Consider the following 141,896-nt stretch of genomic DNA (forward strand, 5'->3'; position numbering starts at 1 on the left):
CTCCCCGGACACACTCCCTCCACTGAACTCTGTGTCTCTGACATACAAAATAGGCAGCTACTTTGTAATACACCATTAAAAAACCATTAATCAAGCATTTTTTCAATTAAAAACACAAAAAGCATTAAAATTTGCATAGCATAAGAATTGAACATAAAAACAACGTAATTTTAAATCCATGCAACTCATAGAAGTAAGAAATGACTGGAAAATGCATGGTATTCGTCGCGGCTGATGGATTTTTTCCATATTTATGACGTAACAGTTGAGGACCGCCTATTTTGCCCAGCCTCTCCTCGTCTTCCAAACTTCAACGACGGCACGACGCCTAATTTTTGCGATGACCACCAATAATTGAGTCAACGGACCTAATTTCTAGCATGAGCGAGGAAAATTGAGTCAAAAAGTGGGAAAAAATTGTAAATCAGCCCCCCGTTCCAAGGGAAAACTTAGGTTACAACTTCAAGGTAATAATATAATGTTAAAAATTACAACAATTAAGAAAAAAATTACGCAGAAAAGAAAAAAACAGACTCACCCCGTCAAATGTTCAATTTCCACAAGTGGAATCACACAATTCGTGCTATCAATAGCAATATCGAATGACGACGCGGCAGAGTACGGGAATCGTGAGTTCTGGAATCGATTCTATGCGATTCGGCGACGGAAAGGTGCGTGTGGACCGATCGTTTATACTCAGTTTCCTACTGGTCTCCACCGTTATTACCGCATAACGCAGAAAAACCTCGCCTAATCGTTGCGTTAATCGGTGAACGTAAAAGAATAATGTCTCACAGCGGCGGAAGAGCAGCGACAAAAAAAAAGAAAAGAGGAACGTGCTTAGCGCTATGACATTTGTCAAGTTATTTTCAGGATTTGAGGAGATTTCTGTAAAGTGTCGCGTGAAAAGTGAAAAATTACGTTTAAGAAAGTTGTAATTTTGAAAGTTTGCATAAATCAATGAGGCATATTTGAGAAAATCCGTGAAATGTTCATTTGTTTAGGATTCTAGAAGAGCAAAGAAAATAAGAAGGAACTCAATGTTTACGCTTATGGCAACAAGTTAGTCATTTATATTCTGCAATCACCTAGAAAACTAAACAAAAAGCTTAAAACTCGTATTCGATGTTAGAAATCTGAGAAAGTTCTAAAGATGCGCACGTTTGCTGAAGAATGTCAAAATTAAAAACAGTGCAAAAGTTGCATTTTCTTCTGCATTTGCATTTTTTCATGGAACTTAGGGATTCTTATGGATTTCTTATGGATTTAATTCTCATAATATTCCTAACAATTTGACTGTCGAGTTTTAAAAATGACAAATTTGTTGATTTCTGTGAAGGAAAAAACAATGATAAAAGAATTTAGTTTCTACAGTTGTACATACTAGTAGGTTGAGAATTAGTAGAATATAATTTTTTTCATAGAAAAACCTAGCAAACACTTTATGAGATTGATTTTTGAGAAAAAAATAAAGCTCTAAAATGAATTTAATTTCAGAGAAAAAGGTCATATCATATGCTTACATCATGCGCTTTTATTTCATTTCTATACTGGTTACTCTCTTTTTTGTTACTTTATTTGTCATAGATCTTTCCTCTAAATTTAAATTTAAATTTATTTATTTATTTATAGTTGTCATAGATTCTTCCTCTAAATTTTAAATTTAATTTATTTATTTATGTATTTATTTATTTAGTTTGACCTATTTTGATTCGTTTAACTTATTTCTAATTTTTATTTTACTCATTAAACATATGCCTTCCACATTTTCTAAACACATAACAATTTCCTGTCTTAAAATGTACAATTTCAAAATATTTAGGTATCACCCATTTTTGTGGTTTTCTTCCTTCGTAATAACATACATAATTAGTATAATCAAAGAAGCTATTAAAAATTTACCATAGTTTTAAAAGAAAACATCCAGCCCGACTCAAACCGGACATTGAAGACTTCTTTCTGCATTTTTTTTTTCGTACTTCTATTTAGAATTAATTAGATTTGGCAGAAAAATAGATAATGAGAAAATGGAAGAAAAGTAAAAAGCTGGCGTCCGTGCTACCTTGCGGCATGCTCGAGAGAAGAAAAAACCTCCTGGATTTTTCCATTAGATGACGTGCAGGATGCAATTGAAACTAGGAAAGGGTTAAAAGTTTATAAAGTGAAAATAGCGGAATAGTTTGAGCTTTCGTTAGTTTTTCGGATATTATGGTATAAAAGTTCGAGAAAAATAAGAAAGTGAGTGAGTTTCACATTTCTCCAAAGAAAATGGAAAGGTTAGTTGTTTCTGAAGCAGCAAACATCCGAAAAGATTAACTATTAAGCCTCAGATCCGAGCATTTTTCACTCGTCGGAAGGATGGGTTTAGAAAACTGCTATGTACGGAAGAAATGGGCACGTGGCTGTCTGAGCATTTTGTTTACGATCACGAGGAAAATTTTTCCCATGAGCCTTAGATAGAGCTTAATGATGAGGTCATGATGGGAAAATGAGCGAAAAAATGGCTTAATAATGACGTCATAATTGGAAAATGGGGGAAAAAGGGATTCTCTCACCAAGAAAGTGGAAAGCTGAATGTTAAAGCTGTAAGATTAACGAGATCCCAATTTCTTCAAATTAAAATTGTTCCGCTTTTTCTGCTTGTTTCACACGGCAGAGACGCAGAGCACAACGGCACAACGATGTCTTCTTTCCAGCTTTACAATTCTAAAAATTATTACAAAAATCAGCTTACCACCGTAGCCACCTTTTTCTCACAAGGTAACGTGATCGTCCTGGATTTACCACCGCTGGCCAAACGTAATCGTCGTGGTTCTTCTGACTTTTCAAAGAAATGATAGCTGACCTCTGGAAATCGATATATCGATCACTCTCATATTACCAGGAATGGATAAAGTGCTCATTTTTCGGCCGCTGACCTTCTACTAGCAGTCGAGCTTTATCCGTTATTCTAATTGGAGGAGATCTAGCAAGTACCACACCAGTGAGACCATCTACATACCTGCAAACAAATAATTACTAAATAAATAAATTAGTGTAAAAAAGTGGGAAATGAAAAACCAGAGGAGTATATGCATCTAATTGGAAAGAGAGGGTTGAATTCTGATTTTTCTTCTGAAAAAGCAGTTTTTCTTTTGGAAAACTAGTTTTACATTTTCTGGTTGGATGAAAAATATGGATTCACCTCCAAAAAAAGGATAGCGAGGAGGTCCCGTGGAGCTATAAAGATGGTGAAGCGGTGAAGAAAAGTTTATTTTGAAAAAATGAAAAAAAGTCTAAAATGAAAACGTCCTATATAGCTGTAGAATCCTGAGAATTTAGCGTCACGCCGTTTCTTAGAAATCTCCAATTTCCGAAATCTACAAGATTTCCTTAGGCGCCGGAAGTTCTACGGCGCTCTATTAAGTGCCTCGACTTTCGATTTCCTCTCGTTCAATAATGGAGTGCTTTGAAACTCGTGGGCTTGGAATTCCGGTGTTTTTAGGATCTAAACCTCTTCCGAAAATTTTTGTTCGTATTCGCTTTCGCGAGGTGCACTGGAGAAAATGAGGAGATTAAATCTCGAATTTATCTCTTTAATAAATTAATTTTGTATTAAAATTACTTTATTTTAGTGTGAGTCACAAGTTACAAGTTTCTCTTTCTGTTTGTCTTTTCAAACTCTTCCTAACCACAGAAGTTCTAAGCCAAAACAGTAATTTATTAGGAATTTGGTTGATATCCAGAAATCACGAAAAAAAAAGTTCTATAAGATTAATAACTCTGTAATACGCACACTATGAGCTGGAAAATTCCTTAAATTTTCTTCCGCCTCTAATTTCGTTCATAGTTCACAATGAATCCCAGAATTTTACCGGTACTACCGCAGAAGTGCATGTTGCTGACGGATAGCTTTTTTATTATTCACAATTCGCATGGCGAGGATATAAATTTTGGTAGTTAGAATATAATGGAAACTCCCGAGTGCCTGAAGGGCATCTGCCCTCTTCCTTTTCTTCGTTTTTTTCCTCCTATCATATGTTTACAGTAAGAAAGTCATAGATCACTTTGTATAGTCCTCGGTTTTTTCTCTTCGGAACGACTTTCACTGCAGTTGCGGACCAAATTCACTCGGGAAGACGTGAAAAACACCGAGACACGCCAGTCCGGCCATTTCGATGGTGTTCTGGAAACAAATAGGCGACACGAAAAGAAAAACCCGTCCTAATACGGTGGTTTGACGTTCGCCTTGGGCCTCGTAGGGCAAGCCCGCTGGGAGCGGCAATGAATCAACGCCGAATGCGTTGCCCAACGTCTATCACGACCTATTGAACCTCGCCTTGAGTACGTCCCCAGGGACGGGGACACGCCCCTTCCCTCATCACTTCGGGACCTTCATTCGGATTGTGTATGTCAAATCTCTATCCGGAAGCAACAAGTTGAAAGAAGTGGTCGATGCGGTCCGAAAGGGAAGGGATTCTTCGGTTCGGTTTCGAGCTGTCGCAAGCATTTCTTCTTTCTCAAATTCCCTACTTTTCAGGAAATTTGAAAAAAAGTAGCAGAACGGATTTTGTCGAAGCTTTTGCGTGACACCCTTCCATACTTCAAATATGTTGTTCAGTGAGAACTTTTTTCACAGCGTTGGAAGATTCCTGGTTGTCCTTTCCTCGACTCGAAGAGCGCTTTAAAAAGATGTTGGGTATGGAATAGTATGGAAATTTGAGAACTTCTTTTTTCTTCAAACAAGAAAGCTCTAGCTCTTTCCTGGAATTCGATTGAGGAAGCAACTAGACAGAGATTTTTCCTCTCCTCTAATCATCAGGAGGAAAAAGAAGGCGATCGTTATCGGATTCTCATCAGAAACATAGAAAATTGTGGGTTCAATCGGCGAAAACGTATAAATATTCTCAATCTTAATTTGCGGTAATAAAGTAGGTTTTATTTATTTAATTAGTTTTTTTATTTATATCATATGTATTATGTTGTTCATTTATTTATTTTTATCTTGTTTATATATATATTATATTTGTTTTTTTTCTTTTTTATAATTTTAGATTCCATATTTCCTTTAGGATTTCAGGTATCTACGGGGCATAGATTTTTCAGCGCTTCATAAGGCAACAGTGACAGAGAAACTGATTACCGTTTACCGGGTGTAGTGGTGTAGCGGTTAGAGGTTCCGCTTCCTGCACGAACGATCGGAGGTTGGACTCCGATCCAGTGCTCACCAAGCATTTCATCCATCCGTGGTCGATAAATTGGTACCGCCACTTGTCTGGGAGGATAAAAACACTGACTTGACACATCAGGTTTAACTTTATTTACTGTAACTGTTTTGTATTTTTCCCTTGTTGTATCGTTTTTGGGACGCCGTCAATTATACTTAGATACTTGGATGATCCGTCTTCACTAAACGTGCACGGTCCCCCCAGCATCTTTTCAAATCATCCGGAAAAGAAACGATGTTAGCACAGCTTTGTGCTTAAATGAACAAATAAATATCATTTGTTGCAGAAACTCCTACATTTCCAGGAAATCCGGACATTTAGCGGGAGCGACACACCTCTATCCGTTGCATTATCCGATGACGTAACGCGCTTAAGTGCACCATAACAGCCAATATGCACATCTATCTGTTTACAGTATAACCAAATCCACTAGGGATAGGCGTTGCAAGCCGAGAAAGATGTATGAGACCCAGGCGAAATCAAGGATTCACCATGCCACGAAGAAAAACGGCGACAAGTTGACATTTTGATGTGAAAAGTGACATTGTTGAACTTAAATAATGCGCATGTGAAAAACATGTGGAAATTTTTGCGCATTCTCTGTGTCTCTGCGACCAACTCTCTGCATAAATTGTCATTACCTGGTTCCTTATTCATCTTTCATTTTTACACTTAATAATCCCTAATGATTAAGAGGGCAAAACCCGATCAATAACTATTCCTAACAAGGCACTGAAACAAGAACCGCTTGGGACATGGGACAGAAATTGAAACTCGTCTTTTTCGCGCGGCACGGTAGCACTGCGTGTCCGTGAATGTGGAAAACGAAACGAAACCACATAACATTAAATTTTCCTTTACTTTCGTTAGAGCCTAAAAGATTGCGATGAACGTAGGGATGCAGATGGCAGATTTTGAAATTCAACCAAGGCGTTGGATAAAAATCTTTAATAAGAAAAATTCTTAAACAGAATCGGCCGCAGGACTCCCGGCTACACTACCCGTTTCACAGTACGCTTCCGATGTTACTGCAATGGAAAATACTATATAACCTGCTTAACCACTTAATCCTACTTAATACTTACTTACTTAATCTTAATTTATATCTTAATACTTATCTACTTAAAGGCATCACCCCACGAGTCTGAGGTGCTGCAGATTTCAGGTGGAGTATTTGTATACGGGATGGGAGACTACGGAGAGGTGGGTGATTCCGTCCATTTCTTGCTAATTGCCGTAAAAAACGGCCCGGAAGATGCGGCGCCGTACAAGACTAGCGCGCTCCAATCGAACTTCTTGTACAAAATGGTGCGCCAAAACGAATGAAGCCGCATCTTCCGGGCCGTTTTTTACGGCAGTTAGAAAGAAACGGACGGGATCACCCACCTTTCCATAATCTATCATCCCGTATACGAATACTCCACCTGAAATCTGCAGCACCTCAGACTCGTGAGGTGATGCCTTTAATCGGCGGGCTAGCGGACTTGCCAGGATCCTCGAAAAACGGTGCCGCACTCGAGCACAGCTCTATTCCAACATTCTCGATCTGCACCAGGAGCTCGCCGCAGAATCCATCCATTCGTTTCCGTTTCATGGTCTGCGAGACTTGGTGGGGCTGTCTATCGGACCGAGTGATCCGAGTACCCTCAGGTCGACAATGTCCGCCAGTTCAAAATAACAAAAAGGGGAGTTATCACCAAAGATTCCATGCTCCCTCTAAGTATTTACGCCAATTTGTGTTAAAGTTTGGCAATGACATGGACGGTAGCACCTTTTTGCAATATCTGAGTAGCTTCCGCCCTATAACTGTGTACGTTACATAGCTTGCACGTGCCCAGAACGTGCACTAAAGTGCCTGATTGCATTTAGTATAACTACAATGCCACTGCGAGCAGGTAGCAGTCAGAGTCGTACACACGGCGCCGGTGGCGGTAGCACGGTTGAAAAGGCAGGAAGGAAATAACGTCAGTAACACGTACTTTTTCCGCTAAGAAAAAGTTGCCGTGTAGTATAGTGGATGGACCGCAGTCACGTACAATACTCCACAAATCACAATCTATCTTTTCTGGACGTGACTATAGTAGGCTAACTAGGGATTTCGAGAGTTCTCAACTCATTAATCCTTAACACTGTGCTGTAGGTCAGAAAAATAGCAATGTAGGAGACATAAGAGATTTCTCGAACACACCCAAACTGTATACTTTTAAGCGTTGACGGTAAATTTGCTCGCATCACACTCCATGCTACCGTACCCTCTTGTGGACCTACTACACCACGTCCTTTGTGATCCAAATAGTGCGACGGATCGTCGTCGTCTGCAATTACGGACATTAGGAAGATTTCATGGGAAAAAATTGGATATTCCGACTAAACCTCACCAAAATTAAATAAGCCAATCCAATCGATCATATTAGCTTCGTGTGACAGTTTCCATGAAACAAACACCACCTTAATTAAAATAACGGATTACGGTACATAGCTGTGAAAGTGCAGTGAACGACAGAAAATTCATTCAAATTTAAAAAATTATCAAAATTTATTCACCTGACTTGAATCTTCTCCTATATAAACTAGATTTGTTGAAACACCTAGTTGATCATCACATATTGGTGGAATAGATTGCGATTGTGACGTAGCATTTCGTCGAATAACAATCATACACAACTAAAAAAGTACCGTATCCAATTCAGGAAACAATTTATGAACTGACTGTAAAAGTTTGTGAAGTGATGTACTAATAGAGAAGGAACGAAATAGAGATTTTTCCAGAAAAGACCATAGGAATATTCACAACATTATGGATTACTAATGAAGATAACTGAAGATTGAAATATAGAATTTTCTCGCTTTTTTTCTTACAGTGGTAAGAGATTGGATGGTGTTTTCTGCAATTGCGTATCTTAGAATTGGAAAGAATAAAATCAATACAGAGGAAGAAAAAATTGGAAGTAAGTTCATGGAATTACAAATATTATTGTTCATTTGACGACTACTCCAGGAAATTCCACCAATTCTCAAACAGATTTGTTGAATAAAAATAAAATTTTGATAAATAGAACTTGATATTGAGTAAAACCTAAATAAATCAGTGATTTTATAAAACTGAGACAAAAATAAAAGAACGCTTCGCTAACGAAAATTCCAGAAATCTGCTTTCATAGTGGTTGATGTGCGCTAAAAGCTTCCTAGTGGGAGCAATCAAGCAAGAAATCGTACGGACGATGATCTACGCACTAAACATAGCAACGGGCTCTTTGCTGAATACGTCTAATAGTTGTGTAATTGCACAAAAAAAAAGTAAAATTTTTCATCAAGAGCGATTTTTCTTTCAAAAATTAGTAACTTTGAAGTTTGAGTAATTTTGAAGAAAAGTGACATATAGACAAATCTCCAAACGATAATCCAAAGTAATTCTAGTAAAGAAAAATTCAAGATCGACAAGTAGAAAAATTTTCCTTCACTTTCTGCTGACAAATTGCTGCAAAACCAGCGATAAAATGGTGCAGCATTAGCCGAAGAATTCACAGAACATTCCAAAACGCTGTCCTGGTACCGCATCATTGAAACGTGACCAAAAAGTGTTATAGGATAGGTCCAGAAAAAATTTTTTTTGAAAATTTTCACAAAATGTTTTCGCAAACAAAATGTATGTAGTGTAAACGTAATAATATACGTAATTAAATGTAAGCGTCAAAAACACTTCTTTTTTTTACAAAAATTCTTGAACTTTTTTTAGCTTTAAAACTTTTTTTTCAAAATTTCTTAAATTTTTTGTTGAAAGCGCAGCGAAAAAAAGTTGAAGAATTTGAATGAAAGTTGTAGGTGTCAAGATTTTTGCCTTTTTTATAGGAATTTAAGTGTGCACCCCAAAAAAAAGTGAATTCAAAAAATTGAAAAATTCAAAAATAAGAATGGAAGAAAACCAGTGAAGCAACACAACGGCGGCTCGAATTCATCGAGTACTCGAGTCAAAAGACTCAATTAGCCGCTCTTTTCGGGATCTCGCATGTCCTGAATGCATTGGCGAGTTAGGATGAGACGATTTCACGACGTGAATTGGTCCTTTGCCTATTTTATGCGTTTCTTGAAGATTAGAAAGCCAGTTGAAGCAGTCCTTTAGGCTTTACTTGGAACAAGATGGAATTTGATATGACGTTCACATGACTTATTTGTTTATTATTCAAATTTTTGAGAATAAACGAATATTAGAAAATTTAGAGCACGGTTTTAAACATCTGACAATTCTCTATTGTTAGAAATTTCTTCAAAGGTATCAAAAATAAGACTAATAATCCAACAATTTAGAAAAACTAACAAAAGCATATTTTCACGTAAGGAACACAAGCCACAAAGCTGTTTCCTCTCCGTTCAACACCGGAAGTTTCCCCCATCGAAGCTGTTTATGGCGTGTAACCCAGTCTAGCGAAGAAAAAATAAACGAGAGCGTGGGCGGAGTGCTAGATTCATACCAAAAAGTACATCTTTCCCGAAAAATTCCCTCAACAGAACGAGCTTTCGACGGTTAGTTGTGATGCACTTTTTGTCAAATGAAACCAATATAAGTGGACGACGTTTACGTTTCGGGTAACAAATTTCCCCGTGGCTCTAAAATTACACCGGCAGCCTAAGGTTATTCGAACAATAAGGAGATCACAATGTGTTATGACATTGAAAAGAGGAGGGAAGGAGGTGTGGGCTAAGGGGAAACGGGAAAACCTCCCCAGAGGGCAACTAGCACTGAAAAAACATGGAAGACGTCCGCAATCACAGACTTTAAACACGAAATCGTGAAGAAAAAGGCGAGGAAAATTCACTATTTTTCCTTTTTTTTAAGAATAGCTTGATGAAGTGTGAACAATTTCTTAAAATTTAATTCTTTTAATGAACAACTGTTTTGATCGATATCAGAACAAAGTGTTTTCTAGTGGATAATTTTTTTTTTTTGATAAGAGCATCTAAATCTCAACAACTACAAACACCTTCCACTGCTAGTAATTCCGCTTAGGTCCATTCCTCAACCGAAAATCCACCTGCTCCAATTCTGATTGGAGTAGACTCGTTATGTTTTCTTTCAGAAGAGTAATTTTGCTATTGTGTCTAAACTCAACGAATAATTTTTTTCTGAAAAAAAATCACTTTAAAAATATTACGCGTCATTGTGAAGTCCCATTGTTGAAGTAGTTATACCATGAATTACTAATTTTATCATTATAAAAACCGGAAAATGACTTTGTGTATTGGAGTTCTTCCGAAAAACCCAAAAAAAAGTATCCATTAAGTCATTTCGACTACTAACGGAATGGCGGACGAAAACTGGTCTCCATCATCTATCTACCTTTGCTTTACGTCGAATAACAGTAAGATCCAAGAATTGTCGAGTGATGTTTTTCAAGAGTTCTTTTTTTTCTTGGATTCACTATAGTAATAAAAAACCTATTAAGAGAATCGAAAAATTGTCAGAAAACGAAAAATCTGCTATCTGGAGCGGCCGTATGGCAAAGGATCTCCTCTGAAAGAAAAATTTTCACACGATTCCAAAACAAGTTGTAATTTTCGTGAGACTTTAAAAAGTGCATCAAACAAAACTCAAGTAAAACACGTTTCCAGCGATCCGATACGATCAAGACCGGGACCATTAAGACCTTACGGAGGATTAGAGACTAAGCCTCACGAGAATCACTTTGAACCCAACGCGACCACACCCTCTCTTCATTACGCGTACATCAGCGCTAAAAGCAACATTCTAGATTGTTCTTTGAACGGAAGAAATTCCAGCAAATCTCGAGCGAATCGAGAAAAATTAGAAAATTTGAGATAAAGGGAATTGTTAGGACGAAATTCGAGCGTCTGAGAAAATACGAGTAAACAAACACTAAAAATTCCCGCTTTTACCACAAAGTCACACGCTTTTGTTTATAGAATGCGCGATTTCAGTGCGGTCCATTAGGGTGCTGTCACACGATAAAAGCATTCGCATCGAACCATGGAATCTCAACGGGAAACAATGTTTTGGATTTAAATTTGATTCGTTGAGAAAAAATACGACCTTTAGGAAGCTAAACGTCTCGATAACAAAATATTAGTGGCTGTATGTTGCTGCTATTGTGCTAACATTGTGCTGCTATGGCGTCGCTAAAGTCCCATTAGTGAGAAAATCGAGAGATGACCACGAAATGAACGTTATTCGTTGAAAATTTCGAAGAGTAAAGAAAATTTGGTCCACGCTTTAGTGTCATTGATCCTTTTCAGCTACGGTACTCCCGCAACTTGTGTAGATAATGTTCTTATCAGTGTCAGAAATAGTCGACAAATATTGTTTTGAGTGTCCGAAGCAGAAAAACGAATCCACTGGTCTTATGGGAGAAGTATCAGCGCGAACAACTTAATTTCGTCGTGAGTTCGTCGAAGTTTGGACGAGTTGTCCGCCTTCACATTACGTTATTAGTTCATCCCATAAAAATTACGTAAATTGAGCGTGAAAATTAAGGGAAATTTGCTGAAGAGAATATGGAGGTGTCTTAACTTTAACAAATTTGGCAAGGAGTAACGTTTAAGATAAATTTGGCTATCAAAAAATCATATGGAATCGCACCATACCGAGACTCTCCTTCGTAAAAAAAACTGGGAAAGAATTTTGAACTGATAGAAATCGATCGAGTGAATTTTAAGTTAACAAATGGAACAGCTGAAACTGTCCAGAAACTAGAAATTCCCCGATGCACGTAACTTATTTGGAATGGATTGATTAGTGATGGATAGGGGGCGGGGAAGAGTTGTCATGATTGGTCCATTTCAAATTTTTGCTCCCGTCTCACGTACCGATTACAGTGCTTTAACAAACTGTCTGGTCCAGAACTTAAATTAATGTGATATTTGTACCAACTGCTGCCTTAGAACCATGAAAGATATGCGTCAACCAATCGTGGTTGCTTTATCCCGCCCCTTTTCGTATTAAGCCACACCCACTTACTTCTACAGAAAATATCTGTTAGACTATTTTTGACAGAAAGTAATTAGTAAAAAAAATATTGTTATCCTGGTAAAAAAAATGAAAAGAAATAATAATAAAAATAAAATAATAATAAATAAAAATAACAATAAAAATATTGTTATCGTCGTGAAGTAATTTCAATGAATACAGAAGTCAGAAATAGATGAAATGTAGTTTAATTGGAGCAGACATTATTATTCTACTGAAGCTATACACAATCTGAACTTTTGGGTCCCATTGATACCTACGAGTTGAAGCATAAACAGTGATTAATCAGAATGTGTTACAGTCCGGAAAGGAAAGCAATAATAGAAAGGATTGGACGCCGATGTACGATTTTTTTTTCGTACAAAAAAGAGGAGAAAAAAAAGAAAAATATAGGAGTGAACATTATCCATATAGCATGCAGGTGCACGTGTCCGGCGATGTTCAACCAATATGACTCAGTTAGTCGGGGGGCGAGAAACATCTCTGAAAATCTAATCAGACATCCTACGAACTACCTCAGGAAGAGAATTCTCAACCACAAATTAGCATCTAGAAAATGCGATGCGCACACACAAACCGCAATCCATGTGGAGGTGTTTGCTGCCGTCAGGACAAAAAAGCTGTCAAGTCGCGCTACCACTCATTAGTGTAAACGAATTAGGCGACACACTGCATCGCAGCAAATTTTCAGCGGAATCACAAAGATTGTGTTTGATCATCGATGCAATGCAATGTCTTTCGAATGCTTGAACAGTATCGCAGGAGAAAAAATTCTCGGAGAACAATGAAAACAACGAGAACTCGTCCATCTTGATGGAGGATGGACGAACGTACGCGAATGACTACGGGCTCTTGATTTATAGCTTATTCTTTTCCGAATCCTCCTAACGCCAATAAATAACGTATTTCTAATCGTGCCCGATGCAGCCGTTGTTGCGGAACCCAAGAAACACTTTTTCATTTTGCTTAAGGAAGAAGTTGCAAAGTCCGCAATTGCACAATAATAATTCAAAATTTCCAAATAAGTGCAATTTCCAAATAAATTTAAATGTATTTGCTTCAACTTTAGTTTTTAGTTTTAAAAAATACTAACTCTTTTCAAGAGTTACTAGTTAAATATGGACTACCTATATGTTTCAGTTATAATTATAGTTACAACTGTGATCGAACAGCCCCCGGGTATACGGTAATGTTCCATTCTTTTTTTTTGTTGCATTACTTAAATTAAATTCGATTGATTAATAGCTGTTTTAAAGGCATTGGGGACACTGGGATTTTCTGCAATCACGGACAATAAATGAATGAAAATAAGATAAAGATAAACTGCCCGGCGTTAATCATTCCGTTTAGGATGCACCAACGCGTTCATTTCTATAAAATAAATAAGTGTCATGATTTCTTCTGATTCTTAGTGTTTGCGTTTGAGTGACGGCTGCGGTAGTTATTTCAGCGATGGAACCCCAAACTGGTATTCGTACATTCCCTGGATAAAATTTCGACAAAAGTTAAAGGATCCCCAAATGCGAGAAATGATCCTTGTCGGATTTCGTAATCAATAGTACTTTGCAAGCATCAAAAAAGCATCAAAAGCACACTTTTCAATACCAATCTTGGCTACAGTTGAAAAAAAAATCAAAAGAAGTTACATATTTCTCCCCAAAACAAAGATGCTCTCATGAATTCAAAAGAAAAAATCCATGAAAACAAGTCTCACGAGCAGCAATACGGTATTTCGATAAAAGTACGGTCGGTATACGGTATTGGATACTATAAAAACCCCAAAAGATTTCCCCGTCTGGAAGGCAAGGTGAACTATTCAGGAGAGTTTCATGGAGTTGTCCATAGGCCAAAGTTTTAAAATACAAGGAATACGAAGATACAAAATTCTCCAAAAATGGAAAACTACCTTTAAAACACCTGAAAAAATTCAAAAAAATTCCCTCAAATTCAAATTAAACACAGCGACAAGGTGGTGCCTTAACGAGGAATTCGTGTGATGGGGTTTTTGGTCGGCTGGCAGTGAAAGTACATATGTCCTGTAGGATCGCGTGGAAGAACGGGAACGAGGACTGGGTGTGCTCTTGAACTGGCGGCCATGCCTAGTCCATTGAAGCATCCAGAAACAATGACCTCTGGGAGTTTAAACGAGCCGCTTCCCAACCGAACAATTGCGTTAGTTACATTGCAAGGTTTTTCTGTTGGAAGTTCTGTGGTCTTCTGGATTCCTTCGTTTATGTTTTTGATTATTTTTTTTTTTGATAGTGAAGCCAAAAAGAAACACAAAAAAGTATAAAAGTAAAAAAAAGTATAAAAATACAAACTCCATCAAAAGAAATAGAAATTTCATGAAAATTCATACAATCTCCATGTCATTCAGGCCAGAAACTGTGGTAAACCGGTCATCTCTTTATTTATTTATTTAATTATTTATTTATTTGATAATGAATCCGAAAAAAAAACAGAGATAAAAAGGTATACAAATCCCATATGATTCAGGTGAAGTTCATTCAAATTTCTATTTTATTTCACTCATGAAGTGATTCCGTTTATTACTAGTAATAACGCTTCTCTAATTGTTTATTTATTTATTCATCTATCTATTCACTCACTTGTTTATTTAAGGACGTATTTATCCCTTAATGCATACCGAACATCAAAAAACATTGTTCCAAAATCCCCTTCCAAGTTTTTCCCTTAAAACAATTATAAACATTTTTTTTCACCACACTTATAAGGAGAATACCCTCTTAGGTTCCCATTAGCTGAAACCATTTGTGAAAAGAAAGAAGCAGATCACATGATAATCACATGATCGAATGCAGAAATTTCTACTTCAAATACGTGACAATTAGGTTTTTTTAGTGATTAAAGGCTAGATTGAATAAATAAACAAGCAACAACATAATAAACAACAAATTTACTTCTTTTAATGTTTCATAGCATCATCATCAGTTTTCCTTCGTGAACCCAATTTTGTAAAAAAAAAAACTGTAGGGCTAAGAAAGCGAACCATAAAATAGCAAAACAGTAGAAAATACGCAAAGCGCTCAAAAGCATAAAATTTCAAAATCCCGCTGATTTCGCTGGAACCCTGGGAAATCCTCCAAAATTTCCCCCCAGATGACTTTTGACCCTGATCGTGATTGTTTGCGTAAATAGAAGCGTCTAGCGCTAAGATTCACGTCGCGTCGTTTGCTTCGCCGCTCCCCGGGGGACGACGATGACACCAATTCCGCGTAGCGGCAAAGATGCCAAACGGCTGTCAGATGAGAAGACGTATAGAGACGTATGCATGGCCACCGCCATGGTGTATACGCCTGACGGATAGGTGGCTTGGTGGAGATAAGAGTGAAGGGGGATAAATTGAGACGAAGGGGAAAAAGATAGGAGAATGAAGTGCTTCGGGATTGATCAAACCTTCCGCGATGCCTAAGGATGGCCGGAACTCGTTCAGAACGTTCTGCACTTCAGAATAGCTCAAAAGCATCACCCCCACGAATCTGAGGTGGTGCGGATTTGAGGTGGATTTTGCCTATACGGGATCGTAGATTATGGATAGGTGGGTGATTTCGTCCATTTCTTCCTGATTGCCGTAAGAAACGGCCCGGAAGATACGGCTTAGAGCTTTCCGGCGCGCTATTTCCTACAACGAGTTCGATTGGAGCGCGCCAGCCGCGCCGGATTTTCCCGGAAGTTTATTCACGGCAATTAGAAAAAAATGGACGGAATTACCCTCCTCCCCATAATCTACGACCCCGCCTACGCATAATCCACCTGAAACGCGCACAACCCCAGATTCGTGAGGGTGATGCCTTCAACGCTTAAGAAAGCGTATGCGGCCCATATAAATGACCTCCTGGATCCAAGCGATGTGCCAATTTAGTGGTTTCACTATTCCAGATCCGGTCTAATACCAAAATATTTTTGACCCGACCCCGAAAAGATGAAAAGCTTGGTTAACCTAGGGCAGCATTGAACCATCGTCCACGTGGACCAAGTCATGACTTCTTACCACTAAGCTACACATGCCACAAAAAAAAACGCAACGCTAAAATAATTGTGTGTATTTCAGAAAAGAAGAAGAAAAAACGCTGTAGTCTCTTTTGAGATTAGAAAAACTGTGCGATTCAGATACCTTCTCGATGTCTATTGCTTTTTTTTTGTTTGGTTATTTATTTATTTATTATTATTTATTTAATATTATTTTATTTATTGCTTTATTTGGTTATTTCCATTTAATTAGACTTTATGACTCCTTATAAGATGTAATAAGCAATGAAAGAGCATTTAATTTTGCAATAAAATGTTTTTATATGGTATATTTCGAGAATTTATTCCACCCGAAAGGAATAACAATGTGGACACAATTGCAAATACTTGTACCAGGTCTTTTCTCTCCTTCTAGTCTACGAGTTTTTTTTTTCTGAAGCATGGACAAAAACGTCCGAACTCTCGCGTATTAGCGTAATCAAAGCTGTGTTATCATGTGTAAACTTCCTTATGAAAATTCCACTTTTTCTCATTTTAAGCAACATTTATTATTGATATTACCATTTACTTCCTAGGTACATGTTGAATGAATGAATAGAAATTCACAGCACCTAGCATCTACAGTAATTTTAACGTCATACGGCAAAAGTACTTAGTAAATAACGTCAGTATTTAATACTGATAAATCAACAAAACTTACCAACTTTATCCAGGATAAGCTCAATAGAGTTCAGATGCAGATCAGAGTGATTGGCACCAAAACAAAGCACCTTCGTAAACCAAAATTCTGAAATTCTGGATTCAAAAGTATAACTGGATATGAAATGGGTATAGGTCATATGCCGAATGTGTCTACGATGGCCGGCACTTAGCAGATCAGAAGAGATATGTAGGGATAGGTACCCGATTCTTAGCAAATATGCGAGTTGCTGCTGTCACGTCGCGTTCGCCCGAGTCAACATAAGTATCGGCAAGTATAAACGGACCTTCTTTGAAATAGCCATTTCCAAGAAAATCTTTGTTATTTAGTTGGCACTAAAAGAAGTGTGATTTTAAAGATATTACGTGGTTTCATTAAAAATTCCAACGGTGACATTGCATCTGTAAGTAAACACATTCGGAACGGAATGCGTTCGTCGGATGCCTGATGAAAATTTTCAACGATCTATTCAAACTATCCCACTTTCTTACACTATTCGTGTTTTTCGTTCTGATATCCCTATGTTGCCTTCGAGAAAATATAAAAAAATCTTTATTTGATTGGTTTTTATTTGATCGACGTCGTTTTTTTCTCAAGGATTAAAGAAAGATGAGCGGAACCGCGCTGGGTTCAGCAATCTTCTATCCGAACTCTATGTTTTCGTTGTAGGTTCCACACCACGTCAAAATCGTGTTGCGTTCCCTTGAATATAATTCTGAATGGTCCTTTTGCTTCCTGATGAGAATAAACCTCCACTTTTAACCGTACTAACCCTTTTATGACAGAAAGCAGTGCTGCTGGAGGCCATACGTTCCAATATTTCCTTCAAATTTCAAGTGAGATTTTCAACGGTGTCCAGCATTAATTTTTTAAGCCATTTTTTCCCAAAAATCTAAGACACCATTTCCAAAATCTTACCTGGAATAGCGTTAGAATTTTTCATAAATAGTTTGAAGAAACCTGCTAAAGTGAAAAATAATACACTTACTCACCGAATCTGAGAAAAAAACAAAATAAACATACAAATAAGAGTAAACCTCAACAAAAAAGATAAAAGAAATCCATATACGAACTCTTACATTTTCAAAATTTAAGGTATTATCCTGAAAAGCAAATTATTTAAGTTGATGACTTATTTCTGATTGTACTTATTTCATACATTTTTTATTTTAGTTCCTCCTTCAAAACTTATCGTTTGTTTGTTGTCTTGTCAATTCTTCGAAAGCTTGCTTTGTACAGTAACACCTTTGTTCATAATAATAAACTAATAAAGATCAAAATAAGGCTTTATTCAGAATCTTCATTCAAACACGGATGGAACAATATCTCATACGAATGTGTGTGAAGATTTAAAGACCCTGGTAACCATTGTTTCCAACAGAGTCGGAAGCACGGTCAGGGCAAGGACAATATTCAGCATCCTTTCCAGGTCGGCCCTCAGGTCCTTCTTCTCCCGGTCCCCCATCCGGACCTTGTGGTCCTTGAATTCCAGACGGTCCAGGGGGTCCAACAGGTCCATACGCTCCACGAGGTCCATCGAGCCCATTGGGACCAGGTGATCCGGGAGGCCCAACGTCACCACGTGGTCCTTTTGGTCCTGGTCTACCAATTGGATGCTCCGCGTCACGACCTTTTTCTCCTGGAGCACCCGGCTCTCCCATATTTCCAATTGGTCCTGGCGCTCCCTGCTCTCCAGAGTTTCCAGGCAATCCATCTCGTCCTGGGCTTCCATCGTTACCTTTTGGTCCTGGCAGTCCTCGAGGTCCTGGACGTCCAAGTGCTCCAGGCGCTCCAGGTGGTCCACTAGGGCAGAAGAAACAGCCACCGGTGTCTCGTTGAGGTGCAACATCATTTGAATCAAAGCCAGGCTTTCCATCGATACCCGGATAACCTTCGGGACCGGGTTCACCAGAGACTCCTTTTGGTCCTGGAGGTCCAGGTGGACATTTGCTTTCAGCGTTACAGTTACAGCGTGGGCCTCCATTGGGGCCAGGATTCTGCGCAAAAACTGGTGGAGTGGATGGTGGGCTGCCGGATGGAATTGCAGGCGGTCCGTCGGCGGGAGGTTTGTTGACGAGTGCATGATCGTATTGGCGGCGTACTCTTCTTACTGATCCGATACTGATAATATCTTTCCACATATCATCAGTTGATACCTGAAGAAAATTTTTTTAGAGTGAAAATTAGGGAGGGAAAAATTTGTTTGCTGGCTGCGGATTAGATCCTACCTTAAAACTTCCAATCTCCTTCTCTAGCTCTATCCAGAATTCAGCCACATCCGAATAAATTGAGAACATAGCCAGAAGACATGCGGCCAATGTCACCGCAGATACCGTGGAGGCGATGAAGGTCGCCGTATGGACTTTCATCCTTTGGAATTAGGATGGGAATTTCTGAGAACAGTTGGAGAGACGGGCGTGGGATGGAAGAGACGAGTTGCGAGGCAATGCATAGCCGTCGCCGATTTTTATAGCGGGCAAGTGGGTCATTCTCGGTACGGTTGAAGTTTCGGTTTTCGTTTTGTTAGCAGATAGAGCGAGCGAGCACAGTGCGTCCGAAAGTGAACTCGATTAGCATACGATTGAAACTGGACGTGAAGAAATCGGATTCTGTAGCGCACCGAAGATGAAGGAAATGTCCGATGATTCAGTTAGATCTACCCTCGAACATTATTTGATTTATTTGAAGGGGAATTTGTTGGAACGTAATATCGATAAAGCTGAGTGCTAATTAGATTACGGCGAAGAATTCCCAGATCCACGTTTTTCTTTTTCGGGAAGAGACCAATACATAACGCAGTTTTTCCAGCATATTACGGCTATTATCCTCTTTGGAGGAAAAGCGATTTCGGTCTAGAAGCAAGGAAGCGAGACATTTTTCAACTGTATCGTATTGAAATCCAAGTGTTACAGTACCTCGTGTGGCCAAACATGTTCTTATTTTACATTTCCTGAAGAAAATACGCATTCGCCACATCGATTTTAAGCGTAGCCTAAAAAATAGAAATTTCTCTCACCTCTCTAATCCTGAGAAGGTCGTTTTCTTATTCTTTTTTTTTCTGGAAAAAGTAGGTTAAACGTTCGTTACCGTTACGGCAACGTTCAACACAACCAGTTCTTCCTCTCAAAACAAAAAAGAAACTCTGCGATTTTTCAAGAAAAAGTTGTAAAATAAGAATTATAATAATTATAATAATAAGTATGGAACATTTCCAGAAATATTATTAACTTTACAACTATTTTACTGTCATGATCATTTAGCCCAAGAATCCTGGAACCTACTTAGGTTTTCCTTTAAACCCCAAGCGATTGAACTTTCACTATCACCGTCCTTCGTGAGATGGGTTTTTACGGATTCATGTATCTTTGACAACACACACTGACGACGTGAAAAAGAAAATCCAGACGGCAGATATGGTTCTTTTTCAGGATCAATGCACGAAAATATGCAACTTAATTTCGTTTCCACCTGGTGGAATACACATGCGTTAGCTATCGCTATTGCCTGAGCAAATGTAAGGACCGTCAACGACATGTGGAATTTTTCATTTAGAGGAATCACCCCACGAATCTGGGATGGTACGGGTTTCAGGATGGTTAGATAGATTATGGGGAGGAGGGTAATTCCGTCCATTTCTTCCTAATTGCCGTAAAAAACGCTCCGGAAGATACGACTTCGGGCATTCCGGGTATTTTCTACAAAGAGCTGTATTGGAGCGCGCCAGCCTTGCGCACGCGTCGCATCTTCCTGGCCGTTTTTTTTATGGCAATTAGGAAGAAATGAGTGCACAACCCATCTGAAACCCGCACTATCCTAGATTCGTGGGATGATGCCTTTAAGGTGTGGATCATCTGCAACCCACGGAAAGGTCTTAGCACTCCTTGCATATCACATCTTAGCACACCTTGCTGGATTTTTTGTTCTCAAAAAGGGAAACGTTTCCAACATTTTTTGAACTCAATTTTAAAAAAACGATAGAGGCTTCTTGATGTGTCCATAAGATCCATAAGACCATCGGAAAAACGCAGAAAAAAACTTCTCTTCCGCGAAGCGGTAGTAAATCTCGAAATTAAACAGAAGCAGCTCCCAAGTAAAGCTTGGGATTTCTCAATGCATCCTTAAATTTTGTGTTGATTTCTGACTGACTGAAAACGAAACTGTTGAAATTGTTAACCGATTTTATTGACTGACGTTTCAAAAAATCGATGGACTATTCGATCAGAGCTAAACCCATCAAAGCACTCCACCCTATTTCCCGATCACTATCGGTGCGATTGAGTCAAATGCACACCTTTGATCTAAGAAGCTTAATAATGATTGCTGACAAATCGATCACAAGGGCAGGAATGATTCGGATCAGAGATACATGCATCTTGCATAGGGAATTGTGGAGGTCCGAAGCCGGACTTTCGGAATCCAAAAACACAAGAATATCAGAAATAAATAAATATATATATATACATACTTTATCCTTTATACGCTTTCGCTTCTTTGAAGGGAACGTACCATGAATGTGACGAGGTGCAGGTCCCGCAGAGAAAAGCTAGATGGGTTGTAGATTGCGGGATCAGGGGTGGTTCAGCTCATCTCTACCTAATTGTCGTAGGAAACTACGTGGAAGACACGGTTTTTCACGACGATTTCAGTTGCAACGCGTTACCCTTGTTCACGCCCGCATCCAACTGGGAAGCGGTCAAAAGCCAGTGAGTTATCCTCGACTGCCTATTCAAGTGAAAATATTGAACAGACAACTGAGGGGACCGTAGCCTGTACAAGGTGGCGCGTTTAACGTACCTTGAAGGAACAAAAGTCGTTTTTTACGAAGACTAAAGAGGAGAGATGACCTCGCAATCTACTACCGTCTACAACCCCTGGTTTTCCCCTGCGAAGCTCATACTGTTTTAGATTCCTGGTATATTGCCTTTAATTAGTGTATGTGGCGCACCCGGTACGACTTTCCCAGCCGGCACCACCTTCTCATACGGCGCTCGGGCTACCTTGCCAATGGCAAAGTATCACAGTGGTTTTCCCGCATTATCCGCATTATATAAAGGCTGACACTGAGCACTCGAGATCTTTTCTTCCCTTTTGTAGTGTGCATTTTTGTGTACTGTTGTATTCGGTCATTCACCATTCACCACCTACAACCGCAATACCACGGCAGGGTATCACAGGGTCCGAACCGCACACCACTACCCATTTGAAGCCGAGAACCACTTACCACATAATCATCTCACATGTCCCGATCGATCTACTTATTCATCTGCTATGTCGTGTATATATTGCTGCTGCCGCTGTGTGTTGGTGTTATAATGGTTTTAATCTGCATGTACCATATAACGCCACTTAAATCCGCATAACATCAGGGTTAGGGCATGGGATCGGAAAGCAGCCCGAAGCCCCAGAAGTGGGAATCAGGAGGAGGAGACCCTAGGCTCAAGCCTGCATGTTTTGGAAGGGGCTAGGCCGCTATGTAGAGGCTAGCCCAACGCGAACCCCTCCGATTCCGTGCTGTCGACTCCGGGTTCCGTTCACCGATGCCTGACGCGGACTCGGGCCACGTTAGTATGCTTTCTTATTTATCGGCACAAAAATGTAATCTATTGTCAGTATAAAAATTAATAAACATGAAATATAAGTAGTGGTACTGGTAGTGGCATGAGAAGATACATGAGAAACAGGTCCGCATGTGGTTGGGGACAGAATACGATTAGCTCACTTAGACAGTCAGCGGTAACAGGCTTAACCGATCAGAAGCGAGACCTTCGTTCAATCGTAGTCGAGTTATCCTTCATAAGTTACCCACCCCATATGGATTTGTAGAGCAAAAAATATCCTTCCATTTTTTTTTGGAATAGGTGCAAGTTTAGTCCCTCGCAAAATCCATCTTCGCTGCTTTTTATTTTCTCTTTTTACTAGGTGCTTATTCAGTACTTTAGCATGCAAATGATCTTATTATGCAACGTATAGTGTTTAATGCCCACACACTTCTTTCGTCGTTCTATCATTTCAGGCGTGTTTCACATCCTTTTAGGATAAAATCACGATCAGAAACGCTAGAATTCAGCTGGAACTCTAGCTCCTCAGTCACTTTTCTACTTGAATGGTAGATTAAGAGTATTTCTGAGTTGTAAGTAATCTTTCAAATTAGTTGTTCTTTTAGAATTATTTTCAATTTCTATTATCATTTATAATTCATACCACCATCCCTCTTATTTAAGGTCTGTGGTATTCACTACATACCCAAGTATATCAATAACTCCGTAAAATACTACGACAATACAAACTGTCAGGAACACCACATTGTGTTGAATTGAAATTCTGCAAAGTATATATAACAAAAAAAAGACGAGTACAGCAAAAATAGAATTCGACGTTGGTAGAGCTGATGTGTAAGCATTAGTCATTATGGAATTCAACTCAAAACGAATTTGTAGAAAGTTATTTGTGGTGAGTTCTTTATACAGGACTTCATTCCAATCAATCTTTTAACGTAGTACAATTCTCAAATAAAAAAAGATAAAGGATAAAGTTTCTGGCGTTAATCAATCCACTTGGAATGCGTCGCCACGTTCACTTCAATTCAGTCGTTTGAGGTTTACGAACGCGTAACTGGCCTATACAATGATTTGCGATTTTGCAGTTGCGGATCTCAGTGTTTGTGTCCTCCCAGACAAGTCTGGTACCAATTTATCGACCCCGGAGGGATGATAGGCTTGGTAAGCACTAGGGCGGATTCGAACCTCCGATCGATCGTGCAGGAAGCGGAACCTCTAACCGCTGCACTACACCCACCCCATTTTCAAAAAAAGATAGCTTTAATAGCCCGAAAAAGTTCATTAAAACTAATTCGTACCTTCTTTTTCTCTGAATCAACTGAGTATTCCTGCCGTAATGTGTATATTCTGTGGTTAAACATTTGTAAAAAAAATTAGAAATAAAAATAAATAAGTTGAAACACTATCCCTCTGAAAGATTCTCTCCCACAACAGTGCTATATAGGAAGGAGTTAATTGATTATATTGAATGATGTCCTAAACCATGTTTTTTTCAGATCGTTGTAATACTTTGCGCACTTTTCCTGGTGAAATTTGAATTACTGAACGGGAGCGGTCACTCTCACTTGTCTACTGAGGAATTTTTCAAATTAATTAATGCAGAATACGGTCCAGCCAGAATACTGTAAGTGACACAAGAAAATTTGTCCTTATTGAGTGTTAGAGAAATGTCTCTCAACTAGCCTCAAACGTAAGCTGGGATTCTTGCCACAAGGCTTCGGTTAGGTGTCCTCTTCAATCATTTCCTTAATCATCTCTATGCGAGAATAGCAAAATACCCTCAATGGATATATGTGGGCCCGACAAGAAATTAAACCATAGAATTTTACCATGCTTAGAACACATGACGCCATGAACGTGCAGCTGTTCACTAGGTTCCAGTAAGTCACGCTTTATAACCTTGCATGGTAGTAGATCAGCAGAAATTAGCGGTCAACCTGTAGGTTCAACCATCATTTATACAACCTACAATAGAAACGTATCTAAAGCTTAAAATGTCGTAGATGTTGCAAATCTACATTTTAATCCAAATAGCAGGGCGTGAAAGGTATGTACATCACCTTAGATTCTGATTTGTGTGTAGTTAAACAACTGATTGGAGACATAATAACAAACAGTTGAGGAGCAAACAACGTCCAAGCCATTGGAAATGCTCCATTGGACATTGTGGTTTCTCTACTTACGATACTTACGTTACATAATAGGCATCTATCCACTTGTAATATTTCCTGGAACTCTTAGGACCTTCTTCAGCGAAATGTAAGTGTGTCGGCTGACTGCAAACACTTTCACAGCAATTTTGCAAGTATACATTCCATATTTCACCGAGGATCTTCTTCAGCAAAGTATAAGTGTAAACTCTGTGTATAAACCCTTTTTTGATGAAAAGTAGAAAAATAACTCATTCTAACTCCAGACAATTTTCTGCATGAAATGTCTTCTCTCTAACTGGAAAATATTAGGGAAATTACCTTCTGCATGCAGAACACTTTTATTTAAATAAAAAGTTACTTTATTTCTATGTTTCTGCGAATATTTTCTACCGGAAGAGAGAAGTCGCATTCGGGTTCGGTATTTCAACGTCACGTTAAGCTCTTCTCATAGTGTATACGTAGCTACAATAAAGTACAGTATTAACTATACGGTAGTTATTTTTGTCGAAGCAACAGCGACACATACTCTATTGAGGACGAATAGTTAAAGGAAGTTTGCGCCATGCGCAGAAAATTCGCTAATTTCTGTTACGTGCATGCGGACAAGCGCCTAAAAATAAGTACCAAAGAGTACTTTCAGGCAAAATTTTAGTTCTTCGTAACTTTCTCTCTCCAAATAAAAAAACTCTTGTATACAATTACAGCTTTGCATTTCTTAGACTTACTCAATGTTAATAATGCATATCACGATTTGTTAAATTTCATATTCTCTATTTCAGCGAAAAATTTCAAATGGAGGATGGAACGTTCCTTTATATTGTGGACATGATCGGATTGGTGAACAAAAAATAAGTTTTCTAAGCAGTGTTACTTTGAATGTACAGTTTAGTTGCCTACGCGTTCCTGCTTAGTCGCTCTTGACTGACTTTCGAGGAAAAAAAAACTAGCGAAATTTCATTTTGTAATCCAATACTGAACTGTTTCGCTTTAATATTCACTGTCGTAGGACTAGAACGATAGTAGATTTCCTGACACAAGCTCCACAATAAAAATACTCAGAATTTTTAGAAAAACAAAACTATGACACCCCATACAATATTCTTCTACTAAAATACTAGGTGGGTATAAAATTAAAGCGCGTTTACAGACATTCATTTCGAAACGCTAAAAGTCGCCTCAAAATCAACTTTATCAATCGACATAAGAACCGTTAGAGAAGGGTGATTCCATCCATTTCTTCCTAATTGCCGTAAAAAACGGCCCGGAAGATGCGGCGCGTGCACAAGGCTGGCGCGCTCCATTCGATTTCGTTGTAAAAAACAGTGCGCCGAAACGCTCGAAGCCATATCTTCCGGGCCGTTTTTACGGGAATTAAGAAGAAATGGATGGAATCACCCCCTTTCCTCAATCTACGATCCCGTATACGAATACTTCACCTGAAATCCGTACCACCTCAGACTCGTGGGGTGATGCCTTTAACGTGTGAGGAAGATTTTTTTCCGAAAAAATTATGCTGAGATAAAGTTTTTTTCGGTTGCTTCTTTTCGCAATAAATCCTCACTCATATCGAACTCGATTCAAATGTATATAACCTGATACCAAGTGAAATCATTTACTGAATGTCCCTTTCTAATGTAAATCTTCAGGCCACTTTTCTTTCAAAGAAACATATTCCTTTCAGGTTTACCGTCCGGAGAGGAATAAGAATCGAACAGAAAAGCAGTGTGCATTCATTGTTTCGCCTTGTGACACCGGCAGGTAAAACAAGAAAGTCTTCCAAAAGGCAAACCATGGCTTACAGTAGCATTAGAAGAACTCACTACATCAACAACACTGTGAAAATTGAAAATTATTGCGTCAAACTAGTATAGTTGGGTCAAAACGACATGAAGTACGGTGAATTTGCGCACGCGCTCGAAGCGGTGGAGGTAGCAGTTGGAACCGAGGTGGGACCATCGCAAAGTGCAGCGATGGGTGGTGCCAGCAAGAATTCGAGTACGCTCCTAACCGCTGCGCTCCACCGCACCGCCTCAAGAGAAGACACGTACGCAATTGCACCGTGCTTCACGTCGTTTTGATCCTACTATACATTAGGGGATAGCCCGCAAGATATTTTCCTCAAATCTAACAAGTTGGCGACAACGTCTGACGTTAGTGTCGGAAATTTATTTTTTCCGTACAAGTCAATTTCCGGTGATGTTGGGAAGCACCATAAGAAAAATTATGAGGACTCATCAAGTATAATTATGATGTCCTGTGATCTATTTTTCGGAATATAGTCCGACAATCCCGTCAGAAAATCGGCACGTAAAAAAGTGTTTGTTTCTCGATGTGGCGGAAATGTGAAAAACCGCTTGGTCGTCAGTGTGATAGAAAGGCACAGCAATAAGAAGGTAGAATCAGTACAGTGAAAAAAGTCTTTTAAGTCTTTGGTTAAGGAAATGTTTGTTAAACGAGATAGCATGCTTCCATATTTCAATTCCTTTGATTTTTTAGAATTTATTTGTGGATTAGGGTGTGATATCTACTCCGCAAAATAGCATTTTCGACACTATTTGTTTTTTACAACCAATAACCGTGTTATAATAATACAGCGACGAGTTAGATTTTTGTACTGTATGCATGGAATAAGACATGAAAAATTTTAGAAAGAACCAAAAAACACTAACCCAAAAACAGACAAAAAAACAACAAGAAACATCGAAAAAAATTAATTCGGGGGAGGGGGGAAGCTGCTGAAAAAAATGGGAAAAACAGCACCGGATAGTATGCCAATAATGGTATGCCAACGAGAAACATCGAGAGATCTAGTGCGAGAGAAAGTTTTAGAAAAGATGAAAGAAATAACACCGGATAGTACATGGACCACTGATTAATTTGTTCAAGCTTTTTTTGTTTAAAAAAACGCGGGTGAAAAAATATGAATCTTCAATCAACTCATAACAATTGTCGTCTCTAATCTGTCATTGAGATCGAAGTTCCCATTTTTGAAGTGCGATGACCAAAGGAATGTGGTCCTCTAAGCACTGTTTCTTCTCTAGATTATAGAGGCCTGGGGTAGTGCCGCTCATCTCTCCCAGCAGCGCGCCACCCTTGCACGCGTAGCGTCCCTCACCGCCTATCGGGGCAGTCGGAATTGATATTCGACGAATCGCAGGGCGGAGGCGGTGCGAGGGGTGGAGCGTTGCAATAGATGGAGTCGTACAAACAGCATTCTGGAGGCAGCTGCTTGCAGTGACGCGGGGAGAGTTGAGCGGAACCACCAAAGTCTCAATAATCTAGGACCGTATACGGATACTCCACCTGAAATCCGCACCACCTCAGAATCGTGGTATGCTGCCTTTAACAGACCAAGATATGGTCAACTGCAAGGATCGCCTTGTTTACTTTGAAGAACGGAAGTTCTGTGGGTTATTGCACTCTTTGAGTTCAACGCGAAAGGAACTCTTCAAACGTCTATAATAAAAATAGTTTCGTACATGTCATAGGTAACAGCATCAGTACTTATAAAGAGATCCAAAAAATAAGCTCAGAACTCCATAAATCCCACTTTATTCGTACAAAATCAGAGCGTTCCCTACGTAGTATCGACACTTCACGTTGGAAAGTTGACAAAACATATCTACCACGGAATGGAGTTCTTCATTATATGGCAGGTAACGTGAAATTTTCATTTCGGTTGATATTTCAAAACCAAAACGCTACACGTTTCCTTCAGAGGCGATATTTTACGCTGATGCAGTTGAATTATCTCGCGACTGTCAAGCTAATGTGCTGTCACTGGGTCTCGGAGGTGGCCAAGTGAATGGTTTTCTACATCAAAACTTTCCCAAGGTGATTTTTATCCTGAATTAAAGGCAGCATACCATGAATTTGACGTAATGAAGGAACCCGCTGATAAAGCTAGAGATGGAGGTGTAGGTTAAAAAAAAAAAACAAGATGGAACAAAGCTCACTAGAATTTCGTGGGTTGGGAGTTGATTCTCCTGCTACAGAAGGTAAGAAATCCTCACGCGAGATCCTTTTCCTAGATTCAGGACGCTACGGTAAATAAATGGATACCAGGATACCGGATCTTCCCTTGATTGTCGTAAAAAAGCAGCGGGTTCGACAGAGTACTTTATAGAGCACTACTCTATGCACACGTTCCAGTTCTCTTAGCAGGGTAATCGTTGGTTTCACTTGAATAGGCTTGTGAGAAAACATCACTAATCCTTTACAGCTCGCACCTGGATGCCACTGATGCACAAGAGTGGCGCGTTGCAACCGAAATCGTCGCAAAAAAAGGACATATTTCACGCCGTTCTTTCGACTATGTATTTAAGATTAGGAAGAGATGAAAGGAACCTCTTCCCCGCGGATTCTCTCATCACATCAGATTCTTGGTATGTTGCCTAAACATATTAGATTAAAAATAATTGTTGTTGTAGTCTTAAACACTTGTAGATGAACATTACTGTGGTAGATATTAGCGCTCAGATGTTACGTATGGCTAAGAAATGGTTCGATTTACAATCAGATGATCATCACAGAGTCATTTTAGATGATGGAGCAAGATTTGTGGAAGAGCAAGCAGCTAAAGGTTTCAGTTTCTCGTTCAAAAAACTTCGAAAAAAAAAGAATAAAAGTTTTTTTAAACGAAAAGATTAGTTTAAAAGTACTTTATTATTTGTCCATGTAGTTTTTTTTTAATGCGAACTCTCATTTTGTACACAATGTCGCCCTTTCTCAACACTTTGTTTGCCAAACTTTATGTTTGAGGCGCTTTTATGTTCACATTGGTGCGGGTGTGGCGCAGTCGGTTAGAGGTCCGGTGTAGCCACACGATCGAGGGTTCGAAACCGCCCTAGTGCAACCCAAGCTTTTCGTCCCTCCGGGGTCGATAAATTGGTGCCAAACTTGTCTGGGAGGATAAAAACATTGACTTGATCATCGGCTGGCCCCAGCAAGTCATTTTAGAAGGTCAACACGCGTTTCAGAAAACCTCAACGATTACGAATTCCAGTGAAACGCGTTAGCGCATCCCAGGTGTTGATACGCCAATGACTCTATCCTTTACCCTATATTCACATTTTCCTAATTTGCAGAACTGACTAACTGGATTTCATCGCTTGCACCGATCCTGAGTGAGCTCACCATGCCAACGTTTATGCAGCCTGCAAACTACTTTAGTATTAGGATCAGAAATGAGCAGAACTCCAACTTGAAATTCCGAAAGTTAGAAGTTTTTTCGGGAATTAAAAGATTTAGAATACCAGAAATGACCGGAATTCGGAGACCAGAACGACCGAAAGTCGGAACCGCACGATTTTATCCCAATGAAGATATTATTATTTAGTAAATAAAGTGAAGAAACTAAGCTAAAATTTACACACATCCAAATTACAGCCTAACATTTACGGGAAAAAATTGCTGTACATCACCGCAGGTTTTTATTGTATATAAAATAGTGTATATTGTTATCGTTATTGTATATAACAAACTTACAACCAGACACTATCTTCTTCAATACAATCGTTCAGGAGTAAAATATGATGCTATTATTCTGGATGCATGTCATTCTGCTCCTCGAACTGGAATAGAACTTATGTGTCCTGTGAAGGTCTTCCTTCAGAAACGTGTCATTAGAAGCATCTCTCAGCTGCTCACCGATGGAGGTAAATTTACGGTAATTTCTTTTAGATTCTACAGTTTTTAAAACGAAAAGGGGAAATAGCGAAGAAGTGAATGAGCTGGCCAGTATTAATTTCTGGCACTTGCAGAAAAAAAACTACGATAGTTCTCACCATCCTCAAGTAACCATCAAAAGCATCACCCCACGAATCTGGGATGGTGCGGATTTCTGGTGGAGCATTCGTGTACGGGATAGTAGATTATGGAGAGGAGGGTGATTCTGTCCACTTCTTCCTAATTGCCGTAAAAAACGGCCCGGAAGATGCGGCGCATGCACAAGGCTGGCGCGCTCCAATCGAACTCCTTGTAGAGAATAGCGCGCCGGAACGCCCGAAGCCGTATCTTCCGGGCCGTTTTTACGGCGATTAGGAAGAAACGGACGGAATCATCTTTCTCCCCATAATCTACGATCTCGCATACGAATACTCCATCTGAAATCCGTACCACCTCAGCTTCGTGCGGTGATGCCCTTAAGCCATAGTATTCAGCTGCCGATATCCTAACAATTTCTAATTTAACATTCGTGAGAAAACCGTGTACATGGCTTTATAAAAGACATATTTCAAATCCGTAAGAATTAATTTAAAAAAAACTTTAGGAATCATTGTTATGAATGCTGCGGCAGCCACAATAGGAAGCGAAGACGTTCGTTCAATGGTAAATATTTTCTCTTTTTCTCTTTAATTCCCTCTTTTTTAACCTATTAATGGCAGAGATGATCAAAAAAAACCCATCTACAAAATAAGCATCAGTTTTAAACATTTACTAAAACAATAAGAGAGCAATATTGTTTTTTCATCAGTACAAAACAGTACAACAGTAGTAACGGGAAAGGACATTTTGCTGAGAAAAAATACGTAACTTCTATGGTTTCTCTATGTTACAAAGGATGTTTCACTCATTTACATCTCATCTGCTTTTCCCCAAAGACTTGGAACGTTTTTCAAAGATTTTGGCGCCGTCTATGATCTGAGTATGTAGCTGTTTTTTTAAGTAGTCCCATGGCGGATCCTCAATATTCAGAGTCCCTTGTAGCAGCTGGAATTCTACCACTTTTTTCCAGTGGAGACTCCATTCTTTGAAAAAAAAGGCTAAAAGTTTATCCTCTTCCTTCTTTTTTTTTTCTTCTCCAATTCACTGAAATGATGCAATAACTTATTGGCTTTGCCAAGTACTCTGGAATGATAGAGGATGGATTTTGGATAGCTGCTCCAGTTCAAAACCAAGGTATCCGTATCACATACGTATTAATTTGTTCTAGTTACGGTATCACTTCCATAAATTCTTCAACTATTGTGGCCATAGGAAATCAGCTGGATTTAATCAGGTGCGTACTTTTTAGTTACGTACAAGTTTTTAGTTAGGTGTTGCAACCTCTGAACGTGTTTCGTGAGAAGTGTTCGGACCTAAAAAAAAAAGAAAATACATGTTTTAGGTATTCTATTGTATGCATCGACGGCCTTCCAAAAATAAGCAAATAAACCTGCTTGCTTTTGTCGGCGAAACTCTTTCGTGAAATAGTTTTTCTACGAAGTTCTCACGATTTGAGCTGTTACTGTTTTCATATGTTTTAAAACATTTTAAAAGCCTTTTTATTCTGTGCTATATCGTTGAATACATTTGTTAATGAATAATAAACAAATAAATAATAAATAATAATAAATAAATGAAAGAAAGTAATCAATAAGTTCAAAGGAAGACGAAAGAAAATGAGGAAAGGAGGTTCTCCAACAAAATTTCAAACCATAATTCAAAGCGTAGATTTTGGAAAAAAAAAGCAAAGGTTTTCCCAGTTAACTGAAGAGGTTTGGAAGTGATCCCCCATTCAATGCGACTTTTATTGATGTCCCGTAATAATTCATTCTTCTGCGTGATAAAGCGCAAGCCGTCACTAGAGTTATGATGTGGGCGAGCAAATCGAAGATACTATGCGGCGACCATCGATTCCAGGCAACTGATTGCGACATTCTTTGCAGAATGCAAGAGCGTAAGATAAAAGCTTGTATCGCGACTCGTTCGCATATAACTCGACGTATTATCATGCCTCAAACATGGAGTTGATACCAATGTGCTACCAGTTCGATATGAGATTGTGTGCTACAAAATAAGTAACTACTAAAGCCATTACTTCACTCTTAACACCTTCCACTCACTATTGGTTAAATGACTGAGGATTGCGGAAGATTCTGCGGGGTTTTGCGTTATCTTGAGGGTGTTGCGACTCGGGGCTGTGTTTCGTACTAGACTAGAGGGGTTCTCTCCGTTGGTCAGTGAACCTGCGCCTTTTCACTTACGCAACCTAGGTACTTCTTGTCTCTGGCCTTAGGCCACCTGTCTTCCACGAATCTTCTCCTGCCCCAGTATTGCAACATTCCATGTTTATTGTATTCTCTATTATTGCATACTACGGCATCTTGTAATAGATGGGAAATCATACGGATGCTACTTAGAGGGGGAAAAGTGTAATGTGAAGCATGCCACCTAGCGCCAACCGCGTGCCACCAAGGCGTACAGCGACGGCGTTGCTTTTCCTGCTACGTTCTGATCCACTAGATGTTTCCCAGCCTACTGCACTTTCCAAGCACGTGTTATATACGTGCGCATTACGTTGATCAATTCGCGACACAATGTAAGACCACTGCGTGCACACAAGACGAATGCAAAGGCGATATTATTACCGAGACATCGAGCCAACTGTATTTCGAAATCATTTCAAAAGGAAACAGAAACAGAACCGAGGCTGGTGAAACCGGTCCCTTTATATAGCTTGGCTCAAGTGGGCGGAACTTTTCAGGAGAATGTAGCCTATTGCGGCAGCTCGCTGGTATGAGCGTTTGGCTACCGGGCGCGGTTATGGAATGCTCCTGGCCAGTCCGTGATCGAGAGGAGCGACAGAGATAAAACACTCTTTGCACTCAGCTAGGCTAACAAACTTGCACTCGTAAGAGTGGGAACCTAGGTGCAACAATTAGAGTTGAATATAGTTTATTTGAATTAGCAATGGTTCACTGTGGCCCCAACATAAACTTCCAAGGGTCAAGCAGACTGTGGAAGCAAACAGGCGGATTCTAATTTTGAAAAAACAAATGTGGAAATAACTTTAGCCTTGAACTAGATTTACAATTTCTGAGGATGCTCAGAGAACTCTATTAATCAAACATCAGAATAAATGAACACTCAACAAAATGTAGCCGTAATTGGAAAACAAAATGAAAAAGGAAAACAGCAATTTTCCAAATATTCCGGAACTTTCTTGACTCCTTCTCAACCACAGAAGCCTGGCCACTTCTAAACGTTGCGCGGCGAGCATACGTGAGCGAGTTCGTGGCTTGACGTTCAACTGAACGTTGACAACCTGGACAACTTGGCAGAATTATGTATGCATTCCTGCATCGCGAACGCTTGAGTCAACATAAGTTCCGCTCATTACCTGCGCGGATTCTCACAAAGAAGACAGGTTTATGAAAATGTCTAACTAGTAGTATAAGCTTATCCTCTCACTCTTTGCTGAATTTTACTAAGAATTTGACCTAACACAACAGAACAAAAAAAGAAACAAAAAAGGCTCCTCTTTGAAAAAAAAATGGTTTTCAGACAAAATAAAATATCATTTTGTTTTTTTCTCTCGTGGAGATATCAGTCCATGTTTATCTCCTTTCAAAATCCATCATCGTAGCTTTCTTTTCTCTTTGATTGTACACGTTTTTTTTTCCTAAACTTCAGTGAACAAATCATCTTATTATGCAGTTTATAACGTCTTCTGCCACGTATTCATTCATGATTCAGTCACAAAAAGCATGTTTTCCATTTCCTTAAGCTGGCACAATCAGAAACTTTGAGTTTGATCTGGCATTCGCCTTGTTCAATCAATTCTTTTATTTAATTCTTGATTTAAAACGCTTTCCACAAATTTTTGATAACATTTTAAATTAGTGTGCGTTCCTTGGCAATATCGCCTTCTAACTCTATTACAGGTTCACTGTAGTGAGTGCCTAACTAGAGACATCAAAATCTCCTTGGAATAGCAGTCACATATACTGGCAGGAGCAAGCATTTTGTGTAAAACTGAGCATTTAGTGGTGTGTAACAAGAATAAAGTCAACCAAAATAGAAGTGGACTTTGGTGGAACTAATGAGAGATCCTTAAAGTCATTATGGTGTTCATTATAAAGCAAATATGTAAATCCTCACTTATGGTGAGTTCCTTCCTCTGTGTTTAATTTTCATGAATGGGATCGGTGGCACTAGTTTCCGTTTCTCTTCACTTCTTTCAATCTAGACTATCGCCGAAAATTTCTGAGTATGGTATTTACTGTTTAAGAGAAGCGAAAGACTATTATAGGGCCGAGAAGCGCCTAAGCGAACAGGCATAAGATCATTCGAATAGATCCTTTATTCATCGTTCGGAAAATAGTGCAACCGTCTGAACGTTAGGCCACTTAATATGACTTCCACCTATGAAACTCATATCCATACTAATATTAAACACAGTTTGAGACGGCTCCGATAGGAGAGAAACCTTAGCAAAATAGAAAATAAGTTTTCTTGAGCTGTAGCCAAGATTGGTATTGATCGTCTTTATTAAGCAACGGCTAACGTTTCGGTGTTATCGCCTTCGTCAGAACCTGGAAAAATCAAAGTCATTAGTGATTTATCCTCTCAAGCGCCTCATCACCCTACAGAAAGCATCCAAACGGTAGGCAAACTCAAAGACAGTCGAACGTGGGACTTTTGATTTTGAATTGAACGATTTTGGAAGTTTTAATCCGAGAGAATGGAGCACAAAGTTAGAGAAAGAAGGATTTCTGGCGTCTCCTTTACTCCAATCAAATAAGATAATAATAAGATTCGCCCAATTAAAGCTCTCCAACCGCAACTTTCTTTGAACACTCTGCATCTCAGAAGCCACAAATCCAGTTTGAGGTAGCATATCACAAAATTGACGATGTTTGGGCTCTGTGGGACAAGCTACAGAGTTGTTGCAGACTACGAGTATGAGTTTGGTCACGCTCAATTCCGCCTAATCATCCTAAAAAAACGGCGTGAGAACCGCATCAGTTTCTTCTTAGGAAGTACATTAGAAATAGGCGCCACCTCCGCACCGCATGTTCCGGTTCTCTCAGCAGCCTGTTCATTGATTCCACTTGAATAGGCTACATAGGAGATATAATCAATTTTCCGCCGCTCTCTCATAGACGCGCATGCGGTGCGGCACGTTCTAACGTAACTCGTAGGAAAAAACGCTGTTTTTCACACCGTTTTAGTTTCACTTCACCGCAATCAGGGGGAATTGAGCGGGCCCACACTCGCAACAATTCATACCTCGAACTCTATTTTTTTGACGCAGGCCCCTACAGTTTCGTAACGTGCTATCTTTCATACAAGTACTAAACACTAAACAACTAATGTAATTATCGGGTAATAGTCATGAGAAAATAGTGACTACAATATCTATTACTTAACCATTGTTAAAAGTTTTCTAATCGTTATTTACACGTCTTATGAAATGTAAAGGCAAAAAAAAAAACGTAGCCAAGTCTTGAAAATCATGCTCACTAATACTAAGATTTACAAGAGGTGAGACATATTAAAAGATTTGGGTAAGATACCGATACTGTATATTTTCAGGCCGTCGTGATAGTTTGCATAATTGTTTGGTTGAAATCCGTCTTTTTCGACTCCCGAGTGCATCTATCCACAGTGGAATTTTTTAACTTAATCAGTGAAACCTACGGCGATTCAAGAGATCTGTGAGTAATATTCTGTTCTTGATAAATGTGAAAAAACTCTGTATATCAATAGTCAAGCGTGCGTTGAGATTCTTTCAACGAGGTTCATGGTTCAGCAAATCCCTTAAAGGAATCCTGATAAGTACAAAAAAAAAACGGAGTGTTAATGCATTAATGAGTGTGTAGGTAAACCAGCAAATAGTTCGTGAGGATTTTTCCTTGCTTAGAAAATTGAATGCAAGAAGAAATCATCAGAACCAGCTGGTTCAGACTTTACAATATTCGTTAGTAGTAGCTGAAACAACCGTTCAACTCATGACTGGAATTACATCGCCCATAACCATGATGTAGTTACGGCTTATGTTCGATCCGAATTTATGCGCTAATAAATTATTTGGCTGGTCGGTAAGAGGTCCGCTGTGGCCGTACGGTCGATAGTTCGAAACCGGCCTGCCAAGCAAGCATTCAATCTCTCCGGTATCAATAAGTTTGCATCAGACTTGTCCGGGAGGATGAAACCACCGACTGTGCACGTCGGCTAGCCTCCCCAAGTCATTGTATAGCCCAACAGGCGTACCAGAAACCTCATTAATTACGAATTGCAGTATAATCCGTTGGCGCATCTCAGGTGGATTGATACGTCACGGCAGAGACTTTATAATTTCAAACTAATTTCAAATAATGAAATTGGTGTGAAGATGAAGGAGATGCAGGTTAAACTAGACGGAAGTCATTAAAATGTCTCCCGTAGGACATTTAGAAATCATATTTACATGTACACGCAATTCTCTTATACTTATTGATTTTCGTTTTACTCACGCTTATCCACATTTCCTCAAATATTCCTGATTTCAGCGAGAAATTTGAAATGGAAGATGGAACGTTCCTCCATATTGTTGATGAGATCGATATGATGAGAAAATAAGTTTTTCAGGGAGTGTTTTTTATTGCATCGGAACTTTTGCTGAATAACTGTTTTTACTGCCAAAAAATTGTGGCAATTATTTAAAGGCATCACCCCACGAATCCAGGAGGTGGCACGGATTTCAGGTGGAGTATTCGTATACGGGATCGTAGACTATGGAGAGAAGGGTGATTCCGTCCATTTCTTCCTAATTGCCGTAAAAAAACGACCCGGAAGATACGGCTTCGAGCGTTCCGGCGCGCTATTTTCTACGAGTTCGATTGGAGCGCGCCAGCCTTGTGCACGCGCCGCATCTTCCGGGCCGTTTTCACGGCAATTAGGAAGAAATGGACGGAATCACCCCCTCTTCATAATCTACGATCCCGTATACGAGTACTGCACGTGAAATCCGTACCATCTCGGATTCGTAGGGTGATGCCTTTAAGAAATGAACGCGGGCGTGAAAATGGTATCTCAATAGGCAGTGTAACAACTAGTAGTCCATATATTCATCAACATTAATAACCATAAACATGAAATGGAGCCTTTAAAATCCCGAAGCAACTCCATTATCCTGACTCCAGACAGGGCGCTCAACCCTCATACCTCAAAAGCTTTGGTTAGAGTTCCGCTTTCATTATCACGTAATTCTAGCTGCCATGCTCTGATTCTCTTAGTTTTCACATTCACCTACGGGCATATCGTCTTTAATTCTGCTTTATTCAACATATTTTCTACTGTATAACATGACATGTATAACGTTGTACAGGTTTACAAACTTTTCAAGACATTTTTTTTGGAACCAACCATGTTTTTTTTTTTTCAGGTTTACAGTTCTAAGGAGAATAGACATCGAAAGTGGAGGAGGCACGCATTCAACGTTTTATCTTATAACGCCAGCAGGTAAATAGGGAAGTTCTATCAGCAACGAAGGTATGCCCTCGAACAGGTTTGATTGTTCAGCAAATTAGAAACGAAGGAAACAAACTAAATTTCAAAGAAAAACAAAAATTTGGAGAATTTTTGGATTTTTTGTGCAGAGCTTTGGCGTAAAAAAAAACGCTTCTTCGGACATCGGAAAAGATGAAAGGAAGAAGTAACGCGTAAGACGAGCCGTACACAGTGAAAATAGAAATCAAACACGTAACAGATGTGAAAGACAGGAAAACGTTCGCTCACCAATTCTTTGCCGGATGTCCATGTCTCGAGACTATCAGCCATATAAAAGTTGGTAAATTGCTGTCGATTTCAACGCAATTCACTCTGACCTGTCGACGACGTTGAGTTCAAAGACGCTGGAAAGAGTTATCGAGGACTACCGTCCCCCATTCAATGCGCATTTCATCCATTCCTCTCACCCACCTGGGGAGCCAAAGCTGAGCAGATATTAAAGGATAAAGTTTTTGGCGTTAATCAATCCGCTTGGGATGCGCCCCACGTTCACTTCTACTCAGAATCGTTTGAGGTTCACGAACGTGTATCTGGCATATACAGTGACTTGCGGTGGCTAGCCGATGTGTCAAGTCAGTGTTTTTATCCTCCCAGACAACTCTAGTACCAATTTATCGACCCCGGAGGGATGAAAGGCTTGGTGAGCACTAGCGCGGATTCGAACCTCCGATCGATCGTGCAGGAAGCGGAACTTTTAACCGTTGCACTACACCCGCCTCGAGCAGATATTAAAGGATGAAAATAGGTCTATTTGTATCATAAATGGCGCTAGCGCTAAGTAAACGGTAATCAGAATAATGAAAACATAACCTTATTATAATACTTTAGTTTTTAAGCTATACAAAACCCCTTTTTTCATACAAATTCAGAACATTCTCCACGTAACATTGACACTTCACGTTGGGAAGTTGACAAAGCGTACCTGTTCCCAACTTCTTACTATCATTATATGGCAGGTGACACATTCTTTTGATATTGGTTCGTTTGTTTAGAAACATTAATACAATCTACTTTTCTTTCCAGAGGTATTATTTTACGCTAATGCAATAGAATTATCTCGTGATAGTAAAGCAAACGTGCTCTCATTGGGTCTCGGAGGTGGTCAACTGAATGGTTTTCTACATCATAACTTCCCCAAGGTGCTATCTCATACAAATGGAAGCTACAAAATATCTGTTGCCTAAGTTCTTATAGCTGTTTGCAGTTAAATATTACTGTAGTAGAACTCAGTGCTCAAATGGTACGTATGGCTAGGAAGTGGTTCAATCTACAAACGGATGACCATCACAGGGTCATAGTAGACGATGGAGTAAGATTTGTTGAAAAAGAAGCCGCCAAAGGTGACTTCTGACCTTCTACAGAAATTCGGCACTTGCATAACTTCCTTTTCTCCTCCATCATCCATATTGCCCGAAGTCACGATCAAACGTTAGATGTGATTTTTCCTTCGGAAGGTTGTGGGGAGGGTGTTGCAAAGGAAGAGGGTCGTAAGGGAGTGTGCGGTGGACAGTAGTGAATTAAGGATTAAATGATAACTAAGACAAAATATTACACAGTATTAGAGGATTACATACATTATAAAGTATTACAAAAAGTGATATTAAATGATTTCATAAAGTACAAAATATTGCATTTAGTTCCAGGCTTAGGACAGTAAGGAAGCGCCAACATTTTGTTTTTATAATGTATGACTTGCTGACGCATGATGACGCAAGTTCGATAACTCGCTGAGTCAAATTTTGCAAATCAGTTAGAAAATTGAAACTACTTCTAAAAAATGAAGAATTTAATTTTTCGTAATTTACAGCAGTTTAAATCTGGATTTATTGAAATTTAGTGACCAAAAACGCTCAGAATCTGTGCACATTGTTAGGTCTGGGAGATCGTGAATAACTTCATCATAAGAGGAACAAAAGAAAAAAAAAGAGAAAACGTAATTTTTTTTTCTTTTGGTCCTCTTATGACGAAGGTATTCGCGATCTTCCGGGCCTAACAATGTGCATAAAACCTAAGCTGTTTTGTTCATTGAATCCCACTTAATCCACTTTTAGACTGCTGTAAACTACACTAAATTAAAGGCATCACCCCACAAATCTGAGGTGGTACGGATTTCAAGTGGAGCATTCGTATACGGGATCGTAGATTAAGGAGAGGAATTCCGTTCATTTCTTCTTAATTGCCGTAAAAAAACGGCCCGGAAGATACAGATTCGACGACAGTTCTGGCGCTAGTTCGACTGGAGCGCGCCAGCCTTGTGTGGCGCCGCATCTTCCAGGCCGTTTTTTACGGCAATTAGGAAGAAATGGACGGAATCACCCTACTCTCCATAATCTACCATTCCTTATAAGAATACTCCACCTGAAATCTGCACCACCTCAGATTCGTGGGATGATGCCTTTAAATCCTTTGTCATTTAGAACTGGTATCAAACTACCAACTCTTTCGGAAAACTTGACTCAGCGGGGTGCCGAACTTGCGTCGTCCCGTTGTCATATTGTAGGAGCAAAATATTGGGTTTTTTTTTTTCGACGTTCCTTTGTACTTCGGCCTATTCACCTGACTCTTCTCCTTTTTCGTAATCAGTATTTGAAGCTATTTCAAAGATATTAGGATAAAAATAGAATAGAATAATAATAAAAATATCTTAACACCAATGTTTCAATATTTCAGCAAATTTGCTTCTTCTGCTACTTGGTATTTCTTCGTTTCTGTCAGCTACCGATCTTCTCATTTCCATTTCGTTCCTCGGCTAATTTTCGATTTTCCTGTTTTTGAAACACATGAAATTTTAATATTTTGAATTGGTAGCAACAGAGAACTGTTGCAGGAATATTGGAGAAGGAGAGGAAGAAAAGGGTAGGATCGTATTCATGAAGGTCGTGTTCCATCACCACCCCTGACCCTAGCCGAAGTTCTTACCATTTATGCCGACTCGCAATTCTCACAAATTCGTCAAACTATTACTCGTACCTCTCAACCAATCTAAATGAAAGAGCAAATTTTCAAACACCTTTGGAATCGAATATAAATCGATTAGTGTGATGAGAATATCTGAAAATACTTTCTTCCTTACTATCATTTAACAGAAGCAGCCAGGTACCCCATTTGCATACACATTTATGGCGTTTCAACTGTTTTCAGGCGCAAAGTATGATGCTCTTATGGTGGATGCGTGTTACGCTAATCCAAGAGAAGAAATAACTATGTGTCCTGTTAGGATTTTCCTTCAGGAACATATCGCAAGAAGTATTTCGCAAGTGATTAGCAGCCGAGGTATGTTTTTGCAGTGCTTTCCCGTATATTTTTAAACCAAGGCAAAGAAAATCATGCTAAAAGTGTCAAATGCCACCGAAATCCTTCAACCTGTGCGCCGCGGTGTTCGTTTCATAAGATCAAAGCAGAGGTAAAAAGGAAAATGTGCGCACTCCAACAGAAGCGTCGCATTCATCCTTTGTTACATTTCAGCGCCAACTTACACAGAGCGACTCCATCTAGGTGAAGCAATAATAGACAAGACGACAGCGATGACTGTAAAAGGCCGCAATATTACTTATGCAAAAATTCTACTTATGCAGAATTACGACCCTACCATCATCCGGTGATGCATCACCGTCGGGGCGCAACACACTTGCTTGCCCCAGGCGATAGTACTGCAATTGCCACAAAGATAGATGAGCAAACCAGAACGACTCTTTCAGCGGTGTAAGCGCGAAGATACCACAAATGTTTTCATTATTATTATTATTATTATTATTATTACTATTATTATTATTACTATTATTATTATTACTATTATTATTATTATTATTATTCGTTTTTTGTATGTAACTACTTAGTATTATACGGAGCCTAAATACGCTAACGTTTTAGTCCACCTCCAGCCGTTTGCATGATCACCCTTCTAGCAAAAGGCGCACGTACGATCACATCGTTCCCCACATTCCCCACTTTGTTTTCGGTATTCCTAGTTTTATCAAAGAAGATCTCTTCAGTTAACTTGTATGGAAACCTCATTGCGATAATCCTGAAGAAAAGAAGAGGCTACGTATTCATCGTCGGCAGTGCCATGAGCATGAACTACAACAGGGTTTTCAACAGGAGGAGCAGTGACTAGAATGTTTGCATCCATGCATTCAGGCGATCCGTAAAGCCTGAAAAATACAGCTTCCTTTAAAAAAAGATAATGATACCATTTCGCTCCTATTAAAAGTGAGGAAGAAATCACCTTCTTTGCTCAAATGCTTCTACTGCGTAAGTGTGAACGCATAATCCTCTTGACTAATACCCAACAGGACAGCTGCATTGTGCCTAGTGTGCGCAAATGCCACAGAGGGCACACAGGACTCCCATCTAAAAAGAACAGTAAGTAAGTACGCAAATTTCGACTCCGTTCCCTGCAACTCATCTCTTTAATCCAATCTCTGGGTGTGCCGTTGACGTTTACTTCAAAGATCACTATACAGCAACTTTCAGAGGCCAGTCAAATTATTATCCTATTTCAAAAACATACAAGTTTAGTCAATCTTTTTTTTAAATGAATTAACAAGTATGGCGTAAATTCTTGTTGTTATGTCCTAATAAGTAAGTAGCTGGTGCTAATAAAAAGGTGATGAAAATAAAACAGCAAAAAGCTAGGAAATTTTAACTAAAGGGACTCTAGAGACTATGAGATTTCATTCAATATTTCAGGAATTCTTATTATGAATGTGGTTTCTATCTCACCGTCTCCAGGAAAACTTGACGAAGCCGTTGCAGTGGTAAGTTTCTATCTCATTCGTTGCCATACCTTAATTAACCGGTCCTCTGTCCTTTGAAAACTTCTTACAAATTCTTGAGAACTAGAATTGAAGACAGTTCCAGCAAAGTAGCGGGTAGCTCTTGATTTGTGGGGAAATTGTTGTAATATAATCAATGGTAAATATCTCTTAGTGCGTGAGGAATGGTGTTATGTACATGTGATTAATATCGAAGAATCTCACTGTTGCATGTTATGTGCAAGGTCTTCAAGCGGAGCATCCTGTACCGGATTATCAGACATTGCGAAGAGACAACGTGCGATGAGCAGGCCAGCATTCGTCTTGGCCGATTAATGATTGGCATGGCGTTCATCATCGGCAGAGTGACCGAAATGTGGCAGCGGTATTCAAAGCCAATCCAATTAGCCTTTTTGGATTTCGAATCCGGTTTCAACTCCTCATCTGAGCCGTTTTCTCAACCACCTCGAAGAATATCGGAAACATTTGTCCAACATACTAAGAAGAGTTTGAAAAGGCGTGGGAGGACAAGAACTTGCTGAAAGCCTATCCTTTACTAGAAGAGTGTAAAAGAGTAAGGGCAAAATGAAAAGATGTTCTCCGATCCTCAACACTGTCGATGGAGTTCCTGTCAGTGAAGCAACCCTTCCAATTTGGAGAAATCACTTCACGATTCGCTTCATCACACCTTGTTGAACCTGCGAGCGCCGTCAGTTAATGAACTCAAGCACGTTGATAGACCGACATATGCGGTTAGGAACCGCCGACCAAGTTTTGGTCTGTCCGGTTTTGCAGGTGCTGTTCTATACCCAAACGAAAACTAGAAAATCTGATGGAGACGACGGGATTAGCGCAGAAATGCTGAAATATCTTCCCCCGTCAGAGTTTCGTGAGGTGGGACTTTCTGTAACAGTGACCAATTCAAGAAACTTGCATCTATATGTCCGTTAAAAATCTAAAAAGATAATTTCTGGCCAGAAAGTATCCTTTTGATAGAAGTGCTGAACAAACGTCTCTGTTATAGGTGCGCAAACTCTACTCCAAATTCTTCAGTTATTGTGCCCCGGCAATAGAAAGTTATTCCAATCGGGTAAGTTCGTTTTATACCTCAGCATTTTGCGGCTGTAGGAGAAAGTTAATTACAAAAAAGTCACAATAGTTTAAAGACTACCCATTCCAGGTATTTTATTGTATGCATCAACAGAGCACCAAAGAGGGAAAGATAGACATACTCGAATTTGTGAAAAACACGTCATAACATTGTACCTCCAACTTATTGCGTTTTCTTTTTTGCTATTGTTCCTCTTATTGTTCAAGCACCTTTTTCCTTGAGTGACTCAACATGTGGAGCATTAATGAATAAGTAGAAATGTGATTTTGAGATCTTAATTCATCCGTAAAGTTAATTAAACATTGGAAATATGAAATGCATGTTTATAAGATGTTTTTGCTTTCTTTCGTGTAAGTTATGACGACTTCTTCCACCCACTTCTCGTAACTGAAGTAAATTGATCTTGCTGCACATACTTGTCATTTATTGTAATTTATTTACATATTTGTTTGTTTGAAAACACTCATAGAGGTATCATAAACAAGAACAAGAAATAACAGAGCTCATTACAATTTTCCCCTATCTTTATGGAGCAAAATTGGCTCTTTTCATGTAGGAGGCTGAGAGATCATTTTCTTGCTGCAAAATGTGAGACATTCCCACGTCAGATCATTTTCGCAAGTCTCGCAAGCTATAACAGAACAATGATTACCAGAATTTGGGTGATCTACTTAACCGAGAATGGACGTGTCTGTCAGGTGCTCTAGTGCTTTAGAGTTCAACCTATGATTCTAATGGGCGAGGAACAAAGAAAGTTCAAAGCATAAAGACTAGATTTCGTACATCTAGCTCCATATTTGAATCTGACCCCATCCGCAGTTGGTTGACTGCTTGCCCGAAAACCAGAAGCATATGAGAATGTGATTTGGGAGTACACAAACTATACGATCTTCTCTTTCATATGGATGAAGTTTTCCACACATTAAAAATGTGTCGCGATCCACCACATTGCCCTAACTCATAGCTTATTATACTCAATTCTTGTAGGGAACATGGAATTTCTCGAGAAACAGTTCAAGACGAAAAGGCTGAACGGCACAACGACTACGTTCTGTGCTGAGAACATCGAACAGGAACGAATGGCTTAATTTGTTGTAGTATGGACTTAAATAATAAATATGCAAACTGTGTGTATTTTGTACGCAGTTATTTGTTGTTGTTTAATGTCTAACGATTCACTGTGATTTTTTAGTGTGCCGATAGCGGGGTCGATCCGGTGATGCATGGTCCGCAAGCAGACTGCGGGGCAGGCAGGATACTGCATCTATCTAAAAGCGCATATGCGCACACGGGAAGCATTCAGTGGCTGGCCGAGAAGAGGTGGCTCCCCTGACTTTGAGCAAGTGCTCCAAAATCAGGTGGATAGATTAGGATAGGCAAGGAAGACGAGGAAGTATGGAGCAACAAATGCAGATTAGCCATCGAGCTGCTGTTGATTGGACCAGACGAATGGTAATCTGGAAAAGCTGCAAGACGACGTGTCATCAGTTGACAACTAGCTCCTCATATGTAACCAAGCATCATTTGTCACTCCACAGTAATCTCAAGCGTCATCCAAACTACTTAGTTCGATTAATCCCAGGCTAAAACAGAGATTCTCAAAGCTCTTCCTAATCCACAAGTTATACCGATGATTGTTATTCTGGCCTATTCGGACAAAGAAACACAAATCGGCTGTGTTGGTCCTGAGAACAAACGGTTTATACCGTACATATGTTTCATTGTGTACCATTACTTCGTGTTACCGTGAGGTATATAACCGGGGTGCAACAATCTACTTTCAGACTACAAGGAGGGTCAAGCCGCTTCCTAAGGAGCAACGCACTGTCATTGAATCAGAACTTATTGGTCTGCAAATCCGGACCAATAAGTTTTGATTCAGGGAATTGTTAGTGGATTTTGAGAAGGAAGGAAAATCCTTCTGGTTAGTACTATTGCTTGATCGCACCAGTAACCCTCAGCTAACCATCATATCCATGTTATCTTCTTAGACTACCTTTTGGAATTTCCGACTTTTGGAATTTTGGACGACCCACATCACAATTGCATCAATAGATAAAATAATCCCGCCCATCAAGTAAAGTCATCACGTGTAGTTATCGACATCTTTCTGTTTCTCTTCTAACAAGGTAGTACAAAAAAATTTGAAATAGCGTCCTCCGTGAAGAATTATGCCTTTAAAAACAGATAATATAGGAGATGTATGCAGCACTAAGCGTTTTTTTAGAGTTATACGCTGAGCATTCATAAGCGCTGCTAGAGGAAAGAAATAAAAACCACACAAACATTTCAGCAAAAGTGGAGAACTGAAGTTTAGTGAATAGTAAATAGATGAAACCAGAAATCAAGATTGGTGGATACGAGGGAAAAAGTGAGTTCTATATTATACTTGGGTACAATTCTTCCAGTGACAATGCTAGTTTTTTCTTCCTAGAATAGATATTGCTGAAAAACAAATTATTTATGTTCGAAAACAAATAATATATCTCAAACAGTGCATTAAACGCTGCAATGACGCTTTGAATCCCATCAAAGGTTCAAAGTAGATGTTCTATTTTAAATTCGCACATAATGTAAAGATAATGCACGTTGCATGTTGAATTATATTTCTTTAGTACTATTCTCCCTTTACATTCTCGTTTCTCTCATAGAACATGTTGGCTTGCTTTTTCAAAATTTGGACCTTTAATTCCTTCCCTAATAAACTGAAAAGAACTAAACTAAACTAGTCCACAATTTCCACTATTTCTTCTTTATTGACGCACTTAAGGTACCAGGTATAATACTAGATGAAACGAGTAAGAAAACACACAAGAAAACAGAAGGAAAATATATGAATGTTTTGAACAGGAGCTTTACGTATGATAAGCAGGAAATAGTTCTTGTATGTGCTTCTTGTATTTATTTTCTTTTCTGTTGGTTTTACTTTACCCTCATAAGTTTATTCATTCAAAACGCGATGCCCCACGAATTCTCCCGTTTAAAAATGATGAGTTGAGGAATAAGTCGTGTTCATCTTTAAAATGAAAATGGAGAATTTCTCAGACTAGAATAATGACTGCCATTCTGATTTTAAATTCAATATACTCTTGCTTTTCCGATAGTTGAAATGGAGTGTCAAGAGGACAAGATGGAGCATTTTCAATACCATTTTTGTCTTATCTAATCGAGCCACGGATTTCTCTCATAAGAGTGATCACAGCCGGTTAGTCGCGAAGTTACCTGGTGCGTCCCCCGGTAGCGGATAGAGAACTAATCTCGGAACAAAGGCGACCTTGCGCTTGCCCCGAAATGTATGTTAATTCAGGGGACGGACTCCCTGTTTCTGCTGTCCCAGGCTGACTCCTTGTAACATCCTCGTAACCCTCACGTCGGTCCATTCAAAAGCATGACTGGAAGGTGCAAGGGAGGCGGTTTGGAGTCGCCGCCAAACCGCCTCCTCTGCAAAGACAACAAATGAACCCCATCTGTTCACTCCGGGAAAACGAAGCGTTCTCCTAAAACTCATGGAACTAGAGATCGGGAACCAGCCCATGGGTTTTAACGTTATATGCATCAAGCCTGGTAGGATAGCCCCAGGAAAGGCGGGTTCCAGGAGGCCACAGAAACGGAAAAGGATTAGGATGACGATCTACTTATAACGCCCGTACGCTTGCACCGCTCTGCACTGAAGATGTGATAATGCAAGCCAGGAAGTTTAAGTACGACAAGTCATCGGAATGATCGAAACGAGACGACCACCCACTGAACGTATATGAAACAGGGGAAGAACTGTTCTCAGGAACACGCGACAGTAGAGAAGTTGGTGGAGTTGATGTGTGAGAAAATTTCCTCCAACGCCAACTTTGACTATCTTCGTCGCATCGCTTTAACATCAGAGTACGAAGAAGTCGATGCTTTCTATATAGACCAATACAGCTCGCAAATAGAAAAGCTCTATTTGCGAGTTACCGAGTTTCTTCTTCTGAAGTTTGGAAGTTGAAAAGCCCTCTTTCCCACGCGGGGCGTGGGAGTCTGGAGAGACGAGTATGCCTTGAATTTCAGAGAGCGAAGTGCCATAACTATCAAAGGCTTTCCAGAGAGGCGATAAAAGAAAACCTCAAAGAGAGGAGAGCAGAAGTATTAGCTGAAGCTGCAGAGGCGAGAAAAATCATTCACTACGCCCGTAGAGAGATCGAAAGACGAGAATGAGTACTCTCCGAAATCCAAAGCATCGAGAAGGGGATTGGGGAAAATTATCCGCGACTTCTACTCTGATCCCTTCGACAGCCATGTCCTCTTGCTTCCTCACCATCTAAAGGAACATAGACATATTATTCCAGAGGTTCTACTGTCCGAAGTGCGACATGCTACCATGTCGGTAAGAAATCGAACGGCATCCGGTCCCAACAAGGAAAGATCTGAACATCTGAAGAATCTTCCACCAGTTTTCATCAATACTCTGGAGAGACTCTTTACCTGTCGGGGTGCAAAGTCCCTAGAAGAAGACCAGCGAGACTGTATTATTGTATAAGAAGGGGATCCACATGACATCGGCAACTATCACCTTATCTGCTCACTATCCTTCATCTACAAGCTATTTACAGGTGTCGATGTGTCGCGAGAATACAAAATGCCGCTATGTCTCACCTTTCTCGACTTAAAAAAGGCCTTTGATTCAGCTGAGACAGAATGTGTCATGGATGGATGGATGAGGAGCTCACAGGTTCGCCAACCTTGTTGCCGATGGTCCACCAATCTTCTGAACTTTTCACATTTAGCACTTGCTCGAATGCAATCACAAACGGACTTTAACTCACCTACTAATCTTTCCTAAATGCGTTCCAGCACGCAACGCTCACGACATTCATCTTTATACTTACACTTTTAGCCATGAAAACATAAGAACATACTGTCTTCAATGTCATAAGCAGAAGTCGTTGTTCGATTTGCTGCATTTACCGACTTCCCCAAGAGACACCTCTTATTAGTGAAGTCGCTTTCTGGCTATGAACTTCAGAAAGACTTCGTGTTTTTGATAGCGCTGGAGAAAGTGGATATCATGTCATTCTGAGACGATCTTTTGTCTCAGCGAAAGAAATTCCCTCACCAGTCGAAACGAAGTCGTTTGTTGGTGCATCTTCCTTGTCCATGGCATGTTGAATACGTAGCTTCAAATTGATTAGCTTGAACTGTAAACAAGATTGACTTTCTTTCTTTCTAGACCTTTCTTTATTAAATAAAAGCCAACTCTTACAGCGTTTCAATTCAGAGGAATAAAAATGAACAGACGGGATGAGAGTGTATTGCGATTACAAACGAATTAGCAGCATATCAAGATCTGTGCGGATTTTGATCTACGGGCTGGCCCATAAGATCTCTTATAAAAGCCTTTGTGATTTTATAGTTGTAGTAGGTGGTGCTACGTTAAATTACCAGCACTAACCAATGTGTTGTACTTTGAATTTGCCTATCGAAAATTGCAATGCTTTCTGTAGGATAATGAAGCGCATGAGAGAATAAGTTATGGCTTTGAACTACCAAGGCAAATCAATCAAAAGTATACTCTCCACTCTCTCCACTTGTGCTCCTCCAACTTAATCAAATCATTTTTCGTTGGTTTTCCATATTTTTTTATAGTTTTTTTGGAAGTGTTTTCCCAAATCTTTGTTATTCTCTTTTAAAATTTTATTCTCTCTTTTAAATTTTTGATTCCTCTTACGATCCTCTCTATGCCATTACTAATCTCACAAACAGCTTCAGTGGCATTGTCTTCGCATTTCAGTTCAATGAATTGAAAAAAAAAACTAGCATCAAAGAATACAGCCTTCCCGCAGATTGAAAAATTCTATATCAAACTGCATGTAAAATTTTGAAGATAGTTCTCATTTCTCTGTGTATTTTTTCCTTTAAAAACGATAAACACTAATGACTTCAACCACAATCCCAAAAGGCATGAGAAGGGATTTCAGAGTTAAAACTACAAATAGATCTTTTCTTGGTAAGATATTCGTTACATCTAATTTATAATCGCGATTTAAAAAACAATGACTGTAACATTCGGATGAGATTTTCAGAGAAACAGTTTTGATTTAGATATTCATCGGATCTGCACCGTAGTAAGCAGTAACCACGAGAATGTTCGCTCGGCTCATATTCAATTTAAAAAGGCAGCGAAAATGCTGCTACATCATTGCTACCGTAAGTGATCAATTAGAACACTGTAGACAACACTGAAAGCGATTTGCGAAACAAGCTAACTTTTCCCAGAAACATCATTATCCTCTATCAACTCGGGCTAATGTCAATGAATGAGAATCTATACAACTACCTTGATGTTTAATCAAAATTTCATTCTTCTTCTCTTCTGCTATTTTGGTCTTCTGCTATTTTGAAATTTACGACTTTGAGAAGAAGACTTTCTGAAAATTTGTTAAGTTCTGGGTCTAGTTTTTTTTCTTGAATTTTGCTCCGTTTTGATTTTACAGTTCTTTGTTGTTTGCTTCTTCGATGTAGTTTACTGGAAGGACACTCTTCTAAGAGATAGAGGTTGCGGTCACAACTCCATGAACGCGTCAGAATTTTTCAATCTGATCAACGCAACATACGGCTCGGACCGAATCTTGTGAGTCACCTACTTTTATTTTAGAGAAACTTCCACTCTAAACATCAGACCTCACATCAAAGATCGAGTTTACGATATATCAGTTGATATGTTGCAGAAAACGTAGTTATAATCATTCTTATTCACACAATTTGTTGATCCTAGGTATCGTCATAATATTCAATAATGTTGCACGCAATATGATCTAATAACAGAATTACCTATGAACTTATGAAATTACCCCTTTGAATCGTCAAAAAAATCAAGATCAAAGTGGATTTGAAAGGTGTTCCGCGAGTGCAGTTTGCGTATCGCAATTTGCAAGCAAGAGGTTCTTGGTGAGTAAATAAAGGTTGTCATCAGATTAACAAAACCGTAGAACTTTCGATCTCTTTATCAACAATCAGGGGCAAACCTTGCTTAACTTGCCTTCCCTTCTTGATTCGCTCAGGGCCGTTGCTGAAAAAAAAAGGAAGGAATGCACTGGCTTCCTTGTCTGTGCCGGTGCGATTATGCGATTATCAGTTAATTTTAACTGTCACTACTTTTGAGCAGGTCAATTTTTTTGCGAGGTCGGGTTCAGAAGAACCCGTCCTCGCAAAAAGGTTGACCTGTTCAAACGGAGCATTCTGATATTCTGATAAGCATTATTACCAATTGAAATGAATATTATCCAAATATTTAACAGTCAGTACCCAAAGTAGTCAGATTTCAGGGAACGCGTTAAAATGGAGGACGAAACCCACCTTCACGTCGTCGACGAAACTGCAGTGTACCATGAAAAATGAGTCACAAACTCTAGTTTTTCGTAGGTTCACACATAATGTCCTGATCGTATCAAATACGATATAAGTGGAATTGACTGCTATGATATACACTACAAGACTTACAGCCTTTATATAAGCCTTTTTTCCGGCAAGAAAGTGTTGAAAATTAGGAACGAATCTAACAATCAAGAAAAAATGGAAGAAAGAAGACAGCTACACTGCCTTATCCAGCAAAGCAACTGTCTTCGAAACATACATAAAGGCGGTGAATCGATATTGTGATCCACTAGCTAATTGATAGTGGTAAATCCTGAATAAGAGTGTCATCACGTTTAGTTTCCTGCAGCAATCCAGACCAAGGCATGTGAAAGCTTTGGTTGCAGCGGTATCCTTAACGTTGCAACTAATTGCAGAAAGTAGAACGACGACAATCCACAATGTCAACACACCTTCCAATGTGCAGATGAGACAGCCGTTCTGCTGCTTGTTTGAGTTTGTATCGGTTCAAAAGAGAAGTTATATTAGTTCCAGAACGAGAAAGTTGGCCGCGCTCTGTTCCATGACAAATTGCATCGTACAGGTACAACCAAGGCAGATTATCATGCCTTTTTTCTGGACTATAAAGTGAAAATAAGCGCGATCACGCTCATAGCCCTGAAACTACACTCACTCCTCTTCATGTTTGTGGAAAAATCCCGAAGTCGTCAATTTGTGACAGTTTAAACTACTCGAGCCCGAATCATATCTACGAATGAATAACTTCCCTCAACACCACGTCCTGACTGGACATCCTATTGATTCGCTCATTTAGGAACGCTCAGTTATCATCGCTCATATCGCTTCTTTTGAGGGCTTCCAAGGTTAACTTGCAACCTATTCCAAGCAATTTAGTCACTTTTCTAGGAGAAATTAAGCGGTAAGGCTGACCGCAGAGTTCAGAGCTGCGTGGGCGCGCATTGGCGGCTCTGCGGTTTTCGTCGTTTAACTATTTTTTATTAACTTTTAACTGTTTTTTAACTAATAATTTTTTTAACTATCTGTCTCTTCACATCCTGACCTCTAATGACGCTTACTTCTGTTCGGATCCCATATCACCGTATGAAAGTTCATCCAGTAATGTGATTGGTTTTAAAGGATCTGCAAGGAAATGAACCACAAGGGCGAATGTCTTTCGATAACGCGAGAGCTCGCGCCATATCTCGGATGGTTCCTCCGATCCGAATGAGACATCCGAACCATTCGCTCTCGTGATCAGTGAGGGGTCCATGCTAGGCGTCTCCGATCCATTCAGTGTAGTCGCTAAGTTGGTGATTGAAAAAGTAGGCATGGAGTTTACCAGTTCAGCTGTTAAGAGGTTTTAAATTGTAAATTGAATCGACCATTTCAGGCTCTGGAGGAGGCGATTCTGCCGAAATGTTAGCCAATAAGATTATTTAACAACCAGCTGTACATTCTATCAAAATCAGTACGACATCCAACTATGCTGAGATTCATTTAAAGTCGTACTTTTCAATTGCTTTGCAACGTGCCAGCTGAATACTATCGACCTGTGAAGAAAGCGCTGTCACTGAGCAGGAGATCGTAGATAGTCCACTTTTTCAAGCGCTGTCTGCATCACAATGTTACTCACAACTTTATTGGGCGGAAAAGACTACATGATCTGTGCAGTTTTGGTGATTATTGAGCGCACTGTTGGGATTAGTCAATAACCACCAAAAACGCAGAGCCGCAAAAACGCGCGCCCGCGCGACTCTGAACTCTGCGGACAGACTCAGATGAGTAGCAGGTAGGAAAGAAGCACGTTACATATATTTTCGGAAATTTTTAACTATCTACCTCTTCAAATCCCGACCTCTAATGACGCTTACTTCTTTTTAGATCCCATATCACCGTATAAAGGTTCATCTAGTAGTGTGATTAGTTCTAAAAGACCTGGAAGGAAAAGGAAGAGAGAGATGAGGAGAGAAATAAGAGCTCATTGGCTTATTCTGGATTATTTTTAACATTTATGCGTCACAGTAGTTTTTTACCTGTAATGTTGACTGTTGTTGAAACCGTTTAGTGAATTCCAAGCATAAAAAAAGACGATAATAATAAAATAATTGACCGAAAGATAACAGAAAGCATTATTTCAAATTTTACTAATCTAATCTTACTAATCCTATTTGCAGGCTGTATGCTGTGAGAGTTATCACTCCGGATTTCGTAAACGTTCACTCGAATTCACCGTTAACATTACCAGATGGTGATTTTCACCTTCTTCCAGATGAACGTTTTGAGGAACGGAACCCATGAAAATTTTCGTTTTCAAGGATTTGAGTTTTTTTGCAGTTTAGAGCTTCGGCGCGGTGGGACAGGCGGTTGGGGATTTGAGGTGGGACTCTCGCTAGCTCTAGCCGTTGCTGCAGTCCAAGTAAAACTAGCGACTGGCCCAACTCGATTCCAACCGCTCGTTCCACCGCGCAGCTTTGAGTGCAGCTGCATCTTCGTAGAGCTTCAGCTTGTTCTGAACCAACTATCTATTCATACAGATACGTGATGATGGTGTACAGTATGACGCAATCACTGCTTCTCGTTCTGACAAGAACAGTTGAGGAAAAACAATGCACTAAACTAAATGAAACACTCAATTTTGTCGAGCAGATAAACCTTTGTTTTGCAGCCAAACTTCACAGTCTGTAGAAAATCTCACTCAGGCGACCATAGACCCCTATGTTCAAGCCTGCCTCCTCTACCACTAAATGCATATTTCAGTAAGCGACGACGAAAGCTCAAAAAATAATGTATGACGTATGATCTTGAAAATATTGCGGTCGGTAAGAGGTTCGATTCTGCCCCAGCCCCAAGCAAACCTTTCCTCCCTTCGGGGTCTATATATTGGTTAAAGGATAAAGTTTCTGGCGTTAATCAATCCGCTTGGGATGCGCCCCCATGTTCACTTTAATTCAGAATCGTTTGAGGTTTACGAACGTGTAACTGGCCCCATACAATGACTTGCGGTGGCTAGCCGATGTGTCAATTCTCGATTTTTATCCTCCCAGACAAGTCTGGTACCAATTTATCGACCACGGTGGAATACAAGGCTTGGTAAGCATTAGGGCGGATTCGAACCTCTGATCGATTGTGCAGGAAGCGTAACCTCTAACTGCTACACTACACCCGCCGATGATATATTGGTACTGGACAGAAATAACGCATCATGTTAACAATCTTACACATCAACTACGTTCCCGCCATCTTATTGAAAAGTGAAGGAGTATTACTTTACTTAGCTTTTGTACATATAACGCTTATGCAAGGAAAAAAAAAGCTAGTCGTTTATTACGTAATTTATAAAAACTAATCTTAGTTCTCAGAAGAATCGCTAAACTCACTGAAACAACCATTTCTCAGCATTTCTTATTATACCACACTTTGTTTTATCTGACAATTCCAACAATTCAACATCGTACAACATCACATTACTGTACCCACGAACCTACGGACCTACGAAAGGCTCCATGGTACGAAGACGAAAATTTTATTGGGTGATACGCTCAACTTCGGATGACTTCCGAATTCTCCTTGCTAATGATTTTTCAGAGTTTTGCAAAAACGACATTGATACAAGTCGATGGAAGGTTAACAAAAAATTTCTGCTCAATAACGTCCACCTAAAAATGGCTGGTAAGTATCTTCTATCAACTCGAACTAAGTTTTTTTTTTTTTTTTTAATTTTGCAGCATCTTCTGCAATCTACGCAACTCATTTTGCATAGGTGATGTAGTCTTTCAGAATTAATATTCTCGAGTGGTGCAGCCAATCTATCCCGAAATACCAGTGCAAGAATGCTTCTAATAGGCCTTGGTGGCGGAACCCTCAACGGTTTTCTTCATCATAATTTCCCGAAAGTGCACATAAATTCAAAATTGCTAGGGATTCAACAGTTTTTCTCTTGTCATTTATGAATACAGATGAATATCACCGTAGTGGAAATCAGCGACCAAATGGTGTACATGGCAAGAAAATGGTTCGATTTGAAGACGAACGATCGACATCAGGTTGTAATCACGGATGGCGTCAAATATATTGAGGACCAGATCAGAAAAGGTGAGAGCACAGGATTCAGGACATTACTTCTTATTGTTGAATGATGGTATATCATTTTAACTGGCTATTTCAAACAAGAAGCAAAGCGTTCCTCGTTTTGAGGAAATACAAAAATCTTAACAAAAAAAATACATTCGGTTCAAAGCGAACTCACATCGCAACTGCGCAAGTGGTTGCACTCAAAGTGACCCGCTGAGACCTTTTCTCAGCTTCAGAGACAAACCGGAGCCAACGATGGTCCCATTGCGACCGCAATCTCTTACGCAATTGCAACAAAAATTGAGCCTTTCCAACCTGACGGCGGCAGTTATCATGCAGTCATTCTTTCAGGAACAAAATACGATGTTGTTGCGGTGGATGCCTGCGATTCCAATCCCAGTTTGAAACGGAAACTTGTATGTCCACTAGACGTTTTTCTCAAAGAAAACGTTATCAAAAATCTTACACGCTTAATCACCAGCAGAGGTGTGAACGCCCTTCTTTTTTTTTCTGTTCTTCTATGGAACATTGGAGCGATAGGGCTCATCTTAGGATAGGATGTTGATTTTAATGTACCGCCACGGAGATAGAATTTGGGAAATTTAGTGACCATTGTAACACAATCACACCGAGGAAATGTACAAAAAAGCAGTCTGTCTTCCTTCTTTTTTTGGGGTGGGGGAGGTGAGAGGGAGGGAGGGGGGTGGGAGAATTTTTCGACATTATTTCTTCATCTTCAAAATGGTCTAACTTATAAAACTCATCTTAAAGGTAGCTAATCACAAAACTGACAATGTTGGGGTCTCTGTGAGCAAATATAGAGTTCGGAGTGTAGATTACGAGGATTGAGTGGCCTCGCCTCCCAATCCTCCTAACAACACATTTGCTCCTTCGAGATACGAAAGAACGGGAACCATTGCACACGGTGCACTTCCCTCAGCAGCCTAATCATTGGATCTACTTGAGTGAACTGATGAGGAAACCTCTCTGATTTTCAACCAGTCTCTCGTGAATACGGCACGTGCACTGAAGTTCTGCTTTTTCACGTACCTCGGAAGAACAAAGCACCTTTTTTCAGGACGATTAGGGGGAATTGAGAGGGGCCACGCTCACACTTGTGATCTAAACCCCTAACTCTACACTAGTCCATACATGATTTTAATATCCATGAACGAAGCTAGAAGTTAGGAAATTTAACGACCAAGCGAACTCAACAACATCAAAGGAAAGTACGGAGAGTTTCTGGCTCTTCCGTTAGCCTTTGCGATCTTCTTGTCATCATTCCTTCAGTGAAGTGAAAGCGCAGAAAAGAATGAGTCATTTTATGGAAATATTCTTCCTTGACAGTACGTACGAGAATTTTTAACTCAATTATATTTGAAGAACAGAGTGGAACAAGGACTAAAATACTCTCGTTGAATTATTTTGAAACTGACGAAAGTTACCTGCTCGACAGTCGCTGCGATGTTTTATGAATTTGAAAATAGACACTTGAGATGTGATCGTGAAGAATTCCTTCCATGCGAAATAACGTCGCCACTTTATCGCAAAGTTAACGCAACGTCTAGAACATAGAATTCATTCAAATTACCAGATATAATGAATAAAGCGTTATATTTGGACGTACATTGCTGCCTATAACATTTTACTGTGAAAAAATGATTGGTTTTCCTAGGAATACTCATCATTAGTACTTTCACGGTGAATATGACTGATGTCGAGGTACATGCACTGGTGGGTTTTTTTCCAAAGTTATTTTCTTTTTTCTTCATTTTTGCAGCTTCACAATTGTTTCACAAGAATTTCTCATCTGTGTATCTTGCTAAGCGAAGACGTGTGGCAAAAATCTGAGAAGATGAGCTTGATTACAATTTAAAATTAGTTATAAAGAGAAAACTGAGATTTAGAGCCCTACTTTCATGGACTATAGTCCTTCTCACATGGATGGATACTTACTGATTATAGAACAAAAGATGAAAAAAGACATTGTGTATAAATAACTGTTCGACTAATTTTCTCAAATAAAACTATTGCAGCTGGAAACCAAATTCTCCAATTTTATCAAATATTGCAACATCGCTAAAAAGGTACGCATTTTACTGACTAATAATATTACCACTACGTACTATTTAAATGTTCTCAATAAATAAAGGACAATTAGTTGTTTTTTTTTTTCAAAGAAAAACTGTTGAGAAAGAAGGATAAAAAATATCCACTTGCAGACATTCTACTGTACGCACCACCAGCCTGAAGCAACAAAGAGCGTCGATTTGCTGGATTTCGTCAAAAACGTTCCACTAAAAATATAAAAATGTGAACCTGCAATGTTCTTAGGGAGGATATTAGTTTTTCGGATTTTTGGATTTGTACAAACGGACATTCCAGAAAATTTCAAAAAAAATCGATCATGTTTGTTGTGTTTGTTGTTTGTCAAAATGTCACGCCACGAATAAAGTCTCACCAGAATCTGATTGACAAAACAAGAAATCACATAAAGTTTTTTTTTTTCATTCAAACTAATGTAGATCCATGGCAGTATCAATCCTGAGAGGTAGTATTGATGAGACAACCAAGATCGAAAAGATAAGACATTTATTGATGCAAGTAGTTCATAAATTCACAAGCCACTGCTCGCAACTACAAAATTTCGGATATCTACACCCCACGAATAAAGAAATATAAAGTAATAGAATACAAATATAAAATACATACTTTTATACAAATATAGAACTATAAATAGGATTGATTTTTCGTATTTCAACATACTAGCTTACTAGTTATTACTATTCTAGTTTTTTACTCTAACACGACCTAAAAATGTTTTAGAAAACACTTTTCTATTTATGCAGTGGAAATCGTCATGATATCCGTGCTAGATTTCACATTCACGGACACGAATTCTTTTCAATTCCCTAATTTTTCATGCAAATAAATTATATCTCTCATTGATAAAAGCATATGAAATTTCATATAGCAGAGGAAAGTTCAAGAAGAGATTGTACAATAATACCCTTTTTCGGGCTCTCGTGTGGTAAGCTGACGGGACATTTTCCTGCTGCAAAACGTCAGCAATTCCCATCCAATATACTTTTCCCAAGTACAGAATGATGAAGTAGAACAAGTTACTACGGTTTCGATGACCAACTTTACTCAGAACGAACGAATTCATCAGGTGCCCTGAGTGAACGGGCAAGGGACTTGTTTTCCACAATTACGACATCGAGTACAGGCCAACTCTGAATGAGAAATTCTTATGCTCTTTTCCATAATTTCTGTTATATGAAGAGGAAACCGTTACTGGTTATCCTATAAGAACGAAAACCAAAACACATCAGTTCAAAACTGACCGCAGCAACGTTTCAACCCTATCACTTACGCTGAAACTACATTCGGTATTCAACTAAGTCATATTCATACCGATGCACCAGTTCAGTTCGAATAGTCTACCGACACGATGTGTTGGCATCAACTGTGTACATAGAAAGCTTATTATATACAATTCCTCTATGTTATAGAAAGAAACTGCAGCAAGATACGCAACACTTCGAATATTAGCTACGAAGTAGAGAATAAAATAAAACTGCGGAAGGTCCCAATCAGAAGAAATGGATTTCATTTGTAGAACAAATCTGACCTATTTTTAGCAAGTCTTGATCGCTGCTTTAATATTATAATAAAAGAATATCTATCTAAGAGTTTTCTTAAAGGCATCACCTTACGAATCTAAAGTGGTACGGATTTCAGGTGGTGTATTCGTATACGGGATGGTAGATTATGAAGAGAAGGTTGATCCCGTCCATTTCTTCCTAATTGCCGTAAAAACTGCTCGGAAGATACAGCTTCGGGCGTTCCGGCGCGCTATTTTCTATATGGAGTTCGATTGGAGCGCGCCAGCCTTGTGCACGCGCCGCATTTTTTTTTTTGGCAATTAGAAAGAAATGGACGGAATCACCGCCCTCTCCATGATATACTATCCTGCATAGGCGAGGAAGTCTTGTTACCCATTTTTCGAAATTTCCAGAACTTTCCATTTTTGGGCTGAACCCATGTTGCACCATGTTGTAGTTGTAGAACATTCTCGGACTTCCTCCACAATACGTACATATAGCCGAGAGGCCTTCCTTAACTTTAATCACGATGTGAATTACGCAAGAGCAAATTCGAGCTATCATCTTTTATGAGTGGCGTGACCGCATTGGAGCAACGGCAGCACCCCGGAACATCAGCAGCAGATTGGGCAAGGGCACCACTATCATCAGGACTATCAAGCGCTGGTTCGCTCGCTTCGCGACTGGAGAAACCGATTTCAAAGACAAGCCTCAGTCGGGAGGCCCCCACGCTGTCGAAGAGTCCGCCACTCTCGACGTTGTCAAAGAGGATCCGGAGATCAACACCCACAGTCTTGCGACGAGTCTCGGGTGTAGCCATCCAACAGTCGTCAGTCGACTACAGGCTCTCGGCTACAAAAAAGCGCTGGCTCAATGGATACATCACACCTTGACAGATTGCACCCAGTTTAACAGGATATCCACCTGTCAATCTCCACTTCTTCGCTTGCATCGAAAGAAGTTTCTCGAAGATCTTATTACTGATGAGAATTTGGTCCTCTGTGACTCTAACGCGCACCTTGCCGTGTGGCTCCCTCGAGGAGAGGAGAAGACCCACCGACGCAAGCCAAATCGGACTTCCATCCCAAGAAGAGTCGTCCTTGCTTCTGGGATTCAAGGGGAATGCTGTTTTATGAGCTCCTCTTAAGGCCACACCGTCAAATACGCTAACCTGCCCCAGAAGCTCGCATCGGCTGATCGGCTGTTCGAGAAAAACGGCCTAGACGAGCTTCGCTGCACCTCCTCCACGATAACGCTGGGTCCCGTGTAGTTAAGGAGACCCATGAAAAACTGGAGGAGTTAGACTGGGACATGGTGTCCCATTCCCCTATTCTCACGACTTTGGACCCTCAGACTATCACTTATTCCGGCCCCTCAAAGCTTTCCTAGCTAAGAAAATCTTCACCAGAAGTCGAACGGGCGGTCAGCGACTTCTTGGACTCCCATCTTCCCAAGTTCTGGAGAAAGGATCGCGAACCTGCCCATTAGGTGGGACACTGATGTAATAAATAATGTCTATAATATTATTGATTAATTTCTATTGGAAGCCGAGTAAAAAAAAAATAAAGCAGAAAAAAATGACAAATGGTGACAAGACTTTCTGTCCAACCTAATATTATAAAGTAGTATAGTAGTATCAATCTTGATTGGTCTCAATCTAAAAAATAAGATTTAATGATAAAACTAGCTCAGTAAACTACTAGTCACTTAACGAAACTGCAACATTTCAAGGATTTCAAACATAAAATGATAAAACTAATAACGAAATTGATATTTCGTCCATTAACTTACCCTCTAGTTTTTTTACACTAATCTGACCTAGGAAATATTTTAAAGAACACTTTTCTATTCATACAATACAAATCCACATGAGATCTAAGCTAGACTCCCCAATCTGAGGCGAGCCATATGTTGGCGCCCAAGTTATTTCCAGCTTCTTAATTTTTCATGCAAATAAATTATATTCTTTATTAATATAAGCATTGGAAAATTTCATATAGCACAGAAAATGTGAAAGTTCAAGAAAGGACTAGATAATTATACGCTTGGCGTCGACTATTCATCTACGAAAGTTTTCAAGGATTATCAGAAGTAATCATTTGAGATCTATGGAAGGCTATTCAAAAGCCTTAGCCAAACAAGAATGTCGTTATATAGGAGCGTCTCATAGTCACAAAACTAAGAGGAAAGATAGAAAAGACAAAGGTTCCAGTATTCTCGTCATATCAACAACAAAACAATTATATCAGTACCACGACGTCAATCGCTTATTCCTTCAGGTGGAGTACCGGTGTCCTTAGGACTGCACGCTTCTCCACCACATCTATTCAACGTATAGTTCAATGACTTGAAAACAGAACAGAACATAAGAAGATACTGAAAGCAACTCACCGAGAACACAAGCCCCTCTCTTCGAAGCGTAAAATCGACATGGCTTCGTCATATATTTTCGAATCAGGGAATTCAACCTAAATTTGCGAACTACAGGTACAGTTTACTTTAGAAATAATGGAAGAAAAATAGAAATATCACCGCAGCTGGTTGCAAAATATCACTACGCTGTCTAAATGACTGATATAGGCCGCAGCCACACCACTTCTTTCACCTACGTCAAACAATGTGCTAGAAATGACAAACTTGACCGACCTTCGTCTGTTTCTTATCCGTTGCATACACAATCGAAGTGCAGCACACCTCGGCTCTTTTAGCTCCTTTGCCAAAAAATTTCCACTGACATACTTCAGATGACTCTGATCCAACGTCTGAAAGATCATTATCTCTATATTCTGTTCCTTACATTTGTTGACAAGCTCATACGGAAAATAAGCCAAAAAAAGCAGTGGATTTACGAATTTCTACAGAAGAGTGGTCTTTCTCTTGGTTTGTGACCGGGAACAAAATACGTATTAAATTCATAGAAGTCGGCTTCTTTGAACAAACTGGAACTTGTGAAAGCATGTTTGATTTGAAAATAATGTAACTCAAGTAACCGTTAACTTCACACCGCCAACAATTAACATTTAGAATGAATGAAAAATCCTCCCTAACCCTTTTTTCAGCAGTAAATCACTCAAATTTTTCTTATACACCAGCAAAAATGTACACAAGGTACCTTTAACGAATAGGATACGGTCATGGAACTTTACTGCCAGTCGATCGAACAACTCCAGATTCTTCATGATATTGTCATCGGACTGACTAGTGTAGGAGTACTTGTTATTGTGTCGGTTGATTAACAACTTGATTGCCGGCTAAAACACCCCGATAACGTATGTTAAATGTAAAAAAAAAACCGCGATGAGCGCACCTTCACTGAATTCAATACTAATCGATCGGCCTCAGCCTTTGTATGGACCACCGGTATACTACACGTCGCTTTAGGCTCACGTACGTCACGACGCGCTCGCAAAGCTTCCAACCACGATTGACACTCGGATGCAAGGTCCTTTGATGAATTTAGATGCATTAAAACACAACAACTGTATACCTTCTAAGCTTTAACACCAACCTGAACGAGATAATACCTCGCTTCAGCGAGGATCTGTTCAACTTCAACGCGGCAATCAGGCAGCGGAACAAAACCATCTCGAAGGAAATCCAAAATCACCCCAAAATGTCGTCCACTTCTATCAATTAAAACCCAGCCATTTGAATCGGTGACTACCTGAAATTAACGTTAATTAGTTTATACTCAAGGTAATCATGAAATGAACCAAATCTCCAATTTTAGAAATTCTTCACCTGCATTCTGCCACTAAACATGGCTCGCAGCATTGTGTCATGCTTGGTTAATGTGGCAAGAGTCGTCTGGAATAGGGCTCCACCAACATTTATTTTAACATAACGATCTGCTGCTGCATCTGGCTGAAAAGAAGTTGGAAAATAACAGTGATCCTCTGCATAGACATAGAAAAATAGAAATAAGTACAGCACCTTCAGATCTGCTGAAGCATGTCATTTAAGCATTCTTAACCCCTCTAACAAAACGGTTACAAACAACAACCGGTGTAATGATTATTAATAAATTACAATAACATTGTAACGATTATTGTTTTTGATCCGTCTTTACATGATTATGCCCTCGCCTCCACGTTTTCTGATGACTACTGATTGTCTTCTCTTTCCAAAAACGTTTTCCACAATAACGACATTGAGTACAGGCCAATTCTGAATGAGAAATTCTTATGCTCGTTTCTTTAATTTATGTTATATGAAGGGGAAACCGTTAGTGGTTATCCTATAAGAACGAAAAGCGAAATACATCAGCTCAAAAGTGACCTTTCAACCTAATCACTTATGCTGAAACTATATCCGATATTCAACTAAGCCATATTCATACCGGTACAGCAGTTCAGTTCGACTAGCCTACCAACACAATGTGTTGACATCAACTGTGTACATAGAAAGCTTCTTATATACAATTCCTCTATGCTATAGAAAGAAACTGCTGCAAGATATGCAACACTTCGAATACCAGCTGCAAAAAAGAGTTAAGAGTTTTCTTAACTTTCCCTCTGGCGAACCCTTGTTGAGGTTTTGAAACGATGGAAGATCCGGTTATAGTTCCAAGGATTCAAACGTTTCATGACAAGATCAATGAACTTCAAAACACCAAAAATAAAACTGGAAATGTGCGGTAAAAAAGGAAATTTACCACTTCATGACAATTTGACGACTCTGGTTTCCACTCCTCTGCTTCTCGAAATACTGGCGGCTCAGTCAGTGACGATATCTCAGACATCTATCGTGCACCTCTATAACAATTGTTAAAAACAATTAATCTGAGCACTATAGAACAAAAAACAGAAGAGAATTTAAGGGGAAAATACTGAATGGTCACTAACCGCAAATAAATTACAAGGTTGAAAACTATGAGACGAGAATTTCATCTTCATACCATACTAGTAGATTTATAACAATATAACAAGCAAACACAACAAAAACAAATCAGCAACAATAACAAATACTGAGCCAATCACAATTAGTCATTCAGCTCCAGTGTATTTAGGTTTCTTGACAATTTTCTTCTTCTTCTTTTTCTTTTCAATAATCTTAGCGATCTTTCGAGCATCCTCAGTTAATGGTTCATCCTTCACTTCGAATATCTGAAATTTAAAAACATCTTTAAAAAATGAAAAATATGTATAAATATTTGGTAGCAACATAGAAGAAAGAATATAGAGAAGTTATCTCTCAAATTCCTCGAATTTCATGAGTAAATCCATCGAATTGATTAAAAAATCTCAAGGAAGCGAGGATAAAGTGATTTCTACAGAATCAGGAAAATTTTTTTTAGAAAAAATCGAAGTGTTGGTTTTTATTGTGCATACTAACAGCGTAGAACCCGTGATTACTATGAATTGAACCTGGTTAGCATATACTGCAGAAATGGTGTAAACGTACGTCGCAATTTTAAATATAAGTACTACGATGGAGGTCTAAATTTGGGGGCAAAACTCTTTCGGTCTCCATTGTTGCACTTTTCAGATCACCGACTGTCGACAATCCGAATGACTATCGAGTGATAGCTGCATTCATGTTTCATACCTTCACAAGACATCAAAAGTCCTCTACAAAAGTTCTGAAACTAACATACACAAAATAAAGGAAAACTATTCCCAATTACACGTAACCAGTAATCGAATTAACTAATGTTGACAAGATATGTTTCATACAAATTCTACTTCGATCAAGTATAAGTAGACTGTGACCTTCAAATTACAAACTTTATAACTGGAGGAAACTAGCTAATAGATCCCGAAAAAGGGCGAAAATATCGCTATTTCACGTGGAGAGAACACGAACGTAACAGCTGATGACTAGAATATTTCGATTCCAATCAACAACCGTTCGAGCGCACTGTTTATAGTACAGTCCCTGAAGAAAAGAGTCACACTTGAAAGCGAACGAGAAAACGGAGGAATGGGCGCGTCCGAAAACGTCTTTGGAAGCGAACTATTCCACTAGCAGTGAGCTTTGATAAGTTTCGTTCTGCAGTTTCATTCCATTTGGCTATAAGAATAAAACTGCATTAATCATAAGCACTTTTTTAAATCATGGCAGCTGTCTTTAAGATCCCACAATGCGCGAGATCAGACAGGAAAATCTCTATTATTTCCATTATAATTCAAGAAAAATAAAATACTCTTAACATATAAAAGATACTCTCTGACAGTGCATTGAACACTGTTCAGCTCAGCACACAGCGTTTACAACGTTATTTATCATTTAACAAAAGGGAATTTGTACTGAACAGCTGTCCTCACGAGCATGACCCGTATAGCCTATGTCCGCAACTCACATGGGACTTTCACATGATGTTGTCGCGAAAAAAATAGAAAATCTCTAGTCAAAATCATCTCTCTTTACAAACTAATATATTCAAATAAAATAAAATAAGTAACGCATATACATTCGCATACCTCTCCAGCTGGATCCTCTATCTTTTCGGCAAGCACCTCTTTGATTTGTTGTTCTCTTACAATAGCTACCTGAAAATTCTCCATTAAAGCGAAATCACTTTCCACAACTAAAAATAACCTTTTTCTTCAGCTCCTTCTCAATGTATTTCCCTTTACTTGCCAGCTTTATCGCTCTTCTCTTAGCGTTTGGGCTTTCATAGTCGGGATTATCGTAGAGAACAGCACCTTCGAAGGATCCAGCAAAAATTCGTATCGTTTCCAACACAAACCTTGGACCTAAAAATTAAAAAAGCTGTTAAAATATCAAATTTAGCGAAAGCTATTACAAATACTAACCAATCTCTTGCAGTTGCAATGTCTCATCGACTATTTGAAAATTTCTAAACCATATTTTGAGATCCGGAGTTACAGAAAAAGAGAACACGTGGTCAAAGAACGGCTGACTGCGTGGATGATGGTTGGGCGTGCTGAACGTCTGGAATACAGTCAAAGTACAATATATGAACATGAATAAACATTGTCTCCGCTCAGGGAACCAATCTAAATACGAAAAGAAAAGGATCCTACACGAATTGTTTGAATTTTCAATTTTCAAAAAAAGCCAGTGAAAACGTCTCTAAGCTCTTCCAGTGGTCTCCTAACGAAAAAGATATCGGAGAAATCACAGACTTTTATTCCAAGTTTTCGTTTTTTCATCATGCGCGTTTTACGGTAATTTTGCCCCTTGTATGGTCGGTGAATAAGTCACCCAAAACAAGCGTTTATTTCAAAATTTGTTCCTACACTGGGCACAGACTTGAGGATGCACAGAAAATTTGAGTATTTCCACAGAAAGGAAAACGGATTCAAGAAAACATGCACATAACCAGAGAGAAATACAAAGAAATGCCCCTGAGAGTAATGCAAAACTGCACTTACGGCACATCGATAAAAGGAAGTTCCAGTGACTGCATAGAAGCAGGGAATAGAAGCGGAGTGCGTGTGACCTTTTTCATCGATAGCAATACGGTGGACTGCCAGCCAGTTTCTAGCCACCAAAACAACGTAATGTCGAATTGAATGTGACAGAGACAGAGTGCAGAGAACTCTTTTTACTCAACGCGCAGATGAAATGATGTACAAACTGCTACCAGACAAACCACTTTCATCAACACTGCGCTAAAGTGAACGTGATTTTTTTTTTACCGGACCGAACAAGAGAGCAAATTTCGAACCAACCCATCTACGAAAAAACTGCGCACTGAAGCCAGTACTGACGTCAAACGGTTTACAACGAAAAGAAAAGTTCAACAAAAAGCGCCGATAAGTACAGCATTTGCAGGTCAACAATGACGCATGCTCGTTGCAAATTATTGCATCTTTCTGCAAGAGAATAGATATCTGACGAACGTAATTGTCGAGTTTATATTACTGATTAGATGATAATTCGATCATTAAACAAACTAGTCTAGGAACCAAGAAACTACGCCAGTCCACGGAACAACATAGTTGTCTTTAGATCATACATTAAGAAACACAGTCTAAGAAACTCTTCTAATGTAAGACTAACTATAAAAATTGCCCAACGAGTCATATCCTTGCAAGAGAAACATTTCTAGATGAACAGAATCTTTATTCAGAAGCGAAATCTTAAAATAATCGTTTAAATCTCATAAAACTGAGAAATGCTTCTATGACAAAGAAAAATCACACATTTCCGTCCTGCAAAAAAGAATCAAAATTTAAGTTTCGCCCAAATATTACAAGCAAGCATCCGTGCTTTCAAGTTACACTCTTAACACGTTTTCTGTTACGAGGTTCGAATATACTTCTAAAACAAAACTGTAGTCATAACATCTATTCTTCGAATGATTTCCTTGAAACAAATCTTCATAGGATGTCATTCAAGTCTTTTCGGACTGCCTTAAAAGAAGACAAAAGAAATAAGGTCTAAACAATTTCCTAATCGTCAGATTTTCAAAAAGAAAATCAAGTCTTCCAAATTCAAAGATCAGCCAGTAAAGTCAGAATCCAAAGATTCAAAACACATAACTAAAGCAATTCCATTACAAACCAATGTAAAGAGTAGTTGGAATTTTAAAGGAGCACTATAAGGAACGGCGATAATAGAAAGAAGGATGAAGAATGTGGTTAAATTTCAAGAAACGATCACCTAACAAGCTATGCATTACTGAAATTCTCAAGGGATGAGCCACTGCTTCATGCTGTTCACTAGTTCAACAGCGCGTAAATCACAAAAGCTATGCTACTATTACTTTACATTGATAGTTCTACTTTGAATGGAGCGACGAATAGTGCAGAAAAGTAAAGAACTAAACTCCTGGAGGAGGAATATGTTGTCACATTGTATTTGCAAGCGTTTAAAGCAAACATTGAACATGTTCCTGGGTACTGAGTAGCAAAAGTTCCCAACCGACGCAAATATAATAAAAAAGATCCCACGGCTTTCGACATGAAGGGAATGAATGAGGTGCTTTGCAGAGGTCTATTCAATATATATATATATATATATATATATATATATATATATATACATATATATATATATATACCGGAAAAATAAAAAATCTGAAAATAGCCATCACTACCGCATCAATCTTCAATAGCGGATGTTGCACGCGATACGCAATGTACACACTTGCAGCACTTCTATTACTCTCAATAGAATAATTGAAAGGAAAAAATTACCTCATCTGCTGTTCACGATATATACAGTATAAAAAAATCCACGAGAGAAGAAGCAGAAAAGAAATAAGATGGATCACGTGAAAAATGGTGAAACCACTATCTAAACCAGCATAAGCTGGGATTATGGAAGAAACCAATGGCAGCAGCGAGTGCTTGCAAAGCAGAGAGGGAAAATTTCCAAGCAGAGACATGAAACCACATAGGGAGCCATGCGTCTTTATTTCACTGTTAAAAACTACTTTTGAGCGAAAAACCAAAATTTACTAAGTCTAACCTGCATGAGCACATTTTTAATGAGCATCAAATGAGGTTCCTCGTCAAATCGACTGTCAAACGATAGAATAGGTCTTGATGCCTGAAATAAGAGAGAATTTTCAACACTTTTATGAACAAACAAACTCAATTTAGTGATCAACCTTCAAGCAGTTACCAGACATTCTCATTTCCAACATAGTGTGCACATTATGTACGAGGAATTTTATAGATGGGCCATTGTCGACATTGCTCATCCATAAGTAAACATCCTAAATAAATCAGTTCAACAACGAAAGAAAGCTATGAGGAAAGTTCAAAGAAGCTATAAAGAGATATCACAAGGGACATCCTCCAAGTAAGCACTACAAAATGCTGTGAAAGAATCAGAGAAGACCTAATAGGCGAGGTTGATCATTTTTCTTGCAAATATGTTTTTCAAATGCCTTCAATTCTTCTTTAAAAGCTAATATACAAGACTATGGTTTGTAATTTAATTTATCTCTAACATGAAGCTCAATAATTAGGATAAATGTATAAGATATGATCGGGTTAGGTTTAGGCTTATTTTATTTCAAAGAAGAAACACCCATGAATGTTCTCAGTATTTTACTGAGAATATTCATGGGTGTTATTTATTAGTATTTTCATCACGCTTATCCCTACTTGTTAATGCAGACTCTTCTGAAAGTGCACCACAAACAAACCAAATCTAAGATAGTATCACTAGAAGACAGTTTTAGTACAGAATCAGACTGATTACCGCAAAAAAAAAAAACTAGAATACCAAAGCTGTCAGTAAAACCTAGTCAAAACTGATCCTACCTTATGTTTTCTACTTTCGAAATACAGAATCTTCGTACAGTTCTTCATCTCAGCGATTTCATTTATCACTACTAATGACTTCTGCTTGTCCAATTTTGAGTCACCCTTGGCATGTGGCATTAGGACCTGAAAAACTGAAAAGATTGACTGGACACTCGAGTTGAAGAATGGCAAAAATTGGTGGCTCAACGACTTCAAACTGTAGATCAGCTATTCTGTATAAGAATCTAGAATTCGATGACGTTAATTATTAATGTTACTAAGCTGATGTCCACATATCTCCGGTGCTAAAATGAAGCAATACCTTAATATCATTCATTAGATGCCTTGTGCGCACGTCTGCTCCCCTTGAACACAACACCAAGACACGTTCCCGATTTGTCCAAAGTGCGGCACGCTTTTTCTCCTCGGCCTTCTCAACTGCATCCTGAAATTGATGGTTTGTCTCGTTTAACATCTTTTCGTGGAATATTGATCGGCACTTCTATTAAAGGCAATGACGCGCACAGATGCGATAGTCGGAGCCGGTGCTCTGACCCCCTCAAAAGACTAAAATAGGAGAAGTAGCCATGAAGAAATTTAAGTATTACGGTACATCGCAGAAACGTCAAAGAAGGTGAAAGCAAAGGAGTGTTAGCAGAGTCAAAACATCATTGAATGTGCCTTTCGGCGCATTCAATGATGTTTTTACATGAATTCACGTGCAACCGAGAAAAGAATTCCATTTAAAAGAGCAACTAGGCTAACCAAAAATAAACGTCCGTAAATAACTTTAAAAAAGTTGATTCCAGCAGCTTCGTGCGATCATCATCTACAACTTTATGCAGAATCCAGGGCTTTTAAAGGTATCACCCCACAAATCTAGCGTGGTATAGATTTTCGTTGCAGTATACCTATATCGGGTCGTAGATTCTGAATATAGGGGTGGCTGCATTCATCTCTCCCTGCATCACTGTAAACAGACGGCTTCGGAATGTGGTTTCTTACGACATCCTCTATTGCAACTTGAATCGAATCGCAGGTGAGAGGGGGATGCGCAAATCGCAGGTGGGAGGGGGATGCGATGCGCATGGCGAGTTGCAGCAGAGGACATCGTAAGGAACCAAATTCAGCAGAAATTGCGATATTAAATGCCATAAATAAATACGCAGCTGCTTCCAAGCAGTAGAACAAGTGAAAGACCCTTCCGCTCTCCTTCCTTCCATCAGATCTTTTAGAAAAACAAAGACAACACGTTTTAACAACAATATAGGCAAGTACTAGGTTGGACAATGACTCCTTTCCCACATTTGGCGCATGTTTTAGTTTTTTTTCAGTTTAATGAAACAAACCGGCTATGAACAACATGATCACTGATCACTGATATTACCCACACGATACAGCTAATATACCTCGGTCCCTCTTCTTCAGATGAAAAAAGACTATGAGACGGAAATTGTAGAGAAGTCATTTCTGAGATCACTGTAATCTTAAAGGGATTTGTCGGGCAGGTAGCGGGAGACCTACCGGATAATCGAAAAAGAAAGGTGCCGCATTGGGTTTTCGTGCAAAAGAGAGGCTTCAACTTGATCTTTTTCGAGTTTACACACGGTCTTTACACGGTCTATCTCAGACAATTCCGCTGCGAAAAAAAAATCCAAATCAAAAGCGGTATTGGTCTACTTGAGCTGGTGCCCATATAGAGAGCTCGTAAGAAATGCTAATGGGTGTGTAAAGGGTACTTAAGGTATCTAAGGTTGGTTCAAGGATATGTAAAGAAAAATATGAATGTAATTTAAAGAGAACTAGAAATAGGTTGTTTACGAACCTTAAAGGCAGCATACCACGAATCTGTGGTGGCACGGATTTCAGGTGGAGTATTCGTATACGGGATCGTAGATTATGGAGAGGGGGTGATTCCGTCCATTACTTGTCAATTGGCGTAAAAAACGGCCCGGAAGATGCGGCGCATGCACAAGACTGGCGCGCTCCAATCGAACTCCTTGTAGAAAATAGTGTGCCAGAACGACCGAAGCCGTATTGTCCGGGCTGTTTTTTTACGGCAATTAGGAAGAACTTGACGGGGCCAGCCGTAAAGTCATAATCCACGATCCGGTATACGAATACTCCACCTGAAATCCGTACCACCTCAGATTCGTGGGGTGATGAATTTAACAGACTTTCCGCCGCCAATCCCCTATATATGAGTGTTTTCATTTCTATGTGGGGAATGAGAATAGAATAGAAGGTAAATAAACTCATCGTGTATCACATTTTAAAAAAACAGCCTCAGTTGAACTGAACCCACCTTCGTGTCCACTTCAGAATCTGTCTCCTCATCAGACGTATCGCTACCGTTACTGTCGCTTTCCACCTCCATTTTCTCCTCCTTCGCAATATCCTTTCGTAACATGCTCAACTTGCTCATATTTGTGCTAAAAAGTGACTTTAAAAGAAACCAAAAAATATATGTTGTTAAGGGGAAGACAACTCAAACACCGAGAGCAGGACTAAGATTAAGAGAAGAAAAAAATCTATAAAAGATTTCGAAAAAGATTTCGAAAATATTTCGAAATCCCCCGGAAAACGATTAAAAAATGGAGAATGAGTAAAAATGGTACAATCACATGAAGACAAACCGTTAGATAGAAAATGATGTCTGCAACACAGCAAATGGCGTAAATTTGCGGCCAAATCTATTGGAAATAGTTTCTAATTACTCATTCCGACTAATTCTTATCTTTTGTCATTCCTAGATTTTTCTCAGTTACCCCAATGTACGTTCATTCAATGCGATGGTCAGATACAGAGTAGCATATCGGTTGTTTTCAGGTGCGCTCTCAGTAGTTGTTAGTTCTTGAGTGAGAAGCGGATAGGTGTGAAAAACTACCAAGATTTTCTTGCAAGGATTGTTTGGTGTCCTGTATAGGTCATCCAGTAAATCTGAAAATGTTTGAGTCTAACGTTAGAAGCAGATTCGCTGTTCAGCATGTTGCTGCGATCAGCAATGATTTTAATTATGATTTTTATTCATAGTTATATGCGCTAGCTATCGCTATATACCATCGACTTGTACTCAAAGGCAAGGTTAGGGTAAACCTTCGATTCTCTGATCTTTTTCCAAGTGGGTAGAGACTGCGACGTAGTACACAAATGTCCACAAACCCTCTCTGTCCTATACAATCCATGTTTAAAAAAAAATGTGACCTTTAACAGTGACCTAAAACACTTGTGAGAACAAATCCGAAGGCATGCCCTGCCATTAGAGGCATCACTCCATGAATCTGAAGTGGTACGGATTTCAGGTGGAGTATTCGTATACGGAACAGTAGATTATGGAGGGGGAGGTGATCCCGTCCATTTCTTCTTAATTGCTGTAAAAAAATGGCCCCGAAGATACGTTCCGGCGCACTTTTTTCTACAAGGAGCTCGACTGGAGCGCGTTACCCTTGTGCGGCGCCGAATCTTCCGGACCGTTCTTTACGGCAATTAGGAAGAAATGGACGGAATCACCCTCCTCTCCATAATCTACTATCCCTTATAAGAATACTCCACCTGAAATCTGCACCACCTCAGATTCGTGGGATGATGCCTTTGAGCAAGTCATAGGCGGGTCGAAATGACATGAAGCACCGTGCAATTGCGCAAGCGATTGCACTCTAAGCAACGCGGCGGAAGTAGCGGGATCGAGGTAGGACCATCGAGAACTGCAGCGATGAAAAGTGCTAGCATGGGTCCCCACTCGATCACAACCGCTGCGCTCAACCCCACCATGCTTCATGTCGTTTTAACCCGACTATACCAACAGGTAAGCAAATGATACCATACAGTATTATGCATCCTCTCACTTTGTGAGTCATTTCCTCTGATGAGAATTGAAATTAGGATGCCCAGTAATGGTCGTCAAGGGAAGTATAGCGGTTGCCTCGTGAATGCCGACAAGCGCAGCATTAATAATACTATTCAAAGATTTATTACATGGACGTAATATGTGGAAAAAGTTACAATGGAGTCAGAAATCGTTGTTTTTTTTCTGTAAGGTTCTTCAGTAGATATCGCTGGATTTCAACATAAGCAACCGTACACCTTACCGGCTGACTGTGCACCACTCATCTTTTTCTGCCGGACTGTGAATCTCGATTGATCCGCTGACAAAAAGTTTAGGTCTGCAAGTGACGTTACATCAGGTAAAGAGTACCTCAGACAAACATAAACGAAGCGGTGAAAGGCGACAAAATGAAAACATCTTAAAGCTATTGGAAAAACTCCGCCGGAAACATTTTTGTCTAATAGCATTTCTGCGTAGATAATGGTTTTCTGGACCCTTGGTTGGCTGAGGTATAGGTTTTGTAGAAGACTCAGCTGCGCCAAAAAAATTAGTTGTGGTGGTAAAGAGTGCGGTTGTTTGAGATGAGACAAACCCTCTTTTCCTATTTTAATGTCACCAGGCAACATATATATATATATATATATATATATATATATATATTTATTTATATACATATATTCTGGATCGCAATTAAACCATTTGTGTTCCTCTTCAGTAAAAGGATGGACATGTGTAGGTTCGAATCCGCCCTAGTGGAAACCATGCCCTACATACCTTCGGGATCGATGAATTGGTACCAAACTTCTCTGAGAGGATAAAAACACTGAATTGATCACCGGCTATCCCCCACAAGTCATTTTATAGGCCAGTTACACGTTCCAACAACCTCAACGACTATGAATTGCAGTAAAACACGTTGGCGCATCCCAAGTGGATTGATACGACAGTGACTTTATCCTTTCTCTGTAAAAAAAAATCAATTATTTTCTTTCCAATTTGAACTAGTTTTGATGTTTAGAAGTGAACTTCTCTTTTCACACTTTGATAAAGTATCGTATTCAAGCTGTACTAGGATCAAAATGACATGAAGTTCGGTGCGGTTGCCTAAGCGGGTGCGCCTGAAGCGATACAGAGGAGCGAAGCGGACCTGATCGAGGTGTGATCCTTGCCAGAACCACTTTTCGCTGCATTCTAAGTGAAGCTAGCGGTAGCGCACCTCGATTCCAACCGCTAGCTCAACCTCGCCGCATTGAGTTCATTCGCTTACGCAACTGCATCGACCTTCGTGTCTTTTTCACTCGACTATCTCTTGCAACTGCTTGGAGGAAGTACTTCATTCCAAAATTTCTCTCGAACAACTTTGTTTTCCACTAATTTTTAAAAAAAATTTCGTTAATTAGGATTCGGGATTCTTAGAAAATTCTTTTTAAAGAGGTTAAGGAAATCTGAGAATTTTGCAACTTTGGATCTATCCGTAGTATTATGCAAGCTATAGGTCTATAAGAAGATTGCAGAAATACTTGCTCTTTTTTGTAGTGGATCTGTTTTCGTCTACGGAATGCTTCCACAAACTTGTTGTTTTCCTGTTCTTCTTTCAACTAGATGACTTCCTTTCATGTGTCCCCTTGAAAATCAGCAGTTCCTGCATAACAAAGGCAAAAACCAGTGTTAACCGTCAATCAATGCACAGCGATATCGCTATCACAGTAGCAGTTTTGTTCACGTTGCCCGGGCGAAGTCCGAAGTTTTGACTTTTCCTACACGAACATTACCATCGATGCACCATCCGTGTCTGTTTTCTGCTGTTTTCTGGCCATGATAGGATGCGTGACAACAGCTAGTGCTGTATTCTTATTATAACTACGTCGTTAGAATCAACGTTTTCCAGTGCTGAATTGTAGCGATCACTTGCGAATACGTAGCTTTGATTATCTTTGAAGATTCTCACCTTTGTGGACTTACCTCCAATTCCGGTAAGCTCTGACCATGGATCGAAGGAAAAAAATCAGCTCGCTGAGATTGAGCCCAATTTCTTCTCCAATCCAGACACATCAAAGTGGACAATAACTACCACTTAGACGGCGGCAAGCTTTTTGGTACAAGCTACTACTGCGTCTTTGGCAGTACGAACTCCTTTTTTGCTTCTTAGAGTTGAAAGAGACATCTGTTCACGATCTTCTTTTTATCCTATTATAATCGTATCGCAAACTGCACATAGTAATCTTCTCCACATGAAACAGGAGTAAAGTTGTAATATTGAGTTGATTATCCCTACCGTATGTGTTAGGATATTCTTCTCAGGAAACGGTGAAACACTCTCATCTTAAATCGATTTCACGTATATTATACAATTATTACAAACCTTTTACTACAAAGTTTCTCTTAATTCAATTGTTTTATGTAAGTAATGCTGAGTGTATCTCAGTCAGGAGCAGACCCAGCCTCTGAAATCTAGTTTCTGTTTGATTCATGGCAACTTCACTTTATGAGTATTCAAGATCTCCTGCAGGTGGGACGACTTGCACTCAATACATTATCGATCGATCTTGTCATTTCACCACACAATGTTAGAGTCTTGCGCAGAAAATCTCAACACTTGAAAAGAATCCGGATATAACACAGTTCCAACTTAAAACTCTTTCTTTCTGGTCACTTGTAACTACTGGTTCTTCGAAATGGTTGCTTTTTAAAGGGTTTTCTCCATCAAATGTGGATCGAACTTTAATTTTACATGTTTCTTAGTAGCTGGTATTTATTCCTGGATGGTTCCTTTGAAGACGTTTCTTCCTTCTATCGATTTCACAACCGAAACAGCACCAAAGGTCGATATTTCCTTTCCTGCGAATGACGTCATCATCCGAGGCGAATGACTCACCCGTTCCATCGAACACAAATATATGTTAGATTTGTCCGCGTCAGTTGCCCTCTTCTCAGGTTTCCTGTGATTTCGTTTTAGGCTTCGAGTATCCATACATGGTCTTCTATCCAGCAAATTAAATTCATTTCTATTATGATTAGTTTTTATATTCAATTTTCCTCATCAACTTGTTAGATGTTCCTTCTAAAACTCTTCACGTGATCGTATTAGCGTACAGTACGCACTCAATAGCAAAGTGGCGACATTTGTTCCATAGCATAACTATGTTTTGGTTAAAACTTTAAGGACATCAAAATCTCAGTGAAGTATCCGCTTTTTTCGAATGATAGTAGATGCGAGGTCTTGTGCGAAAATTTCAAACACCACCATCGTTTTGATTCGTGAAATGCACTAAATCTAAGCGGATCAGTCGTTCACTGTTCAGTTGTCGTTCGGAGAAGAGCGGAGCGAAAAAGAACCGTTCGTTTTTCATAACGCAAAACATTTGTTGTTTAATCTTATATAAGACTCTAGCCGAGTACGCTCCATAGCTCATAATACGTAGTATTCCTGTTCACCAAATAAAAATAAAAAATAAAAATTCATTTAAATAGACAATAAAGGTGAGATGTATGCGCCATCCGACCGAGAAACACAATCCACGTTCGATTAGAGCAAGCTACATGGCGTTATAGAAGGAATGTGTACAAATGGCGTTAGTTGCTGTGGACGCAACGCGGCCGCTCGGATAAACCTATGTTACGATGGTTTTGTGTAATTCGGCGCAAAATCAATTGTGATTCTGAGAAATACCGCACTCCTAGAAAAGTTTCCGCGGAAACTTCAAAATTCCGCTGGATTTTCAGAAATTGTCGGCTCAAGCCCTTGAAAAAAATCACAGGACTATGGGTCCTTTTCTGACAGTTCGTGACTAAAATTCGGTGGAGAAGACTTGAATTTCGGAGGAAATATGGATTTCTTCTCTTCCCTTTTGGGCTTCGACCATTTCATTTCAATATTTATGTGAATTTTGGTACCCTTGCACGATGTAAGCTCTCGAATTCGCTTAGATAGAAAACAGTGCCAGATCGTCGAAACATTTCTTGTCCTTTCCGACCGCTGTTCTCCGGATTCCCTTCACCTCAAACTTGTTTTTCTTGCCATGGTTTTAGATATGACTCGGCATCTGTCTTATTTGCCTATTTTCTAGCTGAATCTGTTCAGTTTCATTAGGAAATTATTAGTGTTCCCCTTTCTGGCACAGCTGCAAACACAAACACAAGTGCCATAATCGACTGACAGTGAACGTACATAATGTAGTACACAGTGCAGCTCCGGTCGAATGTAAAACTTCTGTTAGGGGTTTGCATTCCATTACGGTAAATAATCGACACGTCACTTCACATGTACTGTACTTACTTAATTACTTATAAACCTTTCAATTCGTTGCCCTCAACAGGACATTTTTCAAAATAGTACTAGTTATTATTTTATAACCGCCTGCTTTTCCCTTTTTTGCCGGCTTTTTTTTCTGTTTCTTTTACATTCTCTCTAATTTACTGTTTAATTAGACCAGCGTTGACAAAACCATCGTACATAGCCATTTCTTGTCGATGTTTACCCATTTTGATTGCTCAGCTACTATATTATCTCTTTTAAAGGGTTTCTTGGGTAAAGAGTAGTTGGGGGAAGAGGGCCACTCAGTCGCGCTCTTATTTCTGGAAGCAAGAAGCTAAAGCGGTCGGAGCCCTAAGATCTAAGTAGTCTTAGATGATCTATGATATGTAAGCTAATTACTAAGAGAAAAAAGGAAGATGGAGCATCCAGAAATAACAGAATAAAGAAATAAGAGCGCAGTTGAGTGCACTTCATCTCCCTGCCTCAACTACATTTTCCCCAGTTCCTTTTCATGCGTTATTTTCTCATTTTTTTCTTCTTACTGAGTGCTTTTTTGTTTAGGTATGTCTCCTCCAAAAACACCCGATACTATACAAGAAGACTACTATGAGCTTCTTGGTGTTGAGAAAAAATCAAGCGAGGCAGAAATAAAAGCAGCGTATCGCAAACTAGCATTGAAGTATCATCCAGATAGAAATCCAGGCGATGTGCATGGTAAGTCTTTCTAGCTTTTTTTCAACAGTACGTGGACGATTTTGCTAGACTGTTTTTGTAGACTTTTTTGATACAAACATCGACCAATCTTCCGTCTTCCTTTCCTACAATTGCATGAATCATATAACCGGTCGTGAAAGGAAAATGATATAAGAGTGATTTCGAAACGTTTAGTACATGAATTGTCAACATTATCGATTAGACACCGCACGATTAGAACAACCAAACGATATTCCAACAGCTGTGCGATGACAAAACCCCAAAAAGTGACAAATTAAGAGAATAACTGTCAAAGTAAAGTAAATTGGATCAGTTCTAAGTTGCATACACTGGCCTACATTGCTGAGCTACGCTGATCGGTAATATACTTGGATATACATATCCTTAAATGCTGTCTTCAAGAAATGGTGAGCAGTTACTAGTTGTTGCTAATTTGCCGCCAAAAACACCATGCTATCAACATATAAAGTTACGGTTTATGGAACTTTTCAAAAACTTACCTTTATTCCCTTCTGAAGATTTTGTACAAGCACATGAAGATGTGCCAGAGTGATTAGTGATAGTAAACATAGGTTTTTCTCAAAAGTTCATCTATTTTTCTAGTAACCTTCACCAGATTCGGATCTCGAATCCACCAAACTGTTTGTTGTCGTCTTCAGAAAAAACAAATGAACGCAATTCAAACTTACTTCTTTCTTGAAAATACCTTTTATTCGAGTGTTAACTTATTGCAGTACTTCTGTTCACTTTCTAAGCGGATTTTTATCGACGAAAGCGCTATCTATGCAGTTAACTGATGATCACATAGTACCCTTAAAGGAAGGATCAATTATGTGGTTTGAAAGGGCTTTACTTTTACGAGGTCGGGGCTTCTCTGTGTGGGGCTTGAATGCAACTCACTTCATTTTGTTTTTAGTTATCCACTGGGTGTTGCACTCAAAAACTCCCTTAGAAAGATTTGTAAAAACAAAAAGAAAGAAAAAATTGAAATGATCCCTTGTTTGCTTCTAGTACTATTACTTCTCGATTCTGTTCCCACACATGCGATGTCTCAAAATCTCTGTCTTTATATTTTTCATAGCTGCATATTACTTGTTCCGATATACTTTCCGGTGACGTGACGTTAGGCATACGTTTGTTGCAGTTTTTATAGTGCACCCGATGAATTCTTCACGTCAAGAGCACATCCGCTACTGGCTGATTCTCGATAAAAGCTGTGTCGCAAAGCAGCCCATTCATATCAAGGGGCTTACAGTTGCATTGCATGTCCATCATATACATTTTCCAAAGTGGCGTATATTTTCAGGATTACTCGGTGCTGAGCTATATATAGAATTTTTGATTGAATTCTATTCGCAATTCCATAAGGATTTTTATTGAGGCGAAATACGAATAAACATAATAAAAGATGATAGATATACAAAGAAAATTGAAAACAATTGAATAGGCACATAAATGGTAATATAGCAGTTTTGCGGACGTGTCTTAATGAGAATTGCATATTTCCAGTAGCTTTTCTAAGATCAGTGTTGGTCAAGAGATCCGTTGGCTTTTTCTTTTTTGTCGATATATGATGTTCTGGTCCTGAGCATAGGTGAGACAAATGAAAGGGGTCTAGCTCATGTGGTGCAGCTCAAGTGATGAGAATCCCTTCGTCATAGCCAGTATCCAGAAATGAAGGGAGAAATCCTTTTGTCAACCGTCGAAAAGTGAAGGGGTCGGAGTGCCGGCTCCGAATATTGCTTGTATTGTCCTGAGATATGCTTTACCTTGTTTTCCTATGACTACTTTTCACTTGCTTCGATCTAGTACACACTAGTGTACATATAAAAGGTTCTTGAAGTGGTGAAATGCATATCTAAATCCTGAATAGTGCTGAGATGTTCGAACTTCAAGTGTACAGGACATGGATGCAGTAGAAATAAGGAAAGTTTGAGATTGGCTAGATTTTTCCTTTGTATATGTGTTTGTTCAAGAAAAACGACAAGGCTTTTATATTCTCGACTCTTTTCAACTTCGTCTCATTTCCAATTTTTTACCTGCCATTAATGATACTGATGTAGAAAGGAGTAACTCTACGCTTGACTGAACTTTGTCTTTTGGTGCTATAATATCTCATGCTTTCAGCTCAAGAACAGTTCAAGAAAATTTCAATAGCATACTCGGTTCTCAGTGATCCGAACAAGCGCCGCCAATATGATGTAAGCGGTCCCAGTTCCAGCCAGCTTGATTTTGAAGGATTCGACGTGTCCGAACTTGGGGGTGTAGGTGTGTGCTCTTTCCCTAGTTTGTTCTCTTTTAAAAATTGAACCTTTGTGTTAAGGTCGTGTCTTCGGTGCTCTGTTCAATAAGTTAGGTGTTCCAATTCCTACTCAGATTGTGCCGAAGGTAAGTTTATCTAGCACAATTCCCTGATTTCCTTTTTTATGAATGTATCTCCCTTGTCACTTGTCTCGGACCTTCTTTGTGTGACTACCAGTATAGCTCAAAAATTAGATGCGACGATTATCGTTTAACTTCTACATTACCTATCGCGAACGCAGAGCGGTTACCACAAGGAGGGATATTTCTTCATTTTTAAGTAGAATCAAAGAATTACAGATTCAACAGATTAACTTTCTTTTATCGTTCTTAACTTTTGAAACGTTTTCAGGTACTAGCCCAAGCTCGCCAACTCTGTGAGGGATCTTCATGCGATGTTGAAGCACGACCCATCCATCCGGGCGAATGCATCTCTGCTAGCATTGCAAAACAGGTGAGAGTCTTGAAATTTTGAATTTCCACATTTACTTCTAAATGTTGCCATTTGCGTGTCATGTGATGTTGAGTTGGATGACTAAACCACACAAATGTCTATTCATAAAAGAGGCCATGTCTCGCTACTTTTCACCAGAGAGAAAAAGGTGAAGGGAGGAGAGAGTAAGATGAATAGTCACCATCTGTGTTTTTTCTTGCTTTACACAAGATTTGTTCCCATGAGGAAGTTTTGAAGCTACAGATGCGATGTTTTGAAATGTTTTCCAAGAGAGCATAAAATGAAGCTTGGAGAGGGTACATGATTAGGATTGTATTTCCTTTCGATTTGTTTGAACCTGCTTTCGTATATATTAGGTTGATGTGTTCTGAAACTATCCAACCACCATTTACAACAAGTTTACACCAAGTAAATCTCAGTTAGATCCCAGAAGAGAAATTATAGCGCTTTTACGTAATTGATTGCAGCTATGTTATGCACGTGGCCTCTTGTACCTCGTAGGAAATACGTGCTGACACAAGATGTCTAACAAACATTTATCGACATTAACAAAATTGTTTATTAGCCCAGCGTATCAGGAGCAGGAACGTGACGTGTTACTGAACTGGGGAAATATTATACCATATTAAGATTCACATATAATGTCCAATTTCATATTTTCAGGAAGGAGCGTTTTATAGCATAGAAATGAGGGAAGAATACCGAAAACATGGCATTTGTATTGTTTGCAAGTCGTCCTCTTCCAGCAAATTCAAATTGGTTTTATTTGACAAAGAAGGAGGAGTACGAATGATTCAAGTGAGCTGCGAGACATTTAATTCGCAGTTATATTTGCTAATGAACTTTTCTTGAGCGTTGATATCAAAGCTGTTTTTTTTTTTTTGAGCAAGTTGTTTTGAAATTCTTTCGTTTCCAGGAAAGTCAAAAGAAGAAGGCTGGGACACAGGCAGAGATGTTCTTTGTGCCATTTACAATAGCTAATCTAGGAGAATTTGTACCGATGAAATTCCATATGGAAGACAGGTGTGGTGTTTCCCCCTCAAACACTATTTCTACAGTGCTTCCTAATTCATCTAGGTATTCATGGGATTTATCCTCTTTGTAGGGACACTCCACTCACATTCCATTACTTGGATACTCTAGAAACTCAGGTCGCACATTTACTCGATTCGAGGAAACATATTCTCTGCGTTTACGGGGACAACTGGTTGAATTCGGTGAAGTAAGTGGTACTAGCGCTTACCGCTTGTTTCTAGCCCTTAATAGTACTGTTTTATTACTAGTTTTAGTTGTAGTTGTGTATCTTGGATACACTGCGTTTAGTCGGAATTTTTTTCGAAGTCGAAGACGCTCAAAACTTATTCATTGCATGTTTTTACTCTTCGTGAAGAAGTCTCATCCTAAGGAGTCTAACAAATGACCGCTAATCTACATATCGATTTTATGTAGTGGGTTTCATTGCGTCATTTCCGTTTATTTCAGGTATAGCATCACGTTCTTACCAATTTCTAGCGACAGTGATATTCACTTAAATGAAATTACTGAGGTATTAGCTATCTTTTTTCGTCCTTTCGTTGTACTTCTTGTGGAAAAAGTTTTCGGTTTAGGTAGAGAAAGATTTACTCACGAAGAAGACAGAGATGGCAAAATTCCAGACAGAATACGCAGAAGCGAAGAAAAAGTACATTTTAAAGCACTTTTATTGCCTCATCAAGACCTATCTTTTTGTTTTCATCAGAAATGAATTCCGCTTGTTACAGGTTTGAAGAAGCTGTTGAACGACTGAAGAAAGAAGACAAAGAAATTCAGGAGAAATTAAAAACCCGAGAGAAAGCTTATGAAGATGTGATAAATATGAGTCAGTCCAAATTTATGAACCATGTGAGTTGACTGTTAATCGAAAAGCTCGATAACAGACATATAAGGCAGCCTTGTTTTCAATTTCAGGTCTCACCATCGAAGTCCGGGAAATCGTTCTTTGGTTTATTCTAGTCAAGGATTTCAATGTCATTGTGATGTGGGTGGGAAGTGCAAATAAGTCTAACATTTATTTGATAGAGTTGCAATGCTTCTTACTCCTCATAGAATAATTGGTAACATTTCTCCCAACATCTCTAAAGTATTTGTTTAGTTGCCCGAGTTCCTTTAGGGAAATTTTTGGATAATACTCGAGCAATTAATCAAATATCGCGACAATATTATCGATTAATGAAACTTATGGTCTCACTGGGAAAATGCAACCTTTCGAAAGATCATTCTCCATTTTTCTGTGAGCATATGGTTGATTGTGATTGTTTTTTTTCCTTTTTTATTATGTCAGCCAATACTCCATGTTTTGCAGTTAGCATGTCTCCATTTGTAATTTATTTGGGTGTTCTTGATCGTGTAATTTTCTATGTGTTTAAAATTGCTGTTTTTTTTTTTTCAAGTTGACTTACAGCTCACTTTTTGGCATTGCAAACCATCATTTTGCCAGGCAAATCCGCAAATTTCTATCGGAGGAATATGGCTTGCTTCCGATGCTATCGATATCTTCTGCAATCACCCGTCCACAACAGACATTGAGAAACAATGCTGCTTCAACTACCCGAAATCTCTGTGTTTCTTCTCCTCGTCGAGAACCCGCCATCCATTAAGTCATTCTGAATTATTTCAATGCGAGTATTTTGGGCGAAAGGCAAAAGGACTCGTACTCATACTTCAAGATCGTCCTGTGTTTAGCATCGTTTAAGACGATCAAGCGCGCATGTGGGTCATGAATATGTCTCAAGTACGGTGCTGTTTGCTAAACTGAAGGTAAAGTGAGCTTCAGGTCAACTAAAGTTGTGTAAATCGTATATCAATGTGGTACATTCGCTTTATAAGCTGTAGTTCAAAAAACAGCTAGCTTGAAACGGCGGAACTTGGTTAGAAATAGATCTAATTGGTTTACAAATGAAGTTAAACAAATTTCAGCCATTAACACTTCTCTTTGTAGAAGATTTAAACGAGTTTTTAGTTTGGTTGTGCATTTATGCGTGTTTATTTCCTATTCATGTTAGCAGAGATGTGCAAAGATCTTTTACAACTAAAACCCTTGTTGTTAGAAGAATTCGAAAGAATAAGAGATTTAATTTACTCGATGTTTTTTGTGCTTTTTTTCACTTACTATGGCTCCCGATAAAAAATCAAAACAGGTGTGAATGCGAGGGCAGTTGTACTCTTTGGTGAGCCACCAAACCTTTGTGCGTCTGTTTCACAACAACCACTTCGATTCCATCGTTTGTTTGTTCAGAACTAATATGTTGTTACAGTGTTGGATATGAAGACATGGGTATATTTCTGATATGGTGGGGTCAAAATTACTTGAACGTCGAAACAGTTGCGTAAGCGGCAGAGCGAAAGGTTGGGATCGAGGTGGGACCATCGCTAGCCTAACACGAATTGCTGCGATAAATGAATTTGGTGAGCGTCACAACTCGCACACAACCGCTCGTTCCACTTTGAGTGCAACCGCTTACGCAGCTGCACCTAGCTCCAGGTCATTTTGACTCAACCACATCGGAGAGTAAGTGACAATTTCGGGGAATTTGTTTTGCTCTTCCTTTGGCTCGCAAGTTTCTCTTCCGATTTTCTTTTATGGTGAATTATTCACTTAGACACGAGCTTTTTGAGTCGTTTTTTCTTCCTCTTGCGGTTGTCGGGTTGACGTCTTTAACCAACGTCCATATTTGACTGGAAGTTTTTTGTTGGAACAATGACTCTATAGCTTTGTTTTGAGGACCGCAATGTGACTTTCAACGGGGTATTGGAGCTGAGGTCTCACTTCGCGAATGATCCGTAAAGTTGTTTTTTTTTTTATAATTGGAGGCAAAATGCATGCATAATATCCTGAGAGATGGATAGTTGTGTGATTGTTTGCAGAAGAGATTCAGGTGGAAAGGAAAAAAATGAATAGAAGCACATCAATGGATTTAAAAAGGTAGTTGAGAACAGGGTCGTCTCTTACATCATTTCTCAATGTTTGCTGCGCGCAGAAAAGTATAGGAGGGAAATTTTTCTTTTTGCCCTATTGTTGTCCGAGCTGTCAGCGACCAGCACTGATCGGCACAGTCCCCGACAATATCGGACACTATGTCAACGATTGATCGGTAAGCGCAATAAAATAAGCATTGTATAAGGTTGTTCGGAAACCAATCAATTCTCCATTCATACCATAAATCCATAGATGGTAATGGTTTATTCCATAAAAGGTGTCGTAAATAATAAGCAAATCGTTGACTGCCTGATAACATCAACATTTTTCATGCAGGAATATATCGTAGACATTTTTTATGAATCACAAACCATTTTTAGAGATGGGCTGTCAAATCCAAATTTGATATTTGACATAAAAATGATAGAATTCCGTCAGGAAGCATTCTCCATACGTTAATTATCACAGATATGTTTCACGTGTTATGTATGAAAATACTGAACGTAAAAAAAGTGTCAGTACATCGCGCAACTAATTTGTCCTCAAAAGAAAAGTTACCTTTCTTTCCTTCTTTGTTTTTTTTTTCTCACTTTCTCTCTCTCATTCCCACCTATCATTTGCTCAATTGTGCTATGAAAATGAAAACAGTATAATTATAAAGAAAGGTATTATCGATGCTCCAGGCTATAAACTAGTTATGCGCACTATAATCCATGTTTTCATTCAAAAAAAAAACAGTCTAAGGACTCTTTTATAGACACTTTTTCGTAATCTGGACTAATCAATATTTCGTCAATGCCCGTAAAATGTGGTTTGAAAAGGGACAGGCTGATTACATACCACAGTCTGATGTTATATGACACCACAGCTTCGGTAGTATCTAATTGTTTATTTAAACTATACAGGTAGGTATGATGCAAATAACAATTAAATAACAAAAATCTGAAGAAGAGAACATTTGTTAGAACGAAATCGAATACAATGAAAGGAGTAAAGAATATGGCTTCTTTCTAAATTTTGATGTAAATTCATCTGATATGAACATACCTAACTTCCTATATCCTAACCTAGATAAGGATGTAGGAAGTGTGGACTGAGGAACAAACGCTGGTCCAGCTGTTGAGATGAAGGGGCAGTCAACATCCTTGCAATAGATTTCCGAAGTTATCGTATGCATTACTGTGTATGTAGATATAAACAAGAGGAGATGATGACAAACAATTACTTTCTTTAGAAGCCCAGTGATTGAACGTCTCAGTATTGAAGATAGGATTTCTTCCACTAATGGAAAAAAAACATCGTTTTGTTACTGAACTGCACCTCGGTTTGTTGAAAAACAAAAGAACAGTAACAACATTGTTGCAAATTTCTCATGCCGTGCTAATATTTTAGAAAGAAGTCTGGATATTAAGAGAAATATAAACTTCCACTTCACTATTGTTACGGAGAAAACCCATAACATTATGGTCTCTGTTGAGAATTTACTATAGGAGAGCATTGTTAGTAAAGTACGTAATTACAGAAGAGGCTGTACTAGAGGAGGATCCATGAATGAAGAAAAAAAAGCTTCCAAACAATCATCAATGTTGGAAACTTCAAACATACTTTGATGACATTTACTACGTATATTTACCATACTTACCACGTACTAAGGGAACAAAGAACTAAAGAAAATACATGAACTCTCTATGGTCAGAATGAGTAGGTAGAATCCCAATATTCTTGGATTAGAAGAGAGAAGGAATTCAGCGCATTCCCACAAGAATCTTGTGAGATTATGTAATCGCACACTTCCGCATATTATCTATAACAGAGATCTAGTCTTCCGTCGACGATTTCAAGAAATTACGCCCACCACGAACAAAAATCGACCCACATTTAACTATCGTGCTCCCAAAGTGAATGAGGCCAACCTGTATAACTCACTGTCTGCGCACTCCACCACCTACACGCTCTTTTCCACCGCGCTGACTGCTCCCTCCACGGACTGCTTTTTCCCTAGTGGGCGTGGCGTTGAGGAATCGATGCGGCCATCGACCAATCAGCGCTCGCCCGATGTTGTGCTGACGTGTACTAGTCGATCCGTGCCGTTGTTCGAGGGAGGTCGTCTTCTACGCTTCGTCAAGAGGGCCACAGCCCAACGGCCATACTGTAATCTCGTACTGTAACGTACCGTACGACCGGAAATGACTACACATCGTACTTTCTACCTGGTGCCAGCTGATGTAGTGGCAAAACCGACTATAGCCGTACCTCGGCCACTAGCGCCATCGCCAAGAATTTCACCGCCAGCGTCAAAACTCCACAAACCGGCGGTCGCGCCGCTAAAGCGTCCGCCACTTTGTGCTGATCCTATTGAAGTACTTTTGGGTGATACACCACATCCTCATCAACGAAAGCGAGAATGTTTGGATCATCTAACACACGAACAAAAGATGAACCGCCGGAAAATGAAGAACAGAATCGCTGCACAGACCGCTAGGGACAGAAAAAAGGTTCGTTACGTTTCTATCTGAACTTCCATTCAGTTGTTTTCCTCCTCAGCTAATGAGTAATACTGCTGAATTCACAGTTATTTTTCCCAGAAGTATTTGATACAATGCAGATAGTCTCTCACACTTATGGATTTTGTTGTTAGGTTTTTGTATTCGAGTGGTTTTGAACGAAGTATTTCGAAGCATCTTCGGGTGGAAACGATCTGAAACATGATGTAAATGCGTAAGCGACTGTGCTCGAAATGACGCAATAGCGCTAACGGTTGCGATGATGGCGGGACCCTCAGTTGCTAAAACTGCAACGATGAACAAAAGCCCCACCGCGTCATTTTGAGCGCTGGAGTTTTAGTCGAAACCATACGTTATGTCATTTTGGCCAGATCGCAGCGATGTTTTGTTGCAGGCTAAGATCCGAGAATGTTCATGTATCTTGCTCTTTGTGTTTTTCGGCAGTACGACGTCAATTTAATGGTCTTTCTTCTGGTATTCCAGCAGTGGAACTAGTTGTTACATAGCTCTGATCTTCCTTATGATGAACGTTAAACGTTAGAAGTCAATGTGACACTTCCAAATCCTATTCCTCTTTAACAGCAACGTTTTTCAGTACCGAAGCCAACGCTTGGAAGACATTATTCGTGAACTTTTGGAACAAAATGAGACACTAAAACAAGAGAATGAACTGTTACGGATTGAGAATCGGGAACTCAGCGAACAGAACAGCAGCCTGTTGAGTCGACTAAGCGAACCTGAAGATGTTCCTTGTCAAGTGAATCCATCGCAATCAACCGTCGTATATGAAGAGGTGCATGAGATGATTACAGAGAAAAGTGGGGCAGCCGTTGAATCTGCCGCATTCATTAGTGGACCCCTGCCGAGGGTACAGGTTGTCCCACTTTATCTCCTGTTTCATCTTATGATCAACCTCCTATTGGTGGTGTGCTCCAGTCAGACGAGATCGAACGAATCCTCTCAGACTTCAAAGAAGAGGTGCGGTGCCGGCTTTATTGGTAATTATCTTGTACATATATAAGGATTATTGTCTAGCACCTCGAATTCGATCTCGACCTCCTTGTCGAGCAGCTGCCAGAGGAAGAACGCAATCTTCAGTACGACATGCAGCCAGGCAATAGCGTCGGATCGCTGTGCCAGCAACCAGCTTGCTCTTCTTCCGGAAGTGCATCGCCAGTGGATGCGAGTTTCTTGAGCGTTCCAAGGTGAGCTGTTTCTTAAATCTTTTTTTCTTGGTAACTGTGCAGCTACCACAGACTGAGATTCCCAATGTTTCGAATTTCGTTTTTTCTTTCGAGTGATTATCAAGCTTCAAAATTTCAGTCCGTCGTTCTCCACTTGTTTTCCTAGTCCGTCGAACTATTCACATTCCATGGATGAATTGATACTTTTCGAAGATCAAAAGCTATTGGACGATCCAATGCTATCATCGCCATCAAGCTGGCAAGTTGACCACCCAAACGCTATGAGTCCATTCTCGGACTCGTTCCAAAAAGAGTTCTTCCATATGTTGGAGTAGTTATTGTTGTTTCTGTAGTGCAAACTTCTCACACTTCTCCAGGGCATAGCCAATAGTTAAATCTATGAGCAATACAATTGTGATATACATAAACAACCAAATCAATATTGTTTTCTCTCGTTTTCCCTTTTACTTTGCGTTTATTTATTGTTGTACGCTGTGCGTGCATGGCTTTATGGGTGTTTTACATCATAGTATTTAATATTCAAATACAATTAAACAAACGTGACGTGTTGTCCTGTAATAAAAATAATAATTTCTTGTGTTTCGAGGATTGCATCAGAAACGTTTCGCAATCGCGATAGGCGATGGCGCATGATGCAAACAGTGCAGTCACTACGTCACAACACGATTTAGGACTAGCTTCGAAGAACTGGATGATGATAGAAGAGGGTAGATTTGGTGTGTTGAACAATGAGTTGACCTGGATTTCAGCAACGATAATTAGAGGTACGACGCGCAAAAGTGGTGGAAAAGACTCGAAAAACATCCTCAGAGACGCCATAGAGTCCAAACATCGAATCTATTTCTATAAATGCAGAAAATTGCTGCCCAATGCAGTGTCCCTGACAATCGCTTTCAAAATCTGAGTTAGTAACAATCTTCATAGTTGATTTTTGATTGAAGATTATTGATTCTGTAAAGTGTTAAAGTAAGATAATCACATTCTTTTGAACATAACTGGACTTTTCATAACTTTCGGGACTATGATACACGAGTAAAGATGCAGTAAGAGGAGGTTCTATCCCTACTGCCTTATTCCGGAGTGTTACCTTCACACCACCAGTTTTTCAGTGGAACAATATCGGAAAATTGTGCTGTGAATGAAGCAGGTTATGATCTGGTGAAGTTTACGGTTGAGGTGAGAATAATCAAGTAGATTTGATGGAATTGCCACTGCTTTTCAGTTGCACTAAATTCTGAATGCAATCCACAAGAATTGGTGAGTTTTGGGGATTTTCACGTATCCTCATATAGAATTCATAGTTCTACTAGGCAATCTTATAGGTTTAGTTTTTGTACAAGGTTAGCTCATGAAACGTTGCTATTCTAGCTAATATAGTGCTTCACAGGAAGCTTAAAGCTTTTGGTTTTTACTAGTTATCCTATTCGTACCAGACAATGCCTAACGATGCGAAAGCGATTGGTGGTATCTTGTCAATGCACATAAAAAGGAATGAGCCGTTTCTGGCCCGATTTCTTCCTTTTTTTGAGAGAGAGGAAGAAATATAGAGAGAGCTACATTACATTTTCGGTTACACATAAGTCCTCCAACAATAAATCCACTACCAGCACAAAAAGAGGACGCAAATCCACGAATTAACTAGTGACATTACCTGTAGTAACACGAAAAGATCTTCTCACTTCTTCAGTCATCGAAATTAATTCTCTCTAGAAGAAAACATCCTCCTTAGAAATGACGTCAAAGTACACTAGTAAAATTTCTTTTGCTGTTATCTCTCCGCAAATACAGTTGTTTTTGGAGACATGTTTCTTATCGTTATAATCAACAAATCTCAGATCCTGTCAAGGAAACATTTATGGAGCAGGAAAAAAAAATCGGGGCAAGACCTTTTACTCACACAACGGTTCTACTTCCATAGAAACTATGCGCTTGAAGAATTTAGGCCGTCGCTCGATAGTCGAGTATCGTGACGACCTAGATACCAACATTTCATTTCATTGTGCCCGTATCGATTTAACTGACATGACTAAAGTAGAATAGATAACACAGGACAGTTATCGACCGAATAGATCACAGGGAAATATGCATGGAAGACAAAATGAGCCAATTGTGAAGACAACGATAGTGAGCGCAAGAGACGTTGCGAAAGCATTCTTATAGGGTAACGATGTGAAACAAAAAATTTAACAAAAACAACGAGTATGAAAGGAAACACTGGGATGTGAACAATTTGCATCGAGCTAAAAAAACTGGTCTAGATAAACGTAGCGAATCACCAACAACAACATAAAACAAGCAGAAGAACTGTTCTCCAAAACAGCTAGCAACAGTAGTAAAACTCCATATGTTGACTCTTATTCTATGTTTCCATGATCAATGACTGAAACAACAAAAAAAAAACTGTGTACAGAGATTGGAATTAGTTCTGTTCTTCGTCACTTAATGTATCATCTTCTATATCAGGCATCGGAAATCGTAATATAGCGGCACATCCCGTAAGTAGGCTCAGTTGTTCACCAGATACATGCATCGAAGAGAATATGAGCACGTTACCGTTCTGAATGAAATCATATTCTTTTTTAATACTTGCTTACAATATCTATGTGAATCAAATACTTGGAGTTTTCTGGATTGTATTCATCAGGAGGATTTTTTCCACACATCTCACACCAACAACCAACATTTATGCTCTTTCTTAAGGTACTGCTTTACTTTTCTTAAGGGCACGTCTCTTAATCTCTTATCTAATGTTTTCAATTTTTCAATTTTAATCTCTACCTTTTTCTTTCCGATGTTTTTTATGTACTACTGTCACTATCTAGTACATAGCCCATTATCTAGTAAAACGAAACACCAAGTTGTTGACGTTCTCGACCTATCAACAGTGATAAGGAGCTGAAACAAGCAATAATCAAGGCTATCGATAGAGTGTACAGTAGTCTCTGATCAATAAGACGATAAGGAGGGTGTGCCGTCGTACCTACTATTCAGCCTATACGCCTACAACCCACTGCAGAGGAGTTTTCGACTATACTTCATTGCAACGCATTCAAAAAGCGAACAAAAGCGAGCGATATTTGGTTTATGCGCAATAGAACCGACCATTCATATCATGGTTAAGAGTGAATGGCGAATAGTCCTAGTAGAGGTTGCTTAAGTACGATTATGGGACAAAGATTCACTTTTCAAGCACTATTTTGAGTTTTTAATTATCCGATTTCTTCAGGATCCGAACACATTTGCAAGAAATGAACAATCTTACATAAATAACTTCCAAAGTCAGCAAATAAGGAATCCCCAGGCAAAAGTTACCGAATGGAAAGAAAAACAAGAATGACCCTAGTTTTTGGCTGAAAAAAAACAACACCATACTTTGCGCTTTGTCTCGATATCTCCTATCCCCACTACTAAAAATACATTTCTATTACAGTACCTGTATAAGAAGTTTGACAGAGGACAGTTATTAGATTTTGCTGATTTCTTATTTCGACCTTCAAAGCGCACGTAACTGAAACTACTATAAAAAGAACATGCAGAAGAAGGGGAAAAATCTTCATTTATTTAGTGACCACTCTTTTAAAGCATCCTGGAGCTTTCATCAAATAACACGTTTTGTGGCACCCTATCTCTTATCAAATGACAAGTACATAAATATAAAATAGCTGTCTTCTTAACGGGCTTATAAGGAAAACGACAAGTTTGCACGTTCTCACTGAAATTGTTTCATATTTAAGTAGATTCCCAGGAATATAACTAGAAAAGCGAAAGTATAACCAAATGTAATTCCCTGCACTTATGTTCCTCAAAAAAAACTAAACACAGCAATTCATAAGTCTTCTTTCCATAACACACATCCCTGAGACCCTTCATCAGATGGATTTCTTTTTGAGAGCACAAATTCGTTGAAAATGGAACCACAGACACCTTCTTTCACCTTTTTTTATTTTCTCACGCAAACTCAGTGCAAAGGCACTTCGCTGCAAGACTAAGACCACCACTCGTCATTTGTAGTGCTAGGAGAAACCGATATGTATTTCAGTTGTGTGATATTCGATATGGCCCTAGCATTCTGCTCCTGACGCAATGGGACACGAATCGCGTACATGTCAATACAAGCGTGCAACACTTGATAGATATTTTACCATTATCACAGTCAAGCAAACGAGGGAAAAGAGCACTCAACCGCGTCCTTATTTCTGGAAGCTTTATCTTCTTTTTCTCTCTTAGTAGCTTCAGCCTACACTAATCCTCTAAGGCTAATGCTTAGTTTTTAAGGCTCCGATTGACTTAGTTATTCACCTTCAGAAATAAGAACGCAGTTGAAAAACGCCACAACGTTGAGAAAAGCCAAAAAGCTCAATTCGAAACAACCTGCTCTCGGACGCTCTCCACCAATGCCACATATCGTTTCCTAGTTTCCAAGTCCTGTGATCTGAAGAGTGAATCGGAAAGGAGGAGCGTATCGATCGCCTGTTCAGCATTTGCCATTGCAACATGCCTAAAATTATCATTATAGTTGGCAGAAGTGAAATTTCAACCTGAAGCAAATTATATGAATAAACAATAAAAAGAGTACTTGTAGCCATAAAAGGCTCGATCCGGTTCTGTAGACATCAACTCGAAAAATGTGTTTAGTGCCTTCACTTCACCCTGAGCCTTAAAATAAAGAAGTGCTACTTTGAAGAACAATAATTTAAGTAGTAAATGGTCTACATAAAGTAGAAGGCAGGAAAGTTCTCAAGAAAATTTATTTGAGATTACAAAAAAATGAAGTTTAGAGGTTGAAATCTCTCCATCAGAGGAAGAATTTAGAAAGGCTAACCGCAAAATTCCAAAGATGTGAGTAGTTACAGAGAAAAAAGCCAAGACCAAAGCAGAGTTAGGGGAAAAAACCACCTTGGTGTCTGCTAGTCGAGCGGCCACTGCAGGATCTTCTAAAACTTCTTTCAAAGCATGTTTGAAACCGCTGCTGGAGTGGGTAAGCATGAACTTTCCGCGTTGCTCGGTTGTAATCTGTACTTTCAACGTTCTATGACTTCTTTTGTGTAATAAGCTGAAGAAGAACTGAGCAGCAACTTACTTTTTTGCCTTGCGCATCAGCATACTGCAATAAATGCTCAAGAAACTGCTCTTTTAAAAACCCACGACTAGCGATAAGGACGCATTTGATCACCTAAAGCTTCAAACAATCGAGAAGTAAAGAGGAACTTGAATATATTTTTAAATGTTTTTTATATTTCGAAGGTTTGAAGAACAGTATAGAAGAAACAAAATCATTAACTAGCTAATCGCAAGCAGTGGTGCAAATGCACATCAACATATAGGAGAGTCAAAAGGACATGGAGCACGATGCAGCTGCGTAAACGGTTGCGCTCGAAGCGATGCGATGGAGCGTAGCAGTTAGAATCGACGCGGGACCTTCGCTACCGTTCACAATGGTCCCACCTCGGTTTCAACCGCTTACGCAACTGGATTTTGCTTCATGTCGTTTTCACCCGACTACAGTAACTCACGCAGTTTCTTTACAGATATGTGAGAGTAATAGATGCAATGCACCTAACGATTTTGATGTGGTCCCCGCAAAAACCTTTTGTTGTGGACAAATCTCGTCAAAAATCACCACTTAGAATTCGTAAAAGCACATTCACGGTCCCCATATGATAAAATTATTTTTGAAATTGAAGGTGGAAGATAAAAAATATAGCGGGCGATGAGTTTTAAAAAAAATGCGAGAACGACTCAACAGTATTTAACGAAACTTACATTTAAATTCACGTGCCGCATAAAAGCAGCTGAAACTGCATCAAGAAACCGTTGAATACCCTTTTCATGCTGAGACGTGAATCCTTTGCGTTTTCGGGGAATCTGAAGAAGAAAAATTTTGGAGGAACAAAAGAAGTATCAACACATACTAAGTTTTGAGTTGATGTACCTGCATGTCGATCTTGGCTCGGACGAGTGTCATTGCTGGAGTGAGAAGGCATACATTAGCTAATCCTTCGTGAAGTACGATAGCAGCAACATCTGCTTGTGCAGCTGGATCGAGAGCCGTATCAAGGCGTTCTATAGAACAAAGATATGAAGTAAATATCATGGTAAAGGAAATATCGTAATCATTTAGGCAATAAATTTGCTGGAAATCGATTCTAAAGAGCTTTTTCCAAAGCAGGTAAAGAACAAAAAAGGGGTACCGAACCAACCTAAATCAATAGTATCCCATTCGGTTTTTTCCAAAGTAAACTGTCTGTTTGGCTCCAAATCAAGTGTATGATATGCTCCAAGTTTCACCAAGTCGTTTTCAACAATGTTTCTACCCTGAAATGGATCCAGCTTAACACTTTTAAAGGGATTACGTTAAAAAGTGCCCTGAAAATGTAGGAAAGACACTCGGAGAATGTATTGCTCTAGAGGAATCTAGCATACAATAAGTATCCAAAGAGGATATGAATACTGAATGCTTTTGCAGATAGAGACGTGCTTATAGAGCAGGAGAAACGAACTGACTCATGTTTTCATCGATAAAAATTTGTTTTGTTAAGAAGAAAAACTACTAAAAAAATTATTCTAAAGTATTTTTGCGATGAAGGGATGTAAATCTGACTACAGAGTCCAGTCAATACTTTAGGATATCGAACCGGATATTGAAGGGATTCACCTTAAGATGAAGTGCGTTTGCTCCAGGATCGAAATCGATTGCCTCGACGCTAATCGTGAGGACTGTGTGCATCCGCTGACTAGAAGTTGTACCCGTTGCTGTTTCTGTGACCACCTCAAAACACGATGACGTCACGATGGAGAAGGTGTGTGTGTGTGTTTTAACATTACTGTAACTCTCCAATAGAAAGTGAGAATGTTCTAGCAATATCACATATCGAAGGGAAAGTGTCGAAATAAACTCTAAGAAGGTTACCAAATTTCATTACGGTAAAATTAAAAATTAAGTCGTAAAACCTCACCTTTCGTATAGTTTTACTTTTAACAACGTCACCAACTCTGATAAGATTGTAAATGTGCCACATATCTTCTGCATCTTCCGGAATCAGGGTGACATACCTGAGCACTTGAGCTTAAATGTTTAGTTTTGACAAAGTTTTTCTAGAATCCTAGAAAAAAGGAATGGCAACATTTTTTAGGATTTGAGACTGAAAAATAGCAATGTCAAAAAATCCACTTACCCTGGTCCATTTTTCTCGATTCCTCGATTTTTTAGTTTCATCACCACAGGACCAAAAGGGTAATAATATCGTTCTAGAGTAACTCGAACAGAATGAAAATAGTCTAGAGAAGGTACAAAACGGTTACAACGTGTTTTTTTGAAAATGAGGAGACAATTATATTTTCAAATTCGAAAAAGAGCTGTCGTCAGGTTACCATTCCTCTATTAATGAGAGATAAATGGTATTCAATGGATGAAGAAAAAAGTCAGCACGTATTGAATAGGGTAATCATAAAGACCTATAACATGTGTCTGTCTCCACAATAAAGAATGAAGCAGGAATCCTTTGGCACAGAAGAATTCTAAACGTTTAAATTCTTCGAAAACTTTGCTCGAATAAAATGAAAATATTACTACTCGAAAGAAGTTCTGGATGCGAAAAAAAGCTATCTTTCTCATAGCTTTCTCTTATTTGATGAACCTCCACGCTAAACATATTGCTCCTTTCAAGAATAATTTCTTCAAATCTACTTGTGATCCTTATAGTACAGTATTATTAGGAGCTAGAAACCCCAGGTACGAGTACGATGCTGTGAAAAGAGGAGAAACAACACTATAATGGACAATAAAGGTGAAAAATTTATACTGAACTAGAATATAAAACAATTTCCACTAATTACAAGAATTCTAAGCTAAATAATATGAAACAGAAAAGAAATACACATGATTTTCGAAAGAAAAAAATCACTAGTGTGGACGTGTATCGTTACTGACTAGCAATGAGCCACAGAAATATCAATAAAAGATTATACAAAATGAAAAAGAAATTCCGTACAAATTTTCCAGTAAAATGGAGACCAAATTATGAATAATATATGTAGAAATATGGAAAATAAAGTAAAGTCGTAGAAAACAGTTTACAGCTACGAGTAAAGTCGTATAGAAAATAAAGTCACTTAGTACTGTGTTGGATTCTAAATACGCCATGGAAGGTTATGTATGACGAGGAGCGCTTTTCTCAATTGATGAGAGATGTTCCTGAGAGGGCGACCAGCGAGTTATACGACGGACGCGTGAAGGGGGAGCGGACAGCGGCGTCTACTTCATGGTATGGCGATAACACACGCAATAACACCAGCGTGCCATTCCATCGCAATCTTGTGTACCTACCCTTGGTGGTAGGGTTTATTCTCGGAGGAAGCGACTTGAACATGAAGTGTGCGCTCGAATCTGCGCGACACAGAGAACGGTTTGGAACCGAGATGGGACCATCGCGAACCGTTCAGCAATGAACGGTGCTCTAGCAAAGGTCTCTCGTCGATCGTAACCGCTGCGCTTCACCGCACCGCTACGAGCGCAGCCGCTTACGCAACTGCACTGAGCTTCATGTCGTTTTGTTCCGACCCGAATTGCCGTGGAACTGTGTAGGCGCCCTCGAAAGGACACAGGCGATCTGCCCCCATCCTCACATTCTGATTGGAGCCGTTGAGGGTCTCATAACGAACGCTGCCGCTCGTTTAATTGCAACAATAAGCCAGGTCGCTTTCAGTTAACTTTATGTGTAGGTTTATCATAGCTCAAGTGAATTGGCGCACATTTTAAGAGAACACAGAAAAAAAAAGAAAAAGGAAAAAGAAAAAAAGAAAGAATAGAATAGAAAAATCAAGGTCTTAAGGGGGACCTTGCACCTTGAGTGGAGATATCTGACTGAATCTATAATTTGCTACGGTCCTAGTCTGATGAACATACAACAACCAATCTCAAATTAACAGTCTAAAAGAGCAGAAACGGCCATGAGCTACATTAATATAGACGTTACACCATCGGTTTCAAAATTTAAAGGCATCAGCCCACGAATCTAAGGTGGTGCAGATTTCAGGTGGAGTATTCGTATACGGGATGGGAGACTACGGAGAGGGGGGTGATTCCGTCCATTTCTTCTTAATTGCCGTAAAAAACGGCCAGGAAGATACGGCTTCATTCGTTTTGGCGCACCATTTTGTACAAGTGGTTCGATTGGAGCGCGCCAGTCTTGTGCGGTGCCGCACCTTCCGGGCCGTTTTTTACGGCAATTAGCAAGAAACGGACGGAATCACCTCCCTCTCCGTAGTCTCCCATCCTGTATACGAATACTCCACCTGAAATCTGCACCACCTCAGATTCGTGGGGTGATGTCTTTAAGTTAAAAAATGGAAATGTCACCTGGTGTAGTGTAGCGGTTAAAGGTTCCGCTTCCTGCACGATCGATCGCAGGTTCGAATCCGCCCTAGTGCTCACCAAGCCTTTCATCCCTCCGGGGTCGATAAATTGGTACCAGAGTTGTCTGGGTGGATAAAAACACTGGCTTGACACATCGGCTAGCCACCGCAAGTCATTGTATAGGCCAGTTACACGTTCGTAAACCTCAAGTGATTCTGAATTGAAGTGAGCGCGCATCCTAAGCAGATTGATCAACGCCAGAAACTTTATCCTTTACAGATGTCAGCCAAAACTTGGATTAAGAGAACGTCATATTGTAGTATTACTACCAATCCACAAAGTTTGCGTCAACATTGGGAACTGAAAGCAGGATTATAAGCAAGAAGAGAGAGAGGGCTTGTTTGTAGGAGAGAAGATGTAGGTTACATATAGTTTGGTCAAAACGACATGAATCACAAGTAAAGTTGGGGTGCATTTGCGTACGCGCTCGAAACGGACGCAGGCTGGGATCGAGGTGGGACCGTCGCGAACCGCTGCAGCGATGGGAGGTGCCAGCAAGGCTTTAACCGCGTTCCTTGCCGCTACGCTCCATCGCAGCTCCTCGAGAGAAGTCGCGTACGCAAATGCGTGCGTACTTCATGTCGTTTTCACCCTACTATACCTCGTAGGAACAAACGCCGTATTTCAAGGACATTAGAGAGAATTGAGCGAAGCCACACTCATACTTGTAATCTACACCCATACTCAATATTATATACGTTTATAGTTTCGTATATATACGCCCTATTCAAAATGCATTGCGATCGAGGTAGCAGTAAAGCGAATCGGAATCAGATTTTGTAAAGAGATTCTAGCAGAAGAGGCTCAGTAGAAGGATAAAAGGAAGCGAGGCCACCACCAGTTATTTATTATGGTTGTAGAAAAAAATAGCCAGTAAGTTTGAAAATCCCATTGTAAACCATTTCGTTTATATCAGAAGATAAACAGAAGATCAAAAATAAAACGAATTTATTGTACATTTAAACGTATATAAAAATAAAATCATCATTTTCCAGGAACATCTTTTAATTGGAAAGAAATTTGGAATGTGTTTGATTGCGGGCCATTTGATGAATATTGCACTTGTACGGGTCTGGAAACAGAGTTTGAAGAGGAAGGCATGGGAGACCGAGATGTGTTCGCATCGTAAAGCATAGGTGAGTTCTGAGCCTAAAATAAACATTGCACTCTTCATGTTATTTCGTCTATTTAATTTTCTCAAAATACCTGCTGAACTATCGGATAGACTTGATTATTGAACACCGATCGTGCTTGTTGCGCGTAGCCATTTTGTACAGTAGGTTGACGATTTAGATCACAGTAAGTGTAACTTTGTGGATTTGACGGTTGCCAATTAGAGACTTGTCTAAAATTACGTGGATTTTAATTGTTACGTCCAGTTTATGTATCTTTTTATCACACATTCATACTACTTAATGCAGTTTTCAAATATTTGACTGATGTCTCACACACCTAAAAAAAATTTGACTTATGGTGCAATATTGCGTCAGAGGTTAGTGCAAAGTTGAACGGTTTCTGGTAGTGTTTTTCGCAACTGTACGTAATATTTGCATAACCGCACGTATGCAAAGCGTCTTTCATCCGTGTACCATTCCAGACTACGAATTAAATGTAAAAAAATAAATGTTTAGCTGGATTTTTAATAGACAAGGGATCGCACCACAGGGGTCACGAACTTTGGATCGTACTATGCGTTCATATAGTAGGTGGAGATAGAGGTTAGAATCGAATTGGGGCCATCATGAATTACATAAATTACAGTACAGCTAAGAACGGTGTCAGCAGGACCCCCTCCTCCAGATTCTAACCGTTAAAGGCATCACCCCACGAATCTGAGGTGGTGCAGATTTCAGGTGGAGTATTCGTATACGGGATGGGAGATTATGGAGAGGGAGTGATTCCGTCCATTTCTTCCTATTTGCCGTAAAAAACGGCCCGGAAGATGCGACGCCGCACACGGCTGGCGCGCTCCAGTCGAACTCTCTCTGGAAAATAGTGCGCCAGTACGACTGAAGACGTATCTTCCGGGCCGTTTTTTACGGCAATTAGGAAGAAATGGACGGAATCACCCCCTTCTCCGTAGTCTCCCATCCCGAATACTCCACCTGAAGTCCGTACCACCTCAGATTCGTGGAGTGATGCCTTCAAGTTGCACTGCGACACTTCGAGCGACGCAGCAGTTTACGCAGCTGACCCGAGCTTCATGTCATTTTGACCCGACTATAAAAGTATGCGTAACGTCACTGCTCCTTAATTACTACAAAGTTGGAGCCTTCTCTGATGATTACTTTCTGTAGATCATAAAAAGAATCTTAGGGGAACAAAAAAAAAAACATGGCACAACGTTGCTTTGCTGGAGAAGAAACGAACTCTTACCCTTCTTTTGCGAATTGTGTCCATCGGTCACCCATTTGGTCTGCCATTCGTCGATCATCTGCGGTTGGAGTGCCAGAACTCCAAACAGTTTCGCTCATGAACAAAAAGATCATATCCTGACCTTTGTAGACAGCTATAAACAAATAAAAACTCAAAAACAACATTATTGAAGCGTCGCAAAGGTGATGGAGTACAGGAGGAACGGAAAAGAGACTCCCACTGTCCAGGATAAGTATTTTTCTGGGCTGGCGGCACAAATCGTTCTCGCAAAGTATGAACGCGTCATGTTCGGAAACCTCCCATGGACCCCTTCCCCAGGTGACGAAGTCCCAGTATTGCTAGGAACCTCCCTCCACGTTCCCGAAGTACAGAAGGTCAAGTACAGAGTAAGATCCATGCAAAACTCTCCATATAGATATGGTGCAGGGAACAAGAGGATGGCTCCCTCTGTCCAGGACCCAAGCGGTTCTGCTCAGGACCGACGGCGCAAATCGTCTTCGCGAAACACGAACGTGACATTTTTGAGGGAGATGTGAACGTGACATGTTCGAGAACTTCTTACAGAGCCCTTGCGCAGGTCCCGCAACGATGTTCGAGTGTTTTTAGGAGCCTTCTTCCCCGATACTGCATGTTTTCATCAACTCACGTTTCCATGGTCCCAAGTCTGGGACATTTTGTCGTCCTAGGTCGGTAACATGTGTGAATTGGTAGATCCTAACGTATTGATTGCCGTTTTTCATAAATGTATCTATTTCCGTGGCAGTTTGCGATACAATTCCCGCATCCGATTGTAGCTACAAAGGAGGGCTATCGGTAAGTTCGATTATCGATTGATTTCGATTCTATCCGGAGAAATGATGCTACCTGTGATATCGCTTTGAGTGAGTCGATTGTTTGTGGGTTATTAACCACCAATGGCGAGTAGTTGACACCACCCTGAAATAGTGACGATCAATATGTATCGAAATCATAGTCTAGTGAAAAAGTGCCATACATTTTGATCGTATTGCGCTCCTGCTTGGTTTGCAGACCCCACATTCTGATATTGATTGTTTCCTTGATTGTAGGTGTACTGTGGATTATTGTTAGCGTTATACTGATTACTATAACCATAGTTTTGGTTATTGTAGCCGATACTCTGACTCAGATATCCAGAATTCTGTGATGTGTAACCGCTTCCTTGACCGGTATAGTCGTTACTATTGTAGCCTATATTTTGCGGTACATTTCCTGTAGTAGGAGCGACATTCCCATCATACTGTACGTTATATCCATAATTTCCATCATTGTAGCCATTCGTTGATTGATTATACGCTCCGCCCATGTATTGGAATCCACTGTTTTGATTGCTGTAGGCGCTTTGTTGATTACTATAACCTTGGGACTGAGTACTGTAGCCGGAGTTGATGCCATATCCGCCGCCGGTGTTCTGATTCTGATCATACTGTACGTTGCCTTGGTTACCGTATCCATTGGATGTGATGGTTTGAGTATAGCATGGTGGATTAAAGCAGCCGACGTTTTGACATTGTCCAGTAGCACATCCGATAGGATTACTGTAGCCGTTGTTCTCGTTACTATAACCGTAAACGCTCGGCTGGTAATTTGGCTGATTTGCATTGCCAACGTATTGGCCAGTGTTTTGTGATCTACTGAAATGATACAAATGAGAAAAAATGTCATTATTTCTTCAGATATCGATTAATGCTTTATTTTGTTTGTTTCACTCGTTTACATCAACAAACCTGACCTTACCTGGTATCATATTGCTGTTCACCGGTTGTAATATTGTAATTTTGCGATATAATGTTAGAAATCTAAAATCCGAAACGATAGAGGATGAGGTCGTGTTTGGTCGTTTGCACTCTACCTAACCTTACTAGTTGTAGTAGCATTTAATTTGTTTTTCATGGCAAAATCCACCATCCACGTATTGAACATTTCACCTTCACTCTGGTTAGCTTGACCATCAGCGACGAGTTTAAAGGCTGAAATCGAGAGAAAACAATGACGCCGAGAGGGAACACTTTACGGTATTGTAGAGTACCGTAATCCGCATCTTCATCCTGAACTGTTCCTATAATAATTGGAATAGGTGGACGGCGTGCAGCTAGGTTCTGGATAGTATCAGGTAGGAAAGTATCATCACGTACTATCATCCATGTAGCAGTTTTCGCCTGGAAAATTATTGATCGGCTGGTTGCTTAGTTCGATGGTTTGGTCAATTAAAAGCAGCATACCACGAATTTGAGGTGGTGCGGATTTCAGGTGGAGTATTTGTACACGGGATAGCAGATTATGGAGAGGGATGTGATTCCGTCCATTTCTTCCCAATTGCCGTGAAAAAAGGCCCGGAAGATGCGGCGCAGCACAGTGCTGGCGGCCTCCAATCGAATTCCTTGTAGAAAATAGTGCGCCGGAACGCTCAAAGCCGTATCTTCCGGGCCATTTTCTACGGCAATTAGGAAACAATGAACGGAGTCACCCTCCTCATAATCCCCGACCCCGTACAGGCATAACCCACCTGAAACCCGCACCACCCCAGATTTGTGGGGTGATGCCTTCAAGCACGGGTAGTTGCGTAAGCGGCTGCGCTTGAAGCGGAGCGGTGGAATCGGGGTGGGACCATCGCGAACTACAACGAGGAGTGGTGTCAACAAGAGTCCACTAGATTCCAACTGCTACGGTTTGCCGTACCGCTTCGAGCGCAGCCGCTTACGCAACTGTCCGTGCTTGATGTCGTTTTGAACCAACTATAACTACTCCTTGTAGGCGATTACTAGTAAAACTGCTCCAGCTACAGAACTATTGGTCTTCCAGCGTTAAAACTCACTCCTTCGGTCTTCACGAAGAAATCCACAGTGTAGTTGTGCAAGCATTTGCTCAAATCCCCCAATTCACCACGACGCCATTGTTCTGGCGTTATATTGCAGAGCTAAAAATTTCCAGGAGTGAATCAATAATGCACATAGAGTGATCAATAAATCGGGCACCTGTTGTGCGAGTTGTTGATTTGGATCAGTCCCATAAATAGTGTTGCTAACGTTGGAAGAAGTATAACTTGAACCCGATGGATTATAGCTAGAACTTCCTGAGTTGTAGTTTGAACCTTGGTTCATATTCTGTTGATAAGCAGAATTCTCTTGATTGTATGAACTCGGATTGTTTTGTGACGCTAGTGGAATATACGGTACACCAGCATCGTACTGTAACGTTGGAGTTTGTGTTGTTTGAGTTGGTGCGTTGTACGATAATTCGGGAGAATAGCAGCTCTGTAGAGGTCCACTTTGAATGATCGCTTGTTGAAAGAGATCTAAAGGATTGTTGTTGCTTAGTATCGCTTCGCCAATCGATAATGTGTAGCGACATACTTTGACTTAGTGGACTTAATGTATGTGCAGACACAGCGCATCCACCATCACCTTGTCCGCATACGGTAATACGATTCGGATCACCGCCAAAATTTGAGATCTCAGAATTCACCCACCGCAGTGCTTGCACCTGCAACACGTGTTCAAACTAGATAGTGGGTGCGTCAGGGACGCAGAGCACAATGACGCTGCACTCTGATGCGCGCGCGGCACGTACCTGATCAAGCATCCCAAGATTCGGTTGAAATTCTGATGTGTATGTGGTAAAGAAACCTGGAAAAGAAAGCTGTTAGAATACTAAAGATAGGAGTTATGATTGACCTGAATTAGTTTAATTTCGAATCGATCGTTTTAATCGATTCAGGTTTGGTAGGTTGTTACACTTCTACAAGTGTTTGGTCTGTTTTTCTATTCAAGTAGTATTTTTTTAGGTCAAAAGTTGTTGAAGTCACTAGAAACACATGAATCTACGCTTAGTTTCATTTGAGGAAATTCGAATGAGATGAAGGAAGTATACGCGGCGAAAGTCTGATTAGTCTGACGTGTACTAGATCCACTGATGTATTCCGTCATTGTTGGGGATGTTGGATACCAGCATATAGTAAGGTCAAAACGATATAAACCACAGTGCAATTGCGTACGCGACTTCTCTGGCGGTGCGATGAAGCGTAGCGGTTAGTAGCGTTGCTCCTAACCCTTGCTAGCGCCACCAATCGCTGCAGTTTGCGGTGGTCCCATCTCGGTTTCAACTGCTGACTCCACCGCACCGTTTCGAGCGCGTACGCAAACGCACCATAATCACACTTGATTCATGTCGTTTTGACACGACTATAGATTGATATTGATTGTGGTCAAATAGATCGGAGGCCGACCTGCCCACAATCAATACCCTTCAATGACGTCATCGCCAACGCCAGCGGTAGCGACAGAATCGATACATATGTACTGTTAAACGCTATTGTAACTGAACGACAACACTAAAAGTACGTGTGTTACTCCTATTGAAAGGATCTATTTATGGAAAGAGCTTTTGGACACATGAAATTCCTAGGTTTTGTCTTATTTCTGTATTTTGCACATGCTGCGCAAGCTTTTAACCGTATATTTCCGGCTAGACCCCAGCATTTCTTCAGTGGATCGAAGATAGGAACGGTACACCTGTTCCAGTAGGAAAGTAGGCACTGAAAATCCTGAATAGAAGAAGGACGATCTTGTTCATTTTTTCATTGAAAACAAGCGTCTTCTCTCCTTTACACGTGGAAATCACGTGCCTTTGCTCATTAAACTTTTAGAATTTGAATGTTAGGTGACCTACGATGTATTCATGATCTTCCAGAACTAGTCGGTCTCAAATTATTTCCTCTCCTTTCTCAAAGCATTACTTTTATCCTTAGAAAGCACTAGGAATGTGAATTTGCTCGTTACGATGCGCTCTTCGGCGTTTACACGTCTTGGCACGTTCGTGCACGTTTAACCTGTACCTCATGACGTGTCACATGTGAGTAACGCACCATTTTTGTCATCACCGGTCATTTCTATTTTGTTGTCCGCCATGGATGGGTGATCTGCTTTCCTCCCTATCATCTTTCTCCTTTCTTTTTCCTATACTATACTCTTCTTTTTTTTGTTCTTCGAATTCTCAATGGTACCTGTTTGACCCGTAACAACATGTCAACCAGTTCTCATCGAGAATCCGGCCGTAACTACCGTATTATCAGGGAATTTCTCGAACATTCTCTCATTTCAGGGTAGCTCGTTTGGATTGGATGTCATAAATCCAAGTGCCATTGGCAACAAGGATACGTTTGAAGAACATATCGAAGCATTGGAAGGTAAGAATTAAGAATTAACGCTTGAAAACTGCATCAAAAGCACGGAAACGTTACTAGTGTAGGTTTAGAATCCTAGGTTGCAGCTATACTTCGTCGTGGTAGGCTACAATGTTGAAAATGATCAACAGGGGGACGGGAGATGGGCTCTCGCTGCCCACGATCCATGTCGGTCCTGCTCAGAATCTGCAGGACGGATCGCTTTCACGAAAAATGATCGCGCTATGCTTGAGGACCTCTTGTTAGCCTCATGCTCCGGTCCTGCGACGTAGTTCGAGCAGCTCTGGGAGCCTCTTTCCCCTCTGCCCTGTCAATACCTGTCAATAATGTACGAAACGAGTAATGAACACTAGCGACGCCTGGGAACAGTAGGGGCGTAGCATGCACAGACAAAAGCTGGAGTAAAAACAGATAAACGATCACAAAACAGGAAGGAATAGACCAGGAAAGGACCACACCAAGAAGGCGAGAAATGGAAAGTGGCAAGAAATGATCCGAGTTAAAAATTGCCTACCAAAAGGCTGCGACAAAAAGAAAAGTGGAAGAGCAGAATGAAGCGAGATCAGATCTCGACGAGAAGAATCCGATACGCCTGCTGCTGATCACTAACTGGAGCATCATATGCGTGGAAAATACAAGGGATTTCTCCGGAACTGATCCAGCAAATGTCCGACTATTAAGCGTTATTATAAACGCCTAGAATTTCTCTTCTCTAGTGGAAAGCCACCGCTATCTGCAGTACCTTAGAACCACCGCCTTGTTCTCCAAGGAATCAATTTATTCGAGGAAGAAAACACTCCAGAAATGGTGAAGTAGTCACATAGGATCAGCTGAACACGAACTGTGGTCGAAGCGATTCTGTTCAAGAACTCTTCCTGGATATTGGATGTTCACTGGATCCACATCCATTCTCCAGGAATAGTTCTTGTACAGAAAGAAGGGGGTGAGACATACGCTGACACTGCATCGAACAGAAGAGGAATAGTCAACGATAGGAAGAAGCCGACCGAAAAAAAAACTGGTTAAATGCTGAATTTAAAAATGAAATTAAAAATCAAGAATAAACGTATGTCCATGGAGGATAAAAGTGTCTGGCATTAAAGGCATCACCCCCACGAATCTGAAGTGGTGCAGATTTCAGGTGAAGTATTCTTATAAGGGATAATAGATTATGGGGAGGAGGGTAATTCCGTCCATTTCTTCCTAATTCCCGTAAAAAAAAACGGCAGGGAAGATACGGCGCAGCACAGTGCTGGCACGCTCCAATCGAACTCCTTGTAGGAAATAGTGCGCCGAAACGCTCGATGCTGTATCTTCCGGGCCGTTTTCTACGGCAATTAGGAAGATACGACTTCGGGCGTTCTGGCGCACTTTTTTCTCCAAAGAGTTCGACTGGAGCGCACCAGCCTTGTGCCGTGCCGCATGTTCCGGGCCGTTTTTTTACGGCAATTAGGAAGAAGTGGGCGGAATCACTCTCCTCCCCATAATCTACTATACCGTATACGAATACACCTGAAATCCGTACCACCTCAGATTCGTGGAGTGATGCCTTTAATCAATTCGCTTGGGATGCGCCACCACGTTCACCTCAATTCAGAATCGTTTGAGGTTTACGAACGAGTAGTTGGCCTATACAATTACTTGCCGGGGCTAGCCAATGTGTCAAGTCCGCGGTTTTATCCTCCCAGACAATTCCGGTACCAATTTACCGACCCCGAATTGATGAAAGGCTTGGTGAGCACTAGGGCGGATTCAGACCTTCGATCCATCGTGCGGAGAGTGTAACCCAATTAACTAACCCGAACGTAACTGCGCTACACCCATTCCCAAAGAAAAAACAAGGAATATACGTTCTTTTTAATCCGAGGACAAGTGGGTGGATTCCTCCTGACAATAATGATCTACTACAAATTTGAATAATACCAAAGCGTAATAACTATGTATGTCTATACTATACTACTACTATATCGCAGAAAAATCGTCAAAGTGTCAATTAGTGTAGAACATTTGTCTGGAAAATAATTTAAAGTGCTGAAAGTTCAGAAAGGGTTATAGAGAAAGATTTATTGCAGTGATCCATCTAGCTGATTCCATATATTCATCATGAGCGAATGGATTTCTGTTGGTGGACAAAGAATACGTCGATCGCGACGACTTTTAGCGAAAGTAAGAAGTTCTGGCACGTTCCCTTACTCTATTAGCGATACCGTTACCAAATTGATTATTTTAGGGTCGCGTCGACTATCGTCGATTCTTTCAATTGACTCCGTTACCGTGGCATAAACTAAGAGCTCAACCAAAATCTCAAACTAAAAATCTTTTTGTGTGCAGAAGTCAAAGGGAGATTATAGTAAGTTTAATACACATGATAATTAGGTAATTAGGTCAGATATAAAAAAAAATATTCAGAAATTTAGAAATCTAAATAAAACGGAAACATAATGTAGGTAACAAGGTACGATCTCTATCAGGACACATTCTCAGTTTTAGCACTATTTTTCACCTGATACCTCAAAAATTAGCAGATTTAGTCTTTAAATAGCAACGTCGAAGTTTTTAGTACGACTTAAAGGCATCACTCCCCGGATCTGAGGTGGTGCGGATTCCAGGTAGAATATTCGTATACGGGGTGGTAGATAATGGAGAATGGGGTGGTTCCGCTCATCTCTCCCTGCATCATTGAAAAGAGGCGCCTCCAGAATGCTGTTTTGTACGATGCCTTCTATTCCAGCGCGCCACCTTTGCACGCTTAGCGTCCCGTACTGCCTATTGAGGCAGTCCGAATTGATTTTCGACGAATCGCAGGGCGGAGGCGGCGCAAGGGGTGGAGCCTTGCAATAGATGGCGTCGTACAAAACAGCATTCTGGAGGCGGCTGTTTGCAGTGATGCAGGAAGAGAGGAGCGGAACTACCGCCGCCTCCATAATCTACGACCCCGTATACGGATAGTCCACCTGAAATCTGCACCACCTCAGATTCGTGGTATGCTGCCTTCAACAAATCGCCTCTTCTCGATCTCTCCTAGAGCACACTGCTATACAGGATGCTCAGAAAAAAAAAGAAAAAAAAGAAGAAGCTTAGAAGCTAAGCATGCCCCGTTCAAATAGAACAACCAAGAACCCTTTGTAGCAAAACATATACACAGCTATCTATTGATTCTTAGAAGATGTCAGATTTCAGGATCAGGTGGAAAACTGAAAACATCTGCTAGACATTAGAACTACATCAAAATTCGAAATATGAACGTATAAGCTCCAAATTAATAGTTCTGGGCCTTTACGAATAAACTCCGAAATTAATCAGTGTGATCCAGGAAAAAAAAAACCTACCTTTTGAATATTTCTGCTATATACTTTTTGCTATATACTTGTTTTTAGTTCTCCCATCATAGCGATCCCATCGACCGTCCATAGTAATGATTAATTAGCTAGTTTTTCTTTGTTCGATCACTTAAGAGTTCCCTGGTTAGAAAATGATTAAACACTAAAATTATTCCAGATAACAAATCAACCAACTGTAGCAACGAAGCAGAAGAAGCAGTCTCCCAAAAAACAGCCGAAAGGTTTGAAAAGAAGTGCTAACAACCAGAGAAGCTCAAATCAGAGACGAAGACTTGAACCGGAAGCGCAAATGGCTATCCAGGATAGCTCCGAAACGGAAGAAAGATCGAAGACCAATTCCGGGGTCGAACCGTCTTCTGTTGAGGCTGCTCCGGGAACTTCAACTGAATCCGCTGAAGCTGAATTAGTCCTAAGAGAAATCGATCCACTTCGACTTGCTGAGGAATGTGACCAAAATATTGAAGCTAGTAACTCTTCATCTAATGCACTGCCTCCTAACAATCCGACTGTACGCCGTCGTTTCCCGGCTACACCACATTATCGACGCGATTCGTCCGATAGTGATGATCTTCCAGAAGATCAGGATGAGCAGAACCTATTCAGGGATTGCATAGAAGTAGCACCAGAGGATTCGAATAATAGAAAATCTGCGTACTTCATGGTTCGAACCACCGAAAATTTGGAGAACAACAATTGTAAGTAGATTTAAAGAGCATAGCAAAGGCGTTCCACAAAAACCTAAAGTCAGAATTCCTGGAGAATTTCCATGCTGCGTTTTTCCTGCAAGTAAATACAATTCTTTGCATAGTTCTCAATTCAGCGACAACACGAAACATCACCTACAAATCCATAAATCAGAGGGTTCCAGAGAACCAGAGGCCTCAGAGTACCCGACGATGCAATTTTTTACACTTAAGGATTGACGGAACGGAACCGCTCATGTCGGATTCCATTACTCATACGGGCGGAAAGAATTGTTTCTTCAATTAATTTCACTTCTAATCCACCAACTGCACAGTTTCACTTCGTTAATTTTGGGACGTGGGTGAATTGAAACTACTGATCACTGGATTTCCTGGATTTGAAGAAAATATTTCATTTTCTCGCCGCTGCTTTTCGAAAACTTTGCTCCGAATTTTACCTATTAAGTGTAAGGAGTTTAATATCGAAAATTTTTCGAAACCCTTCTTTAGTTTTAAAAATTGATTGAAAAAAAACAGAACACGAACATTAAGCCTCATACATTTCCTCAATGCTAGATCATATTGAAATGTTAGGATGAGATATCCAGAGCTTATTTTCAGCTCCACCAAAACCAAATTTTCTCGAAACACCTAGAAAATCGAAACGCAAAGCAAATCTACAGGCTTCACCTTCACAAGGTTTTCAGTATCCTTGGGAGAAGGGTGAGTTCCTTTAAGTCTCTTTTATCAATAATTATCCATTCTTACAGAGAATTTTCCGTTAACATCTTTTCGGCTACGATTTTCATCGTGACTTTTTGCATAATATCCTCAAAGCAATACCAACTTTTCATGCCTTTGAAGAACCTGCCTGAACAGAATTTCAAAGCAAGTTCATAATATTACGGTATGAAGGACGTCAATGGTATATTTGGGTTAAAAGGGTGTGAAAATCGGTGCAGTTGCGTCACTGGGTGCGCTCGAATCTGTGCGATGGAGCGTAGCAGTTAGAATTGAAGAGGATCCTTGGTAGCAGGACTCGTCGCTGCAGTTTGCCATGGTTCCACCTTGATCCCAACCGCTAGCTATACCGCATCGCTTCGACCGCAACCGCTTCCACAACTGCTCCGAACTTCATTTCGTTTTGATCCAACTCTAATAAGGAAGTAATGGTAGGTGGAGGTAAGCTGATTATTCTGTTTATTTTGAAAATAAGGCTGGCAGAGCGAAGTCGGTAAGAAGTTCCGATGCCTGCACGATCGATCGGAGGTTCGAATCTACCCTAGCGCCAACCAAGCCTTTCATCTCTCCGGAGTCGATAAATTGGTACCACGCTTATCTGGGAGGCTAAAAACACTGATTGACAGATCGGCTAGCCACCGCAAGTCATTGTATAGGCCAGTTACACATTCGCAAACCTCAAACGATTCTGAATTGAAGTGAACGTGGGTGCGCAGGTCCCAAGCGGATTGATTAACGCCAGATTTTTTATCATTTATTCTTTATTGGGGAAATATTGCTGAGAGAGGGTGGGCAGCGTTTCTTAGAGGTAGTTAATGTACTATTGGCATAACTGTGGTACATGTTTAATATCTGTACAGTCAATATCGAACGTGTTCAACCAAGCGAACGCGACGCCACCGCCACGCCACAGAGGCAGACACTGGTGCTCTGCTTGTCTGACGCAAGTTGCAGATCGATATTACAGTTTCGTTGCGTTGATGGGCTGCTCGGATCATCAGTGCTTCCCGCATTCCTTGCGAAAGTGTCGTATTTGGTTGATTGATCAGAAACATAGGCACCGACTACACCATAGTGTTGATGGTGGTACAATTTAGCTGAACTTCCAATTAAAATCAACCGCTGTTCTACTCCGCTATCGTGTGGACATCTATGCAATTTTGGAACAGGTTCACCCCAATTAAATGGTCCGCTATCCACTCCAATATCACTAAATCGATCTGATGGTGATGGACCTTTCTTGGAATGTAAGTACGAGAAGTAAATGCCGAACTCTGTGAATGTTTATATAATACAAGTTACTTATTTTTAGATCTAGCAATTCTTGCTTCAAGTGGCCAAACAAATCCTGATCAGGATCGACAGCACGCAGGAGCAAACAATGCGCAAAAAACCCTTTCTCACATCTTTGATGCAATACAAGCTTGTCAGTTTTTTTTTTGTATGTTTACTCTTTTCTAAAATAGATTGCTCCACTAACAGCCGCTTTCCTTTGCTCAGATAAAACTCAAATGAATCAGCTGGCAATAGAACCCGCTAACAATAATCCACGCCTACAAGAAATCCTACGTAGATTCGAACCAGGTAAGGTGACAGTTTCCTTTAGATCCTGCGAAAAAAAGGATTGTTCTTCAACTACGGATTGTAGGTTGTATGGTCATTTGCAATTAGTTGCAGTACATCGACTTCTTTAAGGACGTTTTCAGGATAGAAAATCAGCATGCCAGCAAATCCTAATCGTCTCAAAAATCTAATACTGAAACTTTTTATATTATTACATTATTATTTTTATATTATTACATATTTTTATCAGGAAGTGAATAACTTTCATCCTTAAACTTTTTATGATACCTTCTTTATGTTTCAGCATTAAAAAATCTTTTAAAGAAAAGTAACCCTCTTTGAAGCATAAAAAAGATAAGTTCACTCCAAATCTTATGTCTTATTCGATGACAGATCTTAATATCTTGGTTTTAGGTTAGGTTAATTGATCAAATTTAATCTTTAACTAACTAACTATTTTTCAATTTTTACTTTAAAAAAAACAGACAAGAACAAGAAAATGGAACGAAACCGAACTCTTTGTGATCACGAAAAAGGCTAAATCAAAGCTTTCAAACGGATTGCATCGAACAACAAAAAAGTGCGAAAAAAAAAATCGAGTCAAATTCCAAATGTAAACGATAATTTTGTGCAGACAATGAGTGAGAATGGATGGAAAAGGTCATCCGACTTCTCGAAACTTTCCAAGAGAAAAAATAATCTAGTCTTCATACGAACAACCTCTGATTCCATTAACAATGGAAGGATCTTAATGGTTAGGTGACCTTTTCTAAGTTCCCCATCTTTAATCAGTTATGAATGAAAGCTATTCACTTCCTGATATTTTTATCAGGAAGTGAATAGCTTTCATATTTTTATCAGGAAGTGAACAGCTTTCATCCTTAACTGATTATTTTTTTCCTGATTCCTGATTCTCGAATTGCCAGCTTCAATAAAAGATAACATACTTGTGGACTCTGATTACTTTTTTTTGCGATAACTTGTTTTCGAGCCAACCCTTTCCATATGACGACTGGCAAATCTTTTTTTTTTACAAGATGGTTTGGTGGAATTCCTTCTAAAGTCGGGTCAATGCGACATGAAGCACGATGCGGTCGCGTAAGCAGTTACTATCGAATCGGCGAGGTGAAACGTAGCGATTGGAATCGAGTTGGGACCATCGCGAACTGCAGCAGAGGATAGTGTTAGCAGGGTCCTCGTTTAATCCTAACTGCTGCGCTCCATAGCAGCACGGCTGCACCGCTTTGAGCAACCGTACCATGCTTCATTTCGTTTTGACCGGACTATATTTAAATAGAGAACCTAAAGGTAAGAAACCAAGATCTGTTATCGCTCAAGACATGAGATTCGAAGTGAGCTTATCCTTACACTACGCTTAGGAAAGGGTTACTTTCCTTTAAATAGAATTTTTAATGCTATAACATCGATTAAAGGGGCGACTGTGGTGTAGTCGGTTAGAGGTCTGTCGTAGCCACACGGTCGATGGTTGGAAATTGTACCAGCGCCAACCAAGCCTTTCTTCCCTTTCGGGTTGATAAATTGGTACCAGACCTGTCTGGGAGGACAAAAACTCTAACTTGATCATTGGCTGCCCCCGCAAGTCATTGTTTGGGCCAACACACGTTCCAAAACCTCAACGATTACGAATTCCAGTAAAACACGTTGGCGCATCCCAAGTGGATTGATACGCCAGTGACTTTATCCTTATATCCTTTATAACATCGAAAATGATTTCAGAAAAAGTTGTAATCCTATTTTTTTTGGAACGATCCCATTGCACAAAAACAACAATTTCCTATCCTGGGAACGCTAAAATCTTGTTGTTTCTCATCTCATTATTAAAAATCACTTTTGCAGACGTAGACAAAGGAACTGAAAATGACGCTCATCCTTATTTGTCCGATGATGAGGACGAAGCACATCAGCCGGTCAACAAGGTAACTCTTTAATATCCGAAGAAAAAGTGAACACTCATTCACTAGTGCTTCATTTATTCTTTAAGGATCGCGATGTGGATACTCCAGAAAAGGATCCAACAGAGGAACATTAGTTCCTGGCTGTGTCCTGGAGTGGAATTTCATCTGAATGGTTTGATTAGCTCTTAGAAGCTCACAAAATTCAAGCATTCCCCTTAAATTCACGTTTCGTTAGCGCAATGAAACAACAATGCGACGTGAATTCAACCTCCCAAATCCTCAATAAGTTTTATCTACGCGAACGAGGATGTTGTTCGAAATCTGTACTTATTCTTCTTTTGCCTTCGCTCTGTGTAAATGTTTATACCAGCTCCTTTTCTTCCCGGAAAAGATGTGGATGTGTTGAATTTTGGACAATTCTAGCTATCCTTCTAGGGATACGAATCCTGCCTATTACTCCATTTATGTTCCGCTTTCCTTTTTTCCTTTCATTTACTGTTCATATCAGAGAATATTCTTCATGATATTTTTTCATCTCTGATTCCTTATGTTTACTTTCAATATGATTTGGTATGAGACATATACATGGGCGTGGCTATTGATAGTGAGCCAATTATAAGCTGATGCTATAGCGGTGACACCAACCAATAGGAGCGTTTAAAAGGCACAAAATATTACAACGTTATCCAAGGTCCTTATTTTGTGTTTTTTTATGCATGTAATATGTTTCCACGTTCTTTTAGTGCCTGTATTATAGGGGATGTGATTTTTTTCTTTGCGGTTTTAGTTTTAGTGATCTTCTTTGCTATTTGCACGCACTTAATTATCATTATTACCTGCCGTATCTCCATTTTCTCCTTTTTTTTGCTCTTTTTTTTAACGAAAAATTTCCTTTCCTGGAGTTGAGTAGAATTGAAGTTAGCGAATGGTGAGAGATGAGCAGGGAAGTAAGCCTAGCGACGTGCAAGCAGGGAATGTTTTTGAATGAGGTCAGTTGATGGAGTTTACTTTATGGATCTAATTTTGAATTTTTATTAATGGATTCGCTTGAACGAAATCATCCTTCGGGAAAAGGTAGGTCCAGACGCAAGATCTTGTGAGCGTTATTTGATGCCTGTGAATAGTGAGGAATATCCGTTACCCTTTCTTCAAATTCTTGGATTTAACTTCCACCACCGTTTATCCTCAAAATATTGTTTATGCTTTACATATTGTGGATACTCGAAAATGTCGTGAGACAAATAAAGGGTACGGAACATCTCAAAGCAATTTCCTAACAAACTATTTGAATAGGTCCTCGAATACGAAGCTGTATCCGGAGTGCAAGTCTGGAAGAGCTAAATTTATTAGTTGTTTTGTTTCCCTCTAGTCGGCCTTAAAAAAAGGTAAAGTGGACGGCGTCGATCAATCTTCATGGAGTGTACCTACACGTTTGACTTCATTTCAAACATTTTTAAAAATTATGAACGTTTATGTGGCGTATACAATAACTTCCGGGGAGCGACACGATGTGTCAAGTCAGTTTTTCTGCCCTTGGCAACAAGTTTGGACAAATTTATCGGCCTTGGAAGATTTAGTTGGCTCTGGTGTGGTTTCGAACCATAGACCGTACAATCCCACCCAAACTACTTACCGACTACACCAACCCTCCCGTAAATTGCACTTTAACAGCAATAATTACTTGAGTTTGCGTGTTTACTTACTTACATACTTAGATACTTAAATTGAACATTTAATAAATTAACCCTTAAAAGGTATTATAGGATATCAAACTTATTAACCACTACCACGTAACCAATTGAATTGTTTTAATCAAAATTCTCTGCAAGAACTGACCAAGTGCGCCTAGTCGATACTGTAGAGTTACGACGACCACACCACGTGACACCAAATTGCGGACCATTCCCTTTTGGGTGGTTGAGTCCCAACCGCCTTGGCCAAATCCGTTGGAACCGTCTATGAATACCATAACTGCAGCTGCTTCTGAGGACTGATTTCCAACCTGGAAAACTGAGGTTGTATTTTAAAACAATTAAAAATTACGCATTATACAATTAGACTACAATACATTATTTACAATTAAATTTTTAGAAAAAAAATATGATTTGATAGACTAACAAGGAAATGAGGGCAGAAAGGATCATAGGCGAGGCAAAACACTCAGAGATATAAGCAAAAGCGCCGACAAAGGCGATGTTGTGTACAAACAGCGAAGGTTCCCGTGCATAAACCGTGGGCATGTCGGGCTCCTGACAGGCACATGGCGCGCGGTTTTTAAAAATTCATTTTCTCATCTCAACTTCATTTTGGGATACTCTTCTCTTTTCAGTAACAAAGGATTAGAAACCATACAGGATTACATATCGTACAATATACTGTATACACAAATGCCTCAAGCATTCTGAATTCAACGACACTGTAAAATTTGTGCATTTTGGCGACATTTCCCTGCTATTACCGTAAAGTGAAGAGGTTGAATGTATCGAATAAGTGAACTTGGTGGTTTCAGAAGAGCTTGAAGGAATATAACCGTACCTTCTGCGTGAAAACGTTCAAATACAGGCAATCCTCGTTAACATAGTCTCCCGCATTCGCCTGAGGGCATTTCGGCCTGTAGTATGTTGCATCATAAATCTGATTGTATGGATTTGCTTCTCGAGGTGCCTGGAATCAAATTCCAATATGTGACGACGCGCAAATGTACCGCTAATGTTGACTCACTCGAAATCGAAGATCACCCGTAGGCGGTTGAGCGTACGGAATCCCAAGAAAAATGTTGGATTGACCGTAATATAGTTGATTTTTATCGTTACCTTAAATTATGCGGAATAATGCTTTGAATGTAGAGATGCAACAAAAATACCTACCGTAATCTACCGTACGTCCTTGAACAATACCGTACGATGTTCTAACGGTAGTATAGTTTTGTGCAATGACAATTGTACTCATACATAACAGTAGCAATACTATCATTGTACAGAATTTTCCTGGAAGTGAACATGATCAAAAGTCGGTGAAAAAGTGTGTTTGAGGAGGATTTAAAAAAGATCCAGATTCGACAAGGATTCATCCTATGTGTTTACAAAACTGCAAAATGTATATTTGTTTGTTTTGTGGCAATTTTACGCGCTTTTTAAGGAAAGAGGAAATATTTGACAACGGTAGACTAACAATAGCACTTCGCTCGAGATTCTTCGATTTTTTTTTGGCAGGATAACTACGGTGGCGGTACCGTACCGTTTAAATAATTAACCAAGTAATAAAATGTTCGGAATTAATTTGAATAGTAATTACGTCAGTGAAGATTAAGGCAAGTACGCTTCTACAGAGAAACAAAAAGAAGGAAGAAAATATCTATAGTATAGAAAAACAGTAATCTAACAAGTTATCGAGAGGAGGTTCGTATTGAAACGGATTCTTTAAAGACAACCAAAGGTGCTCAATGAGGATTTATTGATTCATTGATTTGATTGTCTTTTCAGCTGTTTTTTTGGGATTTTTCTTTGCAGAAGAGATTTTTAGTCTAGGTGATGGGTCCCATCCAATTTAACGAAGACGAGGAATTTATCTCTGGAAACGGACTCAGTCACGCTAAATATTTGCTGTTCGGCTGTAATAAACCTATGCATGGGGAACTTAGCAAGCCAGAAAATGAATAAGTGATAGGATTTGGCGGGAAACGAAGGCAGCTACTACTATTAAATACTTTTAAATTGACAGTAACTAGAAATTTATGCGATTTATTTCATCCTGAACTAAAGCAGTTGCATACTACGGCAAAAGTTTCATCAAACAATGCGAAAAAGCAAATGGAGATGTGCTGCGCACACACGCACGCTCACGGCAACAATGCCGACTGACATATAGGCGAGGAGTGAGTGAGTTAGTCAACTTAGACAGCTTGTTTACCTCCGAGAAAAAAAAAAACGCGTTTCCAGCATCTAGTCACTAGATGAAACAGAGATGAAACACTGTGACTCACCACTATAAATGCTACAGCTTCCTGATAGAGTTCTGGAAAAACTGATAGGATTCGGTTCAGGAGCAGATATCATTTGATTCTCTACAGAATATAATGTGTTTCTATATAAAAGGATAAAGGATAAAGTTTCTGGCGTTAATCAATCCGCTTAGGATGCGCCCCCACGTTCACTTCAATTCAGAATCGTTTGAGGTTTACGAACATGTAACTGGCCCCGTACAATGACTTCCGGTGGCTAACCGATGTTTCAAGTCAGTGTTTTTAGCCTCCCAGGAGGAAGTCTGGTACCAATTCATCGACCCCGGAGGGAGGGATCGATCGTGCAGGAAGCGGAACCTCTAACCGCTACACCACACCCGCCCCTGTTTCAATATAATAATAATATAATATCTAAGATACTGTAATATCTAATGTATCTTCTATACAATAATATAATTCTTTCAAGGGTTCAATACTTAAGAAAACTGCTAGCGGATTCCCAGTGCAAGCAAGAAATTTAAAAAAAAAAGTAATTCTTAGCTTTTATTGAGTAGTGTATGTACTACCACTCATTTCTGTAGTGTTCATTTGTGTTATTCGCCCCTTGTATCAACCCTCGTTCATACACATATGGATAACCGTGTAATCAATAAATAATTAAAGTGAACAAATAATTTCTTCTCAACTATAAAAAAATCAGGAATTAAAAGAACAGTGGACTGGAGAAAAGACTTCAATCAAATGTTTTAGTTGTGTTGTGTTTAGTTACACACGGATTAATCACCGTATCTCTATTGGTCGATGGGAGAAAAAGGCGTGGCATTTGCTCCGTTCATTGGTCTGCCTTATAAACATCTTATATACCCTTATAAACATAGTGGTTTATATTCTTCTTATTCCTTGGTTTCTATGCTAAGTAACTGTTCTAATTTCTGGAGTAAGTGAGAACGCTAGAGTAAGCAATACTTCCGGGCAGCTCAATTTTACATAATCCACAGGTTTGCGAAAGCTCTTTTGGCGCCGTCCAAGCAAATTGGGGTGGTGTAGCGTAGTCGGTAAGAAGTTCCACTGGCGATTGCATAATCGGAGGTTCGAACCCGTCCTAGCGTCAACCTAGCCTTTAATCGCTTTGAGGTCGATAGATTGATATCATACTTGTCTGAGAGAAGAAAGACACTGACTTAATCATCGGCTGTCTCCCCCCTCTAACTCATTGTTTAGGCCAGTTACACGTTCGTAAACCTCCGATTCTGAATTAAAGGCATCACCCCACGAATCTGAGGTGGTGCAGATTTCAGGTGGAGTACTCGTATACAGGATGGGAGACTACGGAGAGGGGGGTGATTCCGTCCATTTCTTCTCAATTGCCGTAAAAAACGGCCAGGAAGATGCGGCGCCGCACGACTGGCGCGCTCCAATCGAACCTCTTGTACAAAATGGTGCGCCAAAACGAATGAAGCCGTATCTTCCGGGCCGTTTTTTACGGCAATTAGCAAGAAATGGACGGAATCACCGCCCTCTCCGTAGTCTCCCATCGCGTATACGAATACTCCACCTGAAATCTGCACCATCTCAGATTCGTGGGGTGATGCCAATAAAGTGAACGAGGTAGCACAGGTCCCAAGCGAACTAATTGAAGTCAGACACTTTATCCTTTTCTATCCTAAGTAATTTAGTGTAATGTGTACCTCACGGCTCTAGTCCGTTCTTTTACCTATCTATCAAAGTTAGTAAAGTAAAGAATATCAAGAACTATTTTTTAGAAACTGCTAATCGTGTTATTTTTGGTGAACGTCATTTATTTTAGTCTGAATATTTAAAGTTGTTTATTTAACGCCTGGGAACCGAAATTAGCGTGTTTCACTGGGTGATCGGAGACAGAACAGTTATTTAGTAGTTATAGTTATTATTTAGTTACAGTTGTTTGTGATTTAATCAATCAAATGGTGCCGGTTAATAGTCAGTTGACATTTTCGAGTGGATTAAGAACTTATTAAGTAGATGGCGTTCGAACAAATCATCAAGTGAATTGACTTATAAGAAGTAGGGTACGGTAGCAATTTGAGGACCGACATTATGTTGGGTCAGTCCAACCGTTCAAAAAAAGCGGGAACCACTAATGACCACTAAAAACAATCAAAAACTCTACTAAACCATACTCTTCGCGGTGAACCGCAGTAATTTCCAATTCATTAAAAAAGAACAGTCAAAGAATGTCATATAAACGCTTTAAAAAATGTCCTAAAACAACCAGGAAAGAAATAAATCAATAGCTATTCAACATTTCGAACGAAATAAACGTACCTGCTCTATTCGTACGAGTAAGTTCACACTTTCTTTTGAATAGACGACATTTCGCGTTCCGTTTAGTGAAGGTTAGATGAGGTGAGAAAAAAAAAAACACGACGGTGAGAGGCAAATAAACGTTTCAAACAGTGTCACTCATCCCTGAATCTGATCACAATCGATACGCATCTTTTCAAGGGCAAACACTATGTTACTAAGTTTAACATCATTTCAATAGCGATAGGTTAAACGATCGTAGGTTACACTTCTTCATGTACTTGGCCGTTTGTTGCTGTGCATTTCTCGTTCGAGTACGAAATAGAGCGGAATGTTCTTGTTATTGATCGATGCTGATCTGTATGCTTCACTTTGATCGATCACCTCAAATCAACCATGATTCAGAGGTTTAATCAAAGCAAACATTTTGAACGGCATGTCATCTCTCGGCATCAGTCTCGAGAAATTCGTTAACTTCCGTCAATATCGGTGACATCACGGAAGCCTAGACAAACACCACCCGCATATATCCGCCCCAATCCTGTACCGTATTTATTTCGTGTTCGGACCTAACGCTACGTTCACCTGCACTTTCACCACCACTCAGAGTCTCTCTTTCCTCACTTCCAATTATTCCCTTTGTGTTGCAGTACGAACGAACACGAAACGTGTTCTGTAAGCGCATCATAGAATAGCACCGAAAGCAAAATCAATATTGATTTATTGATCGGAATTTTCACAAATGAATTACAAATATAAGCGCTCCAAGTGGAACAGTTGGCACATCGCCTATCACAAAAAACAAGGACACAAGGATTCTTCTACACACAACAGTTAGTAGCTTTCCTAAGTCTAATCAATGAGGATGCAGGCAGCTCATGAGAACAATCGAATCCTCGACAAATTAGAAAGGCCAATATTCTCACTAGATAAAGGTTGCTTTAAAAAATTTTTGGACCGAAAAAAAACGAGTTACCCGCAAAAACAATATAAAATGTAGCACTTTTCTATCAGAAACAACAATGAATATAAATGTTGATATGCACCGCGTCTTCGTTACATTCAGTAATTGCAATTAGACCGAAAATTGAAGCTCATTTCCACAAGAGTTGAATCTTTCAGGGAAAAGACGAAGAAGTGAAATAAATGATTGAAGAGACAAAGAGGAAAAAAATCCATGAGATAAAAATAGACGAGAAATTCTGGCGAAAATACCTCCTGTGTCAAACAAGAGACCTTACTACTGTAACGGGTATCATGATTGACGTGATCGATAGACGAAGAAAAATAAAAGTGGATCGAATAACTATCCAGAAGCTGAGCACAATAAAAAAAAAGAGTGGAGAGGTTACGTGTCATTTTTCCGCTGCGCGACAATTGTCATATTTGCTAGATGTTGAATAACCTGTTCTTCAACTCGAGACATACTAAGTAACAGCACATACGGTGATAACAAGCAGTCCATAGGTAGCAAACGAGGCGCGATACCCGAAAATTTGTCCGGATTTCTTGATCTGCGGAGGAGGTGATCAAGGAGGAAGTGTGGAAAAGTCAGCTGCCGCTAAAAGCCTATGACCAGACATCTGCCTGATATCTTCGTTGTCGTTCCAGATCTTTTAATAGTTTTGCTGCTTCCTCATCGGTTTTACCGCCGACCTCACGGAATATGCGTTGTAGAGTGTTTTGCACGTCACGTGCCATATTACGTGCATCTCTGGAATATCGACTTTTCGTGGATCACCGAGCCAATCCCTTATTATCTACTCACAATAACTTATTTTGTGCAGGCACCGTTCAATATATTAGGAGACCCCCCAACCGAAAAGAAAAAAACAATGTCAACACGGAAAAACGCTCTACTTATCTACTTGCACAACGTGATTAAGTCAGAAGCAAATATCTGAGAGACGACAAACTGTTCCCAATTTCCGTTATACAGGATCTAATCAATAATCTAACTAGTTAGCAAAGTCGTTGAATTATTTATTAGATGCTGTCTAACGAAAATCTGACGAACCCAACCAAAATATAAAGGATCACAAAACTTTATGTAAATACCAGTAATTAGACACAGCGCATACAAAAAAGTTAAACAACCACCAATGAAGAAATATGAAAAATAAATTTAAAAGTAAATGGAAAAAATCAACTACACTGCCATAAACAACTAACCCGCATACGTATATATGAGCACCGGACTCCACTGCACTCCAGACTTTGTCGCGGCTCTCCCAGAGTTTATTCTAGAAAAAAAAATGCGAGATCGGTCAATGTCTTTGTTAAATTATCAATTTAGAAAAATTTGTAAACACGTTACAGTAGTCTCTGACTACATATTCCTTGTAGGTTACTCGTAACTGGCAATCAATCGTTCATAATACCGTTACCATAACCAAACGAAATTAGTCACAGAAAAGTGATGTTATACAGACTTCTCTATGATTTTCAGGTCGCCGCGATTTTTTACCACAACGGATACTGCGCTTATAACACTAGATCATTGTACTCGAACCATTTTACCCACCATTACAACCAAAATAATTATTTTGTAAGAAGAAACGTTCATCTTGTGGTTAAACCAAAATTTTTGGAATTACAAACAACATCTCCTACCTGTACGTAAACTTTATCCTTTTGTGCACGCGAAAATGCACAAAACAGATCAGTGATCACTCCATCGGCTACCATTTCCTCAATTTCATCCTTGTAGATGTAATCATGATCAGGACGTCGGCATCCATAGTACAACATCATCGGTCCAACTTCTTTTCCTGAACAAATAGAAGTCGTGAGTTTCACCTGAACTACACAAAACTACACGATTCCTGTACAAATACAACAAGCACCTTGATCTTTCTGGAATTTACGTTCTTGAATAAAAGCTCTGAATGGAGCGAAACCTGTTCCTGGCCCAATCATTATCACCGGTGTAGAAGTACGATGAGGGAGACGCATTTGAGACTTCCTGACGAACACCGGCGTGCGATCATTAACTTTCTGCAATAATCGATAACCTGTTGTGTGCACAAACCAATAATCAGGAATGTCCTATCTACAGTAGCATACGTAAAAATGCACCAGCTACGTTTATCTGGGTCGGGAACTGAACATAATGAACGACCTGACCCCCGAGCTGGGCAGGAGGAGACGAGCGGCTTGGGGAGCGTACAAGAGCATCGAGGATGTAGTGAAGAAGACCAGGAACATCCGGCTCCGTGCTCACCTCTCCAACACCACCATACTTCCTGCTTTGACCTATGCTTCGGAAACCTGGGCATTTCGCAAGCAAGAAGAAAACGCGGTGAGCGTCACTGAATGCGCAATTGAGAGAGTGATGCTAGGAGTATCCCGTTTCACGCAAGTTAGGGACGGGATTCGGAGTTCTCTCCTACCTAAGCAATCGAAGATTAGAGACGCCGCCGCGTTTGCCAAGGAAGGTAAAATAAGGTGGGCCGGACACATGATGCGTTTCAGCGACAACCGTTGCACCAGAGCCGCAAGCGTTCTGCGTTTCGCGCGATATTAAACGCACTACAGGAAGACCGCCGACCCGATGGTCAGATTTCTTCATGAAGTCCTTCGAAGGAAATTTTGATGCTCTTCATGTCCCACGCGAAAGGAGAAACCATTGGGGGACTCTGGCACGCGATCTGGACAAATGGAATGATTACTGGTTCACCGTTGTGATTTCCAATCAGGGTTAGCTGTACATAGGAAAGGTACAGTATGATGAATTGCATGGTACTGTTATCTCTGATAAAACCTCTTAGCTTCATTTCCAGCGGTAAACCCTTGAATCTCGTCACTGTTGGGTTAATGAGAGAAATGGAACAGGCGGAATATTCTAATCGAGACTAACCTTCCCTGATAGATAGTTCGTGCAGACTCCTCTTATTAGCCTATCTCCAATCGAATATTTAGTGACAATACAACAAATTGCAATTCGGTTGTCTTGGTGTTTGGGTGACGAGGCAATACTGTAGTAACGAGCCTGTAAACCAAGCAGTAAGTTATTGATTCTGATGAAAGAAGGAATAGACTATTACTGATGAAAAGTTAATGAAAAAATAGAGAGTACATAGTGAACGTAGAGATCAGTGGAATTTTCTTTACCAAAAAAATTCACTTCTAAAAAACATAGTAACAATATTGGCATGCACGGAGCATATTCATACGCCCACCAACCACAACCAATCAATAAACGAACCTGAAGACGTGGCAGCAGCTCTAGCAAATATTCAATCGGCGGCTTACATGACGGATGATCGCGTAGTACGTCGATTATCGATCTGCGTTCTTTCACAATATATTGCGAATATTCTTTCTGCAATTACAGAATGAGGAAAAAAGAACCAGGAACACTGAAAACTTTTTATGAACACTCACTAATCCTTCTTCGTTGGCGGTAGACAGCAGTTGTAGATGAGTTTTCTCCTTTTCGTCTGTGCAGTATTCACTAATTGCCTATATAATATGAATAGGATATCAACAATTTCATGTCCCAGCAGGAAATCACACGAAAGCCTACGAAATAATTTACCTTAAGCACGTGACTCTTTAAAGGTGCGCATATATCGACGTAATGGGTTAGGGCAGTTCGATAGGTACATGGACACGGGAACGGATTTCTCTTCGACGATTCCTCGTCAATATTGATTAGACGGAATGCCTGTTACATAGGTGAAAATAAACAAGAAATAAATAATAATAGTAATACAGTACAATAATATATCATATAATAATAATGTATAATAATATAATACATTATATATTAAATTAATATAACTCATTTACCTGCTCCGGATCAAAATCCAGCATAGAAATCATCGCATCGACTAGCTCAATGTCATTTGTTGGGAAAACCGCGAGGTGATCACCGGCTTCATAACGAATTCGAGATCCTTAAAATATAGTAAGTTCTTTCTGGAGCTTCTTCATCAACAATATCAAAAAAAAATAGCTGACCTTCAACGGCGAATTCAATGTGACGACAGCTGCGCTCACTTTTTTCCGTGTGCAGCTCACGATTGACGGCTATGGTGGCCGGGAATGGATTTTTCTGGTCAAAAGGTGGTCGAAGACGTTCAAACGCGCCCAAACGACCGTATTCACCCTTCAATAGCAGAATGATTAGGGAAAAAAAGATAAGCAAAGATTGTTAATGAGAAGAAGCGCCATTAAAGCGTAGTTACCTTGAAGAGAGTGACGTTAGCATTGTGGTCTACCAGCTCTAATCGATACTGTCGAAGTGTTTCGGCATCCATATTCAACTCCCATCCAAATTGTTGTGCTACTGTAGGCAGAAAAGCTTCACGCCATCTAAAATACAGAATTCATTGATGCTGTAGAGCATTTGTTAAACTTGCAATAAGGGTAATACAGAAATCCATGGTAAGTTTTAGAGATGGAATTAAGCGACATTTGAGCGCGAATGAAGATAAGCGACAAATTGTAGGAAAACGTCTGAAGCTAGTGGACCCAAATTTCATGGAGTGATACAGGATTGTTTTCTCTGAGAAACATTGGACTTAATATGGAAGAAAATGAGTTGGCCATCAATGTATATAGGTTGCACTGACGGCAAGCAACCACAAACGAACCGTAACGAAAAAAAAAGAAAAACAGAAAAACAAGAAAAAAAACAGAAAAGAAGAAGATGAAATGAACACTTCCGCTCGGTTTTGCCTTCAAATTTGCAGTTTATGAGCAGAGGTATCTGTAATACGTATACTAATTCTGGTTCGTAAGTCGCATATGTTCTAATAATGGACGTATCTAGAAATAAAGCCACATCGGACCCAAACATTGCGGAAATATGACAGTTTTCAGCGTAGCAATTAGCGCTTTTGAGCCTTATCATTTATTCGATCTATATATCCTTCCTTTGTACAAGTTCTAAATTTCGCTCCCCCACACACAACGTTGAACATTACGGCGGCGACAAAGACAAAAAGCGATTAGGGAAAAGTGTCCGTCGGCTACGACTACGTTTTAAGAAAAAACCGAAGGAAATGATAGAATGAGAGTGTAAACTGCGTACTTCGAGCAATAACAGCGCCTTCCGTAGTCGGAAAAAGGACATAGCTTGAAGTGAAAAAAAAGAAAGATACGCAAGTAGAAAAAGAATACGCGGAAGAATATTCACAGTAGGTAAAGGACGAAATTTCAGTTGTAAGAACAGGGCGACAACTACAGTGAGAAATAATATGGAAAAAATATCGCACTTTGAAGTATCACAACAGAGATATGAAAGAAAAAGAAGAGAGAAAAAAGGAAGAAAAAAGTAGGAAAAACCAACCTCATGAAATCCTCTTCCAGATTTGCGTCATCATCTCCTATGCCAAGCGGAAATGCTCTCTCCGCGCCTAGATCTTCTAATCGTTTATCGAACAGTTTACCAACGGCATTGAAGTGCTCATACGTTTTATTCCCCAGTCCAAAAACCTTAAAAGGAAACGATGACGAGCAGTCGCGTACATTTCATATCAACTCTGATAGGGAATTTTGAGGAAATGCCGTCGGAAACTACAATTGAAGGATACGCATAGATATTTTTTTTTTGTATGAAACTAGAAAAAGAGAGGAATATCTTAGAGAAATTGTAGCACAGGCAAAAACAAAAGAGAAAGATCAAGATCTCTGTTTAATCTTGCAGACTAGAACAAATTTTTCAAAAGAATTACCAAAAAAAAAGTGCTATTAAGGCAAAACGGGAAGAGAAAGATGCATTAAACCTCACCGCATACTTAATCCCTTTGAAATCGGAATCTGTAGTGGTAATATACTCATATAGCTGTTGAGCGTTATCTGTTGGATCACCTTCACCATACGTGGCCATACAGAACACCACCAAACAATCGTCGATTTCTTAAGCGGATCAATCAATAAAACAACACCATTAGAATCTTCACCACTAGCTCTTTGCAGTATTTAGTTAAAGTCTTGGCAATACAAGTACAAGAAGAATTAGTTTCATAAGAAAATAGAGCGGAGAGCAAACTCATCAGTAAATATAGAAAATTACAAAAAAAAATGCAGATAAGTAAGTAAAGACTTAAATATATGAGTATAAAATGTAATATTGTAAATATAATAAAAACAAATAAAATTGTAATGTAAATTCAGGAAAGCAACAAAACTGAGACCCCTTTGGTAGCTTACTCTTATAACCCTACCGGAAAATTAACTAATTAATTAATTTAATTAAATCAGAGAATCAAATATTAAGCGATTGAAGCTAAAAATTGAAGTCTGGAAGAAACAAGATTTCACACAAATTCTGTGCCCATTTAATTTCAATATAAATGTTTCAATCTCTTCAATTTCTTCAATTCAGTCTTCAATTTCAAGGATCATCACTGCCAATCATCGACTGTTGATTACTGGTGGCATGGAAAGAAAAAGGATGGAAAACGCACCACATAGTCTCGCCATATCGTCTACATCGATTTCCTCCGGATCAATTACAAGAGCCTAAAAAATCAATAAATAACAATCTAACCAAAGAGATCATAGTAAAAAAAAACAGCGAAAATCAAAAACAGAAACTTTGATAACTCTAGAACAGGTAGACTCCGAAAATGGGTAATTAAACCTCACCTTCTTAGCATAACGTGTAAAATCTTTAGCTAAACGACCGGATAACTCTTCAGCAGTACCCGTTTGTGAACCATACATGATCAATACCTATAAATATAAGCAAACAGAATAAAGGTTTTATATCAGATGAATTTGCTCAGCACATACCTGTCGATTTTCATTCTTCATACGTGCTATGAAAGACATATCTTTTGGCCTGGTAGTCGGTGTAATCGCCGTGATGTTGGGAGTGTACCTGTAAGCTCATGGAAGGGCTAATTGAGGTTGGCGACATTGCACAACTCGTAATTGAAACATTTGAGATGATTGTGAGGATATCACGTCCATCACCTCGATTGTATTTCCTCAAGAATTTACCGAAAGAATGAATACGATATTCAGCACCAATTCAGCAGTATCTACACAGATTTTTTTCTATAAATCTCTTAAAATCGGTGGGAACTATCGTCAAAACGCGCTTCATCGGTTATACAGAAAAAATAAGTAAATAAGAAGAGATTTCCTCCAACCACAACGTTTTTGAGGACATTGAGAGCAATCTTTAAAAAGTCATCGATTCTTCTTCGTTTAGAAGTCCCACCTTGAATGTGTATCACCTAGACGATATTTGACGACGAAGTACAAGCCACCTATCATCAGTGTTGTAAGGATAATAAGATCCATAAAGTCCAAATGTGACAGAATCCATTCCCACATCTTCTGAAAATAGTTAATCGAATTACACACTTTATGAAATTAGGGATGAAGGAGTAAAATGAGTAGAATAAGGAGAAAAGGGAATAATAAACTGTGGGTGGGTGGATGTAATTCGTATATAAATATATGAAGGAAACCAAGGTTTTCACCAAGGTGAAGAACTCAAAAAAACATCGTCTCACTAAATCACAAAGTCATGTTCAGAGAATCAAGACATTAAAGTAGTAATAAACGAGTAATGAAATCTTTCACGCTAATCTTTAACAATCAAAGAGTTAATCAAGGAGAAACCCTTAGTTTAACTTGAAGAATAGGAGGAAGTACTACATTGTACATAAAGGCTAATTTATGTGCGAAAATGATACTTCCAGAAGTTGAAAGCGAAAAATTTGGCGTCTATTGTCGTACGCGCGCACGCTGAAAACCCATTAGATGCAAGTTTTTAGCGGGGCGAGGACATTTTTCAACTTATACTTCCTGCTAACAACATTGTATCAATACCACAGTACTGGTAATCCAAAAATCCACAAACGTAAAAACATTTTCATTACGTCAACGAAAAACGGAACAAAAATAAACAAAAATCGATGTGACCGGCAAACTGGTTAAGATTTCATGTGTGTGTGAAAGGCGCCCTATATTACAACCACCGCTTGAATTATCTGAGCGTAGAATTTGGAACAAGTCGACTGACGCAAAAGATTTGCACGCGTGAACTATACCTCTGTACATAGACATAGTTTAGATCGATCGATCAATCGATAGAGGTTGACAAGTAGACGAGGAAATTCAACAAAACAACTGATATATGGTGTCGATAACACTTAGTGGTACGAAGACCATCAGTCACAACGAGTTTGCCCACGATGGTAGACATTCATGAGTTGTAGTCGAAATCCTAATAGACCTAAAGACCATAAAAATAAATAGCCATAAACTGTCTTCACTGTTTGGGATCGAGCCCATATTTAATTGTTCCCGGTACTGTGATTCTGTTTTTGCAATTGTACGGATGAGACACTGCGAAATCCTAATAGGTTTAGACTACAGCTCATAAATTCCAAATATAAGGAAACAGCGAATTGAAGTGGGTCTTGATCTTTAGATCGATATTGATTGATCACTGGTGTTTCTGCTTTCTTTAGAAGCAAAGAAATCCTTATAGAATGGATAGAGGTTCAGTTTAACATTATAGGAATAAATTTTTTTAAAATGGTGCGTATCTCAACAGCAGGAGCGAAGCTTAGAAAGGAATCCGCTTGGTGAATTGACTCTCGACTCTTCACTCCATGCATGAGATAGTCAGGGCCAGTGCTCTGACTCCCTTCACTTTAAGATTGTTTTCGAAGGGACCTCCTCCAGTTTTGAACGGCTGGTGAAGAGACTCCTTCACTTTTGGACGGCTGGCAAAGAGATCTTCATCACTTGTGCTGCACCTCATCAGCTAGACCCCCTTCACGTGAAGAGAGTCCAGCTCTTCCCTATCGCACCTATGCTTCACTCAATCAATTCCTAATAATCAGTATATCTCTGAGTTTTTTTTTCAAAAGCAAAAAAAAAAATTTGATGGAGTAGGTTGAGGCTCAGCCTGACACTATAGGAACTAAACTTTTTTTAATAGCGCCTACTTCAACAATATGAATGGAGGTCAGTACAGAGTAAGAATACACTTCAACCAAATCTACTATACCTAACCATCCGTGCCATGAACTTGTTCAGTTTCATCTGCACTCTCATCAAGGAACACAACGACACCATCACCGACACTTATGCTTGCTCGAACGACCGCGACGCGTAAACAGCAACTCGCATCTCTTGAACTTCTTCAACTTCACAATTTTTTTTGGCTTCGTTACCATTTGACTCAAATCTCATGCGTCTAACAGTTGAGGAAAAATACTTCTACGTTTTCCTTTTCATTTCTATTAATTATAATTATCAGTCTATCACAGCGGGTGTAGCGTAGCTATATAGATTAGAGGTTCCGCTTCCTTCATGATCCATCCGAGGTTCGAATCCGCCTTAGTGCTCAAAAAATCTTTCATCCCTCTGAAGTCGATAAATTGGTACCAGAGTTGTCTGGGTGGATAAAAACACTGACGTGACACATCGGCTAGCCCCCGCAAGTCATTGTATAGGCCAGTTACACGTTCGTGAACCTCAAATGATTCTGAATTGAAGTGAACGTAGTGGCGCGGGTCCCAAGCGGATTGATTAACGCCAGACAGCTTTGCACTTTATCAGTCTATCTACTCCACTATTCTCCTTGACATCCCATAATCTCTCATAAGAATTTATTTTTTCAGTAATATCTGCCTAGAATTGCGTACATTAAGCAGAATGCCGCCAGCTTCAACGCTGGTCCATTGGCATTACAGTACTACAGACTACATGCTACAAAAAAATAGCGCACATTTCTAACAGTTTTAGGGGAAAAAACACTTGAACTTTACACAAAGAAGAAAATATTGGGAAATATCGAAGTCATGTAAGAGATAAACGAAAAATCATGATGAGAAAATAAACCAATAAATAATGAAAATTAGTTGACCCTAAAAGGAAGCAAATTCGAAGTGTTTTCTATAATCGTGTCAGTCCGTCGACTATTTAAACACTGATAAGATGATAGCTGACGCAGCTTCACGATTAGAATCGCTAGACGACGAAGCGCACAAGAAAACACGTTATCTATGAACAATAAAAAAAATCACGGGTTTTTTTCCTTTTTCTTGAATTTGAAACTAAAGTGCTTCTTAGACTAGTTCAGTAGTGTTTCTCCTCTAGTCCTTGAAGGTCTGTGATTACTTTCCAAACAAAAGGAAAAATATCAAAATTAAATGAAGAAAAATAAAAGGAAAACAATAACAATAAGTAAAATAAAGGAATACATGATACTAATTTATTCCCAAATTTAACTACTAAATGGAAAAAAAGGAAGTGGAAGAAGCAAACGTAGACCAGACATGTTTAAAAAGTCGTTAGAGACGCATAAGAAAATAAATAAACAGTCATATGGAGCATCTATACACAAAAAAAAAGCAAATGATGCCTTGTAGATCTTTGATGTCGCACAATAAGCTTAAACCTTTGAAAATCCGAGTCATAGGTGCGATAGGGAGAAGCCGGACCCTCCTTGGGTGAAGGAGGTTTAACTCATGGGGGAAGCTCAAGTGAAGGGGGTCTTTTCGCCAACCACCTAAAAGTGAAGGGGGCAATTTCGCCAACCCTTCAAAAGTGACAATAACAATAAGTAAAATCAAGGAGATCCCATCCCCAACCGTTTAAAAGTGAATGGAGGTCAGAGCACCGGCTCCGACTATCGCATCTATGATGCCAGTAACTAGTGAAAGTATTATAAGGAAGCCCAAAAAACTGTCTGTAATGTACTACTGGAGAAGAACCGAGAACTGAAAAGACATGAAATTTATTTGTTTATATGTTATATTTATGTTTTTTTTCACTTTTCCTCTCAACAATAAGACAGAAGAAAAGAAACTTTCGGTCAATAAATATAAAAGAATTTAAAAAGTAAATATAATATAATATAATAAAAAAAATATCAAATAGAACTGAAGGCGAATGAAAGTCCCATAAAAAAAACTCGCAGGCACACTATTAGAAAACATAGGCAGAAATATGCCGAATTTTCAGCACACGGTAAGGTTTAAAATATGGAGAATTGAATCTAAACTACAAACCACCCAATAATCTACAAGAATATCAGATAAACCCTCTCAAAAAAAGAAAAATGACAAGAAAAAGAACACAAGGAAAATAACTATTCATAATAACTGCGTTCGATTCGCTAACAACACATTCCAGGGTCAACGTGCAACTGATGCCGAAAATCGCACTGCTTGCGGAGTTGGGGTTTAGCCGTTGCCCTTTCTGAAGGACGAATTAACTGTTCGTCATTGAAAAGTGAAATTATTCTCTGAGATCTTATCGGGTACTATCATATTCTGGAGCTAAATGGACTATGGAACATCTTTTTGTTGGGCCTAATCACTATCATCAAATGATAGACCCATGCAATAATACGTAAAAGAAAAAATGCAAAATAATTTTCAAATTAAAATTAATTTAATTGATAGATCGAAATAAACTGAAATTCGAAATAACGCAAAGAGAAAAACTCAAAAAAAGCTCAACTCTAACGAATGTCCGTCAATTGACGTTAATATGACAATGAAAGGTCATTTTAACATCCACCGATAAAGCAATGTTCAAAAATATGGTCAAGAAAATCGATAACTGATCAATATATCACAGACAAAAGTATTCGCTTGAGGGAATGTAGCATGAGGCCGTGACAAAATCAACGTTGTCAAAATCGATACGCTTAGTTTGTTTCTCCGCTATACAAACATGTTCACCACTCATTCTCTGGAAATTTCTGAAAAACACCATCATCCTCCTCTTAAACAATGTAGAACAAACGAATCTTTATCAAATTTTCAAGATGATGAATAATTTCACTGCAAAAATGTGACAGTAAAATTAAAATTATATTATATATAGCTCCACATTATTTGTTTATTATTTGTACCGCCTTAACGCTAATTTTTCTTTTGATTAGCGCTGCACATAATTTCTTCGTTCTCTTACCTTATCACATAAAAAATTACAGAAGTTTCAAATAAGCAATAAAAACTACTACTAGTAATCACTGCTACGCCATCGTCGCACGATAGACGATGGGCTACCGTTCATTCGGAGGTATACTTAATGCACTGGGCCCTGAATGCGTACTGATAGAACCAAAATCTGAGGAATTTACAGGAACTCGTCCAGAATTTTACAACATTTTGTGACAGTAAAATTACCGCGAAAACAATTTCCCTTCAAGAAACTACCGAACAATTGTTGTTTCTGCTTATTAAGAACGAATAAAAGAAAACGTGATTTTGAAAAGAAATACAAAACAAAACAGGTTCTGTCGTGATTTTTTTTTCTCGCTAAATTCTCTCTCCCTTGATTGATTGTTTTTCGATCACACTGACTAAAAAAAACCATAAATGAGATTCATCACGTGCAAATTAGACTGAGACATTCGGGAAATAATGAAAGTCTTGTAATCGCTTTAAAAGTTACCCAAATTTCGAGGAAAATTCCGAAAAGTCAATGCTAATTGTCAATGATCAATCTTTACTTGATATTTAATACCTATTCACTTCCCTTGGCCTGATGTTCATTCTTCCAGCTTCATTTTCTTTTTTGCTACATTTTATGTTCATTTTAAGTCAGTAAACTCATTTCCTTTCAATTCTGGTCCTGTACCTTTAGTGCAATTTCCAAATACTGTGTTGTTATCAAAAATAAAGAACGAATGTATGATGCAGAATTACAAAAGTGGAAAAAAAAAGATGGGCTGATACGAATACATCAGGGTACAAAATAAAATTTGTCATGTACAGTAAGTGTTTCTAATGTGAAGATGGCAAAAAGTAAAACTTCTCCGAGGGTTACCTCTTAAAAGTGAAGATTTTTTTTGTGAACATGGTTTAGTATGTTCAGTTTTGAATCCAAATGGAACTCTACCAGGAATTTTCAATGGAAAGTTTAAAAATTCAATGGGAAATGTTGCACACATTTATGCAGCATCAACGAAAGAAAACGAGGAATTTCCCAGACAAAAAAAAAAGGATAGGATACACTAGCTCTTAAACTCAGTATCATCAGTTTTTTCTGTTCTTCCGTCCAATAACGGGCTCATCTGAATGGATGAATTCGAGTTTTATTAACTTGAATGAACTGTAAATAATATAAGAAATCTTTGCATGAGAAATCAGAGAAAAAACAACCGAGTGCCACCAACGTCGTGTCAGCAAATCAATGATTTTCTTCGAAAGACTACGTGACTTCTATTCGATGTTACAGAGAGGTGAATCTATAAAGAAATGTAATACTTGACTATAAACACATTCCATGAAAGGAATACATGTCCATATAGAAAAGCAACGTAGCAGGTTCGCTCACGATCCAGAGAGGAAGTTAAAGATCTGAAGAGGGCCGCGGATCGACCACGCATCACGATGTAGCCAATTGGTCAAGGCAACAAATCGTCAATGAACTTCCAGCGGGAAGGGGGAAAAACGAACACATCGCGAGAAAACGAAAGTCACGTAAGGAAAGAAAGCATTTCATAAAAACTCTCTCAATTTAAAAAAAGAACAACGATGATGCAATTCTGGTCGAAAGTCCAGAAACACAGGCGCGCAGAACGAAAGATGCTATCAAAAAGGTCAACTGATACTCAGCGCCACCAGCTGTGATGTCCGATACGTTTACTGAGATCTCACGCGGCAAGTTGAATTGATGTGGTAACTTACTAACAAACTTCTCATGACAATTCTCTCCTAGGTCCCATGTTTTGTTTTTGGGAGGAGAGGGAAAATGCGAAAGAAAACTGGAATAACTTGGCTCATTTTGAATAGAAAGGGAAAAAAAATAGAACCAAAGCGACCGAAGAATTCCATCAAATCCTTAGGAAAAACCTTTATTCGAGTGATCCACGACTTTTATAAGAGAGGAATAGGTAGGGCGACGATCTTTTCTCGAAAACCTCAGAACTAACTAGCGGAGATCACATTATCGCCTGCGTAAGCGATAAGAATGGGAAACTTCTCGAGACTTGTGTTACAACCTCAACATTTACGACAAACCATGTAAAAGCAGTAAGAATCGCAACAGCTAAGACATGTAGAGCAGTCATGTATCAATTAACAATAACTATCAACATTATCGTGCAATAAAAAGAACAAGAAACTGCCGAGATCTTGCGTTAACAAAAATTCATTCGAGGTAAAAAACTTAGAAAATACACTGTAAGTTTTACGAATCGATGGCAAACCCATGTATACAACAAAACGTATCGCTCAAAAAGAGAAAACAAGACTGGAAACCAGTTCTCATATAGAACTATCTCTTTTTTGAATGGGAAAACATCTTATCGCAACGTTGGTGAAACACACAAGTTACACACAAGGTGGAACTAAACAATATCATCTTACTTCTACTAAATACAGCTTTTCTAGTCGAATTCTAGGACTTAAAATACACCTACAATAACCTGCATCAAACATACAGGTCACAAACACTAGGAGAGAGCGACACAAGGAACTAAATGTACAGAGTTCACGCGGCGCAACATTTGGTAAACAGAAAAAGGAAAAAACCAGAAATCGTCCCGAAGCAAATACTATAGCTAAGTGTGGAGGGATGCAGGCACGCAGAGAAAGGACGACATCAACACAATCATCTTCAAGAGGGTTGTTATTAGTAAAATGAGCGGCTACTCAACTGTACATCAAAGTGTGGCTATTTAAATAGAAGAACGCGTTGATAAACATGTGTCTGCTGCACAAATCGCAAGCACCGTACGGACACATCACAAACTACACGCACGCACACGCTACAATTTACCCAAACCCTATCAGATGACGACTGCCGATTCCTAAGACAGCAATTCCCCATCGAAATAAAAGATCGCACGATTCACGATCAGAACTAAGCTTTTTTTACTAGCCACCTTCAAATCTCTGGCAATCTTTCGTATTAAATCAACGAAATTCCCCGCAAGTGTATTCATTCTAAGCAGCCACAAAAAAACCAATAAGAACAAAGAAAAAAAAACGGTGGAAATGAGGAGAAAAACTAACTAAACAGAACTGACACCAACTTGACTGTCGCTTCTCTGATCGATCACTGCTCTGCCCTAATGTTTACACTTTCATCTGAATAAGCACCAAGAGGCATATAACATTCTCTAAATTTTAAACAGAACCATCTTTTGTTTATTGTGGGACTAAAAAAATTATTGTGTTTCAGAACGCACTACGGTGCACTTTGACTTAAAAATTATTCGAATAGTGATTATATAAGTTTGTAACTGCTTAATAAAATAGCCTAGATACTGCAATTTTTTTTTAAATAAGATTCTGTTCGAAAACTACAGAATAAAATTATCTCTCCAAAAATCAATACATCTAACATTTCAACGTATGAAACAAAGATTCCAAGCAGAATCCCCCAAGAATCGCTAACAAGGCAGAACGGTGATACCCGAAACACATTTAGGAATTGGCACCAGCGGACCATGACATGTATGGACTGCCTCGAATGGTCCTGTGTTAATAACACATAATGACAATAACTTGTTACACTCGCCTCGAATACAGTATACAATATCCTGATTTAGACATATTCTGTTGTGTTTCTGTCACCGTCACAATTCTGTCACTCTGTCTGCGTGGATGGAAAAAGGTTCCACCTGCTTCCCGCTAGTGCAGACACAGTAGGATCACAGTGGAATGGGGCCGCTCATGGATGATCCCCCTGTCAGCCTAATATTATTGGTCCCATTGTATCCGACGCTCGGATCATATTCTTCTTGGATATTCCGAAGAATATCAACTTTTTCCAAGTTTTGGAGACTCACATTTCCCTAGCAACGTTTAGTCTCTTGTGCTCCGCTATTCCATCCAAGCAACGGATGTTTTAAAGCAAAAAGAAAAGAATGCATTCTATCGAGACCATCTTTCAGTCTTAGGAAAATACATCCCAGGGGACTCAATGCCTCTATAAGGACTCACGTTCTCACATATCACACGTTCAATCTGAAATCCTTTGCCAAAACAAAGAAAAACTCAGTCACACTTCAGCTACCATCTTTTTTCACTCCTGCTCATTATCGCATAGAAATGTTCTCTCACCACTTTTATTAGTTCACGTTACTTCGCACTATCTGCGCTTGATAACCCAACTAAAGAAAACTCGATGAAAACTCAATGGTTCGGGAATCTCATAGAGCACTGAAACTTACGACACAAAAAAAAAAGTCCTTTTGTTCCTTGCTGGGAGACGAAAAAAACGTTCGTGATTGCGATGCAGAGACGCTAGCGGAGACTCTACGCTAATACACATTTGAAAAAAAATCTCGAGCATCAAAACTAAACAAATCTACGATAAAGTGATGTAAAAATAATACTTCAAGTAAAAATAGGCGTACTGTAAGCATGCGCCACTACTGTCCATTTCACAAATATTGCTCATTGTACAATACGTGGCAAGCATGGCAGGGGCAGGGGCAGGCAATACCACGTCCGTTGCTCACAATTACCTCTATTCGTGCTTTAGTGTCCTGAATCAGGTACACCTACAACTATTAAGTGAGCAATTTATATGAAATGGACAATTGTTGTCGTGATTGCCAAAATGACCTAGGTCTAAGAAGTAATCTAATCTAGATCTGTTACACCTTTCGATAAAGATCACAACGAGGACGACCATCAAAGGTATTAATGTTCTTCGTAAAAAGAAAAAACATCCGGGCGTTGGAAAAGAAGACACACACACAAAGACGACAGAGTCACGTGTATAGAACACAAAAATACAAAGCACAATCACTCATGTACATGTACACCGCATCAATCATTAAATGAACATCTTTACCAACAAAAATTGACAAAAACATCGGTTGAAAATAGAAAACATAGCATAGAACACATGTACATAACTGACAGACAGTTTTAATTCTGTCTGCAACGCAGTGATTGGTCTCTCCTATGGTGCGCACTCTTTCTCGTCATAGCAAAAAAAAAGCACTGACAAGGAACTGCAAAATTCTGAACATAAAGTGCAGATTAACTACAAAAAAAAAAAGAAATAATAACGAGAAATAAAGCGAAATGTCATATTTCATGTACAGATACGTTAAAATAGTGGAATCGATAGTCACTGTATCGATTACAGACACTTCACGTAAAACTCAGATACTGGGCTATATGGAATTGATTAGATCAATAGCAATAGAGATCAACGTCATATGTAGCTTCAGTCAAATGCTTTACAATACGAGACGAGAATAATGAGAGCATACGATCATGACGTCATAATCGTCAGTCAACATGTCAGTAACAATGGAAAGCAAACAATCGTTAACATTCTGACATATTAAATGTAAAGCTAGAAATTTCACCAATCACAAAAATTGAACCGGTTCGGAAAGGTGTTTCTTGACGTGACGATATTCAACGAAATGTGGACAACGAAAGGCAAGAGTGTCGTGGATGATTTGCGGCATCTACAGCTTCTGCACTTTTTAAATCTTACCCACCGAAACAGTTTACAAGTTCAGTCGGAATAGAAGAGTAGGAAATGCGAACCATTGAATGCCGAAAGGAGAAGAAACCAACAAATGATCGACAACCTGCTCAGTATGACTAAACAACTACGAATTTATCCTTGACATTGAAGTCAATCATTTCACTTCGTCTGAGTAGGTAATATCCAATTTTTCATAAACATTCTAATATGTATGGAATTTTACTGTGCGATACTCCAAGCTCCACTTCACGACAAAGTGAACGGATCGATTAAAATCCTGGCTTTTAAGGTGAATTGATGGCAAAGTAACCATTTGTTTTCTATTATAGTTCCAACAATTCACTCTAAAAAGAACCAAAAATTGATAACAGTCAAAAAGAATGAAGAAAGGAGAACTAGGAGAAAAGAAAGAGAGAGGAACAGAGAAATGGAAGACGGATATACAACAATAGTCTGGTACTAGATTTCATTTAGGCTTATATAATATTTCCTATGTTTATAAAGGCAATGTGTCACAAAATCAAGAAATGAAATGCAAAAGTTACTTGGCACGTTTGCATCCCTGACGTAATGTCAAGAAAGAAGCAATTCATTCCAAGTTTAGGTCTATGAGTAATGCGAATCAGGGATCTTCGTCAAGAAAAACAACTACACTCAAAAACTCCACTACATGAGTTCACCTCACATAAACAACTGCCCCAGCTGACTGATATGGCAGTTATCTGACAAGGGTAACTTCAAACCGAAAGGTAGGGAAGTCCAGAAAGTTCTATTTTAAAGGAGTAGCACTCTATATGAAACGAATCTTACGCATTTGAAATGATATCAAGCAATAAGCTGAGAGAAAATGCACCGACTGAATAAATACAAAGAGATCTACGCTAATTTATATACTGCATGTTTTGTTTTCTTCAATTTGACCAACAGCGGTCAGCAATGAGAAAATTGAGACAGAAACGAGGTACGGCAATGGTTAAAATGAGGTCGTTTACCATCTCACGATTGAGATTTCACTGAGAATCTGTAGCAGTTTCGGAAGAAAACACCTCCTCTTGAGGTGCGGCATCCTCTGGTTCTTCTGGATCCGCGTTCAGCATTCCGAGCAGTTTATCTTTCATTTCAAAGCAATTCTCGTATGTTACCACATCGTCTGGCTAAATAAAGGAAATGATTTAATACTGATACACTTCGCAATCTTAGAAGAAAAGAACAATACTAAAACACGAGCAGTTCCACGTTTTTCGAGAACTCACCATGGCCCATTTCAAAATTATAGTCAATTCCGACCGAAACTCGTCTTCACACAACTTTCTCATCTGCTCCTTATCACTCCGACGCAGCATCCGCAACTCATCTCGTTCCCGAGCCACCTGTGTGCAGTTTTTCTTCAGAAATTCATCTCTTCACTTGTTTGTGTTCCCCACCTTCAGAACATGCTCCTCCCATACATTTCGGCCAAATTGCTCCATGTCTTGTTGCAGCAGTTCTTCATCATTCATTCTTCGAAAACGTTCAGCAAATGACACTCCCTAGAAAACACCATTTAGAATTAATAATTGGAGTTAAGTATCTTTTCAAGGAAAACAACATGAGAAATATGGAATTCCAACTTGTTTCGTGAAGAAAAGAAGCAGTTTCCGTGTTTGCGTCATAGCTCGTTCACCTCGTTCCTTTTCTTTCTCCATCTGACGCTAAGCATTTTTTTAGGAATCGGTAGTGGCGTAAATGAAATAACGACGATCGTACCAATTCCTTATCCACAAGACCTTTTCCTACGGTACCATTTGAAACCGGTGTCGCGCTGGTAACTGTAGTCGAAGAAGGGGATTGCTTCACAGATGTGCTTGGTTTTACTGTAGATGCAGGTGTCTTTACTGAGGCGGTAGACGATGAGGGTTTAGAATCTAGAAGCGGGATTTTTTTTTCTCGAAAATAAGATTGATATCTTTTGTAAAGTGATACTATTGTAGTGTACTAACCATTGTCAACGTCTGGTGCAGGTTTCCTGTTCTCCACAGCCGGAACGGGTCGCTTCGGCTCCGGATCCGCCTTCTTTTCATTCTCCTCGTACTGTTTCCTGAGGTCCGCTTTTGTTTTTGCCTTCCTGGGCAACTCCGGAACTGTAACAGGATCCTCCTCGTCGCTCTCTTCGCTCGAGATGACTCGTCGCTTCGGAGCGACAGCCGCCGCCCGTTTCGTTGGCGGCCTTCCAACAGCACTGACACGCTCCGTAGACTTGCTCATACTGTTGTAAACTGGCGTTCTATTCGGAGCTTTCCTAGGTGGTGGTCGTTCAGGACTTGATTCTTCAGATTCGCTACTCGTATCTTTTCGATGTGCAACTCGCGACGACCTTTTCAACGGATTTGCGGACGGTGGAGGGCTTGATGGACGTCTTTGGACCTTAAAGGTACATTTTAATCACGTTGTGACAATTCACGAAATTGCGCTACCTCTCTACTGCTCCTTGACGCTGACGACGATGATACAGGAGTCGCTTGTGACGTTATCGGTCGACGAACGGCACCACTTCCGTTGGTAGTAGCAGTGGGGATGGCGCGACTTGCTGTTTCAGGTTTTCGCTCCATGCTTCGGTTCTGTAAGTGTAGGGAGTGTTTTTCGTCAATTGCTAATATCAGGTTTGACATAAGTTCAACCAAAAATATGTAGGACTAACCCCCGAATACGGACTGCTCTTGACAGGTGGCTCTGGTGACTTCTGTCGAACAAGTTTACCTTCTTTCAGCTGGAAATCGGGTAAAAAATCACTAGCAACTGACGAAAATTGTCTCGGAAATCATACTAAAAAGTTCCTAGGATTGAAGTCCTCTCTCCTAAAGCTACAAATGAAATCTTGTAAAAACGCTGAATCGTTACTCTTATATATCACATTCTTGATTTCGATAATCATGTAAGATGTAATCTGTTTTATAGAAAAATCCCCAGAAATTAATGGAACTGAAGAACAATCCTATGAAGAATATAAAATTATGTGGATAAGCTTTGTTGCCAAACAAAACTCGAAAACGATGACAAGTTCTTGCTGTAATACCTTCGTCACTTCCTCAGCCCTAGCACAACCTCGAAACATGCTATTCGGATGGTTATCGCAACACCAGTCTTCCGGTATTCCATTGATTTCGTACGGTGCATGATACTCCACATGCCGCCATTTTAAACATTTGTCTAGAAATCAACCAAAAATTACCACGGAACCTTGACTGTAGGGACCGAGCCAAAAAAAGGTCGTACCGCACTGTATAGTATGCCCTATCCTCATGTATCGTTTCTTTCGATGTTCAGCCAGGTTTGTACATTCCGAGCTCCATTCAGAGTTCTCGTAACCAAAGTTCTTCCTTAACAATCTTCCATTGTACAAGGTCATCAATCATACTCAGTGGAACCTCTGATACCGACCAAAATGTTTTGATACCACTCGGGCCATCACTGCCAGCGAGATTGATGTCCTTCCAGTATTGTTCCATATGATCGTTCATGGATCGCAAAAGAGACAAATATTCTCTAAAGTCGGTTTTGATAAAAATATCAAAATTACAAGTAAGTTAACATCACTCGAGCTTGGAAAATGTGCAATAAATTTTGCCCACCTTTTATTTTCAAAACTTTGTTTGTTATGGGTTGGTTCCAGAACTGAGTACGGTACATCTACGACACCAACTACACCGAGGCACTTCCTGAAAAAGGATAATTTAAGCTAATGTGGTGAATGTATCAGCGAACAAGAGGTCAATCAATAAAATCTAGCATTCTCTTCTAAGCGAGAAGTGAAATAACACATTTACTTTGTTTTCAAACTAAAAGTTTTAATATCCTCTAACCTTTCCACTTTGAACGTTGGGGTAAACATAAGTTTAGAAGACGAAAGGAATTAATCCC

General features: G+C 39.5%; 19 protein-coding genes across 33 annotated transcripts in view; 7 read left to right on the plus strand and 12 right to left on the minus strand.

The window, feature by feature from the left end:
* Positions 1–7,865, minus strand: part of RB195_008539 (uncharacterized protein) — a gene marked incomplete at both ends in the record, with an annotated part of 20,483 nt that extends 12,618 nt beyond the window's left edge. For both annotated transcript variants that reach the window (XM_064195091.1, XM_064195090.1), the window contains 6 exons: positions 539–636; positions 2,735–2,847; positions 2,919–3,001; positions 7,396–7,522; positions 7,586–7,655; positions 7,752–7,865. In XM_064195091.1, coding sequence (XP_064046235.1) covers positions 539–636; positions 2,735–2,847; positions 2,919–3,001; positions 7,396–7,522; positions 7,586–7,655; positions 7,752–7,865 — 605 coding nt within the window. The remainder of the gene's footprint in view (positions 1–538; positions 637–2,734; positions 2,848–2,918; positions 3,002–7,395; positions 7,523–7,585; positions 7,656–7,751) is intronic.
* A 10,360-nt stretch (positions 7,866–18,225) lies between these two features.
* RB195_008540 (uncharacterized protein) lies at positions 18,226–19,245 on the minus strand (the record flags this gene model as incomplete). Its single annotated transcript, XM_013440932.2, has 2 exons — positions 18,226–19,032; positions 19,105–19,245. 2 exons carry the CDS (start codon positions 19,243–19,245, stop codon positions 18,226–18,228), a joined length of 948 nt encoding a protein of 315 aa, XP_013296386.1.
* Positions 19,246–23,284: 4,039 nt separating this feature from the next.
* RB195_008541 (uncharacterized protein) lies at positions 23,285–45,459 on the plus strand (the record flags this gene model as incomplete). Of its 7 annotated transcripts, XM_064195093.1 has the most annotated exons (15): positions 27,921–27,993; positions 28,076–28,243; positions 28,306–28,421; positions 29,034–29,169; positions 30,110–30,244; positions 30,859–30,917; positions 31,522–31,587; positions 35,889–36,010; positions 37,720–37,796; positions 38,714–38,800; positions 38,868–38,983; positions 39,049–39,184; positions 40,986–41,117; positions 42,534–42,601; positions 45,292–45,459. In XM_064195093.1, the coding sequence occupies 15 exons, from the start codon at positions 27,921–27,923 to the stop codon at positions 45,457–45,459; spliced, it is 1,659 nt and encodes a 552-aa protein (XP_064046241.1). The 7 variants fall into 7 exon arrangements, with proteins under 7 accessions (XP_064046237.1, XP_064046238.1, XP_064046239.1 ...); XM_064195098.1 differs by lacking the exons at positions 27,921–27,993; positions 28,076–28,243; positions 28,306–28,421; ... (3 more) ...; positions 31,522–31,587; positions 45,292–45,459 and adding exons at positions 34,454–34,456; positions 36,845–36,910; positions 43,623–43,688; positions 43,779–43,856; XM_064195095.1 differs by lacking the exons at positions 28,076–28,243; positions 35,889–36,010; positions 37,720–37,796; ... (4 more) ...; positions 42,534–42,601; positions 45,292–45,459 and adding exons at positions 23,285–23,326; positions 23,931–24,058; positions 25,367–25,424; positions 31,696–31,776 and having other exon boundaries at positions 27,870–27,993; positions 28,330–28,421.
* Positions 45,460–47,583: 2,124 nt separating this feature from the next.
* Positions 47,584–48,841, minus strand: RB195_008542 (uncharacterized protein; the record flags this gene model as incomplete). The annotated part of the gene is made up of 5 exons (XM_064195099.1): positions 47,584–47,673; positions 48,339–48,450; positions 48,509–48,521; positions 48,655–48,732; positions 48,799–48,841. 5 exons carry the CDS (start codon positions 48,839–48,841, stop codon positions 47,584–47,586), a joined length of 336 nt encoding a protein of 111 aa, XP_064046244.1.
* A 985-nt stretch (positions 48,842–49,826) lies between these two features.
* RB195_008543 (uncharacterized protein) lies at positions 49,827–51,080 on the plus strand (the record flags this gene model as incomplete). Its single annotated transcript, XM_064195100.1, has 3 exons — positions 49,827–49,889; positions 50,177–50,313; positions 51,008–51,080. The coding sequence occupies 3 exons, from the start codon at positions 49,827–49,829 to the stop codon at positions 51,078–51,080; spliced, it is 273 nt and encodes a 90-aa protein (XP_064046245.1).
* Positions 51,081–52,128: 1,048 nt separating this feature from the next.
* On the minus strand, positions 52,129–52,386 carry RB195_008544 (uncharacterized protein; the record flags this gene model as incomplete). Its single annotated transcript, XM_064195101.1, has 1 exon — positions 52,129–52,386. The coding sequence occupies one exon, from the start codon at positions 52,384–52,386 to the stop codon at positions 52,129–52,131; it is 258 nt and encodes an 85-aa protein (XP_064046246.1).
* RB195_008545 (uncharacterized protein) lies at positions 52,325–57,436 on the plus strand (the record flags this gene model as incomplete). 2 transcript variants are annotated; one of them, XM_064195103.1, is made up of 9 exons in its annotated part: positions 52,325–52,413; positions 53,231–53,304; positions 54,642–54,725; positions 54,834–54,949; positions 55,013–55,148; positions 55,479–55,613; positions 56,803–56,861; positions 57,164–57,214; positions 57,350–57,436. In XM_064195103.1, 9 exons carry the CDS (start codon positions 52,325–52,327, stop codon positions 57,434–57,436), a joined length of 831 nt encoding a protein of 276 aa, XP_064046247.1. The 2 variants fall into 2 exon arrangements, with proteins under 2 accessions (XP_064046247.1, XP_064046248.1); XM_064195102.1 differs by lacking the exon at positions 52,325–52,413 and adding an exon at positions 52,835–52,845.
* Positions 57,437–59,255: 1,819 nt separating this feature from the next.
* Positions 59,256–59,555, minus strand: RB195_008546 (uncharacterized protein; the record flags this gene model as incomplete). The annotated part of the gene is made up of 1 exon (XM_064195104.1): positions 59,256–59,555. The coding sequence occupies one exon, from the start codon at positions 59,553–59,555 to the stop codon at positions 59,256–59,258; it is 300 nt and encodes a 99-aa protein (XP_064046249.1).
* On the plus strand, positions 59,305–59,628 carry RB195_008547 (uncharacterized protein; the record flags this gene model as incomplete). Its single annotated transcript, XM_064195105.1, has 1 exon — positions 59,305–59,628. The coding sequence occupies one exon, from the start codon at positions 59,305–59,307 to the stop codon at positions 59,626–59,628; it is 324 nt and encodes a 107-aa protein (XP_064046250.1).
* A 1,366-nt stretch (positions 59,629–60,994) lies between these two features.
* RB195_008548 (uncharacterized protein) lies at positions 60,995–63,476 on the minus strand (the record flags this gene model as incomplete). The annotated part of the gene is made up of 8 exons (XM_064195106.1): positions 60,995–61,058; positions 61,127–61,203; positions 61,382–61,497; positions 61,848–61,986; positions 62,043–62,180; positions 62,244–62,399; positions 62,477–62,599; positions 63,390–63,476. The coding sequence occupies 8 exons, from the start codon at positions 63,474–63,476 to the stop codon at positions 60,995–60,997; spliced, it is 900 nt and encodes a 299-aa protein (XP_064046251.1).
* A 244-nt stretch (positions 63,477–63,720) lies between these two features.
* Positions 63,721–76,751, minus strand: RB195_008549 (uncharacterized protein; the record flags this gene model as incomplete). 3 transcript variants are annotated; one of them, XM_064195109.1, is made up of 10 exons in its annotated part: positions 63,721–63,840; positions 65,158–65,226; positions 65,276–65,433; positions 65,494–65,632; positions 68,120–68,200; positions 68,262–68,369; positions 68,923–69,048; positions 69,227–69,349; positions 71,210–71,336; positions 76,729–76,751. In XM_064195109.1, 10 exons carry the CDS (start codon positions 76,749–76,751, stop codon positions 63,721–63,723), a joined length of 1,074 nt encoding a protein of 357 aa, XP_064046252.1. The 3 variants fall into 3 exon arrangements, with proteins under 3 accessions (XP_064046252.1, XP_064046253.1, XP_064046254.1); XM_064195107.1 differs by lacking the exon at positions 76,729–76,751 and having other exon boundaries at positions 71,210–71,329; XM_064195108.1 differs by lacking the exon at positions 76,729–76,751 and having other exon boundaries at positions 71,210–71,314.
* RB195_008550 (uncharacterized protein) lies at positions 71,697–82,446 on the plus strand (the record flags this gene model as incomplete). The annotated part of the gene is made up of 12 exons (XM_064195110.1): positions 71,697–71,733; positions 77,547–77,699; positions 79,827–79,967; positions 80,023–80,087; positions 80,353–80,454; positions 81,118–81,252; positions 81,371–81,477; positions 81,560–81,676; positions 81,937–82,000; positions 82,062–82,135; positions 82,215–82,335; positions 82,402–82,446. The coding sequence occupies 12 exons, from the start codon at positions 71,697–71,699 to the stop codon at positions 82,444–82,446; spliced, it is 1,161 nt and encodes a 386-aa protein (XP_064046255.1).
* Positions 82,447–86,595: 4,149 nt separating this feature from the next.
* Positions 86,596–88,432, plus strand: RB195_008551 (uncharacterized protein; the record flags this gene model as incomplete). 2 transcript variants are annotated; one of them, XM_064195111.1, is made up of 5 exons in its annotated part: positions 86,596–86,904; positions 87,509–87,731; positions 87,788–87,891; positions 87,949–88,118; positions 88,237–88,432. In XM_064195111.1, the coding sequence occupies 5 exons, from the start codon at positions 86,596–86,598 to the stop codon at positions 88,430–88,432; spliced, it is 1,002 nt and encodes a 333-aa protein (XP_064046256.1). The 2 variants fall into 2 exon arrangements, with proteins under 2 accessions (XP_064046256.1, XP_064046257.1); XM_064195112.1 differs by having other exon boundaries at positions 87,509–87,706; positions 87,766–87,891.
* Positions 88,433–90,537: 2,105 nt separating this feature from the next.
* Positions 90,538–95,334, minus strand: RB195_008552 (uncharacterized protein; the record flags this gene model as incomplete). Its single annotated transcript, XM_013444847.2, has 11 exons — positions 90,538–90,675; positions 92,490–92,616; positions 92,695–92,774; positions 93,015–93,131; positions 93,199–93,291; positions 93,882–93,983; positions 94,051–94,181; positions 94,319–94,433; positions 94,774–94,887; positions 95,075–95,171; positions 95,294–95,334. The coding sequence occupies 11 exons, from the start codon at positions 95,332–95,334 to the stop codon at positions 90,538–90,540; spliced, it is 1,155 nt and encodes a 384-aa protein (XP_013300301.2).
* Positions 95,335–98,517: 3,183 nt separating this feature from the next.
* On the minus strand, positions 98,518–106,018 carry RB195_008553 (uncharacterized protein; the record flags this gene model as incomplete). 2 transcript variants are annotated; one of them, XM_064195113.1, is made up of 14 exons in its annotated part: positions 98,518–98,682; positions 98,740–98,878; positions 99,910–100,042; positions 100,556–100,703; positions 100,774–100,845; positions 100,904–101,561; positions 101,665–101,726; positions 101,785–101,897; positions 101,957–102,086; positions 102,743–102,844; positions 102,903–103,222; positions 103,281–103,410; positions 103,498–103,553; positions 105,952–106,018. In XM_064195113.1, the coding sequence occupies 14 exons, from the start codon at positions 106,016–106,018 to the stop codon at positions 98,518–98,520; spliced, it is 2,295 nt and encodes a 764-aa protein (XP_064046258.1). The 2 variants fall into 2 exon arrangements, with proteins under 2 accessions (XP_064046258.1, XP_013300300.2); XM_013444846.2 differs by lacking the exon at positions 105,952–106,018 and adding an exon at positions 104,792–104,864.
* Positions 106,019–107,212: 1,194 nt separating this feature from the next.
* Positions 107,213–113,487, plus strand: RB195_008554 (uncharacterized protein; the record flags this gene model as incomplete). The annotated part of the gene is made up of 9 exons (XM_064195114.1): positions 107,213–107,275; positions 107,340–107,459; positions 108,608–109,145; positions 109,755–109,856; positions 110,972–111,121; positions 111,187–111,300; positions 111,375–111,458; positions 113,295–113,374; positions 113,440–113,487. 9 exons carry the CDS (start codon positions 107,213–107,215, stop codon positions 113,485–113,487), a joined length of 1,299 nt encoding a protein of 432 aa, XP_064046259.1.
* A 923-nt stretch (positions 113,488–114,410) lies between these two features.
* Positions 114,411–116,326, minus strand: RB195_008555 (uncharacterized protein; the record flags this gene model as incomplete). 2 transcript variants are annotated; one of them, XM_064195115.1, is made up of 5 exons in its annotated part: positions 114,411–114,499; positions 115,190–115,355; positions 115,889–116,017; positions 116,075–116,166; positions 116,221–116,302. In XM_064195115.1, 5 exons carry the CDS (start codon positions 116,300–116,302, stop codon positions 114,411–114,413), a joined length of 558 nt encoding a protein of 185 aa, XP_064046260.1. The 2 variants fall into 2 exon arrangements, with proteins under 2 accessions (XP_064046260.1, XP_013300299.2); XM_013444845.2 differs by lacking the exon at positions 114,411–114,499 and adding an exon at positions 115,086–115,099 and having other exon boundaries at positions 116,221–116,326.
* Positions 116,327–121,166: 4,840 nt separating this feature from the next.
* RB195_008556 (uncharacterized protein) lies at positions 121,167–136,967 on the minus strand (the record flags this gene model as incomplete). Its single annotated transcript, XM_064195116.1, has 19 exons — positions 121,167–121,311; positions 121,770–121,840; positions 122,211–122,368; positions 122,444–122,594; positions 123,457–123,588; positions 123,805–123,921; positions 123,984–124,061; positions 124,138–124,266; positions 124,392–124,498; positions 124,563–124,710; positions 124,790–124,916; positions 125,896–126,041; positions 126,337–126,464; positions 127,016–127,070; positions 127,197–127,283; positions 127,344–127,431; positions 127,777–127,895; positions 136,717–136,801; positions 136,903–136,967. 19 exons carry the CDS (start codon positions 136,965–136,967, stop codon positions 121,167–121,169), a joined length of 2,136 nt encoding a protein of 711 aa, XP_064046261.1.
* Positions 136,968–139,009: 2,042 nt separating this feature from the next.
* The window catches only part of RB195_008557 (uncharacterized protein), a gene marked incomplete at both ends in the record, with an annotated part of 6,745 nt that continues 3,858 nt past the window's right edge, over positions 139,010–141,896 (minus strand). The window contains 12 exons of one of the 2 annotated variants that reach the window (XM_013444843.2): positions 139,010–139,153; positions 139,253–139,369; positions 139,424–139,528; positions 139,610–139,684; positions 139,746–139,903; positions 139,979–140,402; positions 140,453–140,596; positions 140,677–140,745; positions 141,052–141,185; positions 141,252–141,355; positions 141,417–141,521; positions 141,608–141,694. In XM_013444843.2, coding sequence (XP_013300297.2) covers positions 139,010–139,153; positions 139,253–139,369; positions 139,424–139,528; positions 139,610–139,684; positions 139,746–139,903; positions 139,979–140,402; positions 140,453–140,596; positions 140,677–140,745; positions 141,052–141,185; positions 141,252–141,355; positions 141,417–141,521; positions 141,608–141,694 — 1,666 coding nt within the window. Of the gene's footprint in view, positions 139,154–139,252; positions 139,370–139,423; positions 139,529–139,609; positions 139,691–139,745; positions 139,904–139,978; positions 140,403–140,452; positions 140,597–140,676; positions 140,746–141,051; positions 141,186–141,251; positions 141,356–141,416; positions 141,522–141,607; positions 141,695–141,896 lie in introns of both variants that reach the window. The other variant, XM_064195117.1, reaches the window with a different exon arrangement.

Source organism: Necator americanus, chromosome III (assembly GCF_031761385.1).
Source record: "Necator americanus strain Aroian chromosome III, whole genome shotgun sequence".
Lineage (NCBI taxonomy): Eukaryota > Metazoa > Nematoda > Chromadorea > Rhabditida > Ancylostomatidae > Necator > Necator americanus.